This window comes from Anolis carolinensis, chromosome 4 (assembly GCF_035594765.1).
Source record: "Anolis carolinensis isolate JA03-04 chromosome 4, rAnoCar3.1.pri, whole genome shotgun sequence".
NCBI classification, from domain to species: domain Eukaryota; kingdom Metazoa; phylum Chordata; class Lepidosauria; order Squamata; family Dactyloidae; genus Anolis; species Anolis carolinensis.
In genome coordinates this window covers 137,201,173-137,328,131 of record NC_085844.1, presented here as the reverse complement: position 1 = coordinate 137,328,131, position 126,959 = coordinate 137,201,173, and the positions used below count along the sequence as shown (strand labels likewise).

The 126,959-nt window shown below is 40.4% G+C and overlaps 1 protein-coding gene across 3 annotated transcripts; it reads left to right on the top strand.

Annotated features, from left to right (window-relative positions):
* Positions 1-19,079: 19,079 nt before the first annotated feature.
* cxxc5 (CXXC finger protein 5) lies at positions 19,080-116,823 on the top strand. Of its 3 annotated transcripts, none has more exons than XM_062977894.1 (5): positions 19,080-19,412; positions 94,800-94,912; positions 99,186-100,153; positions 103,329-103,380; positions 115,886-116,823. In XM_062977894.1, exons 3-4 carry the CDS (start codon positions 99,374-99,376, stop codon positions 103,329-103,331), a joined length of 783 nt encoding a protein of 260 aa, XP_062833964.1. In that variant the 5' UTR covers positions 19,080-19,412; positions 94,800-94,912; positions 99,186-99,373; the 3' UTR covers positions 103,332-103,380; positions 115,886-116,823. The 3 variants fall into 3 exon arrangements, with proteins under 3 accessions (XP_062833964.1, XP_008107264.1, XP_008107268.1); XM_008109057.3 differs by lacking the exon at positions 103,329-103,380 and adding an exon at positions 84,023-84,091 and having other exon boundaries at positions 19,082-19,412; XM_008109061.3 differs by lacking the exon at positions 103,329-103,380 and having other exon boundaries at positions 19,082-19,412.
* The last annotated feature ends 10,136 nt before the right edge of the window (positions 116,824-126,959 follow it).

Genomic DNA, 126,959 nt, shown 5'->3' with positions numbered 1-126,959 from the left:
GCAACAGGAGGAGAAGGAGGCAATTTATCAACACACGATTGGTTGATAAAGACTTAAAATAGTGTATAATTACTAAAATAATGTATAAGTTTTAAAATAAATATAGCGTCCCTACTTCACGGATTTTCACTTACTGTGGGTGGTCCTGGAACCTAACCCTCGCAATAAGTGAGGGAACACTGTAATGAGCTTAATACCCAACACTTGGTATACCCCTGCTATCTGGAATATTGTCTTCATCCCTCATATAACTCTTTTAAAATCTCTCCTGATCTTTGTAAAATTTCTAGCAAATGTATTCTTACTAACTGGTGAGAAGCAAAGCCCTTTTCTCACCAAAAGTGTAGATTGTGATAAAATAATCCAATTCTTTCTGGTAATGGCAACATCTGCAGAACTAGCTGCTAACTTGTAGTATTCATCATTATTTTCCATGGTAATTTGTTTGTGCATGAATCTGAAGGAATTGTTAGTTAAACTTGATGAGTCTTGTCAATCCTTCTTAAACCTCACAGATCTTCATCAGCATGAGACAGAAAAGTTTTGATGTATCTTATCAGTTCTACATATCACTGATTCTTCCCCCCCCCCCCATTTATTACCACCACGTCTCTCTCTCTCTCTCTCTCCTGTGAATACTGGCACACACTCTTCCATCCACCCATTAAGGGGCACCTCTGTAGCCCTATTTCTGCTCCTCATTGTCACTGATTGAGGGAAAGGCTTAGAGCTAGTTTTGTAGTTCTAGATCTGCAGCATGCTTCCAAAAAGTCGAGCTTCTTTGAGTCATAGTCTTCCAAGTGTCTGCCTCAGAGTTTGGGAATTCTACCTCTCCCTAGAGGCATCCTTTGTTTGGTGCCCTCCCAGGAGAAACTTTCCAAAGCACATCGCCCTTCTTGATAAATTGAGCTGTAGACATTTGGGCCTGATGCCCATATCCTCCACATCCTCTGGCAAGGAAACAAACATGCTGCAGAAGTTGCAGATTACTGCATCAGTTCCCTCACCATTCATGTTCAACTGCCCTATATAGACAGAAGCACAGAACTCTAGGTTTCCTGCCTCAAACTCCCCTGTGAAATGCCCACACCTAATACCTGGGAGACATAGTGCCATCTGCTTAGAACAGTGTGTGAAGGAAGAGGAAAAATGAAGAGAAAATAATGATGCTCTTTCAAGTTTGGACTAGAGTGGACTGGGGGTATGGAAAATATAGGTCAGATCATAGCTGTGAAGCTTTACAGCCAAACATTAAAGAGCTAGGTTCCAAAAGAAAGGTAAAGCCATTTCAAAATGTATAAGCCTTAGCTGTCCATTCGGATGGTACAAAACGGAAAGATCCCCTCCCCCCGAAACAAAAATCAATTCCATACGAAAGGCAGGTGGGAGCCAATATCGGCTCCAAACCTGATTTTTGGATCAACGTAGGCCCAAAGTGGCAGGCTGCAGGAAACCTGGCACTTTGGACCTATGGGTGCAGGCTTTGGGACTATGTGCCCGGGCCTCACAACTAATGTAGTTTGATTCCACTTTAATGATCACGGCTCAGTTTAATGGAATCCTAGATTTGCATTTTAGTGAGGCACCAGCATAGAAGTTTAGACTTTGTCAAACTACAACTCACATGATGCCATAGCATTGAGCCATGACTGTTAAGGTGCTGTTGAACTGTATTAATTCTACAGTGTAGATGCACCCTCACTTGTGGCAGTTGCAGTCTCTTCCACCTGCTTGGGGGCAAGATTAACTAATTTAATATTGACTTGCACACATCGTGTGCAGTGCTGTTTTTGTCTTTGGGCTGTTATAATACTCTCTCACACACATAGAGGCCAGAAATGAACAGCTTCAAAAGCTTCAAGGATAGGCCAAAATGACCAGATGTTTCTTGGATCAAGAGTAGGGTTTACTCAAGCTCACAAAAAGGAAAAAATTAGGGTGCATATGCATATGGGTGCCAACCCTTCTTGTACAGGAAGGACAATGGTTGACACTACTACAGTAGTTTTACAGTTCACTTTTTCTCTACCTAAGGGCATCATCTCATGGCCCTTCTGTCATTCCCTCACTTGTCTGGTCAGCAGAGTATGGCTTTGCTGAATCACGTCATTTCCTGTTCTCTAAATATGGGCATGTGGGAATTTCAGGCAAAAAGCAGCTAACAGTCATACACTGGTCAGTATTTTGGGCCATCCAAAAGGAGCAAGGAGAAAGACGCCAGAAGCCTGAGCATTCTTTGAATAACTCAGCAATTTTTGCACAATTGTGTTTTGGGGAAAAAAGCAACAAAAAGTTCAATTTCTGTGTCACAATTTGATGATTTTAAGTTATTTACAGAAATCCCTGTGAGTTGTACCATGGCTTAAGATCTTGGCTTTCCTAGTATCCCTCACTAGTAGATAAGTGCAGATACATGTGTGTTGTGCTGACTGTTCACACATTCTTCTAAAACCACAGGCCCAGGTTGCTTTTATATTAGAGTCCATTAACATTTCCAAGCCTCTAGACTCCACAATTAGTTGGAAATGAAATCAAAACTGAAATTGCACACCAGAAATCAGGATACTGTACCACTATGCTGGTACACCTTTGTTAATAAACACTAACAACCAAGTTGTTACAAAACCTTTCTATGTTTGTCCCGTCACACTTTCATCTCTATCTGTCTGAAAGGTTTTTTTTTGTTAGCATCAGCATTGAGGGAATGAGAAAAGAGGACTGGACAAATAGACTTTGGGTATCGGGTTGTAGCTGTGTGTTTGCAGTAAACAATGAAATAACACTTTTGCTGAGAAAGATTGGGATTTTGCTTTAGCCAACTCAACTGTAGATGTTTGCACTTGCCTACAAAAGGCAAGGTTAAAAAAAAGTTTTCAAAATCTCTGAGAATATGTGAAAAGCAAAGGAGGAGGCCAGTCTGTTTTTCTACTTACTGCCGCATATTTAAAAAAGCATATATTTATATGTTTAGTAACTAAAATATAAGTTATTTAAATAGTGGAGTTTGGTAAAAGCAAGAGTCATCCTTGGATGCATTTTGGAAGAAACTTCCAGGTGGTCTGCAATAGGTTCAAACTGTGTTTGCTTACTTATGCAAAGCATACTTGATCTACCTAGTTGTTTTATTTTATACATTCAAATAGTTAGTTTGGGATAATATGTTAACTTAAACAGTTAGTTGAACTATTTTTTTTAAAAGATACAGGTACCTATTCCTATTATTTGCATATGTTTCTGCTTCTGATTACAAAGTTTATATTAAATAATGTCCAGGAAGCATTTAATTTGTTAAATGAGGAAAATCTAGCACTGTACTTTCCAATGGCTAAGTTTGTTTTCTACTGTGTTTTCAGAAATGAGTTCATGAAAGGGTTAATGAAAGTAAAGGCTAGTGAAGAAGCAGAAATCGTAGCTTCATTAAATTTAGATGGTCCCTCTACATACACAGTTTGAATTGAATCTTAATATCATTACCATAGGTAAAGAGGAAATATGCAGAGTACATTAATTAACGTTCTATATAAATATATATGTAATGTATATATAGATGTTTGGGCCTTGCTTGCTTGCTTGTTTACATGATTTCTAAATGGCACATGGCCCTGTAGAATCAGAAGAGAACACAAGAGCCATCCCTGTCATGCAGAAATACACAATTAAAGCACTCCCAACAGAGGCAGCATATTCCACTTTTAAAGAGCTCTCACCAGTACAAAGTTCTTCCTAATGTTTTGGTGGAATCTCTTTACCTATGTTTGGAATCCATTGCACCATGGAGCAACGAAAAACAAGCTAGCTCCGTCTTCAGTATGACATACCATTAGAATGATATTTAAGCAAGGCTATCATGTCACCTCTTAACCTTCTCTTCTGCAGGCTACACATACTCAACTCCCCAACATAGTTTGCAGACCTTTTACCATTTTGATTGCCCTCCTGGACATGTTACAGCTTTGAATATTAATTTTGAATTGTGGTGCACAGAACTGGACACAATTATAGCACCATAATTCCATTTTAACTGCCATAGCTGCACACTATAGAATCCTGGGGTTTGTGATGAGGAAGTAGAGTTCTCTGGCTGAAACTATAAATCCCAGGGTTTCATAGAACGGAGCTATGGCAGTTAAAGCAATATCAAAGTGATATGGTTGTGTAGTCTGCAAGGGTCTCTAGAGATCTGAAATATTGTACAATGTACATTCCTGTTTTCGGGGGGGGGGGATCAAATTGTACCCACAGTTGACTGAGATACTATCAAGTTATATTTTTAAAATTGATATGTGGTACATATAGTTGCAAAGATACCCATGTGGTACATATAGTTGCAAAGATACCCAGACAACAAGAAAAGTTTATAAGTGGAGCTTATACTGTGTATAATTTTGTGTCAGAAGTATACCTCAAAATGTTTAAATCACTTGCACATCTTAGTTGTATCTGGAAGATATCTTTATTATTAGGAAAGTTTGAAAAGTTTATGTCACTCCTTCAGAACATAAAACAAACCATCGAACAGGTTAGGCACTACTATCCAAGCTAGAAAACAAATATTTGGTATTTAGTCATCCTAATTGTTAAAACTGGATTTTTTTTATGTTTCCCACTGCTGAGCGCATGGTTTTTCTCTTACAGTAAAGGACATATGGGATAAGATGATGGGCTTCACTGCCTCTGTCAGTGTTGAATCAAAATTGTGGGAGATGTGCAACAGCAGTATTGTGTATCTATGCGTCTTTTACCAGTCAGGGAGGAGCACCTGGTGGCGCAGTGGATTAAACCGCTGAACTGTTGAACTTGCTGACCAAAAGGTCAGCGGTTCGAATCCAGGGAGCAGGGTGAGCTCCTGCTGTTAGCCCCAAAAGGTCAGCCTATCAGTTCGAAAATATGCAAATGTGAGTAGATCAATAGGTATCACTCAAGCAGGGAGGTAATGTGCTCCATACAGTCGTGCTGTCTACATGGCCTCGGAGGCGTCTACGAACAACACTGGCTCTTTGGCTTAGAAATGAAGATGAGCACCAATGTCCAGAATCAGATTCAACTAGACTTACTGTCAGGGGAAAGCCTTTATCTTTACCTTTACTAGTCAAGGAAGCCATAGCCCTGACTCTGGAAGAATTGAGCTTTCATTCATTCATTCACTGGATCACTATGTTGAAGTCAACTTACTGGCAGTTAACAACAGCAACAACACTGCTAGTTAATTCAGCCTGTGAAGCTTCCCAAACCTTAGCCATTCCCTTGGATAATTTCTCCCCCTCGGCACCTGCCACCTGATATCCTTTAAGCTGGAGATGCCTAAGAATTGACCTGGGACCTTCTGCATGCAAAACACTGATCGCTGGCCCGTCCCCTAATTCCACAGACCAGCTGTTCCTAGTAAGCTTGCCTTCTGCAGGCACAGACACACACATTCCTGACCGCAATTGGAAATCCCCGGAAGGCGGATTCAAGTGTATGAAAGAGTCAGAACTCCCACAACACTGCAGCCAGGCTCATGCTACATTTGCTTGAATTGTACTGGTTAATACTAGTGACTTTATCACACTGAAAAGTGACATTATAAAATAAAGCTGACAACTACCTTTCTGTTTCTTCTGCCTTTTAAAAAGGTGTGCGGTAACTCTTAAAACCATGTCATTTTCTTAAAAACTAGTTTTTCTTCATCCGTGTATAATTTGTTTAGTGGGTAGAAGGTAGATAGGGTGCAACCCTGTGTTCAGTTATTGAAGAAGGATACAGGCATATTTCAATATCAAAGTCTCCAGCAGTGGAGCTCCTTTTCACAAAGGTTTTTTTTATATCTGCCCAGGACCCTTTTACTACTTGTCCTCTGATTCGCAGGAAGGTTTTAGCAGCATCAACATGGCAAGGATGGAGAAACACAGACTTGTGGCACTGGGCTGTCTTCTTCTTCTTAAATGATCCCTCGTTGTCCGAGTATGATTGTCTTCCAGGCAGTAGATATGTAGGTGACTGTGGAGCCCTATCCATGACCCGCATGTTCTTTCACAGTGAGGACATCAGTTTCCAAGTGGAAGGTGGTCCTGATCAGGGTTGGCATGATGCACCTTCCTCTTGGCATGTTTCTCCCTTTCGCCCTCCATTCGTGCCTCTTCAAATTCCACAGCACTACTGGTCACAGCTGACCTCCAGTTCGAGCGTTCAAGGGCCAGGGCTTCCCAGTTCTCAGTGTCTATGCCACAGTTTTTGAGGTTAGCTTTAAGCCCATCTTTAAATCTCTGAGCTGTAGCAGTGTATCAGCAGCAAACAGTGCAATAAAGCTTTAGCTGAGAAAGGACAGAATTCTACTCTAGTTTTATGTACTTGCCAACAACTAGATGGTTGGATAGCCACCGCCTCCAGAATCTGTTACTGAGCATGAGTGACCAGAAAAACAAAGAGAAAGGGGGAGAATCGATGAACCAGTCTCACCAGTTAGGCTTTGAATGTTCAGAAAAGCATAGATGTATATGTTGGGCCACAATCATGGAAATCATAGTATAGACTGATGAAGAGAAAAGTCATCTGTTAGAGCATTTTATGAGAAGCTTTTGTTCTATAGAAAGTTGAAAAGGCTTTTGTTATTTATTCAACTTAACTAACATGTTAAACCGTGCTTCTCCTTAGTGAAACAGGAAACTATTATTTGCATATTATTTCTGCCTCTGGTACAAACTTTTATGTTAAAAAAGAAATACACAGAAACACATCTATTTTGTTAAGGGAGGCATACCTGAATTCAGTGAACCTGCATTCATACTTGAGCAATGGGTTAAACCCTTGTGCTGGCTGAACTGCTGACCTGAAGCTTGGGTTGCTGACCTGAAGGTTGCCAGTTTGAATCCATGAGACGGGTTGAGTGCCTGTCTTTCAGCTCTAGCTTGCAGGGACATGAGAGAAGCCTCCCAGCAGGATGGTAACACATCCAGGTGTTCCCTGGGTAACGTCTCTGTAGACAGCCATTTATCTCACACCAGTATGTTCTCAAGTCGCTTCTGACATGATAAAAACAAACCCTGAACCAGTGAGTTTACACATACTTCATGGAAAGGAAAAACCTTTTTTTTTTTTTTTAAGTGGGACTTCTGAGTGAAAATCAAAACAGGGCTATGAGTCATGGCCCTAGAACTAGAAGCTCCTGGAAACCGCTGGTGTTAGGGGCTCTGAACTATTAAAGTACCCAAATTACACTTGGGTAACTACACATATGGGATAAGATGTTGGGCTTCACTGCCTCTGTCAGTGTTGAATCAGCACTGTGGGAGATGTGTAATAGCATGTTTATGTATCTATGCTTCATTTACTACTATATACTAGTCAAGGAGGAGCCCCGGTGGCGCAGTGAGTTAAACCGCTGAGCTGCTGAACTTGCTGACTGAAAGGTTGGCAGTTTGAATCCAGGGAGTGGGGTGAGCTCTCGATATTAGCCCCAGCTTCTGCCAACCTAGCAGTTCAAAAACATGCAAATGTGAGTAGATCAATAGATATCACTCCGGTGGGAAGATAAAGGTGCTCCATGCAGTCATTCCGGCCACATGACCTTGGAGGCGTCTATGCCGAACACCGGCTCTTTGGCTTAGAAATGCAGATGAGCACCAACCCCCAGAGTCAGACACAGAGTTGGACTTAATGTCAGGGGAAAACCTTTACCTTTACCTAACTGCACTTGGCAATTCTATCAGGATAGGGTAGAAGCACGAACTATTCAACATTTTGAATTCCCTCAGACTTCATTATCTGTTCCACTCTCTTGTGATACCCCAGCAGAAGAGTTTGTTGTTAATTGCCATCAATTCAGCTTTGACTTATGGCAACTCTCAATGAGAGATCTCCAAGACACCCATTTATAAACAACCCTCCTTGGGTCTTGCAAGATCAGGACTGTAGTTGTCTTGGCTGAGTCAATCCACCTGCAATGTGGTCTTCCACCTTTTTAAAACTGTTTTTCACTTTACCAAGCATGATCTCATTTTCCCATGAGTCACACTGTCTCATGTTTAGTCATCTTGGCTTCTAGGGAGACTCCAGGCCTGATTTGCCTTAGGAATCATGCCAGTTCATTGTATCTGTAGAGCTTTCCTCCAGCACCACACTGAAATTAATTGCTCTTCTTATTCTCAGCTTTCATCACTGTCCAGCTTTCTTAAACATATCACAGCATGAAAGAACCTGATTTGGGGATTCGGTGCTGTATCTTTGCATTTGAGGATCTTATCTAATTCCTTTGTATCTGCCCTCCCTAGTCAAGAAATCTTCTGATTTCTTAACTATAATTTCCCTTTTTGATTGATGACTCGGAGAAATTAAAAGAGCCTTGTGATGGAATGCCCTGAAGTTGGATTTCTCTCCTTATAAAGATTCTCCAGTGGAGACCCCCACGTACACTTGGCATCTACCATTCTGGCAGAATCCAGCCTGTAAAATCCACATTTCCTTTGTTGTTTTATGGTGTGGTGATTTCCATTAGAGAATAGGACACTTCCATTAAACACAACTCTAGAAAAAGTAAAAAGGGAGCTTTAAATTTTCTTTCCAAAATAAAAAAGGAATATGGTGAAAATTTGTGAACTATCTTACAACATGAGGGCTGTAGATATACATGGATTCTTTAACACAGAGAAGATTTTAATGAGAATTTCAGAGAAATACCTCTTTCAAATAAACAAAGCGAACTGACCCCATATGAGAAAAACTTTATTTTCTAAAGGAGTTTCAATGCAGCAAGAATAAGGGAAGGCATGAAAATCAGGTACAGAAGAAACAGTTGAGTGTGCCATTTGAATAGTGAAATAGTTGTCTCCTTAAGCAGAGAATTGGGTCTTAGAGCATGCACAGTGTTCTTTGTCCAAAACAGTGTTAGTTTTGTTTAGTCAGCTTCCAAAGAAATGGGCCTATGGCCTGCACATTTATGAACATGCCAAATAAGATCAAGGTTTTCTGTGTGGTTTCTAGGTGTTCTGCAAAAGATTATAATTGAAACCAAAACACATTAGAGGTATAGATATATTATTTTTTATGCAGGGGTTCCCTGAGGCCTGAAAAACGATTTCAAGGGTTTAATCTGACAAGAAATGTACCTGTATATTTAAATACATGAAGTTGTGAGTAAAACAAACATGTTATTTTAAAGAAGTCTATTTGAATCTTTATCTACTTGAGAGCATGGAATACAAACAAGATATTTACGTGCCCAGTGATCATCCATTATCCAATAAACTAAAGGAATACTCCTTGAAACTCTGCTACCCAATAGGTTATGATCCTGAAGAATCAACTCTGCACATTTGAAAATGCCTGTCTATATGATGGATCAGGTGATGAAATTGTTGCCTAAAGAGCATTGGGTGAGGATGAAGAGAAGGTAAAATTATCATAAATTAGCTAGGAAGAAATTTAAGGATTAAGTTCTTTAAACATGTAAACACCAATGACAACATGAAAAAGAGTAGTGGAGGAAAGATGGAAACTGCAATGAGGCTAATTGAATCTATGGCAGAAAATGTTGAGCTGACACCTACATCTGCTAACTGTGAGAGAAATTAAAAAATGGGAAAGCACCTGGACCAGATGGGCGGCATATGCTCGTAAACAAGAGATGTAGTTTTTATTTATTTATTCCATATCAAAAGCATTGCATAAATTAGTATAAAACTGATAAAAATAGAAGGAGCACAAGCGGCTAAATATCTTTTGACCAAAAACGGGCAACAGCAACCGCATTATCTGTAGCCTCAAACATTTCTTCCTCTGTACATGAGGCAGGACATTGCGGACAAGCATACAGATGTGAAGTTGTCTGTTCTTCTCCACAGTCATACAAAGTGGATTCTTATAGGTAGTCCATTTTGCCAGGTTGTCTTATGATCTGCCCACTCCACTTCTGAGTCTGTTCAGGGACTTCCAAGTTGCCCATTCTTGGTTTGACCCTGGAGGCAGACCCTTGTGGGGGGCTATCCATTTGGGATTTCCTGGTTTAGCTGCCCAGAGGGATACTCTTGCTGGGGAACATTAAGAGGAATGGTGGTTCTCATGAAGCTTTTCCTTGATTTGAATCTACTGGGAGGAGGCTGATAACCATGCAGTGGATGGTTTTCACAGTGTTCAACCTTCTTTCTCTCACAGTTAGCAGATGTAGGTGTCAGCTCAACATTTTCTGCCATAGATTCAATTCAATTCAATTCGTTCAATATTGGACGAACGGATTTTAAGCATATGTTTTATGTTTTATATGTTATACAGTATTTAACTGGTTGTAATACATTTTTATATGTTGTTGTTTTAATGATGTGTCGGCATCGAATTGTTGCCAATTGTACGCCGCCCTGAGTCCCTTCGGGTGAGAAGGGCGGGATAGAAATATTGGAAATAAATAAATAAAATAGCTTCATTGCAGTTTCCATCTTTCCTCTACTACTCTTTTTCATGTTGTCATTGGTGTTTACATGTTTAAAGAACTCAATCCTTAAATTTCTTCCTAGCTAATTTATGATAATTTTACCTTCTCTTCATCCTCACCCAATGCTCTTTAGGCAACAATTTCATCACCCGATCCATCATATAGACAGGCATTTTCAAATGTGCAGAGTTGATTCTTCAGGGTATAATATGGCCTGTTCTGTTTGCTGTATGTAAATTCCATACGAACTATGTGAAAGAGTTCCTCTCATTATCTAATACAGAAGACATTCTGTTTATCAAATCAGAGAAGCTCATATGACCTGAAAAGAGCTCTGCCCATTTGCTTTTTTACCCAAGTCAATAACCTCTGGCACCAGCAATTATTGACTCGCTATACATTTGCTTAGAGGAGGCCATAACGACCCTTTGACCCTAAATTTCTAAAATGGAGCATTGCAAACAACATTAAAGGATTGTGGGATGGGATGACGTATACTAGAACTCTATTAGTTGGCATGGTAAAAGAAAGTACTTCAGACAACACATAATTAACATATGGAATTCATTGCCATAAGGTATGATTATCTAACATTGTTTTAGGTAATTTTAGAAAAAAGGAAATGTATTTGTGAAAAACTGACCTCTAGGCCTTCTAGTGTGATTCGACGGTCAGCTTTCAGCAGAAACTGATCATAGTGTCATGCTGGAGGATCTAGACATTCCTAAGGTAAAGGTTTCCCCTCAACATTAAGTCCAACTCTGGGGGGTGGTGCTCATCTCAATTACTCAGCTGAAGAGCCAGCATTGTCCATAGACGCCTCCCAGGTCATGTAGCCAGCATGATTGCACGGAGTGCTGTTATCTTCCCACCAAAGTGGTACCTATTGATCTATTCATATCTGCATGCTTTAACTGCTAGGTTGCAGAAGCTGGGGCTAACAGTGGGAGCTCACCCCATCCTGTGGATTCGAACTGCCAGCGTTCCAGTCATCAAGTTCTGCAGCTTAGCAGTTTAACCCACTGCACCACCACAGCCCCTAGAAAGATGTTATTTCAGGAAGAAAAAAGTAATTTACACTATTCATGGTTTTCCCACTTTCATGGGGATCCTGTATCCTAACCCCAGCACATGTGGAGGGCTGACTGTTCTTAAAATATGTTTATACTTTGTATCACAAAAACCTAATATCTTTTAAATTGTTAAAGCACATAAAAATTCATTTATGTTACTATAATTTGTGATATTTTATCACTGAGAAGAAGATCCAAGCAAAATCAAGCACAGGCATAACTTTCTGGAAGTACTTTTCATGAGAGTTAAAACTCTCAAATGCTGGAGAGTCCCACATAGCTTTTCCCAATGTTTATCAGTAACTTCCAAGCAGCTACCATTAGACTACACTTACAGTTTCATTCTCATATTTTCCATTTGCATTATCAAACATCCTGCTTCCAGAATTTGGCAATACACATGCTCCAAACTTTTCCCATGGAAGGGGCTGTAGGAAGGATAGTGCCATTTGTAACTTTCCAAGGCTCAGAAAAAAGCACAGAACGCAATAGTTTTATTATTTAATTTTTACCCCCACCTTTGTCCCAAGGCGGCTTACAATAAAATTGAAACAAAATAAAGCTAAGGTAAAGATTTTCCCCTGACATTACCGGTAATTCTAATCATGTCCAACTCTGGGGGTTGGTGCTCATCTCCATTTCTAAGCCAAAGAGCCGGCGTTGTCCGTAGACGCCTCCTAGGTCATGTGGCCAGCATGACTGCATGGAGCGCCGTTACCTTCCCGCCAGAGCGGTACCTATTGACCTACTCACATTTACATGTTTTTGAACTGCTAGGTTGGCAAAAGCTGGGGCTAACAGTGGGAGCTCACTCTGCTTCCCGGATATGAACCACTGATCTTTTGGTCAGCAAGTTCAGCAGCTCAGCAGATTAACCCACTGTGCCACTGGGGGCTCCAGAAATAAAGCTACAAAACCTATTAATATGAAAATTTAAAAAACAAACTATAAATACAATTTTAAAAGTGAAGATAAAACAATTTAAAATCTAATTTAGAACAATCAGATGAAAGCACAATCCATGAGAAGCCCCTTCTGCCATGTGAAGTCAGAACCAAAGGAGTTCCTAAATAAAAATGTCTTTGCCTGACAGCAAAAAGAGAGAAGACAGACAGCCAATTGGACCTCCAGTGGGAATGAGTTTCACAGTCCAAACCACGTGTCTTCACCAAGGGTGCATCTACAGTGCAGAATAATGCATACTCCTGTAGACTCAAGGGATCGTGTGAAAAGCCTTTGAAAAGCTGGGCCATTGATTTCTTATATCATTTTATGCTGGGGATAGAGCTTGGGTTTCTGTTTTTACTATTCTGTTTTGGTTTTTTCCCCACAGGAAGTAGTCTAGTTTTCGAAAAGCATGACCTTTTATAGAGATCATAACCTTTTAGAGAATGGTATTTATAGACTTTTAGAGAAGAGCCAAAAACCCGTTTGAGTAGAATCTTCTCAAGTGGTATACAACCAAATGTAATTGTTCAAAATGTAATTATGTTTAAACCCTTGTGCTGGCAGACTGCTGACTTGAAGGTTGGGTTGCTGATCTGAAGGTTGCCGGTTTCAAATCTAACCCAGGGAGAGCATGGATAGGCTCCCTCTGTCAGCTCCAACTCCATGCGGGGACATGAGAGAAGCCTCCCACAAGGATGGTAAAACATCAAAACATCCAGGCGTCCTCTGGGCAACGTCTTTGCAGACAGCCAGTTCTTTCACACCAGAAGCGACTTGCAGTTTCAAAAGTTGCTCCTGACACGAAAAAAAAATATTCAAGGCAATTGGTTTTCATTGTTCTACTGAAAAACATGTTGTCTCAGAACTGTTAGGAAACAGGTAATATGCCAGTGTATAAAATAGTTCTTCAGAAGTGTTTTTCAGTGCCCAAAATATACTGTCACATAACTACTGTCTAACTAACTTTAAGAAAGACTGGGGCCCATTCATTGTGTTCCTCCAGCAAAGATTGGGGGGGGGGGGCTCAAACCATCACTGTCTTTTTGGACAAGAAGAGTGTTATTATGTGGGGAAAGGATGTCTCAATAGTATTTTATTTATTTATTTATTTATTATTTATTACATCACTTCTACCCCGCCCTTCTCACCCATCAGGGGACTCAGGGCGGCTTACAGTATAACCATACACATTAAAAACAGTTGTCATCAAATTTAAAAATCCATTTTAGAGTGTATGTAGTTCATGTATTTTGATGTTTAGAATGCATAAGTAATGTTTTATTTTATTCTAGAAAATGTATTTTTAACATAGTTTGTATATAGGTTTTGTTGGGTTCAAACTTTTCATTAACCAGGCGTAGGCCAAAACGGGGCGCTAGACAGAGCAGAAAAGTCCATTTTATGGGGGGAGGGGGATTTAAGGAGGAAAACCATAAACCAAAAAATAACCCTTTCACTGGTTATTTCCCCTCTCCATTTCTCATTTCATAAACGAGAATTGTTTCCACAACTGTGACATGGGTGGGGGGAATAACAGGAAAACAGAGGAAAATGGTTTTAAACTCCCCATCCCTTAGTAAAATGGACTATACTTCTCTGTCTAGCAGCACCTTTTGGCCTCCACCCAGATAATGGAGCAGTATCTTAATTTGTCTAAATAAAAACTAATCTTAAAAAAACTACAGGCACTCGCTGCATTATAAACATCCAGCTTAAGCTTATATATATATATATACCTTTTTAAAAGTGTAACTCTAGCCACATGCACACACTAGCCATATATATATACACACACACACACACACACACATATACAGTAGAGTCTCACTTATCCAAGCTAAACGGGCCGGCAGAAGTTTGGATAAGCGAATATCTTGGATAATAAGGAGGGATTAAGGAAAAGCCTATTAAACATCAAATTAGGTTATGATTTTACAAATTAAGCACCAAAACATCATGTTATACAACACATTTGACAGAAAAAGCAGTTCAATACACAGTAATGTTATGTTGTAATTACTGTATTTACGAATTTAGCACCAAAATATCACGATATATTGAAAACATTGACTACAAAAATGGCTTGGATAATCCAGAAACTTGGATAAGTGAGGCTTGGATAAGTAAGACTCTACTGTGTATATATACACACACACACACACACACTAGCTTGGGTACCCACTACCCAGCATTGCCCAGGTTATTTGAAAAAGTCAATTTTGAATTGTACAAAATGCATAAGCTTGTAGATTAACTACAACTGTCATCATGCCAGGTTAATCCAGAAAAACTCCATCAGTTTGTTATGTTGGGCAAGTTTGCTCTAGATGCATCATGGGTGCAGTTCAGCGTGCTCTCTGGATGTAGGGTAAACTACAACTCCCACTATAGTGAGCCAGTCCCCTCAAACCCCATCCAATAGGTTGAATTAGTCATGAGGGTACTGTGTGCCAGGTTTGGTCCAGGTCCAACATTGGTAGAGGTCACAGTTTCTCTGATTGTGGGTGAACTACAACTCCCAGAAAGGAAGACCAGTTCCCCTCAAACCCCTCCAGTAATCAAATTTAGGCATATCAGGTATGTGTGCCTAGTTTGGTCCAGATCCATCAGTGTTTGGATTGACAGTGCTTTCTGGATGTTGGTGAACTACAACTCACCCAAATCAAGATTAATTTCCCACAAACACCTCCAGTATTTTTTTACTGGTTTTGGGGGCTCTGTGTGCCAAGTTTGGTCCAATTCCATCTTTGGTGGAGTTTAGAGTGCTCATTGATTGCAGGTGAACTATAAATCCCAGTACCTACTACTCTCAAATGTCCAGGCCAATTCCCCTCAAAACCCATCAGTATTAAAATTTGGGCATATTGGGTATGTATGCCAAGTTTGGTCCAGATCCATCATTGTTTGGGTTCATAGTGTGCTCTGGATGTAGGTAAACTATGACTCCTATATATCCCTCTAAAGACCTCCAGTAGTTTTTTGGTCATGGGGGTTCTGTGTACCAAGTTAGTTCCAGATCTATCATTGGTGGAGTTCACAGTACTCTTAGATTGCAGGTGAACTATACATTCCAGTCCCTACAACTCCTATAACTCATGGTGAATTCTCCCCTAACCTCTTTAGTATGAGGGTTGAATGAAAAGTAATGTCTCCACCTTCGTTACTTCGGTTTGGATGGAAGTATTTTAATAAATCAAATGCAGAAATAATCCTTAGAATGTGCTAACTACCACTATTCACTTTTCCACATAATCACCAGACAATTGGATACACTTCTGCCAACGATGAACAAGTTTTCTGAAACCATCACGGAAGAAGTTGACACTCTGTTTCTGCAACCAGCATCTCACAGTACCCTTCGTGTACAGATCTTCCGATAGCCAAGCAAAGCAATAATGTGACCCACATGTTCTTGTGAAATGCCGATGATGCTTGAAATTTCTCTCTGAGTGATACGACGATCATCCTGAATCAATCTGTCAACCTTTTGCTTGTGAAACTCGGTGGTTGCTGTCACAGGACGTCCAACTCTTTGTTTATCATGCAAGTCAGATATTCCTACCTCAACATCTTTAAACTTACTCGCCCAACAATGCACAGTACTCACATCAACACAATCACCATAAACAGCTTGCATTCTCTGATGAATTTCCTTTGGGGTGACACCTGCTGTCAAGAATTCAATGACTGTACATTGCTTAAGTCGCATTGACTGACCGTCTGTGAAGGGTTCCATACTTCACACTTTAACATCACAACCCTTCATTGCTAAGGCTTCCCGCCAAATAGAATTGTAGAGGAGAGTCTACTGAACAAGCCAGTGCCTGCCGCATACCAGTACTGCCATCTGTTGAGGAGTTACGAAGGTGGAGGCATTACTTTTCATTTGACTCTCATATGTTCAGTTGCTTATCAATTCCTCTGTTTTCTGTGTGCCATAGAAAAGAATAAGAAAGGATCATGGGAGAGGCAGTGGGCAGGGTCATGAAAATTCTACACCAATAGAGAAAAAAAGGAACACTGGGATATCTGTGGTAGAGGAAAAACAGAAAATCTAGGATGAAATTGTCCCCGAATGAAAGCTTTCAATTGGGTGGTGGGCAGTATGGTGTTTGTGGAGGACATTGGCAGAGCTCTTGGACGTGTTCACGGTGCTCGCTATAACCTGCAATGTCATTTGAGGGAGGGACATTGGTGTCTCCTGAGCTGTGGGAGCTATAGCTATTTCTGGAAGTGGGAGCTTGTCTGTGTAAATGGACACCCCGCCCACACACATACGTATTTTCACTATTATTATGTGTATAGATTAGATACATGTGTGTGTGGCTACAGTTACCCTTTAAAATGTCCCTGTTCCAACTTACATATACAGTAGAGCAGGGGTCCCCAAACTAAGGCCCGGGGGCTGGATGCGGCCCATCGAAGCCATTTATCCGGCCCCCATGGCACAAGGGCAGAAGGGGGTTAGACTAAATGACCCAAGGGGTCTCTTCTTCTTTTACAACCTTTATTATTATTATTATATTTTATGACACAGCAAACAAGATAGATATGCTGGATTTCGTATCACAAAATCACATTATTATTATTAGTAACATTGAGGCTGGGTGGCCATCTGTCAGGGGTGTTTTGCTAGTGCTTTTGATGCACAAAGGCATAAGGGGATTGGACTCAATGGCCCGAGGGGTCTCTTCCAACCCTTCTTCTTCTTCTTCTTCTTCTTATTATTATTAATAAAAATTGAGGCTGGGTGGCCATTCGTCAGGGGTGCTTTGCCTGTGCTTTTGGTGCACAAAGGCAGAAGGGGATTGGACTCAATGGCCCAAAGGGTCTCTTCCAACCCTCTTTTTTATTGTTGTTGTTGTTGTTGTTGTTGTTGTTGTTGTTGTTATTTTATTGTATCACACAGCAAACAAGACAGATATGCTGGAATAATAATAATAATAATAATAATAATAATAATAATTATTATTATTATTATTATTATTGCTCAGTGGCCAACTATAGTCCGGCCCTCCAACGGTCCGAAGGATCGTGAACCGGCCCCCTGTTTAAAAAGTTTGGGGACCCTTGCAGTAGAGTCTCACTTATCCAACACTCACTTATCCAATGTTCTGGATTATCAACGCATTTTTGTAGTCAATGTTTTCAATACATCGTGATATTTTGGTGCTAAATTTGTAAATACAGTAATTACTACATAGCATTACTGCGTATTTCTGTCAAATTTGTTGTATAACATGATGTTTTGGTGCTTAATAAGTAAAATCATAACCTAATTTGATGTTTAATAGGCTTTTCCTTAATCCCTCCTTATTATCCAATATATTCACTTATCCAACGTTCTGCCGGCCCGTTTATGTTGGATAAGTGAGACTCTACTGTACATTCAACTCAAGGACAAGCTTCCAGAGCCAATCTTGTCCATAACTGGGGAACTGCCTATACTGGCTAAATAAATATTCGGATGGCTTTCAGCTCAGTGACGAGGACTGGCAGGAAAAAAAGGCCTTTCAAAGTTTCCCAGCTGACTTTTGTGTGTGTTCACTGTGTTGTCTAAGGCTTTCATGGCTAGAATAACTGAGTTGCTGTGAGTTTTCTGGGCTGTATGGCCATGTTCCAGAAGCATTTTCTTTGGCAGGCATCCTCAGAAGTTGTGAGGTCTGTTGGAAACTAGGCAAGTTGGGTTTATATATCTGTGGAAAGTCCAGGGTGGGAGAAAGAACTCTTGTCTGAGGCAAGTGGGAATGTTGCAATTGATCACCTTGATTAGCATTTGATAGCCTTGCAGGAAGGCGGAAACCATGAAAATAAGCAAAATCTGGCAACCAGTATTAAAAAACTCTAAAATCAGGACAGTAAATGAAGAACAGAGGAATTCCAGCCATGAAACAATCAGGGCCAGCGAATACCTCCTAACAAAGGATTCCCCCAGGTAGGAAGCAGCCAGGCTTTGAAACTTGCAGTTTTTCAAGTCGCTCCTGACACAAAAAAACACAACATCAACGCTATCCTCGATATTATTGTCTTTCCTATACAGATTTTCTGTATAGTCTTCTGTATATTATATATTACACCTTTTTAAAAGTGTAGCTCCATTCATATGGATGTACGTGTGTGGGTGGCTGGAGTTACACTGAAAAATGTCCCTGTTTCGACTCATATATAAATTCAACTCCAGAGCCAATCTTGTTCGTCACTTGGGGAACTGCCTGTATTGGCTGCATAAATATTGGGCTGGCTTCCAGCTTGGCGACAAAGACAGGGGAAAAAAAAAGGCCTTTCAAAGTTTCCCAGCCGACTTTTGTGTGTAGTTGTTGTGGTCTCTGCGCATTTAAAAAGGGGGACGCGGTTGGTGGAATCGCCCTCTGCGGGTCGCAGCGGAATTTATGAAAGTGGGAAGAGTCCTCAAAAAAGGGAGATCTTAGCGGGAAAGGGTGCCGGAGAGACTCTTTGGAGACGACGAGGGAATCAAAGGAGGCGCGACGGCGGGCGGGGATGGGCGCCGCCAAAGACAAGGGCAAAGCGAGCGCGGGGGAGAGTGGGCAGCGCGTGGAGCGCCGGCGCCGAAAGTCCGGTCCGGGTTTTGCCTGCAGCCCTGGCCATCAGCGAGAGCGGCGGCGGCGTCAGGAGAAGCAGCAGCAGCAGCAGCAGCAGTGAGAGCGAGAGAGAGAGCGAGCGGCGTCGGCGGCCCTTTGCAATGCGGTCCGCCTGTCTCGGTCCCTGCCGGGCGAGGATGTAGATAGAGCAGGAGGAAGAAGAAGTAGGGGCAGGTGCTGGCGGGAGTAGCAAGCAAGTAGCAGCAGCAGCAAGAGCTTCTCCTTCCTCCGCTTTGCCTCTTCCTCCTCCATTACAGCGTACGCTCCGGATTTGGATCTTTAATCCGGCGGGCGACAGCGCGCGCGCAACACGCAGCAGGCGAGGCTGCCCGGAGCCGCGGAGGCTGCGAAACCGCCTTCCTTCCTCTCTCTCCTTCTCACTCCGGATCGGTAAGTATAAACACCGGGAAAGGGTGCGAGTAGGGAGGAAGAGGAGGAGGAGGAGGAAAGTCTGGCGGAAAAAAAGAAAGTTTGCGTCGGAGGAAGGGGGAAGCGAGGGGTCGGTCCCTCTCCGCCTCCTTGCTTTGCCTGGGCTCGCTTTTGCCTTCCGGGCAAGAGGACTGGCGGCGGCGTCGGTCTCAGCTCAGTGGCTCCAGACAAAAAGCGAGCCGCGTGCAGCCACGGAGGGTCTCCCGACGAGGAGGGAAGAAAGAAAGAAAGGGGTGTCGGGGCACGGAGCCCCTTTCATTTCCAGTCCTCTGCGTTCTATCCCTGAAACCCACCTGGCTGGGTTGCTGTGAGTTTTCCGGGCTGTATTGCCATGTTCCAGTAGCATTCTCTTGGCCGCTTTTTTGCCACCAAGGAGGAAGAAGGAGCCCGTCGGTTGAGCCTCGTTGTTTCCAGGATGGGTCTGTTTGGTTTTTAAAAAGGGGGGCAAAGTTTTCTTTGGAACCGTATCATCCTCCCTTGGCTTTCTGTGAGTTGTCCGGGCTGCCTGGCCGTGTTCCAGAAGCATTCTCTCCCGACCTTTCGCCCGCATCTATGCTAGGCATCCTGAGATGGTATATTGGAAACTAGTTAAGTGGGGGTTTCCATATCTGTAGAGGGTCCAGGGTGGGAGAAAGAACTCTTGTTTGGGTTGCTGTGAGTTTTCCGGGCTGTATGGCCACGTTCCAGAAGCATTCTCTCCTGACGTTTCGCCCGCATCTATGGCAGGCATCCTCAGAGGCATATTGGAAGCTAGGCAAGTGGTGTTTATATATCTGGAAGGTCCAGGGTGGGAGAAAGAACTCTTGTCTGTTGGAGGCAAGTGTGAATGTTGCAATTGATCACCTTGATTATTTATTTACTTGCCTTTCTCCACCCCAGAGGGGACTCAAGGCCTTGAATAGTATTGAATAGCCTTGCAGTTTCAAGGTCTGGCTGCTTCCTGCCTGGGGGAAATCCTTTGTTAGGAGGTATTAGCAGGCCCAGATTGTTTCATGTCTGGAATTTCTCTGTTTTCTGAGTGTTCTTTATTTACAGTCCTGATTTTAGAGTTTTTTAAAAAAAATACTGGTAGTCGGATTTTGCTCATTGTCATGGTTTCCTCCTTTCTGTTGAAGCTGCGCCCACATGTTTGTTGATTTCAGTGGCATCTCTGTGTAGCCTGACATGTTGGTTGTTTAAGAGTGGTCCAGCTTTTCTGTGTTCTCCAGGTTGGGTCATCAAGTGCTCTGCTATGGCTGACTTCTCTGGTCAGGACAATAAATAAAGAACAGCATTCAAAAAAACCGGGAATTCCAGATATGTAACAATCAGGGCCAGCTAACACCTCCCAACAAAGGATTCCCCCTCAGGCAGGAAGGTGCCATACCTTGAAGCTGCAAGGCTATTCAATACTAATCAAGGTGGCCATTCCAGACAAGAAACGACCAAGGCCAGTTAACTCCTCCCAACAAAGGAAACCCCCCCCAGGCAGGAATCAGCCAGGCCTTGAACCTTCAAGGCCATTCAGTGCTACACAAGGTGATTAATTGCAACATTCACACTTGCTTCCAACGGACAAGAGTTATTTCTCCCACTCCTGGACTTTCCACAGATATATAAACCTCACTTGCCTAGTTTCCAATATACCTCTGAGGATCCCTGCCGTAGATGTGGGCGGAACGTCAGGAGAGAATGCTTCTGTTCTGGAACATGGCCATACAGCCCGGAAAACTCACAGCAACCCAGACAAGAGTTCTTTCTCCCTCACAGAACATTCCACAGATATATATATATATATATATAAACTCCACTTGAGTAGTTTTCCAACAGACCGCATCACAACCTCCGAGGATGCTTGCCATAGATGCGGGCGAAACGTCAGGAGAGAATGCTTCCGGAGAATGCCAGACAGCCCGGAAAACTCATAGCAGCCCAGCGATTCCGGCCATGAAAGCCTTCGACAACACATTGGGAAGGAGGGGAGGATTCCTTCCCAATATTTCCCCCCTCCCCGAGACGACAAATGCCACTTTTTGTGTCCCCCCCCCCCCACCCCATCAGCGCGCAGGATGTATTTATTTATTTATTGCGGACCATTCCTGCCTCCCTTTTTCCTTCCATCTTTCCGCCGTTCCCTCCTCCTCGCCCTCCTCCCCCCGCTGTCCACCGCATTGGCGACTCGGCGCCCCCTTCCGTCCCTTTCCTCGCCCCCCCTCTCCTCCCCAATCCGGGCCGCCTAATCGCGCCTCGTTTCCCAGGTTACAGCCGCGGTGTCTGCAGCCAGCCATCCGGGCGTTGGAGGGAGGGAGGGAGGGAGGGAGAGGGCGAGAGAGGGAGGGAGGGAGGGAGAGTGCTGCTGGCTCTGGCTGACCCTCCGCGCTGCTCGTTGGCGGCATTGGCGGATTAGAGCGGCGCCCGGCCCGCGCGGAGGAGCCACTCGCTGCAGGGGACGCCAGCTGCCTCGCCGCCTCTTCTTTTCCTCCTCCGCCTTGTGTTTGTGTTTTGGGAAGGGAGGAAGGAAAGAGGGAGGGATTGCCGCCTGCCGCTGCTGTCTCCTGCGGCGCCCCTTGGGTCGAAACAGGCGGGGGGGGGGGGTGTGTGCCTCTCCTGCGGGTGACCTTAGCCACAAATATGCGAGGAGAAGGAGCGTGTGTGGGGACTTGGTGGGAGACATCTTCCAACCAACACCCCATATCCCAAGCGCTTCTTCTTTTTCCTCTTTTCACCTTCTGCTTCCAAGTACAGACTCCTTCAGAAAAACTTCTCATCCTGAACAGAGACTTTTTCAGGCTTTTTGTGTGTGCAAATATTGTGTTTTGGGTCGCCTGCTTCCAGCCATGTGGGGGCGCAAGCACCCCCCCCCTCCGCTTCTTAACTTTGGCAAGCTGGATGGGGCTTGTGTGGTATCTGCAGTATCTCAACCTGGAGGTCGTGTTGGGGGTGTCAGAAGGGTCGCAGAAGACCAGTATTTTCTGTTGGTCATGGGGGTTCTGTGTGCCAAGTTTGCTTTAGTTCCATCTTTGGCGGAGTTCAGAATGCTTTTAGATTGTAGGTGAACCACATCTCCCAAATGCCAGGTGAACTATACATCCCAGCAACCACGTCTCCCAAATGCCAGGTGAACTATACATCACAGCAACCACGTCTCCCCCAATGCCAGGTGAACTATACATCCCAGCAACCCCATCTCCCAAATGCCATGTGAACTATACATCCCAGCAACCACGTCTCCCCCAATGCCAGGTGAACTATACATCCCAGCAACCACGTCTCCCCCAATGCCAGGTGAACTATACATCCCAGCAACCACGTCTCCCCCAATGCCAGGTGAACTATACATCCCAGCAACCACGTCTCCCAAATGCCAGGTGAACTATACATCCCAGCAACCACGTCTCCCAAATGCCAGGTGAACTATACATCCCAGCAACCACGTCTCCCCCAATGCCAGGTGAACTATACATCCCAGCAACCCCATCTCCCAAATGCCATGTGAACTATACATCTCAGCAACCACATCTTCCCAAATGCCAGGTGAACTATGTATCCCAGCAACCACGTCTCCCAATTCCAGGTGAACTATACATCCCAGCAACCACGTCTCCCAAATGCTAGGTGAACTATACATCCCAGCAACCACCTCTCCCAAATGCCAGGTGAACTATACATCCCAGCAACCACATCTCCCAAATGCCAGGTGAACTATGCATCCCAGCAACCACCTCTCCCAAATGCCAGGTGAACTATACATTTCAGCAACCCCATCTCCCAAATGCCAGGTGAACTATACATCTCAGCAACCACATCTCCCCGAATGCCAGGTGAACTATACATCCCAGCAACCACCTCTCCCAAATGCCAGGTGAACTATACATCCCAGCAACCACATCTCCCAAATGCCAGGGTCTATTTTCCCCAAACTCCACCAGTATTCACATTTGGGCATATTGAGTATTTGTGCCAAGTTTGGTCCAGATACATCATTGTTTGAGTCCACCACAGTACTCTCTGAATGTATGTGAACTACAACTCCAAAACTCAAGGTCAATGCGCACCAAATCCTTCCATGTTGGTCATGGGAGTTCTGTGTGCCAAGTTTGGTTCAGTTCCATCATTGGTGGAATTCAGAATGCTCTTTGATTGTAGGTGAACTATAAATCCCAGCAACTCCAGCTCCCAAATGTCAAGGTCTATTTTCCCCAAACCCCATCAGTGTTCACATTTGGGCATATTAAGTATTCTTGCCAAGTTCAGTGCAGATCCATCATTGTTTGGAGTCCACAGTGCTCTCTGGATCTAGGTGAACTACAACTCCAAAACTCAAGGTCAATGCCCACCAAACCCTTTCAGTATTTTCTCTTGGTCGTGGGAGTTCTGTGTGCCGAGTTTAGTTCAGTTCCATGTTAGTGGAATTCAGAATCCTCTTTGATTGTAGGTAAATCCCAGCAACTACAACTCCCAAATGACAAAATAAATTTCATCTCCCCAACGCCACCAGTATTCAAATTTGGGCGTAGCCAGTATTTGTGCCAAATTTGATCCAGTGAATGAAAATATATTCTGCCTATCAGATGTTTACCTTCCAGTTCATAACAGTAGCAAAATTATAGTTTTGAAGTAGCAACGAAAATAATTTTATGGTTTGGGGTCACTGCAACATGAGGAACTGTATTAAGGGGTCGGGGCATTGGGAAGGTTGAGAACCACTGCTTTGGGGTGAAGCAAGGAAGAGGAGGAAGAGGAGGAAGAGGAAGGCTTTGGGTCACAATCCTCCCCCCTCATTCCTGCCTTTCCACCGTCAGAGGAGGAACATGAGAGAAGCCTCCCAGCAGGATGGTAACACATCTGGGTGTCCCCTGGGGAAACGTCTTTGTAGACGGGCCGATTCTGACGGCTCACACCAGAAGCGTCAATTTGCTTCTGATGGGAGAAAATCAAAGGTACTTCCCTCCCTCTATGTAATTGAGGGACGTATCAGCCTTAAGGTTGCCTTCAAAGGGCCAGTTGAATCCATGGATGAATAAACTGTGAATACAGAAGGCCAACTATATATTTACATAGCTGTCAGTGCTCTTTAGTTTTTACCCAGTTCAGCTCCCCAAATGTTATTGCCGCAGTGGATTAAACCAGGCATGGGCAAACGTTTTTGCTTTAGGGTCACATTATGGGCCCGATCGAGAGGGCTGGGCCAGAAGCGAGGGCAGCCAGGCACTTGTTGCATGGGACAGGCCCAGGAGAGAGAGGACCTGTGAGATGGTGGGGCCGGGAAGGGGCTGGGCCGGGCCTGGGGCCGGGTCATCCTCAGGTTGTCCTCTTGGCATAAGGATGGGGCTACTCGCCCTGTTCTTATACCAGGAGGAAAACGAGACATGCGGCAATTGCCCTGGTCCTCCTCCCTGATCCTCCTTCCTCGATCTTTGGGCTGTCCTCTCAGCATTACACTGGGAGGATGGCAAGACAGATGATGGCTGAGAGTACTCCGTAGAGTTCTCAGCTGCTGCATGCCTTCCTTGGGCTGTCCTCTCAGCATCCTTATGCCAGGAGGAGGGTGAGACATGCGATGACTGAGAACGCTCCAGAGGGCTCTCAGCTGCTGCATGTGTTCCTCTCCCATCCTTTCTATATAAGGATGTTGCAGGCCGCCATGTCATTATGCTGAGAGGACAGGGAAAATGAGGGCTTAAGGTAAGCACCTAGGGGGCCGCATCCGGCCCCCAGGCCTTAGTTTGCCCATGCCTGGGTTAAACCCTTGTGCCGACAGGACTGCTGAACGAAAGGTCAGCGATTCGAATCCGGGGAGTAGGGTTAGCTCCCGTCTGTAAACCCCAACTCCCCATGTGGGGACATGAGAGAAGCCTCCCACAAAGATAGTAAAATGTCAAACATCCGGGCATCCTCTGGGCAACATCCTTGCAGACGTCCAGTTCTCTAAATCCAAACTCCATTCTCCTGATTAAACAGAACACACTGAAATCTAGATATTACTGTATTACAACTCCCATCAGATCTAATCATATTGTCTAATGATGAAGAATACAGGGGTGACAGTCCAGCATATAGAAGGTCACATACAATAATAAATAATAATAACTTTACTTATATTCCCCTGCCATCTCCCAAAAGGGACTTGGGCGGCTTACAGAGCAGCACATAGTGCTACATAAAATACAATGACATGCCAGGCCAGATTTGAACCACGGGCCCTACATCAATTCAATCTTCCCAAACTTTTCTAAGGATAGGGGGTCTGTCCCCTTTGGCAGTGGAGGATAGAAAAGGCGCATGGTCCAAGGAAGCCTCCATAGCTCCCCATCAGCCACTGAAAGATCTGGACCTTGGGTAACTTTGGGACCAGAGTGTCCTTTTTGGGTGACAACTCCTTAAATCTGCTCCCCTGGAAACAGAGTGGAGGCAGGGCCTTCCGTCAGGTTTGCTGTGGTCAGAACGCCTTGTCCTTGCCTCCCGCTCCATGGGCTGGTGATTTCATCTCTGCTGGTGTCCTCCAGCCTGTTGTGACTGGAGAGCAATTGCAGAGACGCAGAGAGAGAGAGAGAGAGAGAGAGAGAAAGTACCGGATGAGGGAGCCTGGCATTCGCGCACTGTTGCATCACTCCTTTCCTCCCCGTTGCTTGGTCAGTGCCTTTGAGCCAGAAAGACCAAGCGCTCTTTGGAAGGCGTAAACCATCAGTAGGCTTTGACAGTGGTTGGGGCATTGCCAGTATTAATCATACCACAGTGCTTTTTTCCTTAGGAGGCCTGGGCAGGATGAGGGTGAAGTTGAGAAGGTACAATATGCCTTGCCATAGCTCGTGTGCAAGGGGGCTGTTCAGTGTTCTGGTATCCCAAGTGGAAGGTTTTAGCCTCACCACAAGCCTCTGCATTTGTGTTCTGCAGGAATAAAGAGATCCATTTTCTCTAGAGGAGAATAGGGGAGGTACTTGGGGAGAGTACTGTAGTGGGCCTAATTTTTTTTCTTCCTCCAGTGATTCCAGGTACCATGAATCAAGCCTGTCTTTAGCTATATATCACTGTCTCTTTATCTGCAGGACCATTCATTTTGGGGTTTTTTTTGGACGGGGTGGGCTCTTTTGCCCTTCAGATGTTGTCCGAGTACAACTATCATCAGTTCTAGCTATCATACCCAGTGTAGAGGGATGCTGGGGAATTTATCCAGTAAGATTTGGAGGGTTGTGGTCGGTCTAACATGCCAGGAATTGAGGTGTGCCAGTAGTAAAAACTTGAATACACAAGCACACAAAATGTTATCCAGTTTCAGAAACTAAGCCGGGTCTAGCCTGGGTAGTACTTGTGCAGGAAAACACTAAGAAATACTAAAACTCTGCTGGGATGTCTAGGAAAAATATCTGTTTGAATTTTGGAAAGCTGCTGCCAGTCAGAGTTAACAAATGGACTGATTTGCTGAAATTTTCTATATTTTCTAGCTTCTTCATTTAGTGTTTGTTGGCAGCTCCTCAAATCCCATCACACTATTCAGCCCCAGTTGAAATCTTGAGACTCAGGGCGCTTCCACACAGCCATATGACCCAGAATTTTATGGCCGAAAATCTCACAATATCTGCTTTGAACTGGATTATCTGAGTCCACACTGCTATTCCAGTGCAAAACAGATAATATGGGATTTTATTCAGCTGTGTGGAAGGGGCCTCAGACCCAAAAAAGAAGAAAATACTTGTATGTTTTAAAAAAAATAAAATCATAACTTGGGGTGTGGAGTAATTAGGAGTGTAGGACCATGGCTCAAAGCTTACAGAATCATGGACTGGATCTGTTCTTTAAGCTGGTGATTTCCAATTTATATGATAGACAGATATCTTCAGCCCTTATCTAGCTTTTCCAACCAATTATTCTGTTTTTTACTTTGCTTCTCAATGCATTTTTAATTTGTCCAGGTCATTGTTTGTTCAATATATGGCTGTCACTTAGGGTCATAGGTGAGAACCATATTTTAAAGAAACAATGTATTCAAAAGTCTGCTGACCATTCCTGAAATCTTTTGCAAATATGGGAATCTCATCCAGCTGTGGGGAAAAAACAATGTTAAAGCACTCAGCTATTGGAAGCCAACAGATGTGGGGACAACTTGAGAGTAAAAACTGCCTTGGTCAGAAACCTTCTGTCTACGACAATGGAGGATCTGTATTCTTCTCTCATCACAGGGTGTCTACCTAAATGACTTGCTAAGAAATGGATTCTGTGGGGGAGATTGATGTAAGTTACCCTGTAGTCTTGGGAGAAAGTTTGAAATGACCTACAGCTTGGCCTTTAACAAATTTGTTGGCATGAGATGAGCTCTCCAGACTCCTCAATCTTTATCAAGGTGATGTTTCCACAACTCAATGACTTCATCTTTAAACAAAGAATAGTAGCATAGTATCGTTTGTCAGCCTGGCCTGGGGATGTCTGCTCTTGCAAGCTCAAAATTATCCAACAGAAGGAAGATATTTGGAAATATTCAGTAGTATGTTCTATATTGATCTCTTGAATTTAGCTGTTCTGAAGCTCCTGTTATTGTAAAACTTGTGGGCAGAGTAGTTTTTTCCAACTCTACAATTCTATGATTCTATGGAAGTAAAAGCTAATACCCCAACCAAAAGATTTCAGAGGGACCCATGTTTTTATATTCTTAAGGCTTGAGACAGCCAAATGAGCAATGGGGAATGCCAAGCAAGTAATAATAATAATAATAATAATAATAATAATAATAATAATAGTAGTAGAGCAGTAGAAATGGAGTCCTCAGTAATGCAGCAGGTTAAACCACTGAGATGCTGAGCTTGCTGACTGAAAGGTTGATGATTCAAATCTGGGAAGCAGGGTGAGCTCCTGCTGTTAGCCCCAGCTTCTGCCAACCTAGCAGTTTGAAAACATGCACACGTGAGTAAATCAATAGATACTGCTCTGGTGGGAAGGTAACAGTGTTCCATGCAGTCATGCCAGCCACATGACCTTGGAGGCATCTACGGACAACGCCGGCTCTTTGGCTTAGAAATGGAGATAAGCACCAACCCCCAGGGTCGGACACAACTAGACTTAATGTCAGGGGAAAACCTTTACCTTACCTTAGAAGATTTTTTTTATTATCGCTGTCTCTCCTAATGGTTTGAAACAGAAATAACCGTCAAAACACATCAACATAAAATGCATAAAACAATATACAGTATATATATATACAGTAGAGTCTCACTTATCCAACACTCGCTTATCCAACATTCTGGATTATCCAACGCATTTTTGGAATCAATGTTTTCAATATATCGTGATATTTCGGTGCTAAATTAGTAAATACAGTAATTACAACATAACATTACTGCGTATTGAACTACTTTATCTGCCAAATTTGTTGTCTAACATGATGTTTTGGTGCTTCATTTGTAAAATCATAACCTATTTTGATGTTTAATAGGCTTTGCCTTAATGCCTCCTTATTATCCAACATATTCGCTTATCCAACATTCTGCCAGCCCGTTTATGTTGGATAAGTGAGACTCTACTGTATATATATATCAAAACACACTATTATAAAATACATACACTTAAATACATGGTAGAAATACCAGAATACAGCAGCAGTAGAATGCAAATCCAAAACTTATGGATCAATGTTGACTGGGTAGGCCTGCTGGGAGAGATGGGTCTTCAGTTGTGTCTTAAATTCTGACAGCTCATTTAGCTGTTGGAGCTCTTCTGACAGGTTATTCCACAGTTTTGGGGTGACCCATGAAAAGATCTTCTGGATGACAAATTTTGACTGGTTAGAGTAAGCATGTGCCAGTGAAACATTATATGGGAGAAGACAATCCTGTAGGTAACCTGGACCCAAACCATGTAGGGCTTTAAAGCTTATAACCAACACTTTGTACTTTGCCTAGAAATTCATTGGCAGCTAGTGGAGTGACTAATATGGGTGTGATATGCTCACTCCTAGATGTTGCTGTAACAAATTTAACTGCCACGTTTTGAATGAATTGGAGTTTCTGAACTTGATACAGAAGTAGCCCAGTGTGTACTCGCTGAATGTCATGGAGCCATTAAATACTACAGAGCAAGGGTGATCCAAATTGGATTTAACAATAACCCTGCCAGATAGGGTGGCTGTATTTTGTTTACTGTTCATTCAGCCTGAGTAGAGGGAACCCATTTCTATACCACTGAGATTCTAGAAGTCCCCAATTTAGAGCCATGGGATGGAAAAGTCCCCCAAACAATTACAAAAGGCAAATACTAGAGGCAGTTTAGAAAATAACACTTGTACAAACGCACACACAGACAGGAGATGGGTTTATTTGCAAGGAGCAAGGAAGTGGGATATTTATGTATATAGACCATTGCAACACTTTGAACAGTAAGGCAACAGAACAAGACTAAAAAATAGCTCACGTTCATTATACATAGCAGAATGGCCTCACTAAGGCAAGATCTAATACTACTGGAATAAAAGTGTAACTGAACAGGAAGCCAACTGTGAAATATAATGTGAATGTGAGCCAGTGAGTTAGGGGCAAGCAAGACAGAAGACCGTTAAAGGGGATTGGATTTCCAGCACTTTGTAGATATATGGATTCCCATTTGAACAAACTCGAAGAAGCTGTCCCAAGTGGTGGACCTTACTGTGGCCTTGAAGAAACAAAAATAGATGATGCTGCAGGTGCACTCAATGGGACCTAAATTTCAGGCTGTTGGAGAATTAGAAGCTGTTGGAAATGGAAATACATTTCCTGACTGAATACTGCATGGCTCTGGTGTAGATGGTTATGCCTTTTTATTGTGGTCACATGGACCGTATGAATATGACACACGTCTGGTCTTTCTACAGAGGAAAGGGGGACTTTGCTTCTTTGAGGAAACTTCAGATTGGAGACAAGTCCTAAAAAAGTAGCACATGAATCTATTTCACTGGAGTTAGATGGTGCTGGCAAGATCCACTGTTTTATTATTCCAGTTCAGAAGTACAGAATTCATATTCACACCATCAGTAATGAAAGATGCTGATATGCAGTACTTATGGCTTTTTCCTTTTCAAGTAGCCCCAGATGGCGCAGTGGGTTAAACTGCTGAGCTGCTGAATTTGCTGATCAAAAGGTTGCCAGATTCAAAACCGGGGAGCGGAGTGAGCTCCCGCTATTCGCTCCAGCTTCTGCCAACCTAGCACTTCGAAAACATGCAAATGTGAGTAGATTGATAGGTACTGCTCTGGCAGGAAGGTAATGGCACTCCATTAAGTCATGCCGGCCACATGACCTTGGAGGTGTCTACAGACAACACCGGCTCTCTTCGGCTTAGGAATGGAGATGAGCACCAACCCACAGAGTCAGAGATGACTGGACAATGCTAGGAGAAAACCTTTACCTTTACTATGGCCTTTTCCTTCAAATATACCAATACCAAGGTACCTTGCGTCTGTGTGTGCATGCATGGGCAATCTTTCCGTTATAAAATAATTCAATTCCCATTTAAGTGAGAATATGTGAGGACAGCAGTTGTCAGTTTCATCACTGATTTGCTTTGAATCTCTTTTGCATCCCAAGCTTATAAATTGTTTGGGAGCAGAACATAACCATATGAGGCCTGACTTCAAGCTGCCCAAGTCAAGAAAATTAAGAGCTGAAAACGCAGATCTTGCTGTTCTTTTGTCTTCTGCCCGGAGAGACCTCCAACTGTTAGATGCTTGGATGTTGAATTTGGGCTGTGAAAAAGCTAAGTAAAAATGGAAGGAAATTGTTAAGAGGTTTTGCCTGCTTGCATTTGAGTGTAGGATAACCTTAATCAGAATCACAGGAAACAGCCCCCCCCCCAACCTTGCTTTATGTTTTTCCAAGACTGTAATCGGATGATCAAATCTCAGTTTACTAAATTGGGGAATGAGCCAGCCTCCTGCACCTGCATGTAGGCACTTGACTCTTCCTTTTGTGAAGACAGGAAAATAATCCAGGAAGCTGAAAGTTAATTAGCCTCCTTTTATGTCCAAACCAGAAAACTCGGGTTAATGGCTTCCAAGGAAGTCAGGATACTAAGCCAACTGTAAACTGTGACCACTTCTTGTGTTGATTTGATTGGAAACTATTGCTTTCTCCGGTTCTGATGTAATGAGATTTGATTGTTTGTATGTGGTCAAGGAGTGTTGATATTATCTTAGGTGATATAATGTTAAAATTGAAAAGTAAAAACATGGTTGAGCATCTTTCTGTTCTGCCACCGGTGATTTGCAGGCAGGGGGATTTGTTAAACTAGAATACTTTTTTTAAACGGTGCTTCTGTGACACTGGAGAAACATGAACAAAATCTGATCTCATGGGACATCAAATTGCTCTAGGAATAAATAAAGACCTCAAGGCAAGCCTAGAGGCAAGTAGCGTCTTCTGATGTGCTCATTGACCTTAAAAGTCTTGAAGTGTGTGTGCTTTTGTGCAGCTTTGGACATTGCAGAAAAGCATTCTCTTTTTGCTTATTTCTTTCAGGCAAAGTGCAGGTTTATGGAAAGGTTTTCTTCACACTAGACACATAACTTGAGATCGCCAGGGCCCTATGTCTTGGCTGAAGGATGGGTCTGTTTTGTTACACATTCCGTCGAAGATAATCCTCTCAGCCATTCAGAAGATGGATAGGCTTAAATCAACAACCTATAATACTGCAAGTAAATTTGCAGGGGGGAAAAACTGCCTTAAATCATTTTTGTCAGGAAAGACTAGCACTGAACTCTGCTTTCAGTTTTCTAGGCAGTGTGCTACTTCTGTACATTTAATCTGGCACAGCACATTATGAGAAAATGACAGTTCAAAGTACTGGATGAATGAAATCAATGTAGCAAATGGGAAGAATGATTTAAATGTAGCTAGGAGTTTTGTGAATGAAAACAGCTCTTTGAACGAATGAACTTGCCTGGGAGTGTTGTTGATATGCTGTAAATGGAAAGCGCACATGGCAGAATTCAAATCTTTGAATGCGGATTGGTCAAATAGTACATTTTGTTTGCATTGAAATAAAAGGCACATTTCATGTTGTATGCAATGCTGGAAATGAGTAGGTCTGTTGTTTAGAATGTTTTATATACAGATGGTTGTTGTGATTTGCCTCCATGTCAACTATGGGCCCTTCTACACAGCCATATAACTCAGAATAGCAAGGCAGATTATCTGCTTTGAACTGGATTATCTGAGTCCACACTGCCATATAATCCAGTTCAATGTGGATTTTATACAGCTGCGTGGAGGGGGACCATGATTTATGACAACTGTATTCTAAGTTTATTTTTTTAAAATGATTTTTTATATCATGTCAGGAGTGACTTGAGAACATACTGCAAGTTGCTTCTGGTGTGGGAGAATTGGCTGTCTACAGAGACGTTGCCCAGGGGATGTGTTAACATCCTGCTGGGAGGCTTCTCTTATGACCCCGCAAGCTATAACTGACAGATGGGAGCTCACCCCATCTTGTGGATTCGAACCGGCAGCCTTGAGGTCAGCAGTCCAGCCGGCACAGGGGTTTAAAAATGATGAGCCATTGTCTTCATCAGAGGCTGACAAAGTGTGCATCTATATTTCAGAATTAATGCAGTTGTCATGCTCTGTGTTATGGAATTATGGGAGTTGTAATTTGGTGAGGCAGAGAAGGCTAAAGAGGTTGTAAAAATACAACCCCCACAGTTCCATAGCACTGAGCCATGGCATTTAAAGCAGTGTCAAACTGCATTAATTCTATAGTGTAGATGCATCAGAAGTGTGATTTGTCCAGGGTCACCCAGTGGGATTTGAACCCTGGTTTAATGACATTTACTGCGCATCAAACCATTTCACGATGTGGGTTTTTTGTTATGTCTTCTTAAAGAGACACACACATTATTTGCTGTTGTTTGGAGTCAAGAAGCTACTCTGGTTGTCAAGATACCGTTTATTGTGATGGGAAGGAAGGACGCCAAATGCTGGACTTTTGCCCTTGTTCTCCTTTAGTTTTTGAGGAATTTAGGTAACTAGAGTTTGGAATCCTAATATGTGGCTGGCTGAAAATGTGGATAATACAAAAAGCCTGCTAAACTGTAGTTAAAATTAAGAATTTTTGTAGGATTTAGATGGAACTACAAATAGTGATTAATAAAAACAGAAGTGAAAGCTTCTGTATGCTACTTCATGGTTGTACCAGAGGATGGGTGGGTGGGAGTGTGTGAAATTGAGCTACATTGTGTATCATCCTATCTAGTGAATGCCATTTTCTAATTAAAAGCTATTTACATCTCAGCAGAAAGACCTAGCTTGTCTATCCAGCACTAGAGCATGTGAAAATCCTTGTTGTTGTAGTACATGCTTCAAAGGAATACAGGCTGTAATAAAGGAGAATGGACCCCTTTTGATTTATGTAGCATTTTTAAAGCCAAGGCTTTTGGGGTGGCATCTGTAAAATGTATCTTGTGTGATAGAAAATATTGTGTGCAAGACTAGGAATTTGAATTTATCAGGAATTTAAAATTCAGCAGAAGCAGACAGGGTTCAAACTTTCACTCAGCCATGGAAACCCACTGGGTGACTCTGGGCAAGTCACATTCTCTCATCCTAAAAAGAAAGCAATAGTAAACATCCTCTGAAAATGCTATGATAATGTCACCATGCTGGCTGTGATCTATAAAGCCCCTTATAGCTTGTACCCAGATTGATACACCATACCTCCATTTGTCAATCCATTGGAGCTCTAACATTGACTGGAGAGGCCCTTCTCTTTCTCTAACCATCGTCTTCAGCTTGTTAAGTTGTAACAAGAGGGAGGGCCTTCTCAGGCTGGATCTACTATATTATCTAGTTTCAGAATTCAGATTTACTGCATTGAACTGGTTTATATGAATCTACACTGCCATATAATCCAGTTCAGTACAGGTAATCTGCATTCTAACACTGAATTATATGGCAGTGTAGATCCAGCTTCAGTGGCTGCTCCCAGACTTTGCTAGAGAGACCAGGAAGACCCCATCCTTGGTCTCTTTTCCCAACAGGTTGAAACATATATGTGGTGTTAGGCCTTTATAAAGTATAGGTATGGACTTTCAGTGCTGTTTTTGAAGTTGTATGGAGTCTTTTAATGATTTTAATATTTCTAATATTCAAATGTTATTTTTAATGCTTTATCTTATATTTATAATTCATAATATTATTACTGCTCATGAACAGTTTTTACTTGTATTGTTTGAAATATGTTATTAGGCACCCTAAGTCCCATTACTGGGAGAAAGGTAGAAAACAAAGGATGGTGATGATGATGACAAAAATAGTTTTTCACTGGTTCTTTACTTTTGTTGGCTGTTATTTTGTAATCTCATTTGCACCAGTTCAGGCAGTAGAACCATATACATTCTGACTCAATATTGTCTATTCGGATAAGAAGTTATGACCCATAGTCTCAGACAGAAGTCTTTATGTATGTATGTATATATGTGTGTATTTGATTGCACTTGGATCTTAACAATTCAAATATAATTCTGTGTTCATCCCTCTCCTTCCTAAGCCTCATGCAGCTCTCACTGTGGCACCAGCTGTGTTTCTGACCTTGGGCTTCCCTGACTGTTTCCTCTTCCTCCTCCACACGCTAGTCATTATTGTGAGTGTAGGGGTACACAGCTGTCTGTCTGCGTATCCTACATAATTTTGTGTTTTTCAAGAAGAGATCAATCTGCAATCCAGAGATGTATGTATGTGTGTATACATGCGTGTGCAGATTTGTATGCGTAGACAGACAGACAAGAGATACATAAGAGCAGTAAAAGGAGATGGGAAACAAAACCAAGATAAAGCAAAATGTGGAGAACTGAGTGAGAGGAGAAGCATTTCAATGTTGCTGAATGTGGACTTTGTTCTAGGGTTATAGAGATAAGGTAGTCACGAAATCTGGCTTGGAAGCCTGGAGGATAAGCTTTGTTGATCCAGGTGCAGTTGAGCTCACATATGGTCACATAGAAATTGGCCAGTAAGAAACGGCAGTTTGCTGATGATGACTGAAGCCCCAGGACTGATCCAGCTGCAGCAGCAGCTTGGCAGGCAAACCTATGAAATTCAGTGGCTGAGGAAACATCAGGAGATATTTGCTTCCAAAAATCTGCTTGTGCAGCCTTGGCAAACGGATAAGGCTGCTGTGGGTATGGCAAGGAGGCAATGACAGGAAATATCAAAAGTGTGTCTGGGTTGGGTTTTTTTAAGCAGGGAGGGTCAGTTCCGAATCTGAATCATTTTTGTTGAGTGTGCTCTGGGAGAAGAAAAAACTTTTTTCCAAGAGCCAGCATTTTTCCAGATCCTGAAGTTTGGAAATATAGTCTGGATGCCTGCTTCTAACAAACTGTGGAGAAGGTGATGTTTGAAATCAATTGCATCTGTTAAAAAACCGAAGAGCCTTATTTTGAAGGGGAAAAAAATATTGAGGTCCAGACATATTTCAGTCTGATCATCTCTTTGGCTTTAGGTATTACAGAAATATACAATAAATATCTGAAAATAGAATGCTAGATTCTGCCTCAGATATAATTCAGAGGATAATCCTTCAGTGAAGCAGGTGGGCAGAGTGGCGCCATGTGCTAGTATTTCCCCCCAGACCTTGCTGTGAATATGTGTATAAGAAATGTGTAGTATAATAGAAAGGTAAAGAAATTGTTGATGTCTTTCTTTACTGATGGGGTTTTCAGATTATTCTCAATATAAGACAGGTGAAGATTTGAGAAGAGAGAGATTTGGGCTACAGGTTGTCATTTCGAAGTTTACAGTTTAGGTTTTGGTGGGGGGGGATTGGTTGCTAAAAAGTAGTTACATATCCTAAGTCCACAGAAGGTTTACTGGTTTCAAATACTATCTGTCAAAAAGTACTTTGTCAGTTGAATAAAGTTGATTTTAGTCCTAAAAAGCTTGAAGATTGAAGTAGATTGTTACTGATCTGTAAATAGTTTGTCAATCATAAATGACAATGTTGATGTGAGTGTGAGTTTCCCAGCAGTATGTCTTTAAGAGCATGCTGTGTTGAATGGCTTCCAATAGTAGCATTTTTCTGTGTCCCCCCCCCCCCCCCGCCCAAGATGGATTAAGGCAGTAGTGTGATGTATGTACTGTATTTTCATTCTGGGACTGTCTCTATACAGGCAGTCCCCAAGTTATGAACAAGATAGTTTCTGTAGGTTTGTTCATAAATTGAATTTGTATATGAGTTGGAACAGGTACATTTTCTAAGTATAACTCCAGCCATATACATATACATATATATGTATATGTATGTATATAGAGAGAGCGCTATAGCTTTGGATAGCATAGGGAAGGGTTAACGCTCTTGTGGAGTTTTGTTTTGCTGTCTGTGCCCCTGTTCAGAAGATCTCACCTCACTTTCTGCCCCTGTGTGAATCGGATTTTGAAAAATGTGGCTTGTTGTGGAAACAAGGATTGGTGACAAAACTTCTGTGGAGACACCTTTACTCTATGATAACTCTTTCAGGAGTGAATTTCCCTTCCTAGGGGTAGACTTCTCTCACTTCCTGTTCACCCACCTCACCTCCATTCTTAGCTATGAGTCATTTGTATGTCAGATATTTGTAACTTGGGGACTGCCTATATATGAAATCTGATTATGGAGTGAGCAAATAGCAACTACTGCATTTTTCATCTCTGTTTATTCTGTCTAAAGCTATGAGAGTTGTTGTTCCGTCATGTCTGGAGGACCACACTCTCCATCATAATGTGGATAGATGTATCAGACTCTGTAGGAGCCCCCGGTGGCGCAATGGGTTAAAGCCTTGTGCCGGCAGAACGGCTGACTTGAAGGTTGGGTTGCTGATCTGAAGATTGCCTGTTCGAATCCAACCCGGGGAGAGCGTGAATGAGCTCCTTCTGTCAGCTCCAGCTCCATGTGGGGACATGAGAGAAGCTTCCCATAAGGATGGTAAAAAACATCAAACATCTGGGTGTCCTCTGGGTAATGTCCTTGCAGTCAGCCAATTCTCTCACGCTAGAAGCAACTTGCAGTTTCTCAATTTGTTCCTGACATGGAAAAAAAATCGGATTCTGTATTGTTTAAGGTGGGGTGAAAAGAGAGGAAATGCCATTGTTCCTTCACATTTGTGGATTTCACTTTTGTGGCTTTGATTCATATCGTCTCTCTAGGAACCTTTAGGTTCTTTTTTATTTCCTTGTTCAAATCTATGTTATGTTTACTACAATTTCATTTTTATTTTCCCTCCTTTCATTGACGAAATCATCTTATTCCTTCTTAGTTTTTAGGGTAAGAGTAGACAGATCTCAAGTTTGTGATGTGTAATGTGTCAAGTAAAAAACATGAATGTAAAATGAAACAGTATTGCCATCATTTTTCACAATACTGGAAACTACTGTTATTTCACAAACACGAAAATCACCCCCTATTACTACCAAACTCCTCTACTACTCCCTTGCACATAAAATAAAAGTGAGAGCAAATCTACTCCTAGGAAGGGAAAAATCACTCCTTTAAGAGTTATCATGGGAAAAAGGTGTCTCCACTGAAGTTTTGTCACCAATCCTTGTTTCCATCCAAAAGTTTCAAAATCCAGTAGTAATTTAGCCTGTGTTCCAATGAGCTATAGTAGCAATTGATAGCATGCAGATGGACTGGGGAGAAAAATACATTGTGGGCTGATTACTCTGCATACTTCATTTGTTTACTGTTCAAATATTTAGAAAACATGCTGGTTTGAGGTATGCTAAACATTCATTATTTCGTAGGTTCACATTGTGGGGGTAGTTGCTCTGTTAGGCTGTTGCACCAGAAACAGCAAAATGTTTTCTAACACCTAAAAAGCTAACAAGTTTTGTTTGTGTATGTTTTCATGGATGACAGTTACCTGATTCATCGGACGAACCGGGCTAGTGTCCATAAAAGCTGATTTCAACTAAAACCTGTTCGTCTTTGCCTTACGATTTTTCTTCCTTTTGTCATACTTTAAAAAAACCCTCAGGAGATTGAAGCAGATTGCTGTGGAACTGCAAGTGGCATTGTAGCATTTTGAGGAATATTAATAAGATTTCCTTATTGGTTTGTGGGAGAGCCAGCATTGTGGGAGAGCCAGCATGACTCCAAAGACCAGGGTTTGATTCCCCACTCATGCATGGTAGCCCATTGGGTGACCTTGGGTGAGTCACACAGCCAGAAAACTTTGTGATAAGTTCTCCTTACGGCCACTATAAGTTGGAAACAACATGAAGGCATACAGCAGTAACAACAGCAACTGGTTTGTGGCCTTTGCAGGATGGCAAATCTGGAACTTGTCACATTGCCAATTTGCAGATTTACCTGCCAAAGTGTAACTGTATGTTGGTTTGAATTTCTGTAGTTGGGTGACAGTGTATGACTGTAATTGCATGTCTTTGCCACACAGATAGATAGACCACATTGTATTGTTATAAAATGCATTGAGTTTTTTCTTTTCTTTTTTTACAAAAAATGGTTTGCATTATAAATCCAACATATTATGTATTGTCAGGAGGATAGGGGATAGTGACTGATAGCTCTGTGATTTCTATAGATAGAACTGATAATTGAATAAGACAGTGCATTAGAATGGATACAGGTTGAATATCTTATCTGAAATGCTTGGGACCAGAAGTAATTTGGATTTTTGAATCCCCCCCCCCCCCCCCCCCCCGATTTTGGAACACCTGGATGTGCATATATATACCTGTCTTGTAGATAGGACGCAAGTCTAAGCCTGAGTGTACACTATTGATACACTATATTAAAATAATTTTATACATGAAACAAAGTTTGTGTATATTGAATCATCAGAAAGCAAAAGTGTCATTCTCCCTATGTGGACCAGTTTGGATTTTGAAATTCGTGTTAATTGATGCTCTGTCTGAATCTGAAATCTGGTGAAATACTGACATATAAAAGGTGATAGCCAACTTGAAGGCACACAGTATATATTCATGCTGCAGCAGTATAAAAGATTTGAGAGCGGTTTCGCAGGTCAGTTCTAGACAATGGTTGCTTTGTTTCCAGGCCTTTACTTGGTTTTAAAGTGCAAAAGGGTTGCAAAATGTGTACCATCAAACCAGAAACCTACAAAACCTGAAAAAAGGAGAGCACATGTCCCTTTAGAATTAGCAGCAATCACAATGTTAAAAGCAAAGTAGCATCGATGTAGTCTTCTTATCAGCACACATGGAGAGAATTTGGAATTCTTTACACAGTTTTAGACTTGGAGGCCTATGAGATCTGTTGGTATTGCAGCATTATTTTCAGTTTGCATTGAGTAGTAGTCGGAAAAAGCCACATGAGAGCTTTGACTCAGTTCAGTTGAGTAATATTTATTTGCCAAAGGTCATCATAGAGTGTGAACCATGTTTCACCCTTTGTTTTGGGCAGCCAGACAGGGAATGCACACCAGAATCTTCTGGAGCATGGCAGGTGAAGGGTTCTCTGAATTCTCTGGTGCCTTTTTGTCCTTGACTTCCAGGTCTCATACTACTCGTATGTTAGTGGCCCAGCTTACCAGGACTGACTAGGGATGACAAGTCTTTTACCTTTTCCTATGTATACAGTTTAATACTTGTATTTCTGGTAATCAGTTCTCATATTGATGTTTGCCATGGCAAATGTGCCACCTGTTTCTGGCAAATGCAACAAGAACCCAAGCCGTATTCCCAAACTAAAAGCTTCACAGCTTAATGCCAGCAGATGTAATGTGATCTCCAGACCTTTCACAGCTACAAAGTAGGCATTGGGAAGTAGATCTAGTATTGTTGGGCTTTGTTCTATTGAGGTGCTTATGGTCCCTTGACTATACAGCAACCAAAACAGGACACTCTTTTCACCTTTTCCTGCAGAAACTTAATAACCACTGGAAGGGATACATGATCTGGTGACCATGATTGTTGGATTGGTTTACTACTTTTTGTTTGCCAGCTCTGTGATTTATTTCACCAGTCTTTTCTGAGATTCAATTCCTCACCCAAGTGATTGCAGGGAAGGCATTACCATATTAACCCATCTCCTTCCTGGAATTCTTCTTGCTAACACTTCTCTCCAGAGCTTCACAGGAGGTCGAGAATCCCCTGTACTAGCCCTTTGATGCCATGTTCATTTCAGCTTTCATGGATTAAAATGCCATACATTGTTAAAGAATTATTTCAAAGTAGAACTATTTTGGAAAAAAATAAGTGATCATTTTGTATAAATATGACCATATTTTTTTCTATATATTTTGTTAGAAAAAATCCTCCAGAGTAAACACTCCCTACCACTTTTTAAATTGGGCGAACGTCTAGAAAATGAGTTGTGCTCACGTTAGGGGTCTGTTTAGAGAAAATATCAAACCTTAAGCATCTGCTTGCATGATCTCTTTTGGATCCCTGACATTATTTTCAAAAATCTTTGTTGTTATCCTCTACAGCACAATTCAACTTTGCTTTCCCTCACCCATCTATCACTTCTGCTGGAGGAAGAAAAAAGAAGGGAACCAAACTCTTTAAGGCTGCAGCTCCACATTTGTGTAAAACAAGTTCCTGCAAAAGAGCCGACTTGCTTAACTTTGTAGCACATCAATCAGGTTGGCTTTATGAAGCCCTTCCTTCCTTCCGTCCTCCTTTCCTTTCTCCCTCACTGAATATAATCCTGTGATAGTTCAGACTCTGGTGTCTGAAAATTACAATTTCTTTGCATGTTACCATGGCTTGGTTTCAAGAGGACCTATGGCTGTCCTCTCCTTGACAGCTCTGCTCGGCACAAGAATTGCCTGCATTTTTTGCTCTGCCTTCTTAGCCTCTAGCGTGGATTCCCTCCAGCATTTCCCCCGTGATTGCTATTCAAATGCCTTCTGTGCTGAGAAGAATCTGAATTTCCTGTCAGCAGTAGGTTTCCACGCTTTGTCTGGCTGCCACTTCATCACATGCTTTAATCGCCACATCCAGGCTTACAACGAGTAAGCCGGAGCCAGCCGCCTCCTACCTCCCAATCCCCAGGGTATACGCCAGCCAGCCAACCACCTCCTCTGGAGGCTGCGGTGGTCACTTGATCTGCTTTGTTCTTTGGCAGCTGTGCTGACCTGCACCAGTCTTTATCTGCCTGTCTCTCCTCCTCCCCTTCCGTCGCAAATGGTCAGCTTGTTTTTATGAGTCTTGGCTCCACAATCAGCTCAAGGACGGTTGCTGCATGAGCACGTACAAAGGCAATGGTCTGGATGTGTATTTGGTCAAATGCCTTTTATCACTACATGACAGATTTCAGGGGAAACTAGTTGGTATTATGTTGATTATGTCTTCTCCTGACTGCTTGGCAACTTGGATGCCGCAGTTCAATCCCCGGCTTGTTTCACCTTTCCTTAAACAGAGCATTTCAGTTTCAAATAAGGAGATGCTGGAATAATCTCGACAAAAACATAACAAAACTTTGGGTAAATGTTTTTAAAACTGAAAGCTTAAACTAGCTCAAGCATGGAAGAGAGGCAAGAGTGAAAACTGAAAAATGCTGAAATGCTGAAAAATGTAGAAAAGGTGTGAGTAAGGTAGTCCTATCCCATGATGAAACCCCCCCTGCGGGAATGCTCTTTTGATGTATTTTTGTACACACCCTAAGTGCATTAATAGTTAAACTTTCAGCTCATAGCTTAAACTCACCAGACCACGAAAAGCCTCCATTAGTTACTCATGCTCCATTGCTCAACTAGAATATAATGCTGAAGGGTTTTTTTTCACTGCCTCTGCTTCAACTTCAGAGGTGTTTTGAGGGACTTAACTCTTGAAAAGTAGTTCTAATAGCTGGATGCTTCTGGCCGTCTTTCTTTGCATTTTTCCCTTCCTGAAAAATGTGGTCTTCCTTCACACCGGAGCAGATAAATATCTTCCCCAACTGACCTAGACTCTCATAGCTTTCAGGTATTTTGCAACCGTTTGTGTCTGATTGCTCTTTTAGCGTGGGAGCATTGCAATAATTGTTATTTAGTTAGTGTCGTACTGATGTACTGATGTACTGATGAGGAGAAACTTGCAAGTACAGATATTATGATAGGAGGCTTAGAACTTGATTTTGCTGAGATCATTCATTAAGTGACCTTCTGAGATGGAAATTATGGGAGGAAATCTAGTTGAGCAGCCTAAAGGCACATCAGGAATACAAAACTGTTTTTGATAAAAGCATTACTGTGGTCTCAATCATGATAATATTAAAAAATGGTACATCACTCAAAACATTCTGACAAATTGAGAATGTTAGTTACCAAGCTGATGGAAGTGAGAACAAGGATGATGATATTCTTTGATAAAGCTATTCCTTGTACAATTTGAAGATAACCTAATCTGATACTTCCTCTGAGTAGATGTATAGGTTTGTCTTATGAATTATTTTACAACCCCATTTGGCGCAACCTGTACATTCGTGTCTTGCACAATATTGGTTTTTTTTCTTTCAAGCATGAATATGACTTGTTGATGTAGTTATATTGTACTAGATACCTCGAACAGTTAAAATTGTTTTAGGATGGTTATAGAACAGTGCAGTTTTACACATGTCTGTGGCGTAATAAGTTCCATTCAGTTCAGAGAGGTTAACTATGTAGGACTTAACTTTAAGCTTTAGCTGATGCTGTTACATCCAACCATTATCAAAGCATGTGTTTACCTTTCTTATATTGCAATGAATGGGATGCACAACTACCTAATGAGCAGGAAGGAAAAAAATCATATGCCCGTAGGACTATATTTCTGGGTGTAAATTGCTTTCCAGGACTATAGGGTAGGATTTTTGTGAGAGCGTGTGGCTGGAAAATTGATTTTTGTGATTGAATGAAGACTTGAACTCAAGTTGTCCCAGTGAATTTCTGTTCTAATTCTCATTACACCTCCCTTATACTTCTTCTTTTGTTCCCTTGTAGGCACATTTTAGCTTCTACGGTTTAGAACAGGGGTCACAAATAGCCTCCAGGGTAATTTTTATGTCTGTTGAGGTCCCTCAGGCATCAAATATAAATTCTTGCAAAAATATTGATTTACTTTTTAAAAAATGCTCGAGAATGTCTTCAAATGCACTCAGTGTTTTGCATAAAAATATCTACTAATTTGCACAGGGTGCATTTCCACCACATTTTGCAGCCTGCTAACCCCAACCCCAACCCCGTCCAGTTTAGACAGGGGAGAGAGTTCTTTGAAAATCCATCCATGGTGAAGTTGTCCTCCCTCCCCTAGAGGTATTTGGGACCAAACATTTTACATTGTTTGTGTGTAGCAGTAGGTATGGTTGTTTTAGGCCTCCTAGGGGCTAATATGAATACTTAGCTTTCCATAGTTGCCCCCCTACTTTAGAACATCATAGGAAGCTGGGGTGCTACTTGAGGGACAGTTGAGAATGAAAGTTTGAAAATGTTCCCTCTTCTCACTATTGCTGTTATCCTTCACCTTTCCGGAAGTATAAGGCAAACTAAGCAAGTACCTGTACTTATTTCTTGAGCACCCTGGGCTCTGCCTAGTTGTGCTATTCTGTGAAGGGAAAGAATTCCTCATCGTGTATTATCTCTTCTCTGTTCCTTTGACTAGGACTTTGAAATCAAAGTTAACTGGCAAACAGGATGAAGGGTTTTGCATTTCTGTAGAATTCACAGTCAGGTATAGACATTGTTATTATATGTACGTACGCAGTAAACCAGAGGTTTCTAAACATATTACTTTGGTGACACCCTTTATAGACATGTATTATATCGCAACACAACAATTCAATTTGTTAACAAACTGGAGGTTAAACTAAATCCTTATAAGAGATACTGACACACACAACATATCTCATGAAAGTCTTCATTTATATATATTTAAAATATATAATTTATTGTTTGTTTCATATAGACTCAGAGATTATTCATTACATCTGTATGACACCAACACACTCACTTGTCATACCACACAGTTTGGAAATCCTAGGATTAAATGGTTGGCACCAGTACATTGCCAAGATAGCATTCTTTAGTATAAGGTAAAGGTTTCCCCTTGACATGAAGTCTAGTCGAGTCCGACTCAGGTGGGTGGTGCTCATCTCCATTTTTAAGCCGAAGAGCTGGCTCTGCCCGTAGATGCCTCTTAGGTCATGTGATCTACTTACATTTGCATGTTTTCAAACTGCTGAATTGGCAGAAGCTGGGGCTAACAACAGGAGCTCACCCCATTCACAAATTCAAACTGCCAACCTTCTGGTCAGCAAGTTTTGTAGCTTAGCGGTTTAACCCGCCATGCCACTGCGGCCCCTATTATTCTTCACATCAGCTTCACATGTTCTGTACATCAGCTAAAAAGAGGATGCAAGTAACATTTCAGTTGTTTGCCCTCCTCCATCACTTCCTTGTAGATTCAAAGATATGTGATTATGTTGATAATGATTTATACAGGACTGTCTGTGAAAACTTTCATAGCGAAAAAAAAGTCTTCCTCCATTGGATATACACAGTAAACATATTAGCAATGAAGATGACAACCAGAGGGAGGAATGGAACAGCTCCTTGATCCCTTTTCAAAATAACCTCATCTACTTTGTCTCTATTTGCTTTCATTTTCATTTTCAACAATGCATGTGAAATAGGGAAAATGACATGAGGCCAGAACATCTCTTCTCATTATTTTGAAAATATTTTCATTATTTTTAATTTACTTTTAGCTATTTTAGTCACACTTTTAAACATTTTTATCCATGCCTTTTGGAATCCTGGTAGACGGAGAAGAGATAAAGTAAATAAAGTAAAACATAAGGCCACCCAATAATGTGTTCAAACTTGAATAGACTCACTGAATACATGTAATTTAACAAGAGTTGATTTACCAAATTTATATGGCTTCTATGGATCTTTTCCCATTTAATTATTCAGTGTAGGCCTATAAATATTGACAATTATATTTTTAGGCCTATAAATATTGACAATTATATTTGCTGGTATGCCATGCTTGGCTTCATATGCTGCATTTTTTTCCATGTCAGGAGTGACTTAAGAAACTGCAAGTTGTTTCTGGTGCGCTTCTTACATTGCAAATGTGGGTTTGGGATATAAGTTTGAATGGAGTCAGCCGATTCAGAAGAGTCTTTGTGTTGATTAAAGCTTCTGATGAGGAGTTAGAACCTGTTTTGTCAGAGCTAGGAAATAAGGAGACAGATATTGACACATCATCTTTTCAGGTTTTAGAATAAAAGAGTTAAATGAGGTTCTGAAACGTTCCATCCTCTGCTACTGATGTGTGATTTACGTATCAATACTCTGCCCTTCCTGCTATAGAAAACAAATGTTTTTTTAAAAAACACTTCTTCATTTTGAAGATGGGACTCCACTGAGAATCACAACAGGTGTCTTTTGAGAGACAGAAGGATTGACTTTTGAATGCTACCTCGCTCCTGCCCCATACTTCGTAGAAATGGGTCTTTTCTGTTATGCATGAGAGTGTTTGTTATGCAGATACAAGGATCTGGTGGCCAGAAACTAGGTGGCTTGAATTTAGTGATTTTTTTTTAGTAGCTGGTATGAATAGGTTTAGCTTGGTTGGGTACAATGATTTAAACAGAAACAAAACAGGGTTGTGTTTGATCCAGTCTAGAACTGTCATCCTATGGGTTACTCTTTGGGGGACCATTCTCCAGGTTATGTAAGCCACCCGTTCCTTTAAAATGTCAATATGGGAATTACTGTGTGCATGAATGATCAAAGGAAAGGCAAAATATATGAACAATGTGATTCACTACTGAAGTTTCCATGTTGCTATTTGAAACGTGGCAGTGGCATGGAACAGCCTTCATGTTAATAATATCTAGCGACCTATTTCTTTATACAGTAGTGTCTCACTTATCCAACATTCGCTTATCCAATGTTCTGGATTATCCTTTGCAGTCTGCCTTTTAGTAGTCAATGTTTTGTAGTCAATCTTTTTCAATACATTGTGATGTTTTGGTGCTAAAATTGTAAATACAATAATAACTACATAACATTGCTGTGTATTGAACTGCTTTTTCTGTCGAATTTGTTGTAAAACATGATGTTTTGGTGCTTAATTTGTAAAATCATAATGTAATTTGATGTTTAATAGGATTTTCCTTAATCCCTCCTTATTATCCAACATATTTGCTTATCCAATGTTCTGCCGGCCCGTTTATGTTGGATAAGTGAGACTCTACTGTACTAAGAAGAGCCACAGAGTAAAGATTTGAATAAGTTTTCTTAGAAATCATAAGATTGAAAGCACCTCTCAGCGTGGTTGAAGATGAAGTCTGATTCCAGGTATATAGATATGATATGCTCAACTTGCTGACCGAAAAGTTGGCGGTTCGAATCTACCCTGTTTCCCCGAAAATAAGACAGGGTCTTATATTAATTTTTGCTCCCAAAGATGCACTAGGTCTTATTTTCAGGGGATGTCTTATTTTTCCATGAAGAAGAGCTCACATTTATTGTTGAACAACAAAATGAACATTTATTATATACTGTACAGTAGTTGTCATCACAAACCAGCATAACTATGAATCCTATCAAGAATTTCTTGTTACTACCATTATTTACATGTACAACAATCTATGGTACCTCTTGCAATTTAGGTTTCACAAGGTTTCCACGCTGATTTCTCTCTATTCTAGTTTCAGTGTAGTCATGAATGATGAATAATATAATATACTATAATAATAATATGATAATATAATAATAATATAATGATATACAATATATTAATGAGATAATATAATATAGGATATAATAATAACAGAAAATGATAATAATATGGTATTAATAGGATAATATAATAATGGGATAAAATAACAGAATAGCATAATAATATAATAATAATAGGATAATATAATAGAATAATAGAATGGAATAGAATGATATAAAATATATTAATAGGATAATATAAAATGGAATATAATAATAATAACAGAATATGCTAATAATAAAAAAATAATAATATGATAATATAATAGAATAATAGTATAGAATATAATGATATAAAATATATTAATAGGGTAATATAAAATGGAATTTAATAATAACAGAATAATAATATGATAATATGAAAATATAATATAATAATAATATAATAATAATATAATGATATAATAATAATAATAGAAAAATATAATATAATGATTTAAAATATATTAATAGGATAATATAATAATGGAATATAATAATAGTAACAGAATATGATGATAATAATATGGCAATAGAATAATAGTATAAAATAATCAGTTTCATGGCATAGGATAGGAAGATGAGAGGAGAATCCCAATGCATCCTGTACCTTTAAGGAGCGAAGCCTTGGGGAGGAGTGGAAAGCCCTCTTCCTTCCTTCCCTCCCACCCTCCCTTGCCCGGGCTCCAGGAGCCAATCAGAAGCCTCTGGGAAGCAAGGCAGCATGGCCAGGAGGGAGACGGAAGGAAGAAACGGCAGCAGCCACGGAAGGTTCTTCAAGCCTCGGCTGGGGGACAGGCAAGGCAAGGCAGGGAGGAAGGGAGGCACAGAAAGCAAGCACTTTCCCTCCCTCCCTCCCTCCGGTGTATGAATGAGTGCTGGTTCTGCCCTGCAGCCATGCTTCCCAATGGAACTCTGCTGCAGCCTTAGTTGCTAGGTCTTACTTTCAGGGGAGGCCTTATATTTGGCAATCCCCCCAAAACCCTGCTAGGTCTTATTCTTTGGGGAGGTCTTATTTTCGGGGAAACACGGTAGGAGCGGAGTGAGCTTCTGCTGTTAGCCCCAGTTTCTGCCAACCCAGCAGTTCGAAAACATGCAAATGTGAGTAGATCAATACGTACTGCTCCGGTGGGAAAATAACGGCACTCCATGCGGTCATGCCAGCCACATGACCTTGGAGGTGTCTATGGACAATGCCAGCTCTTCAGCTTAGAAAGGGAGATGAGGACCAACCTCCAGAGTCGGACACAACTAAACTTAATGTCAGGGGAAAACCTTAGATATAACTTATCTACATCCACAACTAATGTTGCCATTTTTCTGTATTATCAGATGTAAAAAAATTGCAGAAATGCAGACAGTTCAAATTTCTTTGTCATTGGTCTTTCAGTGAAGATATGGATTAATTTAACCTCTGCCTTTTGCACAGGCATTAAAAACAGAGCTTTTGTCAAATACAGTGGGAACTGGTTTTGTTTTTTTGTATTAACGTGGTTCATTAAATCTCAACACTCCACATCCTTCCCTTCAAAATTACTTTTTTTGGACTAATTATGAGTCTTAAGAACAAGAAAGAGCAATCAAGTGTTTCATCACCAGAAGATTTCCAGCAAAAAAAAGAAAAAGAAAAAAAAGAAGAAGGAAAAGGAGAGACCTCTCTCTTTTAAAAATTGATCAGAATATATTCTTGTTCCTCTGTATCATTGTAATGTTTGAAAGAAACCATCTTATCTTTTCTATTGTAGCAGTTGTCCCCATATTAGGATATTGTGTCTCACAATGGGAATTGTTTCCACAGTGGAAGAGATGGAAGTGATTTATCCAACATTATAATAAATCATGAGATCAAAAAACGTGGACTAGGACATGATGAGGATATATAGTTGGAAATAGTTGAGGACTCATCTTCTTAGGAAGCCTATAAACCAGTGGTTCCCAATCTTTGGGCCTTCAGGTGTTTTGGACTTCAACTCCCAGAAATCCCAGCCAACTTACCAGCTTTTAGAAACTGTGGAAGCCCAAGTCCAAAACACCTGGAGGCCCAAAGATTGGGAATCACTACTATAAACAGAAATTGGATGACTATCTTTTGGGACTGCTTTAATTTTGTTTTCCTGAAGGTGGCCCTTGTGATCCCATCCAATTTTTTATTGTGATGAGAAGGCATCAAGGTCCTGTTTGTGTGACTTTAGAACTAGTTTTAATACTGTATTAAAACAATTACATGTACATCTTAATACCATTTTAAAAAATGATTTATTACTTAAGTTATATTTGTTTTGCCTAAACACTAGAAAATGGAAACTGGTTTCTTTTTTGGTTAAGAAAAATGTATGTAAGATGGCTTTTATTGGGATCTTTACAAGGAAAAGGACACTAGCTACTTGCACCAAAAATAACAAGGAAAAATATTTCATGTTCTAGCTAGTCCTTAAGGTTGCTTTAAAGACTGAAAGAAATAATGCATGCCAAAGATTATCACTGTTGAAATGCCGTTATATTTTCTTACTAAAAAAACAAACATTAGGTGAAGGGTTCTTCTGTAAGTCTTCTTCTGGGCATGGTCTTCTCGTAAAAACTTGAAGTATTTTAATAGTATAAATAATATAAATCTTGTACTCAGCTAATATCTCCCCCCCCCCCCCCCATGGAAGTAGTGTAAAAAATCAGTAAACATTTTACTAACAAATGTATAATGAAGCTGCAATAGATGGAGGTATAGAAATGGATTGGAATCTTGCTTTGATAGTTGCATTTTGACTTCTCTTCCCTTCAGTATCTTAAACAATTATATGTTACAGTGTTACTCTACATTGTTTCCACTTGGTATTGATCTATAAATTATTATGATATAAATTTTATAGATGTTCCTGTATGTCTGTGTTGATTGATTTGCCATACTTCTCTGGAAATATGGTCAGCCCTCAGCATTCTCTGGGATTACAGGCATAAAACCCTGCAGATGTGAAAAACCCTGCCAATAAAAATATTGTATAATTCTTAACCTGACAGAACATCTATTTGGATATCTCTAGGTCCTCCTACTTGACTCTGGTCAACTTGCAGTTGTAATTGAGCATGGATTCACATTGGAGGAGAAATCTTTCCATTCTTAATTTTTAATTATTTTGACAACTTGTAAAAACTGTTTTACATGAATGTTTTGATATGATTTGACATGTTCTAAGAAAATGCTTATCTTATGCATTGATTTTATTGTATTTTAAAGCATACTGTCAGCCACCATGGCTCCCATATTGGGAAAAAGGTGTGTTGGAAAAAAATACATTTTTAAAGAATAGCCATTGAATCAGTTGAATTTAGGTTTGTTTTACTTATGTAAATACCATAGATCAGAGGACCTCATTTAGACTAAGAATTGAGTTTGAGCCAAAGAAATTAACTTTAAAATACACAAATAATGAAGTTTTAATAGTGTTATATAAGATCCGTAAAAACATGAGCAAAGCTTGTTTTTACTGCAAAGTTTACCTTTGTTGCAAAGAGAACCACCTGAAGCCCAACCCTGCCAAGACACAAGTGTGTGCTTTCCACCTACGTAACCGTGAAGCCAACAGGAAACTGAAAGTTACTTGGGAAGGCCAAGAGCTCGAACACTGTTTCCATCCTAAATATCTTGGTGTAACCTTAGATCGAACACTAACATATAGGAAACACTGCACGAACACCAAGCACAAAGTAGCTGCACGCAACAACATCCTTCGGAAACTGACTGGCAGCTCATGGGGTGCAGAACCACAAGTAATAAGAACATCAGCCCTGGCCTTGTCTTTCTCAACTGCTGAGTACGCCTGTCCTGTCTGGCAAAAGTCTGCCCATGCGAAGCAAGTGGACATAGCACTAAACGAAACATGCAGAATAATCACAGGATGCCTTAAACCTACACCTGTTGATAAACTCTACAAGTTAGCTGGCATTGCCCCTCCTGACGTGCGACGGGAAGTTGCTGCTAACTGTGAGAGAAATAAGGTTGAACATTGTGAAAGCCACCCACTGCATGACTATCAGCCTCCTCCCAGTAGACTCAAATCAAGGAAGGGCCTCATGAGAACCACCACTCCTCTTGATGTTCCTCCAGCAACAGCAAGGGTGTCCCTCTGGGCAGCTAAACCTGGCAATTCTAACTGGATGGCCCCCCATGAGGGTCTTCCTCCAGGGGCAAACCAAGAATGGGCAATTTGGAAGTCCCTGAACAGACTCAGAAGTGGAGTGGGCAGATCTAAAGACAACTTGGCAAGCTGACACTACCTGGAGGAATCCTCCACCTTGTGTGACTGTGGAGCAGAACAAACAACTCCGCATATGTATGCTTGCCCACAATGTCCTGCCTCATGCACGGAGGAGGAGTTGTTTAAAGCTACGGACACTGCGGTTGCTGTTGCCCGTTTCTGGTCTAAAACTATTTAGTTGTTTGTGATTTCCTCTTTTTCCCCCCATCATTTTTAAATGTATTTGTTATGCAATGCTTTTGACACGAAATAAATAAATAACCTTTGTTGCACCCCAGGCCTGGACCCACCTATGATCACAACACCACACAAGAGTCCAAATATAAGCAAACAGTTTATTGCAAAAACACACAAAAATATATGAAAAGAGTTTTGACAGAAAAAGAATAGGAATAATCCAAAACAGGTTGAGTAGGAAATGACACAGGAATTCAAATGTCCCATGAAAGTCCAAAGATCCCACAGTCCAAGAATAATAAAAAGTCACAAATACTGTTTAAAACCCATAAGCAACAGATCTCCTTAGAAAACTTGAGCAAGAATCATGAAACAAGAATACAAAACCCTTCCAAGATGCTTAAATCCAAAACAGAGCTTGACTTGACACAAGAAGTCAAGCCGAGGTTCTCTCTTGACATCAATGAAGTTAGGGTAAACAACTGGTTGTTAATAAACAGATATGAAGTCATGATGGACCCCTTCACTATCTGTTTTCAGTGTAACCTGTTGATCTATGGAGCTGGCTCTCTGCCTTAATCTGCAAATGAAGATTCTTGCTCAGGTCCGGACCGCCAGGTATTTTCTCATGAGAACGTTCTGTTAATTCATCTTAACTCAATCTCTTATCTACGAATGTTGCTTCTGCCTCCTGTGACTAACCTTGAAACTCATGCTCCTTAGCATTGTCCAAGGCAACTGCATTCTCTTAGTCTGCATCACTATCTGAAGCAATTTCATTTCCTTGGCCAATTTCATTCCCTTGGCCGATATCACTCAGAATCCTAGGAAAGCCCACAATCCCTTCTGAATCCAAATTATCGGTGAGCCATCAACTCCTGGCTGTTGTGACGGCTGAGCTACAACAACCTTGCTATGATCAAGGACAGTGGAGGTCCCCTCCAGACAGGGCCCAAAATGTGGGCCCTGTCGGACTTTTACTGGAGGCGTCCAAACAATGAATCCGGTAAAAGAGGATTAATTTGGGATAAAGCAGGTAAACCCTAGTTTGTCCTGAATTAATTTGATACCCCATTTGACCCAGGCCTTGCTGAAAGGCCGGGGTGTAATAGGGTATGGGCCCTGTGGGGATTGACCCATGGGACTGCTTCCAGAATCCCGGGGTCAGTCCCCACAGCCCATCTCAGTTCTTCGGGCTTCCAAAAGCCCGAAGAACCGAGGAGGGCACCCCCTCCCAAAAGCCCTTAAAATAAGAAAGAATGTACAGATGTACTGGACTGCCATGATGCCTCTGGAGGCCTCTAGACACATAGAAATGATGTGCCAGGAGGCCAAATTGCTCCTGCCCCCAGCCTTCTGGTGCATCATTTCTAAACACCAGGAGGCATCCGGAGAGGCATTATGGCGGCCTGGTAAGTTTTTCTTATTTTTCCAAAAATCTATCCTTGCACTTTTTAATTGCTCTTATCTACTATCATAAGGAGCCCCGGTGGCAAAGTGCATTAAAGCACTGAGCTGGAGACCGAAAGGTCCCAGGTTCAAACCCCGGGAGCAGTGTGAGCGACTGCTGTTAGCTCCAGCTCCTGCCAACCTAGCAGTTCGAAAACATGCCAATGTGAGTAGATCAATAGGTACCGCTCTGGCGGGAAGGTAATGGCACTCCATGTAGTCATGCCGGCCACATGACCTTGGAGGTGTCAACGGACAATGCTGGTTCTTCGACATAGAAATGGAGATGAGCACCAACCCCCAGAGTCAGACATGACTGGACTTAACGTCAGGGGAAACCTTTACCTTTACCTTACTATCATATGATCATGAACTTTATTTATTAGCCTGTCCTTTATTGCTGCAATTCTCCACATACCCACGAAGACAATAAAACTGAAATTGGTTGCTGGTTGATGCTTTTATTACTGTTACAATGTTTTTGTTTTATTCTGTTTTACATTGTGAATTGCATTTCTATGTAATTACATTTTAACTGTGTTGTTGGGCTCTGCCCCATGTAAGCCTCCCTGAGTACCTTTGGGGAAATGGAGGTTGGGTACAAAAATAAAGTTTTATTATTATTATTATTATTATTATTATTTTAAGGGCATTTGGGGGAGGTTGGGATGGCCCCATGCCATTGCGGTACTTACCGCGATGGCATACGGAGAGCCACAAGGAAAGTCTGAGTTTTGGGAGGAGGTGTGGGGACAGAAATGCACACCAGAGCAAAACTCACTTTGGCACATACAGTAGAGTCTCACTTATCCAACATAAACGGGCCGGCAGAACGTTGGATAGGCGAATATGTTGGATAATAAGGAGAGATTAAAGAGAAGCCTATTAAACATCAAATTAGGTTATGATTTTACAAATTAAGCACCAAAACATCATGTCATACAACAAATCTGGCAGAAAAAGTAGTTCAATACGCAGTAATGCTACGTAGTAATTACTGTATTTACGAATTTCGCACCAAAATATCATGATATATTGCAAACATTGACTACAAAAATGTGTTGGATATATAAGCGAGTGTTGGATAAGTGAGACTCTACTGTATTTCTGTGAAGCCTGGAAGTGTCTGGAGTGATGGAAATTAATTCCTGCCCTTGTTAACAAATGGCATTATAATGATGTAAACAGCATTCTTGGCTTAATGGAAAATTTGATTATTGGGCTGCAGTGAAATAATTGATGATCAGTTTGACAATATTTGACCAGTCAACTGACTGACATCCCAACTTAATCCAGATGGATACTCGCTTCACTCAAAAGCAACCATCTAGGAATGCCAAGTTAGAGTAAGGATTGCAATCATTGCAGATTCAGTGAATAGACTTGAGATCCCTCAATTTGCTCCTTGGACAGCTCCTGTTCATACCTCAGACAGTAACTCTGAGCTGGTCATCTTATTCGCAGTCATTTTGTCTTTGCTACAAATGTGAATGGAATCTAACAAATATATAATTTAAGCTATAGAAATAAAATTTCCCTGAGTGTGCATTTCAAGTACTTTGGTGAATGCTTAAGTCTACCTGAAGCTTCTGGTGGTTCTATCAGACACCATCAGCGGACAAGCTGGCATTTGCCATATGTGCATTTAAATGTAACAAAGAGCATCTGGAATGCTCACCACCTCACATCTGCTTCAGCCTTTGGTTTTTTTTTTGGGGTGAGTATAGAACAATCTTGTCAGTATATGCCATACTTGTGTTTAAAATATTGATTTTTATTTGACCATGCGGAGAGCATGATGTTACAGAGAGTTTGCATATGTTTTGCCAAGGTACATTGCAATATTTTCTTTGACCTGTGTTCTTTTGAAAATGGTTACACAGGCAGAACATTATGAGTTCTGTCCCTTCGTTTTGTAACCCCAAATCCCTAGATTTTTGCAGTCAGAGCAAATTATTGAAACAGGCCCAATACGAGGAATGGTGCATTGGGACTTGTGTTCTTTGTGCCGTCTCTCCTTGCATGTCTGTAGCCTTGTTTTTGTCATGATAGCAGCTGCTATTGCACAGGCAGAGATGTTGGTAATTGGCTGGATGAGGGCAGTTGCCCTGTGTTAGTAATGCATTGGAGGACGGCAAGCAAACAGGAGCTTAATTTGAACAAGGCAGATGCTTTTCATCAGTCGAAAAGCAGTGTGGTAATTTTTGGGAACAATTACATATTGCCAAAACTGGTGTCCTCTACAAGACTGTCTGGATCTTTTTATAATACAGACAGTCTCCAAGTTACAAACATCTGACTTACAAATGATTCATAGTCAAGAATGGGGCTGAGACAACACAAAGTAAGAGAAAGTTAGCCCTCGGAAGGGAAATTTTCTCCTGTAAGAGTTATCATAGGAAAAAGGCGTTTCCACCTAATCTTTATCACCAATCTTTGTTTGCATAACAAGCCAAATTTTTCAAAATCCAGTTGTCACCAGTACAGAAAGTGAGGTGAAATGTGAACTGGGGCACAGAGAGCAAAACAAACACCACAGAGGTGTTAATCCTTCTCTGTACTCTACAAAGCATTACACACACGCACACAGTGTGTGTGTGTCTGGAATTTCACTTAAGAATTGTACCTGTTCCAACGTACAAATTCAGCTTAAGAACAAACCTAACTTGAGGACTGCTCGTACACAGGGTGTTTTAAAAACATGGACCCGAAATGAAATCACTGTGTATCTACAATCACAAACTGCCCATGAATAAAACTTTTACCACTTTGAAGGGGGACATAAAAAAGATAACTGCTAGATGCCTCTCCTAGCAAACAAACATCCCCTAGCCCCAATCATTCACTAAATAGTGACCCCGCAACGTAAGGCCTGATAAGACACATATTCTCAATTTCTGGAGTTATTATATTTGTGTCTGGTTCAAAATGGCAAGTAAAACTTGATAACGCATTACATTGTAATTTTTCTGTAATTGTACTATGTTGCAATTGTGAAATACACTATTTTGAAATGGCTTCTATTATTCTGAAACACCCCATAGGCCTAATTATTCCAGATAAGATGCCCTGCCACTGATAGGGAGTTTACGGCTATAGAGAAATGCTGTAGTGGGGTTTTGCAACAAAACATTGCAGTGTGTCCTTCCTGTGACAGCCATTTCTTCCAGGCATTTTGTCTCCTCCCTTCATAACTTTGTTTCATTTATTTTCTACTGGCCTCTAGATTTAGGGGCGGGATGGGGCAGACATCTTCATATGCTGAGCTCACCCAAGTATGCTCATGTCTCGCTCTGTAGCCAAAAGGGGGTCACAAAGAAGCCAATCATCACCTCACTCACACTGTGAGATGATGATGATGATATTGAATAATGATTGCGACAGTCCAGAATATAATTATCATGTTTGGAGATAGGAGATACAAGTTCACGGTCACTATGGAGGAGGAGTAACATTCTGTAGCCCCATTTTTTTCTCTGGTGTTACCTTCGTGGTTCAAGATTTTCCCTACTGTTAAATGCTCCTTCCCAGTGACTGCTCCTGGACTGTGGAACTCCCTTACCTAACTCCAAAATCAACGGGAGACTCTGTTGGCACCCTTTTCCCTCTCTTTCCACAAGCAGGCAGGCAAAAACCCAAAACCTTTATTTAGCTCTTATATTCATGTGGCTAAATGTTTTTATCTCTTTTATTGTTGTATTTTAAACTGTTTCAACTTGTGCTTTTAACAGAAGTGTTTGTTTTTTTAAACTTTGGTACAATAAAATATTAGAATATAATGATTTACCCCCACAACTTCCCATGAACCAAGTGCCAAGTAATGTTGCAGGCCCCCACAGGCTGCACCAGTTGTGTGAAGGGAGATTGACAAAGCAGGAGATTTTGAATCCAAGGAGCAGGTATTTGCAATATGAAACCACCTCTTTGTGTGCTCCTTTGGTCATTAGGGTGTTGACTTGAGTGGGTTCTCATTGCACCTTTCTCAGAGTACTTGGTTTGAGTGGGATAGCTTGCTCATTCCATAGAAGTAGAAAGAAAATGTTGAAATGAAAAGTTGGTGCCTGTTTCTTAATGATCTTCTTCTTCATTCACTCAGTCGTTTCCAACTCTTCATGACCACATGGACCAGTCCACGCCAGAGCTCCCTGTTGGCCGTCACCGCCCCCAGCTCCTTCAAGGTGAAGCCAGTCACTTCAAGGATACCATCCATCCATCTTGCCCATGGTTGGCCTCTCTTCCTTTTTCCTTCCATTTTCCCTAGCATCATGATCTTTCCCCAAGCTTTCCTGTCTTCTCATGATGTGGCCAAAATACTTCATCTTTGCCTCTAATATCCTTCCCTCCAGTGAGCAGCCGAGCATTATTTCCTAGAGGATGGACTGGTTGGATCTTTTTGTGGTCTAAGGCACTCTCAGGATTTTCCTCCAGCATCAAAGTTCAAAAGCATCTATCTTCCTTCACTTAGCCTTCCTTACAGTTCAGTCCTCGCATCCATAGGTTACTATGGGGAATACCTTCGTTGCCAGTGTGATGTCTCTGCTTTTCACTATTTCGGACCGGGCTGTGGCGCAGGCTGGAAAGCAAGCCAGCTGCAACAAATTAATAAATCACTCTGACCAAGAGGTCATGAGTTCGAGGCCAGCCCGGTGCCTGCGTCTTGTCTCTGTCTCTGTTCTGTGTCATGGCATTGAATGTTTGCCTTTATGTGTGCAATGTGATCTGCCCTGAGTCCCCTTCGGGGTGAGAAGGGCGGAATATAAATGCTGTAAATAAATTAAATAAATTTTCATTATTCTTAATGTTACTGAGTTACTTTTATCCCAATCTCTTGGTACCAGAATATTACCAGTAGAAGATAGGATTTGCAATCTGTCAGCTTTATTTACTGGATTTGCCCAATAGTAATTGATAATGTGTACATTTTTCTCCATTGTGGTGTTATTTCTACAGAATATGGTTGAATGGGAGCAATAGGTTTGTCTTCTGTTGTTGCTGCTTCCTTTTGGAAACCTTTGACCTAGTTAGCCTAAGTTCTATGAATGACTTCAACTTCTGGCTCCGGGAATCAGTTCTGATTGCCCACTGGTTTACTTTCTTGAGCTATAATTTGATAACTAGGACTATGCAAAGCACTCCAAATGCAAGCTCACAGTTTGACTCCTCAGGAAGTTTCCTTTACTCCTGCTATTTATATTTGCACGTATATTTACAGAATGAGTTGTGTCATGGTAGCCCTGTCCTTTTAAAATGCATATTCAGCAATGGTAAAACTGGGCAAAGCATTTACCCCCAAATCATTTCTTCCCATCCAGAGAAACGTTAATTATAGTTGTGGAATAATACATTTTGGAGGCAAGAATTCATGGTGATTTATGTGGCCCATGCCCCCAAGGAAAGCCCAGAACTGTATGGAGTTGTGCCAGGTGTGTTCATCTCTGCTGGGGGTAGGCCTTCAGTAAAACGAATGGGTCTTTATTATCCATTCGACTCCAGGTCACTCCAAAATCTTTAATTTATCAGGATAGTTTACAACGTGTATTGAGAGGCCTGAGGGACTGTGTGTGTTGACTTCAGTATTCCTGCAAATTAGAAAGTACAATACGGACTCTAGATCCACAAAAGGATACGTTCCTGGATTTAGTGTGGCAACACAAAACTATGGATAATAGTGAACCTTGTTGAAATGAATAACTTTCAGTGGAAGCATACTGAAGGACCTAAAAATCCCCAAAGAGGACATATATTTTTTTTAACATGGGAATGTGAAAACGTGGGTATTGATCCCATGGATACAGGGGTTGAACTGTACTGGCATTTGATCCCTGTGGTAGGCTTCTATAATCCTTTCTGCTCTTTCATTCTTTCATGAATAATAAGGCAACTATGAGCTATGTTCTCAATTTTCTAGCCATCAAGGACTATAACACTATGCAGACCAAGTGGACATTTAAAACAAATAAGAAAGCTATGTATGGACGCACGCAATGATGACAGAGAGGCATTAATCATGAGAAGAGTGCTTTAAGGATGAAGAGTCTTTGTCAGCACCATAGTTTACTTCTCCATCTTTTTTTTCTACTGGATAACTCATCTCTCTCCTTAACCCTAATGCCATTATATTACTGTTTTCAGAGTCTTTAATAAATGGAAAGTCTATTGTTTTCCATTGCCTTTTGTGCCAGCTGCTCTGGCATTTGCGTCTGTACTATTCAGAGCAAATTGGCCCACTGGCTCATGCACCTTGCTGAGCTGCTCAAAAATAGTCATGTATTTTGTAACTCGTGTCCTTGCCTACACTTCATAGCAAAACACCTGTATACAGGAAATCAGGATCTCTGTGATATCAGGTCATCATCTTCCTCCTTAATAAATAACTACCACTTTTAAGAAAGTGTTGACTTAGCTTTATATTTCCTTCTCTAATAATCCTGTACTGTGCAATGTTTATTTCTCAGCCCTCTATGAAATCTGTGGGACTTCCATAAGCCTACAGGTGCGTCAAAGACACATAGACAAGCCCAATTGTATTCAGTAGGATTTACATCTAGTAGGTGTGCATAAGATTTTAACCTTATTGATCTTGTACAACTTCTCTAAGTTTTGTGTCACAGTTGTGCTCTGGTGTATGTGCAATACGGGCCCCATATTCATTGGGGGGGGGGGGGGAGATACACTCCCGAACTTACTGTGGAAACATGAAACTATGGGTAATAGAGACCCCTACTGAAATGAATAAGCTCAGTCGAAGCATAAAATTGAGCTGAAGGATAAAAATACCTAGAAATAATATATTTCTTAGGATGTGCGTAAGGGAAACCTGTAGATACTAGTCCAGTAGAAACGGGAGGTCATACTGTATTTCCTATTGAAGGTGATTTCCTGCTTTTTTGCAACATTCTTTCCCATTTACTTTGAAAGTTGTGCACTTTTATTATTCACTTCTGCACAAGTTCCCATTTGCGCTGATCATTGTGGAAGATCACAGGCAGCCTCCGCAGAACTCCTCTGCTCAGCTGCATTTACACAACAGATTTGAAATTCTTACATCATTAACATACAATCAGGAAACACATCTTGTGGAGGACCACAGTTTCTTAGATACCACTCAGTGGACCACCCTGGATCAATGCGCAGGGGATAGCCCTGACGGGGACAGTGCATCACCACAGTCACACTTATGTAATCATGCAAATGCTCCATCCCCAATCATAGACCAGGAGCAACAGGAACATCCTTGGGAGAGTAATGGGCTCTCGGATGTATCTCAATGGATTGTCATTGATGAATGCACTGGGGATGTTGAGGAGGAGGACAACACTTTACACCTACATGATTCACTTCAACAGGAACACTCTTCAGGGGACATACACACTGTCTTGCACAAAAGGGACCCTGTCAATCCTCAAAGGAAACAGGTCTTGGTAGTAGGTGACTCCCTCCTTAGAGGAACGGAAGCCATCATTTCCAGACCGGATGGGCTGGCTCGAGAAACATGCTGCCTCCCGGGGGCAAAAATACACCATATCACTCAGAGGCTCAGCAGGCTCCTAAAGCCCCATCACCCTCCCCACCTTATGATGATTCATGTAGGTACCAATGACACCGCTAGGCATACTTTTCAAAAGATCACAAATGATTTTCGAGCTCTGGGAACAAAGCTAAAACTGTAAAATGTACATGTGATCTTTTCATCCCTCCTCCCCGTTGTAGGATACAGCTCTACAAGGGCCGGAAAAATAGTACAGGTCAATAACTGGCTCAGAAAATGGTGTCAGGAGGAGCATTTTGGCTTCCTTGACCATGGTCTACTCTTCCAAGAGGATGGACTACTGGCAAGTGATGGGGTGCATCTCACACAAGTAGGAAAACATCTTTTTGCACACAGACTCACAAACCTCATCAGGCGCACTTTAAACTAGATCCACTGGGGGAGGGGAACAACAGCCTGGCAAACACTATATTACCCACGACCACAGGGAACCACCAAAAGACTAAACGGAGGGCTGCACAAACACAGCAAGGACCAAGTACAGAGAGCACAATAATCCCAAATAAACAGCTCAAGGGGAGGTCACAGGGGCTTACATGTCTTTACACTAATGCTCAGAGCATGGGAAATAAGCAAGACGAACTCCAACTCCTAGCACAGCACCACACATACGATGTCATAGGCATCACTGAAACCTGGTGGGATGACTCCCATCACTGGAATTTAACCATTGAGGGCTATAACCTCTTTCACAGAAATAGAACAAAGGGGAGAGGAGGGGGAGTAGCTTTATATGTCAAAAACAGTTACATTGCAGAAGAAATGCAAGACTGTAATCCGGGAAACCAGCTTGAAAGCATCTGGATAAGAATCAAGGGAACCGGGACTCAAAAAGATCTTGTCGTGGGTGTCTACTACAGACCTCCGAGTCAGGATGAAGGACTTGATGAAGCCTGTCAACAGCTGACCAAACAGGCACAAAGAAGAGATATAGTAGTCATGGGCGATTTCAATTATCCCGATATCTGCTGGAAAACAAACTCAGCCAAGAGTACAAAGTCCAACAAATTCCTCACTTGCCTTGCAGATAATTTTATGGTCCAGAAGGTAGAAGAGGCAACAAGGGGATCAGCAACTCTTGATCTAATCTTAACAAATGTGGAAGACCTGATCAATACAGTTGAAGTGGTTGGATCCTTAGGGGCAAGTGACCATGTGCTCCTGCAGTTTGCAATACAAAGGAATGCTGAAACTAAGACAAGTCAAACACGCATTCTGGACTTTAAGAGAGCTGACTTCCAAAAAATGAAGGAATTACTGAGCGGCATTCCATGGACGCCGATATTAAAAAACAAGGGAGTTAAGGATGGATGGGAGTTTTTCAAAAGTGAAATACTCAAGGCGCAAATGCAAACAGTGCCAACAAAGAAGAAAAATAAGACAAGTGCAAAGAAGCCAGAATGGATGTCCAAAGAACTTCTAACTGAGCTAAAGCTCAAAAGTGACATGCACAAGAAGTGGAAAAGGGGAGAAATCACCAAAGAAGAATTCAAACGTATAGCCAACACCTGTAGGGAAAAGGTTCGCAAGGCTAAAGCGCAAAATGAGCTCAGGCTTGCCAGGGACATAAAAAACAACAAAAAAGGCTTTTTTGCTTACGTTGGTAGAAAAAGGAAGAAAAAGGAGGCGATAGGGCCATTGCAAGGAGAAGATGGGGTGATGGCGACAGGGGACAGGGAAAAGGCAGAACTACTTAATGCCTTCTTTGCCTCGGTCTTCTCAGAAAAAGAAAGCCATCTTCAACCTCAGCAACACGGAATGGACGAAGGATTGGGGGAAATCCAACCCCAAATAGGGAAACAAGTTGTCCAGGAACACTTGGCCTCTCTAAATGAATTCAAGTCCCCAGGGCCAGATCAGCTACACCCAAGAGTACTGAAGGAACTAGCGGAAGTTATTTCAGAACCACTGGCAATTATCTTCGAGAGTTCTTGGAGAACGGGAGAAGTCCCAGCAGATTGGAGGAGGGCGAATGTGGTCCCTATCTTCAAGAAGGGAAAAAAGAACGACCCAAACAATTACCGTCCGGTCAGCCTCACATCAATACCAGGCAAAATTCTGGAAAAGATCATTAAGGAAGTGGTCTGCAAACACTTAGAAACAAATGCAATCATTGCTAATAGTCAACACGGATTTACCAAAAACAAGTCATGCCAGACTAATCTGATCTCTTTTTTCGATAGAGTTACGAGTTGGGTCGATACAGGGAATGCTGTGGATGTAGCGTACCTGGATTTCAGTAAGGCCTTCGACAAAGTCCCCCATGACCTTCTGGCAAACAAACTAGTAAAATGTGGGCTAGACAAAACTACGGTTAGGTGGATCTGTAATTGGCTAAGCGAACGAACCCAAAGGGTGCTCACCAATGCGTTGTCTTCATCATGGAAAGAAGTGACAAGTGGAGTGCCGCAGGGCTCTGTCCTGGGCCCGGTTCTGTTCAACATCTTTATTAACGACTTAGACGAAGGGTTAGAAGGCACGATCATCAAGTTTGCAGACGACACAAAACTGGGAGGGATAGCTAACACTCCAGAAGACAGGAGCAGAATTCAAAACGATCTTGACAGACTAGAGAGATGGGCCAAAACTAACAAAATGAAGTTCAACAGGGACAAATGCAAGATACTTCACTTCGGCAGAAAAAATGGAAATCAAAGATACAGAATGGGGGACGCCTGGCTTGACAGCAGTGTGTGCAAAAAAGACCTTGGAGTCCTCGTGGACAACAAGTTAAACATGAGCCAACAATGTGATGCGGCTGCTAAAAAAGCAAATGGGATTCTGGCCTGCATCAATAGGGGAATAGCGTCTAGATCCAGGGAAGTCATGCTCCCCCTCTATTCTGCCTTGGTCAGACCACACCTGGAATACTGTGTCCAATTTTGGGCACCACAGTTGAAGGGAGATGTTGACAAGCTGGAAAGCGTCCAGAGGAGGGCGACTAAAATGATTAAGGGTCTGGAGAACAAGCCCTATGAGGAGCGGCTTAAAGAGCTGGGTATGTTTAGCCTGCAGAAGAGAAGGCTGAGAGGAGACATGATAGCCATGTACAAATATGTGAAGGGAAGTCATAGGGAAGAGGGAGCAAGCTTGTTTTCTGCTGCCCTGCAGACTAGGACACGGAACAATGGCTTCAAACTACAGGAAAGGAGATTCCACCTGAACATCAGGAAGAACTTCCTCACTGTGAGAGCTGTTCGACAGTGGAACTCTCTCCCCGGGGCCGTGGTGGAGGCTCCTTCCTTGGAGGCTTTTAAGCAGAGGCTGGATGGCCATCTGTCGGGGGTGCTTTGAATGCGATTTCCTGCTTCTTAGCAGGGGGTTGGACTAGATGGCCCATGTGGTCTCTTCCAACTCTACTATTCTATGATTCTATGATTCTAACAATATCTGGGGATGCTTTGTAGTGAAGTAGGCTATACAAACAGCTCGGCACATTTCTGAGAAAATGGATGGCATGGGTAACATTTAGAATGCAGATCACTGGTATTTAATGTTCATTGTTATCGTGAACTGCCATTCAGGCTTACTTGTTCTTTATTACAATCACATTTTCCCACTGTATAACTGTCAAGAGGGAAAACATTTGAAAGAATCATTCCCCAACTACTAACTGTTTTAAAATCTGGTTCTTTCCATTGGTTCTATTTATCATCGTCCCATTTTCAAAAATGTTTTCATTGCCGCTACTCACACCACTGAAGCTGCTTTACTTTTAAAGTATTTTAAACTATACAGTGGCAACCTAACCTGCCAATTTATCATATGACAAAGAACATTAACACTTTTCATGTGTGAGTTTCATCATAGTCTCAGGGACAACTTTGGAAATAGACCGTGGTATTGTTTAAGATAGTACTTCCCAACCTTTTTTTGACCAGGGACCACTTACTTGACCAGGGACCACTTTGACCAGAGACCACCCTCCAACATTAGTACCAAAAGAGTTACAAATCAGTTTTTGCTCAACTTTAGATTCGGTTTGGTTTTTTGGGGTGCTGATTCAGACAATTGCATTGGATAGACCACATCCGCTCTAGTTTCTAAAACAGAACATATGCCATCCATTAGTTAGAATCATAGAATCATAGAATCATAGAATAGTAGAGTTGGAAGAGACCACATGGGCCATCTAGTCCAACCCCCTGCTAAGAAGCAGGAAATCGCATTCAAAGCACCCCCGACAGATGGCCATCCAGCCTCTGCTTAAAAGCCTCCAAGGAAGGAGCCTCCACCACGGCCCCGGGGAGAGAATTCCACTGTCGAACAGCTCTCACAGTGAGGAAGTTCTTCCTGATGTTCAGGTGGAATCTCCTTTCCTGTAGTTTGAAGCCATTGTTCCGTGTCCTAGTCTGCAGGGCAGCAGAAAACAAGCTTGCTCCCTCTTCCCTATGACTTCCCTTCACATATTTGTACATGGCTATCATGTCTCCTCTCAGCCTTCTCTTCTGCAGGCTAAACATGCCCAGCTCTTTAAGCCGCTCCTCATAGGGCTTGTTCTCCAGACCCTTAATCATTTTAGTCGCCCTCCTCTGGACGCTTTCCAGCTTGTCAACATCTCCCTTCAACTGTGGTGCCCAAAATTGGACACAGTATTCCAGGTGTGGTCTGACCAAGGCAGAATAGAGGGGGAGCATGACTTCCCTGGATCTAGACGCTATTCCCCTATTGATGCAGGCCAGAATCCCATTGGCTTTTTTAGCAGCCGCATCACATTGTTGGCTCATGTTTAACTTGTTGTCCACGAGGACTCCAAGGTCTTTTTCGCACACACTGCTGTCAAGCCAGGCGTCCCCCATTCTGTATCTTTGATTTCCATTTTTTCTGCCGAAGTGAAGTATCTTGCATTTGTCCCTGTTGAACTTCATTTTGTTAGTTTTGGCCCATCTCTCTAGTCTGTCAAGATCGTTTTGAATTCTGCTCCTGTCTTCTGGAGTGTTAGCTATCCCTCCCAGTTTTGTGTCGTCTGCAAACTTGATGATCGTGCCTTCTAACCCTTCGTCTAAGTCGTTAATAAAGATGTTGAACAGAACCGGGCCCAGGACGGAGCCCTGCGGCACTCCACTTGTCACTTCTTTCCATGATGAAGACGACGCATTGGTGAGCACCCTTTGGGTTCGTTCGCTTAGCCAATTACAGATCCACCTAACCGTAGTTTTGTCTAGCCCACATTTTACTAGTTTGTTTGCCAGAAGGTCGTGGGGGACTTTGTCGAAAGCCTTACTGAAATCCAGGTACGCTACATCCACAGCATTCCCTGTATCGACCCAACTCGTAACTCTATCGAAAAAAGAGATCAGATTAGTCTGGCATGACTTGTTTTTGGTAAATCCGTGTTGACTATTAGCAATGACCGCATTTGTTTCTAAGTGTTCGCAGACCACTTCCTTAATGATCTTTTCCAGAATTTTGCCTGGTATTGATGTGAGGCTGACCGGACGGTAATTGTTTGGGTCGTTCTTTTTTCCCTTCTTGAAGATAGGGACCACATTCGCCCTCCTCCAATCTGCTGGGACTTCTCCCGTTCTCCAAGAACTCTCGAAGATAATTGCCAGTGGTTCTGAAATAACTTCCGCTAGTTCCTTCAGTACTCTTGGGTGTAGCTGATCTGGCCCTGGGGACTTGAATTCATTTAGAGAGGCCAAGTGTTCCTGGACAACTTGTTTCCCTATTTGGGGTTGGATTTCCCCCAATCCTTCGTCCATTCCGTGTTGCTGAGGTTGAAGATGGCTTTCTTTTTCTGAGAAGACCGAGGCAAAGAAGGCATTAAGTAGTTCTGCCTTTTCCCTGTCCCCTGTCGCCATCACCCCATCTTCTCCTTGCAATGGCCCTATCGCCTCCTTTTTCTTCCTTTTTCTACCAACGTAAGCAAAAAAGCCTTTTTTGTTGTTTTTTATGTCCCTGGCAAGCCTGAGCTCATTTTGCGCTTTAGCCTTGCGAACCTTTTCCCTACAGGTGTTGGCTATACGTTTGAATTCTTCTTTGGTGATTTCTCCCCTTTTCCACTTCTTGTGCATGTCACTTTTGAGCTTTAGCTCAGTTAGAAGTTCTTTGGACATCCATTCTGGCTTCTTTGCACTTGTCTTATTTTTCTTCTTTGTTGGCACTGTTTGCATTTGCGCCTTGAGTATTTCACTTTTGAAAAACTCCCATCCATCCTTAACTCCCTTGTTTTTTAATATCGGCGTCCATGGAATGCCGCTCAGTAATTCCTTCATTTTTTGGAAGTCAGCTCTCTTAAAGTCCAGAATGCGTGTTTGACTTGTCTTAGTTTCAGCATTCCTTTGTATTGCAAACTGCAGGAGCACATGGTCACTTGCCCCTAAGGATCCAACCACTTCAACTGTATTGATCAGGTCTTCCACATTTGTTAAGATTAGATCAAGAGTTGCTGATCCCCTTGTTGCCTCTTCTACCTTCTGGACCATAAAATTATCTGCAAGGCAAGTGAGGAATTTGTTGGACTTTGTACTCTTGGCTGAGTTTGTTTTCCAGCAGATATCGGGATAATTGAAATCGCCCATGACTACTATATCTCTTCTTTGTGCCTGTTTGGTCAGCTGTTGACAGAAGGCTTCATCAAGTCCTTCATCCTGACTCGGAGGTCTGTAGTAGACACCCACGACAAGATCTTTTTGAGTCCCGGTTCCCTTGATTCTTATCCAGATGCTTTCAAGCTGGTTTCCCGGATTACAGTCTTGCATTTCTTCTGCAACGTAACTGTTTTTGACATATAAAGCTACTCCCCCTCCTCTCCCCTTTGTTCTATTTCTGTGAAAGAGGTTATAGCCCTCAATGGTTAAATTCCAGTGATGGGAGTCATCCCACCAGGTTTCAGTGATGCCTATGACATCGTATGTGTGGTGCTGTGCTAGGAGTTGGAGTTCGTCTTGCTTATTTCCCATGCTCTGAGCATTAGTGTAAAGACATGTAAGCCCCTGTGACCTCCCCTCGAACTGTTTATTTGGGATTATTGTGCTCTCTGTACTTGGTCCTTGCTGTGTTTGTGCAGCCCTCCGTTTAGCCTTTCGGCGGTTCCCTGTGGTCGTGGGTAATATAGTGTTCGCCAGGCTGTTGTTCCCCTCCCCCAGTGGATCTAGTTTAAAGTGCGCCTGATGAGGTTTGTGAGTCTGTGTGCAAAAAGATGTTTTCCTACTTGTGTGAGATGCACTCCATCGCTTGCCAGTAGTCCATCCTCTTGGAAGAGTAGACCATGGTCAAGGAAGCCAAAATGCTCCTCTTGACACCATTTTCTGAGCCAGTTATTGACCTGTACTATTTTTCCGGCCCTTGTAGAGCCGTGTCCTACAACAGGGAGGAGGGATGAAAAGATCACATGTACATTATACAGTTTTAGCTTTGTTCCCAGAGCTCGAAAATCATTTGTGATCTTTTGAAAAGTATGCCTAGCGGTGTCATTGGTACCTACATGAATCAACATAAGGTGGGGAGGGTGATGGGGCTTTAGGAGCCTGCTGAGCCTCTGAGTGATATGGTGTATTTTTGCCCCCGGGAGGCAGCATGTTTCTCGAGCCATCCCATCCGGTCTGGAAATGATGGCTTCCGTTCCTCTAAGGAGGGAGTCACCTACTACCAAGACCTGTTTCCTTTGAGGATTGACAGGGTCCCTTTTGTGCAAGACAGTGTGTATGTCCCCTGAAGAGTGTTCCTGTTGAAGTGAATCATGTAGGTGTAAAGTGTTGTCCTCCTCCTCAACATCCCCAGTGCATTCATCAATGACAATCCATTGAGATACATCCGAGAGCCCATTACTCTCCCAAGGATGTTCCTGTTGCTCCTGGTCTATGATTGGGGATGGAGCACTTGCATGATTACATAAGTGTGACTGTGGTGATGCACTGTCCCCGTCAGGGCTATCCCCTGCGCATTGATCCAGGGTGGTCCACTGAGTGGTATCTAAGAAACTGTGGTCCTCCACAAGATGTGTTTCCTGATTGTATGTTAATGATGTAAGAATTTCAAATCTGTTGTGTAAATCCAGCTGAGCAGAGGAATTCTGCGGAGGCTGCCTGGTCCTGCGTCTCCTTCTATGGGTGACCTCCTTCCAAGCCTGAGGGTTGTCTACCTTTGAGTTGATCTCCCCATAAGGTTCCTGATCATGGTCTTGGTGGTGTTGGTGTGATGCAGGCTGCTGATCTACAGCAGCGTGTTGTGCAGTGTCCAAGAAGAGCTCGAGTGCCTGAATGTCCTTAAGGGTCTTAATACGGTGCTCGAGCTGTTGGATCCTCTGCTCCATCAGAGTCATCTGTTTGCATTTGGAGCAGATGTAGTTGTCTAGTTTTTGTGTGAAAAAGCGGAACATGCCACAGCTGGTGCATGTGATGGGAATGTTTTGCTTTTGTTGCATCTCTTGGTGAGCGTGGTGGCCAAGTGGGATCTTTGTACAGTTAAGTAATATGCACGCACTTTATGTGCAAACTGCAACAAACCACCTCTTTGTGTATTTGTTTATGTTGCTTTGTTTCCTGTATGTACTGCAAAGGATAGTTAGTAAGGGTGAATTAAGGCAAATAAAGCTTTCCCAGAAACTCAATTAACAGGGGACAATGCCTGCTGTCAATCAACTTAAGTACCTGGCTCTCTTTCAACACAACAGTCACACAACAGTTAGACTTTGACCACAGGAGCCAAGCCCACACTCAGTTTAAAATCTTAGCCAAATCTTAGCCAAATCCTACCTGAAGCCAGGGAGCAAAAATGTCCTGCTGCTGCCTCTGCTTCTGCGAGAACCAACTGCCCTTCTGGGATCAGGCTCTGGCAGAAACTCACACTGGCAAATAAAGCTTTCCCAGAAACTCAATTAACAGGGGACAATGCCTGCTGTCAATCAACTTAAGTACCTGGCTCTCTTTCAACACAACAGTCACACAACAGTTAGACTTTGACCACAGGAGCCAAGCCCACACTCAGTTTAAAATCTTAGCCAAATCTTAGCCAAATCCTACCTGAAGCCAGGGAGCAAAAATGTCCTCCTGCTGCCTCTGCTTCTGCGAGAACCAACTGCCCTTCTGGGATCAGGCTCTGGCAGAAAGCAGAATTCAAAACGATCTTGACAATGGGATTCTGGCCTGCATCAATAGGGAAATAGCGTCTAGATCCAGGGAAGTCATGCTCCCCCTCTATTCTGCCTTGGTCAGACCACACCTGGAATACTGTGTCCTATTTTGGGCACCACAGATGAAGGGAGATGTTGACAAGCTGGAAAGCGTCCAGAGGAGGGCGACTAAAATGATTAAGGGTCTGGAGAACAAGCCCTATGAGGAGAGGCTTAAAGAGCTGGGCATGTTTAGCCTGCAGAAGAGAAGGCTGAGAGGAGACATGATAGCCATGTACAAATATGTGAGGGGAAGTCATAGGGAGGAGGGAGCAAGCTTGTTTTCTGCTGCCCTGCAGACTAGGACATGGAACAATGGCTTCAAACTACAGGAAAGGAGATTCCACCTGAACATCAGGAAGAACTTCCTCACTGTGAGGGCTGTTCGACAGTGGAACTCTCTCCCCGGGGCCGTGGTGGAGGCTCCTTCTTTGGAAGCTTTTAAGCAGAGGCTGGATGGCCATCTGTCGGGGGTGCTTTGAATGTGATTTCCTGCTTCTTAGCGGGGGGTTGGACTAGATGGCCTATGAGGTCTCTTCCAACTCTACTATTCTATGATTCTATGATTCTTGCGCTTGTTATTCCTGAAGGTTTGTTCAAGACCCACTCCACTCCCTCCTATGAGCAGTCTTGTGCCCCTTCTGAAATCTGTAATAACTATACTTAGCATTGACTATGTCAGCCAGGCTACGCTTCCGTAAATAATGTTTCTACAGCAGTGCTTCATAATGGTCATCAAGTGTGCTTTCACACTACACATCTATAACATTATGATTCCACTTTTATTATGGCAACATCATATTGATTGCTGTGTTTATGGCAACTAATCAGGTCTGAATTTTGGGATGTAGGATTGTACAATATTCTTAACTGAGGTGCAGTTAGTCTCTTCTCTATTGAAGGAGGTAGTGTTGAAGAGTGTAATATCCTTTCCACCTTCACAGTTAGGATATAATTAAGTATGTTACTGGGCTATGGTCCAAATTTTGTTCATAAAAAGTTGTATGGTGAATAAATAATTTCTGGAATGTCTCTTGACTCCTGTTTTGTTTTATCAGCAGCAAAGCTCTCATCCTGTCTATTGAAAATGTCCCTGACTATTGAAAAACATAAATAAAACTAATAATATTGTGGCCTCAAGTTATTGAGACAGTATGTCTTGTCCTTATTTATTTATTTTTTTTAAAAAACGGCATTGTGAACTTATTTTTCAAAGATTATTTGTATTTATTCTAATGAACAGACAAATGTGAGATTCAGATCTAGGAATGTTAAAGCTCAGGAAAAAGGTTTAGGAAAAATGTGGTTTCCCCTCATTTTCCCTTAAAGACTTTTCTCCTTCAAATGCGAAAACACGGATTACAGAACTTTCAAAAAGAGAAATGAATAAAATGTTTAAGACAACATATTCACATGTTTATCATCATTATGTGCCTTCAAGCTGTTCTGGCTATCCTAAGGTAACCCTATCACAGAGTTTTCTTAGCATGATTTGTTCAGAGAGGATTTGCCATTGTTTCCTCCAAAGTTGAGAGTCTGACTTGCATGGGTCACCCAGTTGGTTTCCATAGCTGTGAATGGGGATTCGAGACCTGGTCTTCAAAGTTCACTGCTCAGACTTCTGTATCACACCGGCTTTCATTCATAAATGTATCGCACAATTTCTTTGTAGTAGAAATGAGTGCTTTCTACAAACTTGACACTAGAGGAGTAGATTAGACAAAATAATGTTCTTTGCTTTATTAATGTAGATGGTTCCTTTGGTTTATATGTTTTTTTCCCTTTTTTGTTTGATTTTGTCAGTTCATATAAGGAACAAAGATGTTCTTTACAATTGAGATATTGGCTGTAGTTCACATCCTCGTAGTATTTGTAACAACAACAGATTAATTTAAATTTAATTATTTTCTGAATAAACAATACTAATATACTAAACATCATTATATGACAAACTAAGCCGATTATAATGAATTTTATCTTTTGTAAAGCAACAAAATTCCTTTTAGTCTGTAAAGAATGCTAATATAGCTTTAAAAAACCAATTATTAATGTTTTTTAGAAAGGGTTTTCTCAAAAACTTTGGAGATGTTATATCTTTATTAAGATCCTGCATTCTGTCACTGACAGCCAGCCATATCCTACAGTTGGTGCGGGCACACAGCCCCGTGAATATGGAAAAACTGCATATGAAAAAAAGTTATTTTTTTACCAGATATAACACCTTTTCTAGGAAACTTTAAGTCCTCTTGCACAACACTGTGTGTTCAGCTTTAGCTAGAGGACCAAGAGATGCTCTCTCCAGGAATCTCTTATTTCCTCCAGCGTGATTGTGGAAAACTTCCTGTGGAAATAGACTATAGTATTGCACAAGAGGACCTGGAGACTCCTAAAGAGAACTTTTAAATCAAATCTGCAGATAATCAGATCCTCAAAAAATCAAACTTGCATATGTGGAGGGGCTAATTGTAGTAAAAATTGAGCTAACCATAGCATAGGATACCAACTTGTACATTCTAACAAGCATAAACTAATGTCCATGGGTTGATTTTCTTTCCTTTTCTGTTTATTGATATCAATTCTATTCTACTATTTGACTATATTTAATGTGTTCTTTAAATCACCAGTAATTTTTAGAATAACTTTAGACATGCTGCTTTTCTTCCAGAAAAATTGCAATTGTATTGTTTTATTCTCCAACTGCCTTATACTATAGATTCTCAGTTAACTGGAACTCTCAAGCAATCAGCAGAGAAATTAAAGAAATTATATTTTAAATATAAAGATATATTTTTATAATACAGTAAAACAGTAAAATGTGTTACATTAAGTTAAGTTTGTCTTGATTTGCTTTTAATTATTATATTTCAATATTAGTTTTGAGTCAATACAGAGTATATGGTATGGTATAGTATAGTATGGGGTATTAGTATTAATAGTAACTCTTAAGCAACCAAAAGCTACATTTATCTGGCATCTATTAATCCAGTGAACGGAGAAGCTAAAATCTGAATTTATTTTCACAGGTTTTCTCGTAAAATAAACATCAAAGAATATATATTTGGATTATACTTAACATTTTCTCCCTGAGATACAACGATTCCTGTTAATCTTCACAAATGATCACAAAAGTGCATCTTGGAAAGCACTCAAATCAAAATAGGATGAAAGTAAGGTTCTGTTCCTTGATAGCATTCAGTTGTGGATTTACTCTCTCTCAATGTATTTTAGTGGTAAGTCTATAATTGTATATACGGTAATCATTAATGTTATTTTTACTAGCAAACCTATGAAGATAAATTCAGATTTAGACCTACAAATACTTCTGTTGGTTTGTTTACATTGGTGTGGGGGGGCTTCTAATGCTTTGAGCATTTGTGTTCTTGCTGATCTGAGGCCCAATTTATGGAATTCTCAGGTTTTTGTGCATGAGGGCATTTGGTCTTTAAGCAAATTGACTCCCACCTTGTTTGTGAAGCCATTGGGAGCGGGATCTGGAGCATTAAAAGAAGATAAGCGAATACCTCCTCAGGTAGAGATTAAAACTAGTTTGCTTTGTTTTTTCACTTGGAGACGTGGAAGGTTAGTTTGCACAAACAGCAGAAAAAAGATGTTTTTGTGAAAGAGCTAGATAGGAGAAGAATGGAAGTGGGTGAGAAGGTCAGAAAGGAAAAAGAAGACCGTGGCAGGATGGATGAATGGATGGGGTGCGGATATGATGTGTCAGAGCAGACAGAGAAAGCTTTCCCTTGTCCCGTTTTCCTTCTGCAGCGGCTTGGATACAGATATACCCCTCATGTATTATTTGTCTTTCTCAGTTTTAGCAGTTCATGGCACACAGGAATCACTTTCCGGAATGTGTAGTCAAAGGCTTTCATGCTCGGAATCACTGAGTTGCTGTGAGTTTCCTGGGCTGTATGGCTGGAAGCATTATCTCCTGACATTTCGCCCACATCTATAGCAGACATCTTCAGAGGTTGCGAGGTCTGTTGGAAGCTAGGCAAGTGGGGTTTATATATCTGTGGAATGTCCAGGGTGGGAGAAAGAACTTTTGTCTATTGGATGCAAGTGTGAATGTTGCAATTGGCCATCTTGATGAACATTGACAAACTTTAAAACCAGGACAGTAAGTTAAAAAAAAACACACACACTAAAAAAGGAGGGGAATTCCAGGTAAGAAATAATCGGGGCCAATTAACACCTCCCAACAAAGGATTCCCCCAGACAGGAAACAGCCAGGCTTTGAAGCTGCAAGGCTTTCCAATGCTAATCAAGGTGGCCAATTGCAACATTCACACTTGCCTCCAACAGACAAGAGTTCTTTCTCCCACCCTGGACATTCTACAGATATATAAACCCCACTTGCCTAGTTTCCAACAGACCTCACAACCTCTGAGGATGCCTGCCATAGATATGGGTGAAACATCAAGAGAGAATGCTTCTGGAACATGGCCGTACATCCTGGAAAACTTACAGCAACTTTTTATAATCTTTCCAGGGAGCAGGTCCTGGCAACTAGTGCATGGGTGGAGTTTTATGTAGCAGTTCTACAGCCTAAAAGCTCTTGCGGTCAGCAGTGGCCTTCCCAGAATCACTTTGTCTGGAACAGACAGACGGCTGTATCCACTAGCACTTTAGCCCTGATTCCATAAACCACCCCATGAATCCTTGGATCCTTTCACACTATGGAGTTATAACACTGGGATTCAATTTTAATTGCCATGACAACATCCCTGGAGTTTTGAGATTCAAGGTTTAAGAGGGGCATTTAGAATTCTCTAAATTACAAACCCTATGATTCCATAGGATGCAGCCATGGCAGCGATGGTAGAATCATGCTACTACAATTATGTAGTATGGAAGAGTCGCTTTTGTAGTGTGTGGAGTGGAAAGTTCTTTTGGGGTAAAGAAAGAAAGAGGGATTTGTTTGGCCCTTACAATGTATCTAACTCTTTCTCATGGTGTGCTTGGGGATATTCCCCCAGGTCCCCCACCAAAATCATGGATGAACTAGTAGATTGTATCATTCTGCACACTTCTTATCCTGGGGTCCCCAAACTAAGGCCCATGGACTGGATGCTCCTCTCCAAGGTTATTTACCTGGCCCCCTCCCTACACTTTAGACTTAGGGTCACCCTGAAATGACTTGAAGGCACATAGCAACAATCCTAATTAACTTATTACAATATAATACTAATAATAATACAATATAATAATTATATATTATATATTATATGTAATATTACTAATAATATTGCAATATAGTGGTTTAGTACAATATACAGTAGAGTCTCACTTATCCAACATTCGCTTATTCAATATTCTGGATTATCCAACACAGTCTGCCTTTTAGTAGTCAATGTTTTCAATTTACATTGTGATGTTTTGGTACTAAATTTGTAAATACAGTAATTACTATGTAGCATCATTGAGTATTGAACTACTTTTTCTGTCAAATTTGTTAAACATGATGTTTTGGTGCTTAATTTGTAAAATCATAACCTAATTTGATGTTTCCTTAATCCCTCCTTATTATCCAACATATTCACTTATTCAAGGTTCTGCCGGCCCATTTATGTTAGACAAGTGAGAATCTACTGTAGTTATATATAATACTAATATTGTGCTATGCTAATAATATAATATATTATACATACATATAATGCTGATAAAAATATTATAATGTATTACAATACAGTGTTCCCTCCCTACTTTGCGGTTTGCTTTTTGCTCCCTCACTGCTTCGCGTTTTTTTTCTGAGCAGAGGCGCATGCGCAAAAGGTGCCAGTTTCCCTGGATGCCGACGAGAGGGAGGCGCATGCACAAAAGGGAAACTGGCAGATGCCGGAGAGGAGGCCGCCAAGAAAAAGTGCAGGCAGAAAGCTTGCAAAGGGGAAAATATCCACCTAATTACTATTATAATGTGTAAATATTAGAATAAATATAGCACCCCTGCTTCACGGATTTTCAATTAATGCGGGTTGTCCTGGAACGTAACGCCCGCAATAAGTGAGGAACACTGTATACTAATACAATAATTATATATTACATATAATATTACTAATAATATTGCAATATACTGTAATATGTAATAAGGAGCCCTGGTGGCGAAGTGTGTTAAAGCACTGAGCTGCTGAACTTGCAGACCGAAAGGTCCCAGGTTCAAACCCCGGGAGCGGCGTGAGTTAGCTCCAGCTTCTGCCAACCTAGCAGTTCGAAAACATGCCAATGTGAGTAGATCAATAGGTACCGCTCCGGTGGGAAGGTAATGGCGCTCCATGCAGTCATGCCAGCCACATGACCTTGGAGGTGTCTACGGACAACGCTGGCTCTTCGGCTTAGAAATAGAGATGAGCACCAACCCCCAGAATCAGACATGACTGGACTTAACGTCAGGGGAAACCTTTACCTTATACTGTATAGTACAATATAGCAATATATAATATTGTGCTACGCTAATAATATATATTGTATGTACATATAACTTGTAAGCCACTCTGAGTTGGTTGGGATATAAATGTCATAAATAATAAATAATAATTATAACTTGACTATCTCATCAGCCCAAAGCAGGCCCACACTTCCCACTGAAATACTGGTAAATTTATGTTGGTAAAAATGTCCGTTATTTTAAATACTGTATTCTTCTTTCATGTTTTTGGACTAGAAATAAGATTCGATCAGTGTACATAGGAATTTGTTGATTTTTTTTTTCAACTATAGTCAGGCCCCCCAAAAATGTGGGACCGGGAACCAGCCCCCGACTTTAAAGGTTTGGGCTCTTGTCAGTAGATCCTTTCTTTTTTACCTGACCACCCACAATCTCACAATCCACATCCACTTATTGACATATCTCCATTTGCAAATTGACATGTTTTATGTGCACTTATATTTTTGGAAACCAATTAACTTGGTTTAACCATTGAGTACTAACTATAATTTGCTAACGAAGGACTGCGAGATGGTTGTTGTTAAACGTGAGGTTTTGAAAATGTGTCTAATTCCCACCTTTGGATGAACATGTATATTTTCTTTGGCTCCCACATATGAGAGGTCGCTCTGTAGCGATGCAGACATTCCCGAGAGTCACGCCTCTTTTAGTGCATGCTAGTGCACATTTGCTTCACATTCTTCCCCTCTGTGGTTGCATTGGTAAGAAGTGTATTTTCCTGCTTTATTTAATCTTGTATTCTTTTATCTGTGTGGTTTTTTTTTCAAGCTGTCCTATATCTTGCTTTATTTGAGGTGATTGCAGTTAGTGTTCATTTGCCATTCGTGGGCCTGTAGATGCAAAGGGATTAAAAAAAGATATGCATCAACTCTGGAGGCAACATTCCTCAGCCTGTTGAACGTTCCTGCTTGTCCTTTGCTGAGGCGAGGAACTTGTGTGGGGGACTCCTGTGCTCATTGCCAACCTTGCATGCCACAGGCGAGGAGGAACCGTGCTTCCTTTTTCAAGGCTCTAAAATGGGAAGGTGCTCTTAAAATGGCTGCGTGGAGGGCTAAAAATAGTTCCCTGCATGCTGCGTCCTTGAATGTTTGCTCTTGACCCCCACAAACGATGGAACAACTCTCAGCAGATGTCTCATTGGCATTTTTGTCTCTGCTGCCGGACCAACTGTTCTCTTCAATACCTGCTTTGGCATTGTTGGCAAGGCCACCGAAAGAAGCATTAGGCCCTGGGTTTTCAGGCCCTCTCCGGCCTTGGCTCTTTAAACAGTATTTAATACAGGAAAACCCTCTCTGTTTGCAGCTAAAGATTGGTTAGCACTTGTGAGAGAGGCCTATACTATAGGAAGCCTGTCGTAAGTCTCACAAGGGAGGCCTATGTAAAGCTTGCCTCAAGTCTTTAACTCCACAAGATGGAAGGCCCAAACTCTCACAGCAGGCCCCTTCTCAACCGTGATTTAAGTTGAGCTTTGTATAGGTATTTCTCACATGCAGCTTGCCATAAATATTTGGAACTGGAAAGTTGAGGGCGGAAAAAACACATTATAATAATACAAGGCCCTTAGAGGATTTTGTATGTACAGTAGAGTCTCGCTTATCCAACCTTTGCTTATCCAACGTTTAATTACAACATTCACACTGGCCTCCAACAGACAACAGTTCTTTTTCCCACCCTGGATCTTCCACAGATATATAAACCTTCCTTGCTTAGTTTTTTCCAATATACCTCACAACCTCTGGGGATGCCTGCCATAGATGTGGGCGAAACATCAGGAGAGAATGCTTCTGGAACATGGTCATACAGCCCGGAAAACACACAACAACCCTGGAGTTCTCTTAGTTTTGTGTTAGCGAAAAATCTGGCAATAGTGAAAGGTTTCTGAACGCCACACATTTAAATCAATCTGTTAACATCAAGGTGAAGAGTTTACAGTCGACACTGGAGAAAATGCTTCAGTTGTATTCCACAAAAAGGAAACCCACACTGATTAGCAAACCTTGCAAATGCTGATTTATGTTGAGTAAATGTTTGGTTTTTATACCTTTTTATATACCTGAGGTCGTATAAATATCGCAGATGGAAAGGGATGACAAGTGGAAAAAGTTTTAAGAAGCCTTGCTCTAAAGCACCATATCCCATTTGATCTTGGAAGCTGAGTAGGGCCAGCCCTGGTTAGTACTGGTATGTGAAACTAGGCTATATTCCAGAGGAAAGAAGCTGCGAAACCACCCCCAAATATCCTTGCCTATGAAATACATAGGACTACCACAAATCAGCCGGCAAGTCAAAGTCACATTATTTGCTTTATTTAGGCAATCCCTTGTTGACCGAGTATGATGGCCTTCCATGTGTAGTGTCTTGGAGGTGGAAACCATAGAGCCTTATTCTTGATCCGCATGTTCTTCCACAGTGAAGACATCGGTTTCCAGGTGGAAGGCAGTCCTGTTCAAGATTGGCTTGAGGCACCTTCCTCTTGGCACATTTCTCCCATTTGTCCTCTATTCATGCCTCTTCAAATTCCTCAACACTGCTGGTCACAGCTGACTTCCAGTTACAGCACTTAAGGGCCAGGGCTTCCCAGTTCTCGGTGTCTATGCCACAGTTTTTAAGGTTAGCTTTAAACCCATCTTTAAATCTTTTTTCCTGTCCACCAACATTTTGTTTTCTGTTTTTGAGTTGGGAGTATAGTAATTATTTGGGAGACTGTGATCAGGCATTCAGATAACGTGTCCAGTCCAGTGGAGCTGATGATGTTGGAGCATCACTTCAATGCTAGTGGTCTTCACTTCTTCCAGCATGCTGACATTTGTCTGCCTGTCGCCCCAAGAGATTTGCAGGATTTTTCACAGGCAACACTGATGGAATCGTTCTAGGAGTTGAGTGTGACGTCTGTAGACGGTCCATGTTTTGCAAGCGTGTAATAGGGTTGGGAGGACAATAAACAAGCACCTTTGTGTCCCTACGGATGTCCCAATCCTTAAACACACTGCTTCATTCGGAAAAATGTTGCACTCGCAGAGCTCAGGTGGTGTATTTCAGTGTCAATGTTGACTTTTGTGGAGAGGTGGCTGCCAAGTTAGCGGAAATTGTCATCATTTTCTAACATTACACTATTAAGCTGTATTTCTAGCATTGCAGAGGGATTGGCTAGTGACTGCTGGAAGAGCATTTATTTTCTCAAAAGTCACATCTTTACACACATAAGTCTATTGTGAGCCTGGCTGGTGTGCATTTTAATTCTGAGTGAATCAGAAAAGAAAAGAAAAGGGGGGATTTGGGGGTTGTTGTGGCCCAAAGACAAAATACCTCTTGCCACACAGTCTGCTTTTCTGATCTGCTGCATACCATCTTACCCATTTTTCTTGTATAGTTCATTGTAGCTTTTGTACTAATCTCAGAATTGCTCTCTATGAAGAAGGCAAAGACTCTGGTTAAGAAATGTAGGGGATAGATGAGGTGTGACATGAGATAAAAGCATATTATCCCAACTTGAGCCAACTTTTTTACTTTATTATAAAACATCAATACAGTAGAATCTCACTTATCCAGCACTCACTTATCCAACATTCTGGATTATCCAACACATTTTTGTAGCCAATGTTTTCAATACATCGTGATATTTTGGTGCTAAATTCGTAAATACAGTAATTACTACATAGCATCACTGCGTATTGAACTACCTTTTCTGTCAAATTTGTTGTATAACATGATGTTTTGGTGCTTAATTTGTAAAATCATAACCTAATTTGATGTTTAATAGGCTTTTCCTTAATCTCTCCTTATTATCCAACATATTCGCTTATCCAACATTCTGCCGGCCCGTTTACGTTGGATAAGTGAGACTCTACTGTAATTGCAAGTGAAAACGATTTTGAAACTTCATGAAAAACAAGCAGAGGCAAAAATGACTGCATAACAGATGGATTATTTAACTGGATCAGGACAGGGTTCAATAGATATCTTTGGGCACTTAAAAATGGCTTATCATCATAAGTGCCAAGGATCCTAAATACCCTAAAAACACCAGAGCCTGAGAGATCTTGGAAGCTAAGCTGGGTCAGCCCTAGTTAATATTTAGCTGCGGGATTGCCAATGAATATCAGGTGCTGTAGACTGTAGTTCAATGGAAGGAACTGACAAAATCACCTCCTTAAGTATTCCTTGCTTCTGAAAAATTCATAGGGTCACCATAAATCTATAGGTGACTTGAAGGCATGCACACATACAATCTGGAAATGTGGCAGATTCTTAGTAAGTGGCACTGCTCAGTAATATGCATTTATAGACTGGTCTTATACTCCCCCCCCCAATCTTATTTTACTGCCATCAAAGCGAGTGGCCATCCTTTGAGATGGCCTTCGAGAGCATATACCATTAATTAGTAATGTAGCATGTATACAAGGGCTTTGCTTTGTCCTAAGTCAATTGCCAGTCACTTTTCATTGTTTGACTCCAGATTCTTATGTTACAGAAAGGAAGGAACTTCTCTACAACATCCAAAATTTTATAAGCCATTGAAATATCTTCCCACTCCCTTGCATCATCATGTTAAGCCTTTTTATTAGCCATCTCTAATAAAGATGAAGCTCCAACCTGTGAATAATTGTGGTGCCATTTTCTCCACCTTTTCTGAGCCTGCCATTAATTATTATTTATTTAATGAGATGACAAAGCCTGCATGTAGTGTTCCAGATATGGCTGCATTGTGGTTTAATATTAGCTTTGTAGCTGAACTAAAGGATTTATATTTTTAATTGTCAGATATTAATTGATTAACCCTTTGATCAAATGTATAGAAATATGCATATTTATCTAAATAAGAATTTGAATATGTATAGAGAGGGAGATCGAGAGATCCCATTAATATTGAATTTGTACACTGAAGTCCTTCAGCAAAGGAAGAAATTCTAGGTGTGGTCTCCTCTACACAGCTCACTTGTTTTCAAGAGGATTGAGAGTTCACCCTTGGCAAATAAACTTTTATTTTTGTATTTATAACTATTTTTCCATTGGGCCACACACAAGTTTGTATTCTGTCAAGTACTTCTTTCCTTCTCTTAAGAAATATTTTAACCTCGGAATGGTAATGCAGATTAATTTTATTCCAAACAGATATTTTACTAGCTTCTTTTTTCTGTGTCTTTAATAGAGGCTTAATTTGTAGATGTTAATGTTCCTCTTTCTCCCCTGAAAAATATCTTTTGATTTTTACAGGTTGGAAAGCTACTGAAAGTACATAGCAGGCCAAATCAGTTTATGTCTGATCAGCTGGTAAACTTGTTTGTCAGTGGGGTGGCTAGCCCCATCAAAAAATTTCCCCATCCAAATCTCTCATTGCCCTAATCCACAGAAGTATTAGATATATACAGCAGTGTCTCACTTATCCAACCTTCGCTTATCAAACGTTCTGTATTATCCAACACAGTCTGCCTTTTAGTAGTAGTCAGTGTTTTTTAGTCAATATTTTCAATACATTGCAATGTTTGGGTGCTAAATTTGTAAATACAGTAATTACTACATAACGCTACTGTGTACTGAACTGCTTTTTTGTCAGATTTGTTGTAAAACATGATGTGTTGGTGCTTAATTTGTAAAATCATAACATACTTTGGTTTAATAGGCTTTTCCTTAATCCCTCCGTATTATCCAATATTTTCGCTTATCCAACGTTCTGCCGGCCCGTTTATGTTGGATAAGTGAGACTGTACTGTACATTCAAATCTGGCCCTGTATTGTACATCTCTGCTACAGACACATGTGACTCATGAAGCTTTCTATCATGGCTGCTGTCAGTTCCCCTACCTGCCCAGGGTGATCAACAAGTTAGACAAAGAGATATGCATGTGGGTCATTTTCCAACTATGTGTTGTGTTTCTTCATGTCATTTCTGATTTATGACTATCCTAAGGTGAACCTAAGGTTGTCTTTGCAAGATATGTTCAAAAAGGATTTGCCATTGCCTTTGCTCAGAGTCTTAGAGTTTTGAGCTGGTAGTGGGTTCTTAGTAGGCTTTCATGACTGAGGGGATTTTCCACTGGCCTCCTAGTTTTTTGTTTGCACCTATGCGTAGTTTCCACTATACTATGTTGTCTGTCTGAATTTATCTCTGTATAATGTAGCCTGTTGACTTGTGATGTCTCTATGATTTCATAGTGGGAAGGAGAACTCAAAGGTGGTTTGCCATTGACTTCCTATGAAATACATCCTGCAGCATCTGGTATTCTTTAGTGGTCTCCCATCCAAGTACTAACTAGTTTAAATCCAGCAGATTATCTGTATTGTGAATTTAATCTATTCTTATTTGATGATGCCTTAACTGACTAGAACTTTAAAATGCTCTTAACTGATTTTATTAAGTAGATGGGTTTCTGGTTACACACCAAACTAATATATACCCAAAGTACAACAATATGCACTAGTAAATGGTCAATAAACAGATATAAAATATAAACTTATATTGAATGAAGTACAATCAGTACAGAATTTACAATGTAATGTTAATGTTCCATACATCAAAATGAATATATAACTGAACAATGCTTGCTGTATACATAAGTTTTCACTTGTTGAATCAATCAGTTGAACTGAAGAGCACGTAGAATACACGACCGGTTTCGACTTAGTCTTCTTCAGGTGAGTTTATCTGAGAAAATTATATTGAATTAACAGGAGCGTATAACATATCCACATAAATATAATTATAAATCCGATACAAGTACTCAGAATTGTACATTCACATGAAACACACTTTACATTCTTCTCTCAAGTTTATCTTCCATACTCACTATAAGAATTAACAAAGAGTCAGCAGAATATCATAGAAATACATAAATTCACCGACACTGTGGGTATACAGATATGCATATAAACTTTTTAAATTGAAATCTAAAAACTTTTGATTGTGTTATAGCCACTGTTTGTTCCTTTTGTTTAAAACCCATCTTTGAAAAAAAAAACTTGAGAGAAGAATTTATAATTTATAATTATATTTATGTGGATATATTATATGCTTCTGTTAATTCATTATAATTTTCTCAGATAAACTCACCTGAAGAAGACTAAGTTGAAACCGGCCATGCGTTCTACATGCTCTTCAGTTCAACTGATTGATTTAACAAGTGAAAACTTATGTATACAGCAAGCATTGTTCAGTTATATATTCATTTTGATGTATGGAACATTATCATTACATTGTAAATTCTGTACTGATTGTACTTCATTCAACATAACTTTATATTTCTTAACTGATTTTAGGCAGGTTTATCTTGTTTATAGTATTTTATGATATTTATGGTATTGCAATATTGATAGCTCTCTTTAATATTTTTTACAGATAGGAAGCTCTTATCAATAAAATGATGAAACAACTTTGAAAGCCCATTATAGTGTACATTTTATAGAATGCATATAGCTGTCTTTGATGTGGCTTATGATTTCTTGTTTAAATTGTTTTATATCATTTTCCCTCCCCTGCCAATTCCCATTTTATATGAAATATGATATTGTAATTGTACTGATTGTAATCTTATAAATTGTCAATAGGTGGTGATGTAATGTGGTCTACTAAGGGGTTTTGAGAGGGGTTTTCAAGCAAAAAGATTCTGGTTCAAGTTAGTTTACAAAAATGCAAATGAATAATCTTAATTTCTCCCCAGATATCCACCAGTTACCAAGGATCAATATTGCTAAACATTTTAGAAACACAAAAAACCTTCAAGTTTCAAACATTGTTCTTGGAACACAGGAGTAAGCTGCTCAAGCAGCCATCCAGGTTTTGATGGTTTGCAGGTCACAGGCCAGCATAATCAGTGCTGAGGAAAACAAGCAACATCTGGGCCCACCCAATTTGCCACCTCTCCATTAAAATGTATTATTTTTACAAGCTAAATTTGACAATCAAATTGTTCTAATGATTTCAAATTCTATTTTTTTCTGCAATTAAAGTATTTAATTTTTTTTTTTAGTTCTGCCTTACACCAAGACAAAACTGCAGACAAACAACAGAACAGATCCTTTGCACAAGAGAGCTTTCGGTAAGGAGGAGCCCTCATTCAAATTGTGGTAGGCAAAAATTTAAGCCATGCTGCCTGTGGAAAATGCATCCTTAATGCTTCTTTATTTCACTTCTTCCAACGTAATAATGCTCGGGATTAAATGCATTCCACTTTACCTTAACCCTCAGGGTTTGCTAGCTAGTTCAAATGCTGGTGTTTTTACTCAGCCTGCTATACGCGCACAACATGGGAAACTGGCTAGTTGCAGTTTTTCAAGTCACTCCTGACACATTTTTTAAAAAAATTGTTTGCAACTTGAAGATGGTAACATGTCCACATATTTCAAGTTTCTTTCTGATAGAAAGCAACAAGCAATGAAAGGCATGTAATGGTTTAAATAGTTTGGTATGTTTTCCTAAATGTAGCATGTAAATCACATCAGCACATAAATCTACCACACAATAAATGAAACTTCACTCAGCTGATGTGTTGGTGTTACAATTTAATAGTTGATATTGTTCTTAATGAATTAGGAATATCCTACTGTTGTTTAGATCAACAACTGTTTTGGGGATTTTTTTTATAATTACAGACAAGTGGATGTTACCCCTGTGTTTGCATGGGTTCTTCAGTCTTTGTTTGTTTGTTTGTTTGTGTGTACAGACACAGACACACAATTTAACTTGGCCAAGCTTGCAAATAGCTGACACTCAGCTGAAAAGTCAAGGGCCTTGGCAACAACCTGTCAGGATACTTGATTCCACAGACAGTATAGGAGAGATATCAAATGGAAGCATTTGGGAAACCAACCAAGCAACCAACCATACTTTAAGGCTCTTTCCTGTCCTAACAGAAGAGGTAATTTATTGACTAATCCATACATAATATATAGTCTTTTCTATTTTGAAATGTTGTGATCTTTCTGGAATGAAGAATTTGAAGGATTAGCTGGGTGCCTGGAGTTTTGGCTGAATATTCATGAGGCATGGCCTTCGCTGACTGTTCTTCCCACCCCTGCTGTAGCTGAATATCATCTCTTTATTTAGCAGAATGAGAGTTTCTGCATTGCATTAGGAGAGGTAGAAAAACATTGTGTATCAGCTGGACAAGGGAAGGGTGAGGTCTCAGTTGCAGCATTATTCACAAGAAGTATGTTCTGTCTTCATCTGATATTCAAAAGCATAAACGTAGACTAAGCTGTAGGGAAATGCAATACTGAAATAAGGAAACTGTTCCAGGTTCAAACAACTTCAATTAAGAAGTTTTCTTGAAAATATCTCTCATTTCTCATTGGAGTAAAAGTGACAAGTGAGATGATGTGGACCTTTTTGTTGTGTGGATGTGAGATAGGATGATCCGGTGAGTGGTATATGGCTTTAGATCCAGGTTATTTTAAGGACTATATTTCTATGATCATCTGGAGAGAGCCTTCTCTGTGTCCCAGCATCCTCTCAAGCATGTTTGGTGGGAACAAGGGAGAGGACCTTTTCAGTGGCTGCTCCCAGATTCTGGAACTCCCTTCCAAGAGAGACCAGAATGGCCCCATCTCTCTGGCCTTCTGCAAACAGATCAAGACATACCTTTGCTGCCAGGCATTTGTGGGAGGATGAGAGGCAGGCTGCTGATAATGGTGTAGGTGGTATGTGGGAGGGGTAATTTTAAATGTAATTTTAATTGTATTTACAGTATTGTATTTTAATTTTATTTTAACTTTATACCCAAATACTAATACTTATATTTAATTTTTTTTGCATCGGTCCTTTAACACCTGTTAAATTATATTATATCAGTGGGAGTGCTCCAGGTGTTTGTTGATGTTGTGGTGGCAATCGTAGCTCTTACATAAAGCCCTAAACGGTTCTGGTCCTACTTACCTGTCCGAATGCATCTCCTCCTATGAGCCAACAAGAGCCTTAAGATCAGCTGGGGAGGCCCTGTATTCAATTCCACTTCCTTCGCAACTGCGATTTGCTGTGGGCGAGAGACAGGGCCTTCTCAGTGGTGACCCTTCATCTGTGGAACTCCCTCCCCAGTGACATTAGGCAGGCCCCATCTTTTCTCGTTTTTAGAAAAAAACGAAAGACCTGGATTTGTACAAAAGCGTTTGAAGAATAAGTAATTATGGATTTCGACATAGTCTGAAGAAGGATTATGAGAAAGGATTATCGACAAATTGAATTATGCACTTTATATGTTTTTAATTTGTTATACATGTTTTTAATTGCATAACTGTTTAATTGGCTTTAGTTGATGGGATGTGTTTTATTATTATGTTTTATGCGGCATTGAATTTTGCCAGAGTTGTAAGCTGCCTGGAGTCCCCCATGTGGTGAGAAAGGTGGAGTCTAAATGAAGTAAATACACTGTTTCTCTGAAAATAAGACATCCCCAGAAAATAAGACCTAGTAGAGGTTTTGTTGAATTGCTAAATATGAGGCCTCCCTTGAAAGTAAGACCTAGTAAAGTTTTTCTTTGGAAGCATGCAGGATCGGTAAATGTACATACCATAGATTGTTGTACATGGAAATAAAGGTAGTAATAAGAAATAATAATAATATAATAACTTTATTCTTGTATCCCACCTCCATCTCCCAGAAGGGACTCAGGGCAGCTTGCACAGGCACAAGCCCAACAACAACATAAATTTACATAGGAACAGAAATTTAAACAGTAATTTAAAAACAGTATAGCAATAAAATATAATATAGAAATTCTTGAAAGGATTCACAGTTTGGTTATGCTGGTTTGTCATGACAACTACTGTACCGTAGATAATAAATGTTCATTTTTAAAAAATTCAACCATGAATGTGAATTCTTCTTTGTGGAAAAATAAGACATCCCCTGAAAATAAGACCTAGCACATCTTTGGGAGCAAAAATTAATATAAGACACTGTCTTGTTTTCGGGGAAACAGGGTAATAATAAATAATACATTCATATGTGGTGGCACTGCCCTCAAGACTTCTAGTTTTGGTGTAAAGTGTTCATTGAGTTAGGGAGAACCCCTGGCTAATTTATAGCATCTATCTCCCTTTGAGTATTTCAGCCCTGTTTATAGATGCTAACAAATCAGTTACACAAAAAGTGGATCTGTTGTTGCTGTTCAGAAGTATGACTGATTATTGTACAAAATTGAAGAGATTAAAATTATCTGCTCAAATTTAAATCCAAGGGACACACATTGTAGAACAATTTTTATGTTAATACCTTCAGAAATTATGATGGATACTATTAATTTTTTACACCCTTTGGCAGTCATTTCTGTTTAAAGCTGGTAGCAGTTCAGAGGAAATTCAGTACACTAACTCCTCATATAAATGTATGAAAGGATCTGGTGCATTAACAATTAGCTTATATACATACGTAACCTTTTTATAGAGTGATGTGGGAAAAAAACCATTAATATGAGTTTTGCATGGAAAGTTTTTATTTTTCCTTGTATATATTGAAATTGTCTTTTTATTGGTTTCTTAGAAGGTCAGAAGGCAGTAGGGGAGGAAATTAAGCAAGTATATGGGGGTAGGTAGACGGCATGAGATTTACAGCAGCGGATGCAGGGGTGGGAGTCATGGCATAGGTACAGGGTGAAGCATGTTGGAAGAGGAGAGGGGAGGGAGAAATGGGTTCAGGACTGGAGCAAAGAAAGGAGGTTCTGTATGGCAAAAGGACAGGGAAGGAAGGGTGGTAGGAGGTACAGCATTAGCGTGCAGGGAGGAAAGCATGGCTGAGGTACAAGGTAAGGCAGGGACACTAGTAGGATGTCTTAACTCTCATTTTTTGAAAGTGGATTAAACAATGAAAGGATCAAAGATGAACAGTGCAGTGGCAGAATGCAAGCACTTACTTGTCTTGAGGCAGCCAATTGCTGGATGCTACTCTAACGTATCCCAGAGAAGATAAATAAAGTCTTATTGTAGTAGGTGCTAGATCGGGGTGTCAAAATCATTTTCACTGAGTGCTACATCACCCTTACAGCCTTCAAAGGGTCATTTGTAATTTTAACACTGCACAAATGTAACTATGTTGCCCTGGCACTGGACGCCTCGTGGGCAACATAATATGACATGGCAGACTGGATTTGGCCCATGGGCCTTGAGTTTGACACATGTGTGCTAGATGTAAGATTTTCTTTTTGGAAAGTGGGTTCACCCAATTTTTGAACAAAATTATACATAACTAAAAGGGTAAGTCCACTTGGAAGGCTAATGATATGACATGGCAGACTGGATTTGGCCCACAGGCCTTGTGTTTGACACTTGTGTGATAGTCTTCAAACTTTGATAGACTGTTGACTTGGAATACTGTCACATTCAGCAAAGTATTAATGCACTGGATTGGTGTGAAAGTTAATGTAAATTAAGCTAAATTTACTCCAGTTATAATAGAATATTCTTAATACTACTATTTGACCCAACTTCCCTTAGTATTTTTTTCTAACTGTCAGGTAGTAGAGTTATTTTTGGATGCTTCCCAGTTATATCATGGATCTCTTTCTTGTTCGTTTGTGTTTTGCCACAAATAAAAGACAGACAACGATAAAACCATAACGAAGGTCTGATAACGCCACAGGAGTTGCCTATGTATGAGAAAATGTTATTGGTTTTTTAACATATATTTTTTATCTTTTATTAGTGCTGTTTCTCACTCTTCTTCGTATATGTGCATGTACCTTCCAAGTTGTATGTCGACAAAAAAGGCTAAATTATTTGTTTTAAAAATATTATTGTGAAGATATTCTAAGGCTGTGTAACCTGGATACTACATAGTCTCTTCAAGGTTTTATAAAAATTATAAATCCAAACAGTACTGAAATTTCACTATGAAGAACATTATATAAATATGTGGTTTATGAGAGGGGAAAACTCAACTTTCATTGCCCTCTACTATAGAAATGACAGTATGAAACTTGAAGGGATCATGTATAATGATCATGTAGAAAGTGAATTTCTGTAACTTGGTTATGAGACAAGTAACATCTGCTGAAATTTCCTCTTCTAAACAAGTATTAATGATAAACGAGCCCCTTCCGTTTTCACACAGGCAGCCTGTTCCACTTCTTTCTCCTGGCCTAAAATGGGAGGGAAAGGGAACTGTATCTCAGTCCCTCAAATCTGGGTATTTAATTGGTATGCTGTTCTAATTTGCATATAATGCAAATTACACACATTTGTTGCTTTCCCCCCTTATAACTGCATTTTAGCATTCCTCCCATTTTTATGCTAACCATCAATCTGAGAAAACCAGTACAGTGTAACAAGTGCCGAAACAGGAAGAGCTAAGTTCAAATCCCTGCTTGATCGTGCATTACTGGGTGACCTTGGCCATTATAACCTTTCAGCAAATCTAATTTACAGGATTTTGTGGGAACCAAAACTCTGTTCAGCTTAGAGTTGCCATAAGTTGAAGCAACTTGAAGGCACACAACAACAGTAAAAGGAGCAGAACCACTGGATCTTAATGGAATGTGGGCACATGGAACTCAGTTGTAGATACTGGATGGATACAAACTTCTTGGACTTTATTTACTGAATATATGTTTGCTTTTTCCAGCTGAAGGAATCTGAAGCCAGTTCAATATTTGGGGACCAGACTGGTGTAATTTTTCTTTTAAAAAAATTCCATGTGTTCATTGGTAATATCGATGGGAAAACTATTTTAGGTTAGTAGAGGCTGGTAATCCATACTAAAAACTGGAATAAAACACCAATAATATAATAGTGTTTATTTTGGAATGGCATTTTGTGAATGGGGGGTGGCATTCTTGAGAGGGTCACGCGTGCTAGAGATCACAGCAAACCGTATATTTTATCTTTGAAATCTAAGTTCTGGGCTCCTCAAAGAGAAAGCAAGTCAATGTACACTAAAAAGCGATGGCTTATTTTGGAACTGTTACGATCTGTCATGTACAATAAATCTGTTTTAGTTGGAGGATTATCAATCTGATAGACTGTAACAGCTCTGTCAGTTCCTTCTGATACGGCATGTCCAGCAACAAACTAGTGAGCCAAATTCTTTTGCTCAACCTTTTCCTATAATTTTTGAAAGTGGATGAAGTAATAAACTTTCCTTGTAGTGACTTCACTAGATTGAAAATAATTCCATTTCTTAAGAGTAGTGATTGATATCAAGACTTTGTAGAAAGATTGCAAATGTTAATTTAACCTATGTCTATTGTATAGTCTAGAAGGGGGCTGCCATTCCTTTTCCTTATTGTTGTTGGTTCACCTACTCTATCATAATGAAAAGTTCATGTGCTGGTGAGGTGAGAGATAAGTAGCCTTCATAATCCTTGTGTTCAAAATATGTTGGATGGCAACTATCATTGAGTTTTTTGTTGGGAGGCACAAGTATGTTATGACACAGAGTTTGGAAAGCTCTGTTCTAGATTTTCATTATCCACATGGTTGCTCCCTTATACAGAAATGGGATCTTTTTTCTTACATGCAAAAACCTGCCTGCCGCCTTAATTGGATTTCGTCCTTTCTACCAATTGTATCTCTGATATGGGAACTGAGCCAGATTGAAAGATAACAAAGATAGAGAACATAACAAAAGTAAGGTGTGTTGTCGAAGGCTTTCATGGCCGGGATCACAGGATTGTTGTATGTTTTTCGGGCTGTATGGCCATGTTCCAGAAGTATTATCTCCTGATGTTTCGCCCACATCTATGGCAGGCATCCTCAGAGGTTGTGAGGTGAGGTTGTGGGAGTAAGGTGGCGGAAGGGATGGGATTTGTCCATGTCCCTTGTCTGTACATCCTACATGTGAATTAGTCAGACGTGAGGATAAAATGCATGTAGCTGCCTTAACATGTGTATTTTGGCCATGTACTTGCAGACTAATATAATAAATAGCTGTAAAAGTGTCTGAATACAGAAGTCAGTGGAGTAGAATGTTATTGTCTCACTTTCCACAACAGTGTCTCAGCTGGCTTTTTGTAAAATGATAGAAGTGGTATATCAGGGCAATGGTAATGGCTAAAACTGGCTTATTTTGTTCTCGGATTTACCTAGAAATGAGTTGCAATGCAGAATTATGCATATGAGTTGCAGTGTTCCATTAGGTGCAGATGCAGAAACGTAACATCTCTCATCAGTATCCACATTACTCAAGTGAATGGGTGGCATATAATATAAGGAAGCAGTTCTTAAACTGCGGTCTGTGGCTCCCTAGGGGCCACGTTGTTCTTTGTCCATACAGAAAGTATGTGATGGCTTGAAGAAATGTTAAAAGCCTTGACAGTTAAAAAAGATGAAGAAAGAAAGATGATCAGTCACACATTGATTTCAAAGAGCAGGAATCTTGCAAGCGATAGACATAATTTGTACAAAGTTCTTTCAAACTGTTAAAAAAAGTTGCTGCTGTTTTAACAGTTTGCTACTCTGCGTATGGCGTGAATTACTCTGATTGGCTGAGATAAAGAATATGGCATTTCTTGCTACTGTATAGCAGCACAGAACTCTGGTGTTGTCCATGTTGTGCCTCCACATTCTTGGAATGTCTGTTGATTCCCAGAATTCTGTAGTTGCGTTGAGAATGTTCTTGAAGAAATTCTTATATTAAAAGGAAGACTGTGCTTCCTCGGGGAGATAGAGCGGTATACAAATAAAGTTTTATTTATATTTATTTATGTGCTTGTTGGAAGACAGAATCAGTGTGAGTGTTCAGATGGACTCTGGAATTATAATTGTGCATGATTGAAAATTATTCTTTCTTCAGTTTCTGTAAATAAACATGGTTATTGTTGTGTAAAGTGACTTTTTGATGTTATGGTAGTGAATTTTATAATAACACCTTTTGGTTGAGCCTATTTTGGGTAGGATCTCTGACTGAATTTTAAATATAAAAGTACTGATGTTGATGTTTATCCTGTTCAAAACAAATGCACTTCTTTTGCAATGTGTATACATAGTAGAAATATTACAGTTTAACACTGCTTTAACTGCGATGGCTACATTCTACAGAATCCCAGGATTCTTAGTTTGGTAAGGCACCAGCATTCTTTGGCATAGAAAGCCAAAGATCTTGCAAAATTATAAATCCTGGAATTCCATAGGATGGAACTAGGGCATTTAAAGTGATGTCAAACTGCTAAAACTCAACAGTGTGGATATACCCATAGTAATTTTTAAAAGTTCAACCATTATAGCAAGAAGCATCTTTGAACTGGCTTCATGTTGAGTAGCATCCCATTTGCATCTGAGATTATTTGAGGCTGGATCTACATTACCCTATATCCCAGGATCTGATCTCAGATTATCTGATTATCCCAGTGTAGACTCATATAATACAGTTCAAAACATAATCTGGCATTCAGATCCTGAGGTATAGGGCAGTGTAGTTCCAGCCTAAGTCAGGGGACACATCTACATTGCCCATTTAATGCATCTTCAAACTAATAATGAAGAAAGTAGTTTAACTGTGGTTATTACAATGGAAATCCCTGAACCAGTTTGAGGCCCAAATAGTGTTTACAGATGTATACACAGATCAAAGAACTTTGCTAAACTTTATTTGACTGTAGAGCTCAAATGCAAGTGAAGTGGGGTGGGATTGCAGGAAAATTATTTTAGGCTTATGCTACTGTATGTAACCTCAATCTCACTTTCTTTATAACATCTGGGGTTGCTGAACTTCAAATAGAAGAGATACTTGATTCAATACCTCAGTGAGTTTCCTGTTTTCTCTACTAGTATGAGAGATTTTAAGGACCATTTTAAAGATTTTAGGATTGCATTTTGAAAGCAGAAAAGTGTGAACTAAATTTGTAAACCGAAAAACTACAGCTATACTATTTTTTTAAAGTTGGAAGATGGACTGTTTTTGACTGTCGCTCACTTTTACTCTCTTTTAATGGTGGTGGGTCCATGAGAAAGCCTTTCCTTGAGATTTTAACTCTTGGGCAGGCTCATATAAGAATATGTTTTCTCCAAATAGGATTGTGCAATAAGATAGCACTGCTTCTACCCTATAGATCATAGGTTTCCAAACATTTCATGTTTGTTGGTGACACAGTTTTAAAAGATGTGCATCATTTCACTAGCAAACCAGAGGTCAGACCAAGCCCTTATACAAAATATAAAAACATGCATGAATTGTAATAATGAAAGGTTCTGGGGATACAACATATCTCCTGAAAACATTTCGTTTATAGTGATTTATTGCTTATTTAAAGTCAAAGAGGTGTCATTAAGTTCTCACGGCACATGTACATACTTCAGTCAACACATTGTGTGGCAGTATACAGTTTGGAAAGCTCTGCTATAGATACTCTCAAAGCAGAATAGAAGAACAATTAAGTTTCTTCTTTCAATCATTTAGCTTTTGGGGTCAGTACAGTTTCTAGGAGAGGAAAAGATGAAAGTCACATAAATGTGCTGATTTTTTTATTTTGACTTATTTTATATTTATTTTAATTTTAAAATCAGCTTCCTTACAATAGGTTATATATGGGATTTTCATCCCAATCCTACCGTGAGACCACAGCAGACAAGAATCTGGGGATACTTTGTTGGATCTACATTGTAGAACGAATGCAGTTTGATACCACATTAATTACCGTGGTCTGATGTTATAGAATCATGGGAGCTGTAGTTTGTCAGTTTCTGTGGCCTCTCTGCCAAAGAGTTCTCATGCCTTGTCAAAGTACAACTCCCAGAATTCCAAAGCATTGGGCCATGGTGGTTAAAGTAGTATCAGACTGCATTCATTTTACAGTGTAAATGCAGCCTTTTAACTGCTGTCCATAATTTTCTATCATGTAGTGTTAGACCTCTTAAGCAATGCTGAACTTAGGAAGCATTATATTGTGTGTATATGTGTCTTCAAGTTGCCTGCTGACTTGGGGTAACTATATCAATTTCATAGAATTTTCTTAAGCAATGAATACTCAGAGCTATGACACCTGGCATTATAATAGCATAACGGATTATTCCAGTGGTGGAGATCTTTTTCATTCAGCCACAATGTGTAGTATTATGCAGGCTGGCATTCACAGTCATGCTTGCCCAGCACTTTATCAGGCATCCACCCATCCTTCCTGTCCTTCCAGTTATGGCCTCACATCTCACTTGCACTGACCCTTGACCCTATTTGGCTCCTTTCTTTATTTTTTGCCTTTCTCATATATATACCATCCCAGGCTTAAGATACAGCAGCATAAGCACAGGAAGGTAATATCCAACTTTTGTTCAATCAATTTTTGTGCATTTATGCAAGTTCCTATGCTTGCATTTTTGTTTGTTTGTTGTACCTCTGTTTGATCTACATGTTGCCTGCTGTAGTTTGGTAACTCATCCATATTTTCCATACCCATAATGAGTGCCTTGACATGGCACTCATAGAGAAACCCTTTGGAGTTTGGGATTATGATACTGATTTGAAAGAAAAGAAATTCAGACATAGACAACAATGAAATAACAAAGTGGTATTATTTACAAAATTTCACAGGAGTGAGGGATAGGGTTGCTAATGGGATAGTAAAAAAAAAAAAGGCCTTGTCTGCTTCTGGACCTTTAAACAAGTTTTTGATATGCAGAAATCAACAGGTAAAGTGTTTCACAGCATCTAAACCATTTCACCCACTAGCAGAACCTACTGCTCAAATACATTAGTTGAAAAAAAAAAGACACTTTTTGAATGGGAGACTCTGGTGAATTGTAAAGATTGGGAACTTGTTTCTATACACACATTTTTTCTCTGTGATTGCGGCTCTAACAATTTTTTTTCTGTGTCCCCAAATCTAGGGAAGAATCCAGGGATGCATTGCCGACTTTCATATGGATTGTCGTATAGCTTGCTGTGATTGGTAGAAGAAGAGGTCAAACATTTTTGTGCTGCTGTTTGGTTCAAGCTTAAGGTAAATACTAGCATCAATTTCACAAATAAGTGATTAACTTTAAGTAAGTCACAGGACTTAGATTTCAGTTGAATTCCAGCTAGGCCAGAGACATAATTGGGCAACTCCTCCCATTGCTAGTTAGCTAGTTACACTATTATTTATTCTTGGATAAAAAGCCCCCTTGATGATAGTTTCACAACCAATGTGGGAATTAGAAGTTGAGGAATAGAGTCAGCAGCTTGGGAAATAATAGTCCTGAAATATATTAGTCATATATTGTGCCCCCAATAAACAGTTATCAGGGGCTCCTGGGAGTATTATTTTAAATTCTTTTTTTTCTGGTTAAGGATAGTTTAAAAACAATTCAGCAACACCTCTTGGGTATCTACAAAAGAGGTGGTTTGGATGCAAAGATGGGTACCAAGGAAGTCACAACATTTCACTGATTTCAATATTTTCAAGACCCAATTTCATCCATCCCAAAAAGCAGCTACATTCCATGGCAGTGGATGGAGGGGAAAATACAAGGATTAATGGGAAAAAATGAAGATTTTTAATACAGAGATTATTTTAGATGGCAATTAGATATATCAAAAATCAAGATTTAAATACATAGAATGTTAAGCTAGGACAAAGAAAGTCTTTGGTAGAATTCCTTTGGAACTGGATGGAATGGCTGTAAGATGGGAATACTATTTACCTATGTATTCTTCTCGTAACTTTATTGTAACACCACACTGCCATGCTTTGAGAAGTCAAGTGAGCAAGGAGGAGATCTTCCAATCCTCTCAGTGTATCCTTAGATGTTAAGATTTAATTTAATATTTAATGCATTAATATTTGTGATTACTGAACAAAGTTATGGCAGCTGTTTTGTCTTAACTGACTCAGAAATTGTGAGCTCCCCACCTGGCTTTAGTTGACTATGACCACAAGTAAAGCCTCAGTGAACACTGTGGGGCTTATTTCTAAATAAGGTCGTAATGTAGGGTTTTTGTCCTAATATTGGAGTGAGTTCTACTGAACTCAGAATTACATCTAGGTTAGAACAGGGAGGTGGGGGCACAAAACAAAATAGAGAAATTAGTGAGGAAAATCCTTCTTTTATTCATCCAAACCTTTTTTCAATTTGCAGAAAAATGAAAAAAAAAAGTTTGGTGGGGAATAAGTGAAATTTGCAATATGATGATGTTTATGTATTACAGAATGAATCCGGTTCTTGCTACTGTGTCTTGGATAACACTTCTTCTATCTAAACAGTACCTATTCTATTTACTTCAACATTTCTAGTTTCCATTACCAAGGAAGATACAGGTGTAAATGTATTATATTACCCATTAATCTGCTGCATTCTTGCTTTGGTGTTACATATTTACCATTATGCTTGTGCAAAACAAGACATTTGTACATCTGAGACTACAGTTCTAGCTTCAATTACCTGTGGAAAAAAATCTAGCAATAGAGTAGGTTTTCTCAATGAGAATGAATAGGATTTTTTTTTAAAAAAAAGAAAAGCATTTGGAATATATCTACTCTAAAAGCCTTGAGAAACTGCTCATTAGATTTCATGAATGTGCTATACAGGTATGGTTTGTAACCTGTTTTTTACCCCCTTTCAATATATTTTCTTAACACAGAATATCAACCCCCCCTCCCCCCCAATCTACACTGCCCATTTAATGCTTCAAACTGTAGTGGGCAAACCCCTACAAAAGCATCTGGTTACAGAATTTCCTATGTTGTCATCTGCATAACAAAACTGCTTTTTTCAATACCAGTTTGAAACTGCATTAAATGATTAGTGTAGATTGGGCCTAAGTCTAAACTCAAGATTTGAAACTCTGTAGAGCATGAAATATCCATTTAAAGTTGATCTTTGGTGGTTGTTAAATATGAAAGAAGGGAGGAAATAAATACACGAAGAACACATTTTATGATATTCATATAGGAATATTTCAGAACAACAACAACATCTGAACATCGAACATTATTTGTTAATTTTCATTAATTAATTAATGAGAAGCCTAGTGCTTCATTTCTCTTTTTTTAAAGGCTTGTTACATCAAATTTGATTAAGATGAAACTTGCATTCTGAGTTCTAGATCTTTTATTTTTCAAATTGTTTCTTTACTTATTTTTAAGTTAAACAAGAGCAGGGATTAATTTTTACACAAGAATGTGTAAAAATCAATACTTTCATAGCTTTTAATAGTTCCAGAAAATCTGATTGTTAGCGAGCCCAGAAATTTGGAAGGGACTGTTCCTTGAATTGCAATTTCAGAGTGCCATTCATAGATATTTCTATTTTAACTGTAAAAGTTTATAACATTTCATCAAGATTTTGTGGACCCCCTGTGTGGACACTATGAACCCTTCAGGCTCTGCGGTTCAGAGGTTAAGAACAGAGTCCTCTCCGTGTGGCTGATGCCTGATAAAGGGGGATTAGGAGGGCAGTTATGATTGTGACAATAATATACAGTCGTAACTATGCAAGAATTCATAGATACAGAACAGTTATAGATGCATAACTCTAGATTTAGGATTGATAAGAAAGTAAATATTGCATACATTCTTTTCAAAATTATTTTTCTTCTATTCAGAAACATCTTTTTCCTCTGTAGCTTCACCATTTCTGGTAATTTTACAATTGGACATAGGGTACAGCTGCTGGAAAAGCACCACTAGGCACAGGGATCATCACAGCTTTAGTCAAAATAATGAAAAAACAGTTGTCTTAGGCTTCTCTCAGTGCAGGCAACAATGCTTGAAAGGCAAGAAACCAACAACAGAAGATGTGTATATATGATTTAACTGATTATGTATTGTAGTCGGATGTATTTGTATTAATATTATATGTTGTATGCCACTTTGAATCCTTCTCACGGGAGAAAAGCGGGATAGAAATGAAATAATAATAATAATAGTAATAATAATAATAATGTGTACTCATTTCGTTTGGGATGAGTAGAACGATGGGTGTTGCTTTGCTTCCCCAGTGGCACCTTTTCTGACTCCTGGCTCCAGGAGTGTGACTGAGCTACCACCAGTTCTGGAATGGCACTCTAGTCTCTACAGCAAAAGGTGGGAAGGCTACTCAGACAATACATTGCTGAGTTGCAAAGGAATGGCTTTAAGATCTCTCTCTTTGAGATCAAAAGTAAAGCTAAGGTTTGGGTGGCTAAATGTTTTGCTGGGTAAGAGGATGCATTAGACTATTGTGGCCCACAAATGCTGTTGGTCATAGGCTCTGTATTGTGTTTGCTAGAATCCTTGAAGAGTACTCCTTTGGTATATTGCAAGGTAAACATCAAGAGATTTGTCAGCATGACCCCTGGGGCCCATCAAATCTGAATGGATGGCTGGGGAGAAGGGAGGGAACTTGGCTGTGTTTGTGTCCTGAGCATTGGAAGCACCCAGGAGCAATGAATTCTGAAAGCCAGGGCAAGGTCAAAGGTAGGACCTCCCCTGTGTCCCATTTTGCAATGACTAGAAGATATGATCAGTGCTAGATGCTTTAAAAGAACATTTGCTGGCCCTTGATTATTCCTGGTTATTGAAATGGCCTTCTCCACATATGCCATAAATCATAGAATCATAGAGTTAGAAGAGACCTCACGGGCCATCCAGTCCAACGCCCTGTAAGAAGCAGGAAAATCTCATTCAAAGCACCCCCGACAGATGGCCATCCAGCCTCTGCTTAAAAGCCTCCAAAGAAGGAGCCTCCACACAGTCTGGGGGCGAGAGTTCCACTGCTGAACAGCTCTCACAGTGAGGAAGTTCTTCCTGATGTTCAGGTGGAATCTCCTTTCCTTTAGTTTGAAGCCATTGTTCTGCGTCCTAGTCTGCAGGGCAGCAGCAACAAGCTTGTTCCTCCCTCCCTATGACTTCCCCTCACATATTTGTACATGGCTATCACATCTCCTCTCATCCTTCTCTTCTGCAGGCTAAACATGCCCAGCTCTTTAAGCCGCTCCTCATAGGGCTTGTTCTCCAGACCCTTAACTATTTTAGTCACCCTCCTCTGGACGTTTTCCAGCTTGTCAACATCTCCAACTGCGGTGCCCAGAATTGGACACAGTATTCTAGGTGTGATCTGACCAAGACAGAATAGAGGGGGGTAGCATGACTTCCCTGGATCTAGACGCTATACCCCTATTTGTGCAAGCTAAAATCCCATTGACCTTTTTATCATGAGGGGAAGACCTAAATGAAAGTCAATACAAGCCATTACATTTACTTTAGGAATTACTGACCCTTCACTAATTTCTCCCTCCTTTTTTTAAACTTTCAGAGCTACACGTTATATATGAGACCTGGAAGACATGTTGTAATGGCCCTGAAATTGCACTGAAGAAGCACCTCATCCCTTTCAAATTTCCTGGTGTTACTAGTCTCTTGTGGTTGGTTGTTTTCCACAGTGAGTGGGCTGCTTGTTATATCTGGTCTCTTCTTCGTTAAACATACAAATAAACAACAAATATGTCTGATCCTGGCTCTCATCAAGACACTAATATTAAGCCAGGCCTGTTGGGAAAAAACAACAGTCAAGATGACTCTCAGCCCTCGGTCAATTTGGAAAGGAGAAACAAAAGTGGGATAATAAGTGAACCTTTGAACAAAAGTCTTAAGAAGTCCCGACCACTCTCCCACTACTCTACTTTTGGTAGCACCAGCTCATTAAGTGAACATTCAGAGAAAGGTGCCCCCATAGCCAATGGCAATGAAGCACCCATGGATAAAAGCAATTCTACCTCAAAGCACAAAAACATCGTTGACATGCTGGGCAAAACCGATCTTTCTGCAGAAGGACAGAGCATCTTGCAACAGTTTGCTCAGTCAACGGAGCTTCTCAAAAGAGTTGTCCAGGAGCACATTCCCTTGCCTAATGACCATGGGACGGGCATCTCAGACATGGAAGCTGTCTCAGCTGCTGAGGCAATGAACAGCCCATCTGATTTTCCTTACCTGGGGGCTTTTCCTATCAACCCTGGTCTTTTCATTATGACCCCTGCTGGCGTATTTCTGGCAGAGAGCGCACTCCATATGGCTGGCTTAGCAGAGTACCCAATGCAGAATGAATTGGCATCTGCCATCAATTCAGGGAAAAAGAAACGGAAACGATGTGGCATGTGCCCTCCTTGCAGAAGACGGATAAACTGTGAGCAGTGCAGCAGTTGTAGAAATCGTAAAACTGGGCACCAGATTTGCAAATTCCGAAAATGTGAGGAACTTAAAAAGAAGCCTTCTGCTGCACTGGAGGTAAATGGTTTTGGTCAAGCAGCTTAATAGCAGCTCCTCTGTATGGAACCACAGTACTGATTTATAAGGACTTGATGTGGAAGTGTCAGGGTTTTGTATCTGTCACCAGTTCCTACACTCCAGTCTTCTTATACATAACACATATACGAGTTGTTATTAATAATGGGAAAAGCAGTTGCCTCAAATTGGCCTTCTTTCATGAGATGCAACGAGTAGCTCTCTTAAGTCCTTTTGTTGACTTTTCAAACAGCTGATAAAGTGGTCAGCCTAGTGTCTGAACTATGCCATCTCAGACTCCATCTGGGGCTTCATATGATTAAATACTTTTCTACAGGGGTGGGGAATATCCCTGCACATGCAAAACAGCATTTCGATGCAGCTTCACCTAAATTTCCTCTTAACGATGCTCATTTTCTGTTTAATAGTTACAATGCTGTATATACTGCTTTGGAAAATTCAGAATGATTCGCATTTGTTACCTTGTTGTAATGCTGTCTGTTGTAATTGCTACTCTCTGAGGTTGTTCAATATTATTTCCAAATTGCAGATGGAGGACTGAATTAGAGAGTGAAAGTCATTAGCATTTGAAACTGAGACTTTCTGATTTATAGTTTGGTTATTTAGGTTGCAGTCCTGTATCTCTTTCTTGGGGTTAATCCTCACTGAACTCTATTGGACTTAGATTTCAGCAGAGGTACACAGGATTGCAACGTCGGCGACTGCGCCATACTAAGATTCAACATGTTAGGTGTGTGTGCATTTTTCTTCATTGTAGAGTCTTGGAAGTCAGAACTGGTATAGTACTGATACAGGTATACCACTTCAGATGCTGTTGGTGACAACTAAGCCCCAAATGCCGCTTTCTTTCAGAAGGCTAGCCATTAATTTACATCAAACTTTTAGGAAATGAATTTTGCTTACTTCAACCTTGATCACTTTTTTGTATTGCTATTCGGCATGATGTATAAGACAGCATGGCCTCTCCAGAAATCAGAATTTGCTGAACTCAGAAAGCCTTTCTAGTGATATTCACCAGCCACTTATGATTGTTGACTGTTTTAGACTTGAATTAAAGTTGCTTTGGCTTGAGTTAAAGTCACTGGTCTGTGACTCTCCCAAGATTACAGACAGTTCTTTCCTAGACAATTTATTCAAGATCCTTTTAATTCAATATGCAAGAGATTGATCCTAAGAACTGCATGCAAAATATGTGCTCTATAGGTCTTGATCCATTTAGCCATTGGTGTTAGTTAATAATCATATTTCTGTGATCTAGAGCACTCCATTATAGTTTGTAAGACTCGAAATGCTACTTGAATGTTTTGAAACATATCTTCCTATTGAGCAAAGAGCATGTGGAAAATTAATGTAATTGACTAGGGCATTACCATTACCATTACCATCTTCATGAAGAGGTGACCCCACTTTAAATTGAATGAGATTTTCTTTCCCAGAAACTTCTTTGAGAAGAGTAATGGTTTATCTTCGCAGAGACATTGCCTTGACTTTGTCTGATAGCTGAGATTCCTTAAAACTGATGACCATAGCCATTACTGTGGCAAATATTTCTTGTCAATGGGACTTGACTCAGTAAAGAACACCGGAGCTCGCCTAATCAGAGAGCAGCTCCAAGTCTTGCTTGCAGTGTGAAGGGCTTGTTTCTAAACACAGTGATGTCATGATGAATCTGTCATGGAAGACCTCAAATTTAAAAAAAGGGCTTGATTAATCAGATGAGCCTGAAATGCCAGCTGAGAAGGTAAGGACGTAAAAGTTACCAATTAAAACAAAAATGCTAGGAATGTTTAGTCCGCCTAGACAAAATGTAGATGTTACTGTGGTGATTTGCTCAGGTAAAGAAAATTTGGGGTTTCTTACTCCTCACTATAGAGCTGCAGTGTAGGGATTATTAGATGGAAACATTAGAAGGCATATTATCCACTGTATATTCTCAGAATCTCTTTTGAAATGTGTCCCATGATCACTAGATGCAATTTGTTATACTCATGTCCAATTCATTTTTCTTGAGGAACATGAATATAATATTTTGACATCTGCAAAGTAATTTGCAGAAGAGTAAGACAAAGCAGGAACCTTGGGAAAGAATTACAGGTGACATACTTCCAGAGATTGGGTTCATGATGAAGAGCAGACCAAAGTTACCAACCCCTACAGGTTTCTGTCTGTGGCTTCATTCTCTCCCCTTTTAGCTGCCCCCCTTGAGCCCCAGAAGCTACTGTTGCCTGTGGCAAAAGGGAAAAAAATTACATTTGGGACCCTGTAAATGGGGCAGGAGGAGGATGTCACAGCAGTTGAAAAGGCTGAGCATTCATCAGCTCCAAATTTAATGCCCTGACCTGCTTTTCAATAGCCATGTAGCACACATTTTTGACATTCTCTAGCATGCAAGCAATGTAACCGTGTTCTAGGATTGCTGTACACATATGCCTGAACTGATTCACCCCTTCATTTGGTCCTTTAATAATTCTGGAGCTGCAAAGTTATCAGGTTGCAATCCAAAGAAAGGGCATGTACTTTAAAAATCCAGCTTTGCTGCTATTGCAGCAGACATATGTTTTCTATCCTTGCTAGGGTTATGGCTGATCAACAGGAAGGGGGGGGGGGGAGATAAAAGAGGCTAAGAACATGACCCAAATATGGAGAAACCCCCAAAAAACTAAGTAATCTATCTACTTTTTAAAAATGGGGTTAAGTGAGGGTTTGAACCTCTTCTTTTGGTCAGTCTCACTCCCATCAATTCCTGATGGCGGTGGGGGTGGGCTTTGCAGCACCTGTGTTTGAAGATGTAGACTCCATCTCTGGATTGTGACCAATTTCTCGGACTTGTGTAACATCTAAATAAACTAGGTTTACTATTTATATGATTACCAGAAAAGTAGGGCAATGGGTACACTCCTTTTTAAGGTATTTCCTAGTCAAGAGATGGCTATAGACATCACAATACAAGTCAAGACAAGTGCTGTATTACACAGAGAATATGATAACTTGCATTCTTATTAGTTGCATTCATAGTTTTTCCATTAGCATCAGATTGAAATGCATCCTTTGAGGAGGGGAGCGGGGTTGATCTGGGTGTTGAAGATATGGGATACTGGTATCTTTCAAGAATTGCTGTAATGCTAAATTATATTCTTGTTCTAATTTGCTGAGTCAGTGATCTGGAAAAGGGGAGAAGGAAAGGTCCGTCCCTTCTAAAGAGACCCAAAGTGAGTAAACTGAATGCACAATGCATATTAGCCTGAATTATTTTCCCACTTTCTCTGTTGTTGTCTGGGAGTTGGTGGAAAGTTGAGTGTCACAGCAAACCTGTGGGCTCCACTTCCTAATTTGTTTTCTGATCTGTGATTATCTTATAAATGAACATAATTTGTATGTCGGGGCCTGTTTTAATTTGGAAGAAATCGGTTGGAAATCTGGGAGATAAGACAAGCAGCTGTCAAATAGTAGTAGGCCTGTACTGAGCTAAGAATTAATTGCTAAGATATATTTTTTTAAAAATAAGTCATACATTTCTAAGCCTGCAATTCTTTACACTTCTCTAGGAGTAAACGGGCATATGATTGAACTGCTTAAGGAAACACTCTAGTTTTCACATTGGTTACCTTGAACAGGCAATGCATTTTTTGGGTTTGTGTTACAAATAAGAATTGCTAGACTGTTGAAATGTATTAGGACAGGTTCAAGGAGGATTTCAGTTACAAAATAAATTCATTCAGCTAGTGAAACAAGTTGTCTAGGGAATTTTCAGAGTTGGCCAATTGAGAGGGATGCCAGAAAGGCAAACTGCAGTGAAAATTCATGTATTATTACAAATTTCTTCTAACATAGTGTTGCCTGATATCTTTGTGCTTTCATTCATTATCTTACCACAAGTCTGACATTGCATCACATTGACTCTAATACTTCTCATGTTTTCCTCAACTGTGTTTTGAGTATCTGGAAAGATTCAGCTTGAAATAATGAACAAAATTGTGAGTCTGTAGTTGAAATTAGACCTGGCAATAGAGGCAGAGTTGCCATCTGAAAAGAGCAGCTCTATGTTTCCTCTTGGTTCTCTTCCATAATGGAATTTCATTCTCAGTAAGAGGTGATAGTATACACAATGCCAAGTGGGGCATCTCCTATAGTCTTTTTACCATATACCAGTCCAGTAAAACCTTCCTTCCCAGGAACAGCCTTTGATTGTTCCTCTACAGACTAGGCCACTAATAACATAATGTATGAGAAGAGAGTGTGTTTTCTTGTTGTGATTTTTCTTGCTGTTGCAAGTATGAAAAAGAAACAGTAGGGATGAGTCTCACATCCCCCCCAGCCCTTCATTTCAAATTGGCATACTCTTTTTTGTTCCCATGACCTATCATGTCCCTTCAAGCCTCTGAGATGCAACATGGATCATTTCACTATCCTTTTTGGACATCAAGGAGGGGAAGCTTAACTTTCTGAGGCCCAAATGCCTCCCCCCCCTCCCCCCCGTCAAATGAGAATTCTCTGGCTAGGAAGAAGGGCCCAATTTGGCCCCAAAAGCCAGAAAATTAAAACAAACTGTAGTTCCTATAGCTCTGATGTCTCAGGAGCATAATGGGGCAAAAGAAATTTCAGGGATCCCAAGTTTGAGAAGGAGGCAAGCATGGGATATGAGCCTTCCAGGGTCCTGAAGAGTGTGATAGGAGCCTTCCAAATCAGTTGCCCACTTGATGTTGCCAATGAGAAATGTAGGTCATAAAAGCAGATTTATGGCTCAGTGGGAACACACAATGGGAAACAGGAATGGATTTGAGAGTTTCATTGCAGGAAGGCCTTGTGGATTCTTGTGGCAACCATAATTTGGGTAGAAAAAGGAGAGGCTATATGAAAAGCATTCATTCAGACACTAGAGCTGACATATGAGAGGCCTCCAATATAGCATCCTACTAATTTACTTCGCAATACTTTCCCTTTATCTCCATCCTATGCAGTGAAGAGATCCTAGTTCTGAGTACGTAAAGTCTTTTTGGAATACATAATACAATATAGGTGCTCTGGTTTTAACTATAGCCACCCAGGGGAAGAGGAAGAGACATGAATACACATGTGCAGACAGAACAGTGAAATAGGCAACCAGAGCGAATAGAACATGAACCAATAGTCACATTCAGGTAATTGTCAGGTCTTCTGATCTCTTCTTGCTGCATGATGCCTTATATTCTGCTTTTTGCCTTTCATCCCATTTAAAGGTTGTTTCTCTCTCTCTCCCTCCCCCCCCCTCTCTCTCTCCCCCCCCCCCCTCTCTCTCACACACACTGTCATCATTATGGAAATTGGCAATGCCTGCTAATTATTTCCCCGGGACACCTTGTTATTAATTCCCTGCCCAAAGTCGCACACTCCATCTCAGGCAGCCCAACTGCTTGGTTAACCAACTAATAATTTAAATCAGGTGTTTCTCTGTAGTGTAGTGACTCAAATATGCTTCTTGTTTAAGTAAGTCCCTTCTGAGTAGAATTCAGGGGAACTTCTCTCCCTTTCCATTTTCCTGGCACACGATCTCAATGGATGATGCCTTGCTTTTGGTCAGGTCTGATCTGTTTCTCAGATTTCAGGATCTGCCACCACTTCAGTTGTAAAGCTTCCTCTTCCTATTGTTTTGTTTCTTTGCTCATTAGAACTTCTGAAAAGGGTTTCTCCCACTTATTTATTTATTTATTTCGTGTCAAAAGCATTGTACATTTCAAATAATGGAAATAAAAATAAAATTTAAAAAAAGAAAAAAAAGAAATCACAAGCAACTAAATAGTTTTGGACCAAAAGCGGGCAACAGCAACCGCATTGTCTGTAGCTTTAAACAACTCCTCCTCCATACATGAGGCAGGGCATTGTGGGCAAGCATACATATGCTGAGTTGTTTGTCCTGCTCCACAGTCACACAAGGTGGAGGATTCCTCCAGGTAGTGCCACCTTGCCAAGTTGTCTTTTGATCTGCCCACTCTGCTTCTGAGTCTGTTCAGGGACTTCCAAGTTGCCCATTCTTGGTTTGCCCCTGGAGGAAGACCCACTTAAAATATAAGTAAAATGGTGTGCTTTGAGATCTTGCTGGAATCTGAGGAAGTCTAGTCAGGACCTGAAGTGACCTAAGGAGAGTTGGAAATTAACCCTTTTCAGCAATGAGGGGCAGATTGCTTCATCTAGCTCCTTTCGAAAGAAGAAGGGATGGAGGAGTATGGCACAGTGTGAAACAGTGAAGATGAGATGGACAGTATATTATCAGGAAAGAAAACTTTGATACCATCAAACATATTCGGGGATAGTTATGTAGCCCACACATCAAAATCCACGAAAAAGCAATAGCTTTATTGGGCCAAAATGCACAAAATCCGTCATGCAAGCTTTCAAAGCCCCAAGGCCTTCTTCATTAAGCAAAAATGTTAAGTCATACCAAAGAATAAAAGTGACAATGTTAGTCACATACCTATATTTTATCTCAGATGTTACTTTCCACTGTCAATTAAGAGGGTCTGGAGGGATCTCAACACTTCATGAATGAATATGTGGTCAGTTATCCGAAGGAGGGGAAATTAGGGGATAGATTCCATGCCAGATTTTTCATGCTTCCCAAGGTCAGTGTAAATATGCAGAATGTGCCCTATGTCCTGAAGGATGACCAGATGCAAGGGAAAGGAGCAAGGCTTCTGTGCCTTTAACAGTATGTAGAAGAGGAAATTGAATCAAGTACAACTATTTATGTATTATTTGTTTAAAGCCATTTTAAAAAAATACTAGTACTAAATACAGCAATCCTCTCCATTAGTACATGGGGTATCCTCTCGTATGTTACTAGAAAAGAAAATAACTACTTTTGATCGGTTGACTGTCAAAGAATATGGTTGACCTATCCAGTATCTTGGAGTGTCTCTAACCTAATTAGTTATATCAATATGATTATACTTTAACTGGTTTGGTTCAGTTCTAAGAGATGCTGGGATTTCTGCTGTGGCAGAGTTGTTTTCCAGATTACTGTGTATGTACTACAGCATTAGAGGCGTTAAGCAATCAACCAAACTGCAAGCACCAAGATTCTTCAGGATGGAACCATGGTAGTTAAAGTATATTAGCTAATAACTGACTGACCTAGACAGGTTTATAGTTTCTGAATCGGGAATAAGATGAAACAGTTATCTCTTCCAAGTTAACTGTGTCATGAAGATAAGCCTGCTGAACTGGTCTTTATAGAGAAATACTAAGAGCAGTTTCTGGTTTTTTGTTTTTTTGTTTTTGTGGCAGGTGTGGCTGTTTCCTGTTTCCCATAAGCTTCTTGATGAGTTTCCAGGCAGTAAAGTTTGGGTCTAGGCACTACTTGTGTTCTGAACCTGCAAAGGCTGCAAGAGCACTGTCAGTATTGGGAGGAAGTCAGGGACATGTTCAGGTCTTTCTTTAACACCATCAACATGAAGGAAGGAAGCCATAGGTGGCTGCCAGGCTCAGCTGATTGATTGATTGATTGATTGTTTTATCGGGCTAGGCCCCATGTAAGCCGCCCCGAGTCCCTTCGGGGAAATGGGGCGGGGTATAAAATTAAAGTTGTTGTTGTTGTTGTTGTTGTTGTTGTTGTTGTTGTTGTTGTTGTTATTATTATTAGCAGGGCTCCTCACCCAGAGAGAAGGATGAGGCTTTTAAAGGGTTTTGTTTTGAAATTGGTGTAAATGTTACTCACTGGAAGCATTGGCATTTTCAGGCAAAGTTAAATGAGAGGTCAGTTAAAATTTTGGCAGTGATGAAAATTTTGAGACTTTAACATTGGTATTTGGACATTTACAAAGACCAAATTGTGTCTCTATTTGGAAACTTTTTGAATGACCAGAGGGGAAAAGAAGTTCTGAACAACAGTGGTATATCTTGATTTCCTGGCACCCTGTTATGTTTCCTTAAAATAATCCATAGCTCATGAAAATGTGATTGGCCACCAGTAATCTAGAATGAAAATCCTTTTCTTGTGGAAAGTTTCCACTGGGGAATGTTTTCGGTTTTTAAAATGCATTATTTTGTAAAATTAGCAACATACAATATGGATTTTTTTTGCCATTCACATGCTACAGTATCAAAATTATAACTAATTGTGATAAGGTAATTATTTGTAAGATATCTGTGTCTGATTCACAGCTCTTGAGACATTCTAGAATGAGAAAGTAGAGTTTTCAGTGCCCACTTTTGCTTTCTCCTTTTAACATTAAAAATGTACAGACAGCCCCCAAGTTACAAACATCAAACTTCCAAACAACTCATAGTTACAAAGGGGGTGAAACAGCAGGAAATGAGAAAAATCTACCCATATGAAGGGAAAATCGCTCTTGAAAGAGTTACCACAAGGAAAAGGAGTTTCCACTGAAGCTTTTTATCTTAAATGCTTGTTCCCATAACAAACCAAGTTTGTCAAAATCCAGTTATCACAGTGATAGAAAGTGAGGTGAAATCTTCTGAATAGGGGCACAGACAGCACCACAGAGTGTTAATCCTTGCCTGTGCTAGGTAGCTAGTCCCGTCCCCCCCCAAATATATATCAATGATTTCCAACCTTAGCTCCCACACTTCCTAACAGCTGGTAAGCTGGCTAGAATTTCTGGGAGTTGAAATCCAAAACACCTGGAGGCCCAAAAGTTGGGAACCACCACCATATACATAGGTCTGTGTGTATATATATGTGTGTGTGTGTATATATGTATGGCTGATGTTGCACTTAAAAGCACCTGTTCTGACTTACAAGCAAATTCAACTTAAGAACAACCCTACAGAACCTACCTTGTTTATAACTTGGAGATCGCCTGTAAAGAGACTACATGCTGTTGAATTATTATGTTTTTTTAAATCAAAAATTAAACAGTTACCATAATTTCTGAGAAGGACATAGGATCCATTTAGCTGCTAGATTTAAATTCCATTAAATGTCCATACCTGGCATTTTTTCCTCCTAGTAATTCAGTTCAAATATATTGTCTATTGGAACTTAGGAAATAGTATCAAGCAAGCAAAATTAATGTGATGCTTTTATTTAACAGTTCCCCCAATGAGTCTCAATCGTATCTCTGTTGGCGTAACACATTAAGAAAATATTCTACAACATTCAGACTCAAGCCTTGATTTTCTTTCTCCTCGTGTTCTCCCTACACTTTTGAGACAAACAGCGTGTTGATAAGCTCTGCCTCTTTATTTCTGTCCACCCCCATGCTTTGGTTATTTCCTACCTCACCTCACTTGCTGCATCTTTCCTTTGATCAATCTGTCCAAACCCCAGATGCCCTGCTCATTCAGCTCTGTTGCTGAAACCATATGATACTCTTCTTCAAATTGCAGCTGTCATTGAAAACTTTAAAAATTCACTTTTGAGGGCTACAGTTTCCAAAACACCCAAAATAACATGAATACTACCTATGCTGGCTGAAGGAATTTAGAACATTATAGCCCACAAAAATATTTTTTCAGACTGCTAGCATTCCATCTGCTATAAGACCCAGCACAAATCCCTTGCCGTCACCTATACAGTGCATCATTAGTTATCTTTGTTTTCTAAACAATTTCTGCTTGTGACCTTTGCTCCTCTAGCTTGAGTTCTCTTGGCTATTTTAAGATTTCTTGCTTTATTAACTAGCTAGCTCCCCCAGTTTTCCCTTACTGCTCCAGGTAGCTGGTAATCCTGAACAGGTTTGTGGTGCTCGCTCTCTTCCTTCACATTCTTCTCTTGTAGATTATTTTACCCTAGCTCCACTTCAGGCGTCATTCTCAATTGTAATTAAATGTAAGCACATGTAGCTCTGTTTGTCCAGGTGCCTCTCTTCCTGCCTCTCTCCTGCAATTTATCTTTTAAATTTTTAGCCTCTTTGGGACAGAGATTTACCCTTTTTTAGCATCCGACACTTGGAATATCATCATCACATAGATGCTCCGCTTTTAAAGCACAATACATATTAATACAGATATTTTAGAAATTCTAGGTTTTCAGCTGCCAGCATGGATTTTTTATTGAGGATTGGATAAATCTATGCAGATCAGGCTATCACTGACCAGTCGTCATGAAAGCACAATGTTACCTGTTGTCCAAGGACAGCTTCCCTCTATATCTCTTGGGGCAAACAGAAGCAAAAAGGATGCATGGCATTCAAGTACAAACTCTTTCCATGGGCAAAAGGCTGGTTCTTCTATGTGGTATTTGTGAAATTCCACATATGGGTCTCCTACTACATCCTAAACATTTAAAAACTGCAAATAATCTATGCTATCTAATCTAAAGGCTTTACATTCTTTGCCTGTTGATTATATTCTCTCAGTTTTCTACACCCATTCACTGAAAAGGAACCATTGGTAAATCCTTTCTCACATAACAACAGACATCTAGTCCAAAAAAAACACTAATGGAGATTTGGCCCTATCTTTGCTGGAGGAACACAATAAATGAGCCCCAGTATTTCTTAAAGTTAGAGAATTCTCCTTAATCAATGTAGTAAGTGTTCAATTTCTACAAGTTTGTTTATTTTCATAAACCAGTAGTTGTTGTGTTTCTAGATCAGGCATGGGCAAACTTCGACTCTCCAGGTGTTTTAGACTTCAACTTCCACAATTTCCAACAGTCTATCGGCTATTACGAATTGTGAGAGTTGGAAGTCCAAAACACCTGGATGGCTGAAGTTTGCTCATGCCTGTTCTAGATGGTAAAAGAGAATATAGCGAAGATAGCAAAGACATTTCTCTCCAAAGGTATGTTATGGAGGAGGAGGAGGATACTCCGTGATGCGAGTGGGTAACGATGAGCAATAGCCATTGGTTTTGTTTATCATATAATTCTGACCTTTTCCTCTTCCTTCTCAGCTTTACCAAAATCACAAACCATCTTTGCTGGACCAGGCTAAATACATCTGATCTGCTATTGGGTTTTCAACAAGAGCAAACTAGATGTCTCTGTATCTTGTAATAAAAGGATTTGCTAATCCTAGGCGTACAGTGTCTGAACCAGGATTTCATCTTCCATCCTCTATTGAAGATGTATTTGAAGGATAATGGATGTTTCTACATATGTTAGGAGTTGAGTCCCTTGAGATCAGTGGTTCCCAACCTTTGGGCCTCCAGGTGTTTTGGACTTCAGCTCCCATAGTTCCTAACAGCTGGTAAACTGGCTGGGATTTCTGGGAGTTGAAGTCCAAAACACCTGGAGGCCCAAAGGTTGGAAGCCATTGCTTTAGATGCTTCAGATTGCATCTTGTTTCAGACCATTGGGCCATGATGGCAGGGAGTTTCAGTCAAAAACACCTATAGGGAACCAGGCTGTAGAAGGCTGCATTAGAAGTTGGCCAGATGTTAGCCATGGTGCAACTAGATTGGAAAACCTTCATGTATATAACATTCAAACCAAGGGAGCTGAGTAAGTGACTTCCTAACCTTGGCAGTTTTGATTTCCATGACATACTAGTTATGAAAAAGTGAACTGAAGAAGTACAGGGGTTGCTTGGTGAATGTTCATAGTTTAAAAAAGTCAGGGTGCTCGTTGTTCCTCTTCCAGTGGGGTTGGAAAAAGTACCTGGTCATTTCTATATCTGATTTGATAGATGTCAGAAGCTGTATTGTTCATTAGGAACAGCCAAAGGATAGTAAGGCAGAGATATGGTGTATTTGGAACAGTTAGGGATGGAAAGAGCAGTTGGCTGTATAACCTTATTTTAAATAAAATTTTAACCGTCTTAAAAGACCTGCTTTTCTCTTCTCCCCACTTCCGTGAACTCGCCACCTTTAAAGCAAGTGGCTGAAGGTTAAGAAATGATTCTCTTCTGCTGCAGTTTAAAAAAAATATTGCAGTGATAGGTCAGGATAGCCCCAGTAGGTACAAGGAACCTTCACTGTGAAAGAATGGGCTCCTATTGTAACCGTAGAGAAGAGCTCACAGCAGGAATTTCAGCTGAAGAACAAGTTGTCATAACTGCTCTTTTCTCAGTGGGAAATAAAAGTTCTTTCCATCCCTCAGGTTCACAAGCAAGTAAATGCATGTGATAATAACTTTTAAACTTTGGCTTAAATCTAGTTGTAATTGTGATAAGTATAGGCCTATTGAATTGGTGGAATTTCTATAGATCCCTGGTTGGGAAGTTTGTTAAAATGGTCAACAGATAGTACAATCAGGTCAAATTATTTTCAAATTGTAAGTATTAGTTTTAGACTATGGCCCTAACCAAATTAAGCAACATCTTCCATTATTGTTAACTTTCAATTAAAAATGTAAAAGATCAGGCAATTGATGTAATGGGCCATAGCTGGCTTTTTATGAAATCTCAGAATGTTTTTGAACGGATTACTTACTGTTTTCCTGTTGGTTTGGTTGGTAGTTTTGGGGGCTAAGACAGTCATCTGTCCTGTGTTTAGTGAAAGTATTTTCAATGCAGCATTTGCAGCATTCTGAGCATTCATTTTTTAGATGCCAGGAGTTTGTTCATTGTTTTGAATGTCTGTCTTCACCCATATTTTATTTTTGAAATGACTCATAAAGAAGGTGCCCACTGCTTCTCTTGGCATTTCTAGTAAAAACAACATAAAGCTATACTTTTACTGCAGTCCTTATCTTAATGTCACCTTACATCAGACCCTTTCACACTACAGCACTATGATTCCACAACTGCAATTTTAGGGAGAGACATTTAAAATTCTCAGCCAGGGAGCTCTAGTGTCTCACCAAACTATAAATTCCAGGATTCTATTGGCTGCAGTCATGGCACTTAAAGTGGAATATAACACTATAATTGTGTACTATGAAAGAGCCTGTTGACTAAGCCAAAACTTAAATTCTATTTGATACTTTTATTTAATGTTATCTTTCAACTGTGCTTTTATTCAATCCACTGGAATCATGATTTGAAAAAATAATTATTTTTGTACTGAAGAAGATAAAAAATAAAACAGCAGCCATAAAAGGGGTGGGGATTTAACATATGTTTAGTATATGATGCTATTTTTGTGCAGTGAATTATTTTACTGAAATTTGCTTGAAGTTGAATCTAAAACCTAAGGGATACTGTTAATTTATAATTTTGCTCTGTCAGTGGAAAGAGTCCCATTCTTTCTTCGACCTTACTGCATGGTGTAGCACTTTGAAGAGCTGTAGGCTTTATTGGAAGCAAGAGTATGGAGGCCAAGACAGGGATGTAGCATCACTTTGGATTTGATCATTGCTATTTGTCACCAGTAACGATACAGGTTTCAAAGGGACAAGATAAAAAAAACCTGAAATTCCAGCTTACACTACCAACCTCTATAGATATTCCACCTTTTTAAAAACAGTGCATGGCAGTACATTTTGGTGACAGTTTCATGGGCTTCCCCACCCATTCATGTGACTGACACATGGATCAATCAGAAACAAGGTGAACTTTTTGGAATGACAACTTAGTGCAGTGAAGAAACAAGCTTAACCAAAAGTCAAACTTAAAAAAAAAATCAGTCTAGCTGTGGTCTCCCCATTTTAAAAACTAGACCTGTAAGACTAAAATCTCTCAGTATCCTCAGCACTATAGCAAATGTTATTATGTCCCCGGAAGACACACATGCTCCAATTTTTGGCAGGCCTTTTGTATAGAGGGAATAGTTACAATTGTGGAGCAGCCTCGAGAGAGTTTCCTCTCTTCTATTTCTTTGATTGAGGTCACCCAAACACTAATAAAAACCACCAATAATATTGAACTTCAGTAATCTGAAAACAGAAATGTTTTCCCCCAGTATCAAAGCCCATGTTCCTATCAAAGGATTTTCAGTTGTTGCTTTTGTCTATTCAGTTTTTCTTGATTGAAAAGATGAAGTAATTTTTCAGAGCTAGTCCTATTCCATCTCTTCTACCCTTTCTCTTGTTTAGCCTTCTAGATCATCAAACCACAATAATTAATTAGGCCAGACCAGTCAAACCCATGACTAAGATCCTGTGTCATTAACATAACAGCAAAATACCATCACTGTAGTTACCTGATCATGCCACCCTAACACATCCATCATCATAGATACATCCATCCATGCCACTTCACCAGGACCTACCGTTGCAGTCTGGCTGCAATTTGTTTCATAAAGATCAAGTTAGACAGAACATATTGTAAAGAACAAAAATAACTTTCTGGCCTTGCATCGCACATTTTAGTGCAAATATTAAGACACAAATAGTGTTCAATTCAGCAAGTATTGCAAAATGTCATGCCACAGTCCACTTCAAAAAGGGTCATGACATGCAGCTGTTTCAGTGTTTCTGAAATGCTGCAGACCAGGATATCTTGGGATGATATCTGCAATGTTACAGACAATTGGAGAAACTCCCCCCCCCCTCCTGTTAAGAGATCAACCAACAATTATGAGATCATAGTAACAGTTTACAATTGCATAACGACCCAATAGGATTCCAGCCAATATCTGTTCTTAAGCCTCTCCTTAACATGCCATTGTTCCTCATGTCTATCTTAGATGGGGTGGAAAGAAGATCTCGTGTTATCTCTTTGTAGAATGTCTAGGTAATCATGAAAGCTATTGACTCCTCCTTCAGACCCATCCCCATTGGGTTATTAAAAAGATCAAGGAAAGACTAAGATTAGATTAATTTCATAAAATGCCACTGATAAAAAAAAAACCTGGCCCGAGCATATTCTCAGATGTTCCATAGAGCCTTACACATCACACAGTTATAGTGCTGCAATTCCACTTGAACTGTCTCAGGTTTGTAGTTTGGTGAGGCACTAGAGCAGTGGTTCTCAACCTATGGGTCCCGGGTGTTTTGGCCTACAACGCCCAGAAATCCCAGCCAGTTTACCAGCTGTTAGGATTTCTAGGAGTTGAAGGCGAAAACATCTGGGAACCCTCAGCTTGAGAACCACTGAACTAGAGACTTCTCAATACTTCACCCTAGCCTGCAACTACTGGGATTTCATTGCAGTTAAAGTGGAATCATAGCACTATAATTGTGTAGTGGGAATGGGAATTTTCTCTCTACACCTGATCTGCTACTGTATGCCTGATACTGGTTGGCGAATTTCTGGTTTCTGCTAAACAAATTCCACTACATTTCAGTCCACGATGTTATCATGTATATTGTGCCACCCTGGAGTGCTCAGAAGGCATCGTCATGTGATCTTAGTAAATTATTCATGACCTTATTCCAGCATCTTGAGTTCTGCCCAGAACACGTTGGACTGCTAAATAGAAACTTGCCCTTTTCTGGAAGTGGAGAAGCTGTTATGCCTTCATTCTGTGTTTGGATGAAGAAATTTCTTCTTGGAGACTTGTTCATATCTTTTAAGGGATCAGCCACTGAAGAAGGACTTATTTGAGTGTTCATATAACGAGACTCCAGATCACTTCTCCCTTTCCTTCCCCAGCAAGTCTTCAGAAATTTGGAGACTATTTGAACCTATCTGGATGATTCAGCCAAAGAGTTGAGGGGCTCCACCAGATTGTCAGGTCCTTGAGGTGTGAGAAAATGTGAGTTTTGTGAATAAAAATATCTAGATATCTTGGAGATGAACAGTATGTGGAAAAAGTTGGGAGGATAGGAAACTATAATAGAAATGACCAATGTATCAGATGGCCAGATCAAATTCTGAAACGTGGGGAAACTCCAACTGAAAGATTAGGCATCTGCTGTGGTGTGTTTTTCTACTGCGCTCTGTGCCAGAGCTTATTCTTCTCCTCTCTGCTCATCATGTGTCCTTGTTCTGTTCTCTTCTGTCTCTACAGAAAGTGATGCTTCCTACAGGTGCTGCATTCCGATGGTTTCAATAGGAACAAGAATCCCAAAGCTCTGTCATCCAGTGCAATGTCACTGCTTGCTTGTGTTGTCTCAGGCAAAGAATTTTTTGGCGGAAATGAATGGATGCGCCTGTGTCTCCTTTAGAACCAAAAATATTTTCTCACAGATTTCATTCCTGTTTTTTAATTATTATTTTGGCATTTGTTTAACATCTTTGAGTACTAGTAAAACAAACATTAACTGTTTTTCAAATAATTTTTTTAAAAAAAGAATCCATAAAGTACCAAGATGTAATAGAATATGGACAATCAATCAAATTATTTTCCTGTGTTTTTGGTGTTGATGTTGTTTATGTGTGGAAGATGCAGTTCTTGTGTAGAGAATGTAAATTTACAGTAACCTTTTAAATCTAGTTACTAATAAGCACTACTGTAATTAGCACAGCTGTTTACTCATTCATATTTTTGTTTGATTAATTTCCATCATTAAAGAAAAAGAGTGTGGCTAGTTTCTAGAATGCCTCAATTTCATGTTTATAAATGAGAATATGTTTGAAATAAAGTAGTTTCCCTTTCCCTAACCATACACATAAGGTTTAATCAGCAAGATGTTTGGTATTAAAAAGTGAAAGCGTGCTGCAAAACTGGCAAGTCTTGAAAGTAAAGCAAAATAATAATTATGTTTAATTCAGAAAAAAACTGCACACTAGAATAAACCCAGAACTAATTGCAATGATTCTCTTTTAGAAACCATTTGAAAATGTTACTGGAAATTAAATATAAGCTATTGCAGAACCTGTGCTGAAAACAAGTATTTTTCTTCTGTTCGAAGCCCTTGTCTCCTGCTTTCTCACCATCACTAACTGAAAGGCTGTTTGTAATGTTCTAGCAGTTCAAGCTGTTTTGTGAATAAAAATGAAAGCATGTTTTGTGTCCTGGTTGACATCTCTATCATTCCGTCTACTTGGGTTGCATACAAGACATTGATTTCTGCTTTGTCCGAGGTCAGTTCTGAATGGGTGGACATGCCATACCCCAAATGGCTTCTTAAAAATGTCAAGGTCCTTCCTGCCCCGGCAATACTACTGTTTCAGTGTCTGCTGTGAGTGACATCAAGGAGGGTTGAAGTAAACAAAGTTTCAGTTCCTTGACTTTTTAAAATCACTTGCTTTAAATCTTTAATAATTCAAGTGCAAAAATCAGAAATTCCTCTCTGCAATCTGCCCATGTTACCCATTAGCTGAGCATGTTCTTGTTGTGGTAATATAATAAAAGTAAAGGTTTTCCCTGGCATTAAATCTAGTCGTATCTGACTCTGGAGGGTGGTGCTCATCTCAATTTCTAAGCTGAAGAGCCGGCGTTGTCTGTAGACACCTCCAAGGTCATGTGGCCGGCATGACTGCATAGAGTGCCATTATCTTCCTGGCGGAGTGATAACTATTGATTTACTCACATTTGCATGTTTACAAACTGCTAGGTTGACAGAAACTGGGTCTAACAGTGGGAGCTCTCCCTGCTCCCTGGATTCGAACCACCAACCCTTTTGGTCAGCAAGTTCAGCAGCTCAGTGATTTAACCCACTGCACCACCTATAGTGTACCCAATATGGACCAGCTGGAATGGACAACAGCTAAACCTTTGGTGACCATAATGTCTGTACTTAGTGGAAAGCCAATACGTTTGGAATTGGAAATCAAGATGACATTTATATTGGCAAATTTATTGGCAGAACAGCTATCTTCAGCTATAGGATTGGATAAGCCTTAACCACTGCTTGAATGTTCCTGCCAGATACAGCACTCACAGCGGAAAGGTAGAGTTTGGAAACATGGCAACAGTCCAGCTTAACTCTCAAAGATGGTATAACTGAATTCCCTCACCCTTGGATCTAGTGTGGCTATGTTCTGAATTATCTCCTTCTTGGCAGATAATTGCAATAATGCTGTAACAATTTTAGAAAATAAATCACAAAATGCAGTGAGTCACTTTCCAGGGTGGGAAATGGCAGTGATCTCCTGGCCAACCCATTTGGACCTATCAGTCCAAATCTAATCTTTTATAGATTTTTCCTTCTTTGAAAGTGATCGCCATACTGGATATTTCAGGCATTTTGCACCTGGCAGGAAACTCATTAACATAACATTAATGTATTTCAATTTGTTCTGTCAATAAAAGATATTAGGTGAATATTTGAGAGATGGAACATTTTCTTTCAAAACTGGATGCGCAAAGGGAGAAATTATCAAAATCAAATTTGTGCTGAAATTCTTCTGTAGACACTACAAACTTCTCACAGGTTCATTGAAAGTACAAATTATGGTTGGTTTGCAAGCTGAGAATGGAGAAAATCTACTCCAAGACCATCCAAGGATTCTCATAAGTCCTCAACGGTGCTGCCATTTCTGCCTTTCTTTTGCTGCATAGCATGGGGAGCATCCCGATTATATTGAACAACAACACCCCTTTCCATTTGCAGTGTAAAAAAGACCCCCCCCCCCACGTGAACATGGTTATGGTTCTGAACTAAACCCAATTTTATTAAACAGCTTTAGTAAGTAAACTGCTTTATGTCACTAATGCAACTGTTTAAAAAGTGGAACATTTTATATATTAATTGAAGTTAGGTTGTGAAATATGTTGGCAATGCAGAAAGCACTATGCATCTGCATAGATTTTTGAGATAATTTATAATTTAGAATACCATGGTGCACATTTTAAAATCCAATACTTCAATGCATGTTTTTTTCCAATCGTGTCAGGAGCTACTTGAGAACATACTGCAAGTTGCTTCTGGTGTGAGAGAATTGGCCGTCTACAGAGACAATGCCCAAGGGACACCCGGATGTGTTATTAGGAGGCTTCTGTCATGTTCCCACAAGCTAGAGGTGACAGACGGAAGTTCACCCCATCTCAGGGATTCGAACCGGCAACCCAACCTTCAGATCAGCAGTTCACAAAGGTTTAACCCATTGTGCCACTGCGGCTCCATTAGCGATATGCTAATCTCTGACTAAGCACGTGGTCTGTTTAAATGAATATTCCATATTCGGAAGTAGAAAATTAGTGACAACGATACTTTCAGCCTGCTATATAAAAATATTAGAACTCCCAAAAACAGTCACATTAAGAAAATTTTGAACAAACTAAACCAGGAGCTATAGCAGTATACAAGAAATTTGTGTCCTGTTCCTGCTCTTTGGAACAATGAAGAAAATCCCAAGGTTTTGCGCAAGCAGACTTGCATGGAATTCTTAAACTGGCTGAACCACCTACAGGTTTCTAAAATCTCATTAAAGAGCCTCTTTAACAGGGCAAGGCTATTAACATCTCCCTCCAGCTCATTTTACAGATTTAAGGTGTGAGATGCCCCTAGATTTTTTCAAATGGTAAATGACAAACACATGATATATTTCTTGTGCGACAATGTTTAGGTACGTACAGAATAAAATTCAGGGAATCCCTTCAATTTGCTTCCTGTTTCATAAATGTGAGGATTTCCAAACAAAGAAAAAAGAAGGAAAAGGAAGTGTGCTCCTGGCATTGCCTCTGTTAGTTCTGGCAGCACAGGTTAAAAGCCCAGATAGCAGAAAACTTGGCTGCAGGAAGAAGAGGAAATCCACAGTGTTCTGATCCCAAGAACAGTGACTTCCTACGTAGGGCCAGGAAGGCGATGAGCATCCTTATCTCTCACTAACATCTAATAATCAGAGGTATAATCTCTATAAAACCTTGTTCAACTTGGATGTCCAAATTTAAAGCCATAAAAACAAAGATCTTTGCCACGAAATCCTGTGGCAGTGAGTTCCAAATGGTAACTTCTATTATCAGCTTTTTGTCAGTTTTTAGTTTTACTCTGTCCCATGTAAACCGTGCAGAGATTACAATGGTCTTTGAATTAACATGATGTTACTGGCATCTGCATATATGTCTCTTTTTGGATAGAAAAGCACTTACCTCTATCTCTTTTTGCATCAACCTCAGTTTCTCACCATCACTGCTTATCAGTCTGTGGGTTGGGAGGAAGGTTCTTAAGAGGAAGTATTTGGCTAATCTGGACTCCAAAGAGAAGGCAAAAAAGAGTGCAATCTATCTGTGATTTTTTTATCATGTCAGAAGTGACTTGAGAACTTACTCCAAGTCCATTCAGAGGCGTTACTTAGAGGATGCCCGGATGTGTTAGCTTGGAGGCTTCTCTCATGTCCATGCAAGCTAGAGCTGACAGATGGGAGCTCACTCTGTCTTGTGGACTTGAACTGGCAACCTTCAGGTCAGCAACCTAGCCTTCAGGTCAACAGTTCAGCCGGCACAAGGGTTTAACCCATTGAGCCACCACGGCTCTGTGAACGCAAACTCATTTCTACCTCTCATCAGAATTGCTTCATCCTCCCACCTTCCCTTCCTCCCATTTGACATCTGCCAGGGCAGTGGGGAAATTCTTAATATTAAACCATTTTTTGTTATTCTGAGAAGTGAAACAATATTTCTGACCACACTCTTCCTGCTAATCATAATTTTATAAATTCCTATGGTATCCCTCTTCATTTTTTAAAAAGGTCCCATAAATCTAACACTTGGAGATTTTTTGCTGGAGAGTCCCCATCATTTCCGTATTTCCCTCCGGACTATAATATCCTTTAAAAATAAGGCAAATTGGGCAGTCTTGTAAATGTGAAATCACCAGTTATTTGTACAATAACAAGTGCAATTTTATTTCCAATACCGTATCCACTGAATTTAACAGCTTGCATTGTTTCAGCACGCTAAATTTCCAATTTCAATATTTTCTTAGCATACTGACCACAACAACTTTTCTAGTAGTTTAGAGACAAAACACTTGCCTTCTACATGTGAATGTAGGCTTTGTGTGTTTGTCCTAGTTTAATTTGAGCTTGCTTTTACTGAACGTTAAACCAGTTTGGTTATCAATTCAGCCAGTTTGTGGAGAACCCTTTGGAGTTTTCACACATTCTCCAGTGTGCTTGCTTAAAATATGATGGAAAATATTACTAACGTGTGATGGGGAGGAAGTTGTAAACAACAATATAAACAATATAAAAACAACATAAACATTCTATAAAATGGAAGAGCATTTCTTGAGAGCAGCCTTAACAGTTTGGTTCCATTTTGTTTAAAATGAGATAATAGAACCAAAGGGTGGTTTACCTCTAAAGAGGTTTGTTTATGTCAAAGATTGGCATCCACGCCGGTACATCTCACGAGGCATTCACAATTCTGATGTATGTTCATAGGAGGTTTCTCAGCTGTTAAAATCTTGTAAGCGTGTATTAAAAATTTGATATTCTACAAACAGAAGCACTTTGTTTAGAAAACATGTCTGTACTCGCCACAACTGTGTCATAACTGTATTTGCACCCCAACTTGAGGATTGTTGCCTCTAAGTGCTACAGGGTTTGTAACTGACAAGATACAGTGTACTCTCTTCCTGGACCAAACCCACAGACTCCGCTAATGCACATTCGGCATAGCAGCCTGTTCACATTTAAGTGTCTTGGAAGAATTCCTACATGGAGATAGGAAGTTGCCTTATATCCAGCCAGCCTGTGGAGTCTCCATCCGCCTCCAAATCTGAGATGCAGCCTGGGACAGATGAAGTTCTCCTTCTGTCACGATAGAGCTGCCAGTTCCCTCTGACTCTGGCTGGAGTTTGTCATCCTGGCACTCTTTCTTCTGTATCCAAGGAAGCCTCCTTTAGGTGAGACATGATGCTGTCATTTTCCTCAGCATTGCCATCTTTTCCTATCAGTTGCATAATTTCATGATATGCCTAAAATACAGTAGCCTTACGGTTGTCCTGGCATCTAGGGAGGATTTCTGATTGATTTAATATTGGAACTATTTCTTTGTCAATTTGGTAGACTTGTATCTGCAAAACTCTTCTCCAGTATCACATTTTAAATGAGTTGATCTCAGCATTCTTCACTGTCCAGCTTTCAGAACCATACATAGCAATTGGAAATAATGCGGTATGATTGATACTGGTATTGGCATTTGATAAATATTAACAAAACAGCAATTGTAATATCACATACAAAGGCTGGAATTCATTAATGTATTTATGAATGTGCAACCTGTAGATAGATATTCGTGACTGGCTTATATTATTTATTTATTTATTTATTTATTACAGTACTTGTATCCCTCCCTTCTCACCCAATAGGGGACTCAGGGCGGCTTACAATAAAAACACACATATAAAAATAATACAGAACATTCAATCAATTAAAATTAAATACAATAAACATTCATAAAATATACAATTGATATAAATATACAATAAATTTACAATCCCTACACATTCATTACTTTAGGCCAGTGGTTCCCAACCTTTTTTTGAGCAGGGACCACTCTCCAACATTACTACCAAACGGATTACGAATCAGTTTTTGGTCAACTTTAGATTTGGCTTGGTTATTTAGGGTGCTGATTCAGAAAATTGCATTGAATAGACCACATCAGCTCTAGTTTCTGATACAGAACATATGCCATCCAGTAGTTGCCATCTGCTCACCCATGGAAAACCATATTTAATAATCTAGACCTGATGTGGTTTATCCAATTCAATGGTCAACTCTGCTAAAAGTGGAAATAAAAATTAATAAAATAAAGAGCAAGGAGATTTGCGGACCACATGTTGAGAACCACTGGTTTAGGCAATACACCAGGACTGTGAAAGTCCCCCAGTCCACAATCATTGGAAGGCAGCCACTGTGAGCAACATGGCTCTGTTTCCCTGTCATTCAGGAAGAAGCAGGCTGATATTCCCATCCTTCCTTGTGTGTGCAACCTCCAATGTGAAGGGGAATTGCAATAGGAACCCTGCTTTTGGCTGTTTCCTCAGAGCATACGGAATATGTGGAAATGTTATTAAATGGATTGTTTATTTATTATGTTTGTGCCTGTAAGCCTCTCTGAGTCCCTTGTTGGGAGATGGGGTGAGGTACAAATAAAGTTTTATTATTATATTATTATAAATGCCAGTGCTTTCTGATTAACAAAGGAACAGGTCCCATTTGCCTGGTAAGTGAGAATGGGGAGTTCAGCCCAGGAGAAGCTACTTTAGCTATCTAACTAATGCAGCGCCCAAACACAAATCAAGGAACATGAAAGGCCCTGATGACTATTTCAGCCAGAGAAATCACCCATAGCAGAGCACTTGATGAACCAACCTGGACACAGCATATTATTTGAGAACACAGAAATGCTGGACCACTCTAACCACCACCATGTCAGACTACACAGAGAAGCCATTGAAATCCACAAGTATGTGGACAATTTCAACAGAAAGGAAACCATGAAAATGAACAAAATCTGGCAACCAGTATTAAAAACTCTAAGAGCAGGACAGTAAATAAAGAGCAAACTCAAAAAACAGGAATTCCAGACAAGAAACAATCAGGGCCAGCCTACACTTCCCAACAAAGGATTTCCCAGGCAGGAAGCCATTCAATGCTAATCAAGGTAGCCAATTGCAACATTCACACTTTCCTCAAACAGACAAGAGTTCTTTCTCCCACCCTGGACCTTCCACAGATATATAACCCTCACTTACTAAGTTTCCAACAGACCTCTGAGGATGCCTGCTATAGATGTGGGCAAAACGTCAGGAGAGAATGCTTCTGGAACATGGCCATACAGCCTGGAAAACTCACAGCAACTCAGTGATTCTGGCCATGAAAGCCTTCCAACAACATATCTAACTAAGGTTTTTATATAGCTAAGTAGGTGATAACAGAATCATGGCCAGTATTTTTTAACAATGTCAGACTACAGGTTTCAGTCCCTTAAGAGTTGATAGTTGAATGCGCACAACAAAGGCTCCATGTTATTTACCATTTTAAGAAAAATTTCAGCAGCAACCAATAAGTAAGGTATATTTTTAAAAGTTTGTGACAATGACAGGACCTTCTTAACGTGACCAATTAGGTGACTTAATTGATTTGATGTACCATGTATGGAGCTGCCCTTTTTGGCTCAGAAGGACCCTTGGGAACTTCACAGGAGAAAGCAATAAATATACCGTGACAAAGTCTCCACATCCATTCCAATAAAAAATGACAATATATTGGACTCAATATGGGTATGTCCTTGCTAAATGATAGTGTGAGTTGTTTCACCCAAACTCTCAAAAAGTTAATTTTCTTTGCCTTACTTCATGAGCAGCATTTGATACACAACCTTTCACAACCTCTTTTCCTGTAATGGTGTCCAGCTGACTGGATATTTTGTAAGGTAAGTGCCAATGCCAGATCTGCTCTGCTACATGGAGTAATGAACTCTTGGGAATAAAAGGGGATGCATTGAAGGTGTGAAGCAGACAAGGACAAACTGCAGGCCCAGCACAAATCGTCCAAATTGTACAGTATGACGTACACAGACATTCAATTTCCAGAAGATATGGTGCAATTTTTATTGTTATCCTGAGATATTGTACACCTACAAACACACACATCAATTAATTATATGTTTTAAGTTTTGTGTACCGCTCCATGTGTATTAATGCTTAATGTAAATAGTTTTTTTAACTGTTTATGTTTTTACTGTATTGTTTTTATCGGCATTGAATTTTTGCCAGATTTGTAAGCCGCCTTGAGTACCTTTGGGTGGGAAAGGCAGGATAGAAATGATAATAATAATAATAATAATAATAATAATAATAATAATAATAATAATAATAATAAGGCTCTGGCAATAAAATAAACAAACATTAAACATTGACAAAATTACAATCTGTCAACTGCAAAAGGCCACCTTACTGAGATCTGCACGCATCCTCCAAGAACATCACACAGTACTAAACATTTGGGAAGTTTTCAACTTGTGATTTTGTGATACGAAATCCAGCATATAGATCTCATTTGCTGTGTTATACTATGTCTTTGTGTCAATAAAATAATAATAATAATAATAATAATAATAATAATAATAATAATAATAATAATAAGGCTCTGGCATAAACCAGTACCCACTGGTAATCGGCATACTGGGTGCAGTGCCAAAAGATCTCAGCTGGCATTTGGAAACAATAAACATTGAAAAAATCACGATCTGTCAACTGCAAAAGGCCATCTTAATGAGATCTGCATACATCATCCAAAAATATATCACACAGTCCTAAACACTTGGGAAGTGTTCGACTTTGGTTTTGTGATATGAAATCCAGCATATAGATCTCGTTTGCTGTGTCATACAATGTCTTTGTGTCAATAATAATAATAATAATAATAATAATAATAATAATACCTTTTATTCTGACACAGCAGTTGAGGATCCTATGTTTTTTCTTCACAAAGGGCCACTTTAAGGCCCATCACAGAGCTAACTGGGTGGCTGAAATGTTCCTCATTTAGACTGCCAGATTGAAAACTGCTGTACTTTTAATGACTGGATAAGAGAGGGAATTTCAGTAAATGCAGCTTGTCACACAACCAAGGAACAAATCTTTACAAGAGGCCAGTTCCAAGGTTGAAATGCTCAACCAAGAGCACCCTGTAAACCATGGGTCCCCAAACTAGGGCCCATGGGCCAGATGCGACCCTCCAAGGTCATTTATCCAGCTCCTACCCTCAACTTTAAACTTGGGATAACCCTAGATTGAAATGACTTGAAGGCACACATCAGCTGAAAGCAGGCCCACACTTCCCACTGAAATACTGATAACTTTAGGCTGGTTAAAATTGTTCATGATTTTTTCAAACTATAGTCTGGCCCCCCAACAGCCTAAGGCAGTAGTTCCCAACCTGTCTGTCCCCAGATGTTTTGGCCTTCAACTCCCTGAAATCCTAACAGCTGGTAAACTGGCTGGGATTTCTGGGAGTTGTAGGCCAAAACACCTGGGAAAGAACCACTGGTCTAAGGGACCATGAACTGGTCCTCTGCTTAAAGGGTTTGAGGACCCCTGCTGTAAACCCAGTACTTTAAGATGAACACAGTCTTTTTCGGAACAGGCAGAGAGCCCCAGTAGAGTCTCTTATCCAACCTTCTGTATTATCCAACGCAGTCGGTCTTTTAGTAGTCAATGTTTTTGTAGAAAATGTTGCGATGTTTTGGTGCGAAATTCATAAATGCAGTAATTACTACATAACGTTACTGTGTATTGAACTGCTTTTTCTGTCAATTTGTTGTAAAACGTGATGTTTTGGTGCTTAATTTGTAAAATCATAATGTAATTTTATGTTTAATAGGCTTTTCCTTAATCCCTCATTATCCAACATTTTCACTTATCCAATGCTCTGCCGGCCCGTTTATGTTGGCTAAGTGAGACTCTACTGTATATACCCATGCATAAGTGGAATTGTTATTCAAAAAATTAACCCAAAACCTGGGTCAACATCTATGGGGTAATATAATTATTGTACCTTACCTCTTTAAAAAAAGAACTATCCCCTTTTCTGAGTAGAGTGGTAAAATGTGCAAATTTAGTCTATACTAGGAGAACCCGAAAGAAGCACTGACACACCGCTGTCTTTGAAACAGTGCTGTTCTGGCCTTTTTGGATGCCCAAGTGGAGAAATGGTGGAGAGGGTCAGGGATGACTGTCCTCCCGAGATGTTGCTGGCACTTTCCCCTGTCTTGACTTCCAAGGATCAGATCAACATCCAAAATCTTGGCCCCCAAACCTGTCCTTGATTTAGGCACAAGGTTGTTTGATACATATACATCTCCGTGAATCTGGACAGTGTCACTTGGTCAGCCCTAACCTCTCAGGAGGCCCATGGAATTATGGATAATTGACGATGGAACAGCCTTGGGCTTTGATTTTTGGATGATGTGATTTTAATATTGAATGTAATGTTTTAAATGTTTAATATGTATTAATTTCAAATTTAACTGATTTTAAGTCTCTGTTTATTTGTATTTTAAGGCATCTAATAGTTGCCATATGTAAGTTGCTTTGAGTCCCCTTCAGGGTAGAAAAAGGCGGGGTAGAAATAAGGTAAACAATAAATAAATAGTAAAGCTGAATTGGCAAACATATAGAAGTCACAATAGACTTTTAAGTCACCTGGTTTGGTGTAAGTTCAACTCAAATGAAAAACTCCCA

Bases quoted from the DNA above. Each gene is read 5' to 3' on its own strand.
- cxxc5 (XM_008109061.3), top strand. From the start codon at position 99,374: ATGTCTGATCCTGGCTCTCATCAAGACACTAATATTAAGCCAGGCCTG. The intron at 100,154-115,885 runs GTAAATGGTTTT...CTGTCTCTACAG, and splicing joins AGCCTTCTGCTGCACTGGAG to AAAGTGATGCTTCCTACAGG.